The following is a 105,686-nucleotide window of genomic DNA, read 5'->3' as shown; positions in this document are numbered from 1 at the left end:
CGACATTAAAAACTCACCGACATTACGACTTTACATCATTCAAACAGAACAACTGTGTTACAGTGAATTTGAAAAAAAAGTACTCTCCAAAAATATTACAGCATGCTATAAAAAAAATCATATATTTATGCCAATATAGCTTACTGTCTATCCCATTAGGCCTCAGGAGGAGGGAGGTACTGCTGCCACACCCACTGACCTGATTAAGCAGAGGAAAATGAATTTGCAGAGTTTCCAGAAGCTTAAGCTTATTATCATTATCATGCTTTTAGTTCTTTCTGTCTGTGCAGCTGCATTAAGAACAGCAAACAAAGCAGCACTCAGTCTGTCGTCTGGCAGCTTTTCAGGACGTGCAACTACATGCCTGAATTATCTGGGTGTCACTGTCAACACTGACCAATTTTAATGGTTTGCAGAGAAATACAAGAGATAAACTGCACATAACAAATTCATTTGATGTTACCTGGTTTTTTTTTTTGTTGTTTTTTTTGGCTGGTTTGTGCCTGTTTGTTGGCCTCGTCCAGATTGAGACACCTTGGCAGCATCTGAATGGACTTTAATCCAGTCTCCAGCAGAAATCAATGCTCTGCAGAGGAGGAACCTTGAAGTCTTTGATGATGATCCACTGCCTTTTCTTCTATTGCCATCAACACGTCCATATTTCCTCTTGTCCAATACCTAACGTCAGGACTGAAGTTCACAAACCAGCACTCAAATCCTGTACTGCAGTATCATTAGAAATACCAATATAAATCAACTTTTCCAAGTAAAAGCTCTTCATTCCAAATGGCAGTAAAAGTCCAAAAGTCCCAACATCCAAATGTACTTGAAGTATCCAAAGTAAAAGTATGAATGTATCTGATATTATTGGATTCTAATTATTATGGCATTATTGTGTTCATCACTTTAATCTTGCAGCTGGTAAAGGTGGAGCTAATGTTAATTATGTTATATACCTGGATTGCTTGTCAATTTCCCAATAAAGGAAAAGTTTTATGATTATATTGTATTTTAAACTCACTGATCAGGGCAGGTACTTTTCACTGCAGTGCTTGTATTTGACACCTTGCACACACTGCATACTTGTGTCAGCACAGCAGAGCTATTCACATGCATGAGCATTTTTTCATACAGGGTTGATATCAGTCTGAACACGACCTGAAGTACAGACAATGGGAATCCTCAGGTATAACCTTTTTTTTAACACTGATCTTCCTGATGTACTGACAGCCTGACAGGTTACAGGTGTAGCAGTGACTGAGAGTGACAGCCTGCGTGTAACAACCAACCAGGTGAGTCCAGTAGCTGGTTATGGACATGCTGTCACCCTCAGTCCGCTGTGCTCCTGCAGCTCTATATAAGGTTGTCAGTCTCTCCAGTGGAAAGACATGGAGGGCAGCATGGGTCAGTGGACGTACACACACGCACCTTATATGGGAGAGAAATTCAGTGGAAAATGTTGGTGTGAAACAACAGAGCGTGAAATTCCTCCTTTCTCTTAAATCCAATCTAAATCTCCTGGAGTTGACAGTCATGTTTGGTTTGGAGCGATCCATCACCCTGCAGCAAAAAGATGCCCTCAAAAATAAAAACCCTCTGCCCTGTCCGTGTGGGATTTAACCCACATTGGTTCATACGTGATCCATGGACACATCAGACTTCATGTTTGGCTTCTGTTGTCCTTAATGGGTTGGATCAGTGTTAATACTGAGACACGTACACTTCTGTCCACTTAAGCTTTAATCTGCTGGCTGAAGAGTTAAGAACACACTTGTCTGTAGTGTCTGTCATCTCCTACAGGTTTCTGCAGTTAGACATGTTCTAGCCTGGAGTTTACCGCTCACAACCAAGTTTACTTTTGAAGCCCAGAAATCTGCATTCGATCAGAGGACACACCTAAAATCTTGACAATCTTGACATCTTGACAAAGTTTATTCTATTTTCATGCCGAGACTGAGGCGAGAAGATCAGTTCCATGTCTGGGCAAAAGTTAGAACACTAGAAGCATGAAGAGGCTGAATCAGTGCAAAAATCAGTGCCCTCAGTAAGTAAGTAACTCTAGGTCATAGCATCCCTGTTATCTTTCTTTTAGAGCTGTAACATTTTATCTTGTACCAGGGATAAACAACCAGATTACTCCCTGATATCTTGCATATATAATATATGTGCTGCAGCCCTACTTTCCTTATTTTCACTTTTCAGTCACCTTATGTTTCTCTCCTCTTTTCTCTTCGTTACAGTTGACCAAGCTCATCCGAGTCTCTAACCTCCAAAGAAGTGTTTGGCTTGTTCACATGGAAAATCTCGCCTCTTTTTGAAGAGGACCAGTCCGTCCTCTGAGCGTCCAGCGCCCTGGCCCACATCACTTTAAAAGGCAGACACAACTCTGTCACAGACATATGTGTTTATATATTTACATGAGAAGTACAAGTCTGAGAAACGTGGAGCCTCACCAGACTGAGGTGAGCTTCGTGTGTTAAAATGAAAATACTGAGCTCTGTGAGAAAGCAAAGGGTCAGAGGAGGAGAAAGGGCTAAATAAAGAAAATAATAGATATTAAAACTGGCTTAAATTAAAATTCACATATATTCCAACAATAGTACCCACAGTTTTAGGAACACGATAGTCATAAAGTCATATTAATCTGGCTAATGGAAAAGCTAGCAGCTAAATCATCTGTTTCAGATGGTAAATCAGTAAATAATTGTAAGATTGTAAATAATAAATAAAATACTATTCCTTCCTTTAAACTTCATCTCCAAATGTTGTAATTATGATAGCAAACATTTTATTTTAATCTATTGACTTGTATCCTATCCACTAAATCTGTTAACATAGCGGGTTTGAAATGTATAAATAAGCTTTTAAAACCCCACATGTGATTTGGGTTTAATAGAACAATTAACTTCAGCTACTAGAATAGAACAGAATAGATTATACTTTATTGTCCCTAAAGGGAAAATTGTCTTGGACTCAGTACTATCAACTGCCACATATGTCATAAAAACATTAAAGCAAATAAAAATAGCAGCACATTCAATCAACAGTTAAAAACACATCTAGTATAAATATGTTATAAATAAAAATGTAAAAGTGCGTATAAGTACAAAGTACAACAGCTGCCGGTGATTAAACCCTCAGAAATATTAACACTTCATAAGTTTTCTTTCCTGTCAACTGTTAGTTTCTCACAAATGTCACGTTAGTGTTGTGTCCTGCTGTTGAAGAGCCGACATGCTGCCCTCACATCATAACACACAACCAGATTATTGTGTCACTGAAAAATAGATAAAGATAAGAGTAACTTTATTCATCGCCAAGGGAAACTCAGGTAGTCTTGTAGTTAAATAGTCAGTGGTCAGTCGTCATCTGACTAAGGTGTTGTAGAGCCTGATGGCAGTGGGGATGAAGGATCTCCTGTATCGTTCAGTCTTGCAGCTCAGTGAGGTGAGTCGTCCACTGCAGCTGCTTCTCTGGTCCATCAGGATGTTGTGAAGGGGATGCTCAGTGTATTCCAGGATGGTCTCTGACTTTTTTTTGTCTGCATCTCTCCTCCACAGCCTCCAGTGAGTCCAGCCGCCTTGCATCCTTCTGCTTTATGCTGCCTTCCCAGCAGACTGCAGCATAAAACAGCACACTCGCTACTATAGTTTGTTAAATCATGTGAAGCTTCTTCCTGCAGACGTCTGAGGACCTAAGCCGCCTTAGGAGGAAAAGCCGTCTCTACCCTTTTTTATATTGTTTTTTTATATTGTATTCAGTGACCAGTTCAACTTATTGTCCAGGTTCAGGCTTAGACATAATTAAAATAGACAAAATAGCTGATGAAGTGAAGCAGATGCATCAGTACTTGGCTTTGAAATGGGGCAGTGAGTTTTGTTTTGACCCTCAGTTGTAGTTTCAGGTTGTATCACTGTGGACAAATGTCACACATACATTTGTTCTTTCATACGTGCAGCCGGAAGTTTAATGTCCCCCTAGAAACAAGTGCATGGTTGGCCAGTTCTTTGTCATCGCCATGGAGACCACAGAACAGCCCAGTGTCGCTGTGGGCACCTGACACACTCACTAACACACTGGCATTCGTGTAGTTGTGAGAGCACTGGTCATGTAGTGCACCCTATACCCATATGCACCATGAGTGTGTTTTAAGCCTTTACACATGGGCAGTTGTTAATAACTGCTCCAAATGTGTCACTGTTCAACTTTTCTTCAGTTGGACTGGAGACAGTCTGTTTAAATCCCAAATCATGTAAACAGACTGAGAGTACAACTCGAAAAATGTCAATGGACTCATTCATACCTATTGATAAGAGTCTCATTTTTGGGTTACAAGCATATAAATCCAAATTTCCAGGTTTCCAGCTGGCATGTGACCAGCTTAGGTCCAGAGCTGGTCCAAAGCAAAAAAAGCAGAAAGTGAATGGAAATGTCAGAGATGCAGTAAAGGCTTCACTTCCATCTTTTCTGCAGCAGTAGAAGGAAATGAAGCTTTGGAAATGGATGCAAACAGTTTCTCCAGGTGTCCCAACTTTGGTTGAGCCTTTCCAACAAACTATGTGTGTGTATAAAGGCAGTGTTGGAAAAGACTGTGGACAGGAAGCAGAACTGGGTTTGGCTGTTCCAATGGGGAGGAAAAGCCAGTGAACAAAGGGAGTCAGGATAACAAAGCTGTGGAAGGAAAGAACAAGAGGGTCGGCTTCAAATGATGGAACGGCAGCACAGTCCCCAGACTCTCCAGGTGAAGAGGGAAAGCAAAGAAACCTACAGGTGCAACACATTGGTGGGAACTTGTGCAGACAGTGATGTCTGTCCAAACAATATTAGACTTCAGCCACAGGATGTCAGACATTTGCATCACATTTACTGACACCTGGAGAGTTTTCAGCTGCACATGTTTGTTTCCGCTTTGACTTCAGACGTCACAGTGAACTACACACATTTTTATAACGGCTGGAAAACATAGGGGACCGCTAATGTTTGACCATTAGTGTACACAGTTGAAACGCTGCATACAGAAACAGAAGCCGCAGGCCACAGCGAGAGAATAGTCAGCTCATTAAGACTGAACATAACTTTACACTGAGCATCATATTTTTAATACGACATTGGCATTTTACAAAAATAAGTACAGTTTTGTGATTTTATTCTCAGTATGGTCTGACTGTATTTTGAGAAGCTTGTGCTGCATTACTACTAGAATACTACATTGACAGCTATGCCAAAAGTAAAGTTCACTTTTAATGTTCATCCTATTTTGTGCAACTAAACTCTACTGCAGTTAGAATTTTAGTAGTCATTCATTTTTTGTTTATTTATTCAATCATCGTCGTTTTTTATTTATTGTATTCTCAGAAGTTTGTGACTTTTTATTTATTATTTAATTCTAACACATTAAAACACAGTCGGCCTTTAACCAGATATCTGTGGCGGATGTGTTGTTAACACCATGACTTGTTACTTTTTACTTTTACATTTCGCTTGTGTTTACTGTAGAAAACAACAGCAGCCAGAAGCTGAGAGACAGAACTGGAAACTGAACAAACAATGGGTGCGGGCTGCAGGAGGTCAGTATGGTTTTGACAGACACTGCTGCCAGCCGTGTTGTGAAAATGTATGTCAGCCGGTTTCTCAGAATCAGAGTGCAAATGGACGGGAACACAGAACCAACAAGTGCTGGTGGTTTGTTTGATCAGGGAGCAAACTGAAAAAACTTTTAGATCAAGTTCAGCCAGCTGTCATGTCAGCTGACTTCGCGTTGGTTTTTCTGGGGCTGAAAATACCACTGCCGCCTGCACTCTGTGTGTGTGTGTGCGCATGTGTGTGAAGTCATGCTGACTGGACTTCCTGTTTTAAAGCAGCAGGCTGGTGCAGGGACCAGTGGCCTCCACAGTGCTCCTCAGTGTTGTTGTGGTCACTGTAAAGGACACACACACAGTTACTATAGTTACTATAGTTATAATTCAAATATTTATCCTAAAACTAACCAAGTGATGATGCAGGTCAGTAAGACTTCTACACACAAAATACTACTTAAGCAAAATACACATCATTAGCAAAGTGTACTTAAGGTATCAAGATTGTGCTGAATGGCACAATATTACATTATCAGAACAACATGTACTTGTTACTGTGACTTACTGTGATGCTTGAAAATGGGACTTTAAATAATAAAACTGCCTTTCATTTTATTAAAACATGTTTGTATCTGGGGCAGTATGGTGACTGAATGGTTAGCACTTGTTGCCTCACACCGAGAAGGTTCCTGGCATTTTGTCCAGGTACTCTGGTTTCCTCCCACAGTCCAAAAACATGTATATCAGGTTGATTGGTGACTCTAAATTGCCCATAGGAGTGAGTGTGAGTGTGTGAGGTTGTTTGTCTCTATGTGGCCCTGTGATGGACTGGTGACCTGTCCAGGGTGTACTCCTGACTTTCACCCAAAGAGAGCTGGGGTAGGCTCCAGCAGATCCCTGTGACCCTGGTTAGGAGTTAGTAAGTATAGATGATGGATGCATGCTTGTATCTAAAATTGGAACATGCAATGTTACAAAAACAATGAAATAAATATAATAGAGATGAACTGTAAAGTAGCATAAAAATGAAATACAAAGTACAGGTCCATCTAAAAACACTAGTACTGCATACGTAGCGAGTCTGTTTCTGCTCTCTTTTACATTCTTGTCAAAAACTGCGGTTTGCTACAAAAAGCCACAAACTTCCGCAACCTACAACCTTTGAACCTGCCAGGTCTCATTTTGCACATCTTACAGGGAGTTTGTATTTTGGTCTCACAGCTGTAAACCTGGTGCTACAGTTGTGAAAGGAAAGATTGCTTCTAACGGAGTAAAAATAAGTTTGTTTCCTGTGAGGTCAGACTGATTTACAGCTTCATAGACTCTGCCGTACAGTGGTTTCTTGTTACATTTAGCATCTGCCCCGCATGTCCACTGCCCACAACAGTATTCTTAAAATAAAATATTGCATCTACTGCAACATCAATAGTCGATATATAACACATTATAAATGGTTTCTAGAAACTACAATACAAACAGTAGCACAGACTGATCAATCTGAACATCCCAGTGAGAAAAAGAAAATTGTTTTCCCGAATGTTAAACTCTATATGACAAAGGGGCAAAGCAAAAGGATTCTTCAAGGAAATCTTGGCTATGGAATGTCCAGCTATGTGTATCAGAACGGATCTGCAGATGTTACTGTTTTTCTTCCAGATGTTAGAAGAGTCTTTCTGATTCTGGGTGCAGAACAATCACAAGTGTTTTTATTTTAATGCAGAGGTTGAGGCGCCTGCAACACACCATATCACATCACAGCTGATGTCCCCACAGATCAAACCAGATGTGTCAGATCTGGGCCACTTGCATATGTGGTCCTAGATCCGATTCCTATCCGATGTGTGAGTGTGTGAGCGCTGTCAGAACGGTCAGATCAGAATCCATGTGGTTGTTTTAACGTCTCCCTCATATGCACATATCGCCTGTCGTCATCATGCAGTGTGGGCAAAACCAAAATTGGGGAGGGGGGCAATGGAGAAATCAGGACTCTTCACATTTGTTGGACATTTATGGAGAAGCTTCTGATGGAGCCAAACTGGAAATAACATATGGGAACAAGCAGCTTTAGAGGAAATTGTGCGATCTGGCTGTGGCACAAATGACGCTGTTCTTTTGTAAAACATGACGTCAGAGTGTGTGTGCAGGTGCTGCCACTTTCACCTGTCGCTTTTATTGGTATTTGGAAATACTTAAGTTTTGCCTCTGACTTTGGACCTGTCCGTGCACGCTCCCGTTCTGCAGCTTTTGTTGCGTGCATGCATGTGTGTACTTGTATGACACTTTCTCTAAAGAACAGTGCGTTATAAACCTTAAATTGAGTAGTGGTGGAAGAAGCAGTCCTACACATTTCTCCTGTTACTACAGTAACTGGGTACTTCTTCCACCACAAGGAGGTGTAGATGTTTAGAGATGGAGGTAGATAGTTACAGGTTTGTGATAGGTACTTATAGGTTGGGATAGATATTTAGAGGTTTGGGGTAAATATTTTGATTTTGGGGTAAATATTTAGAGGTTTGGGGTAAATATTTAGGGTAAATAGAGGTTTGGGGTAAATATTTAGATGTTTGAGGTAGATATGTAGATGTTTGGGGGTAGATATTTAGAGTTTTAGGGTAAATATTTAGATGTTTGGGGGTAAATATTTAGAGATTTAGTGTAAATATTTAGATGTTTGGGGTAGATATTTAGATGTTTGAGGTAGATATTTAGATGTTTGGGGGTAGACATTTAGAGATTTAGGGTAAATATTTAGATGTTTGGTGTAGATATTGACAGGTCGGGTAGATATTGAAGGGTGGAGGTAGGTATGCAAGTACTGTTTGGGGGTGGGGCTTGTTAGTGTTGAACACTGTCCTCACAAAGACACAAATACAGGCATGTGTGTGTGTGTGTGTGTTGCAGCCTTATCGACACCTCTGCGCACTTCCTGGTTTTTAATGCCGGAGTCTTGGCCGCGGGCGCGCACATGCACGCTCCCCACACACACTGAGGGAGCGCAGAGGGAGGGAGCGAGTCTCCACACCTCCGTGCACGCTTCAAACTGCGGGACTTCACACGCACAGGGTTTATCCAGTCCTCTGAAATCTACTGGGACTGTGCGCCGAGAGTTCGCTGCGTCTCCGACTTTCTGCGCTCATGTTTTTAATCCTCCTCGAACTTTTCTTGACTTTCTCCAGTTTGCTGCCATGCACAACCCGGCAGTGACTGTGTAGAAGCGGCCCGTCTGGACAGTGGAATCTGCAGGTTCGTCTCCTCTGTCTCCGGACTGTTCCTGTCCTTTCTGAAGTTTCCTCGCAGGGGAACAAAGTTTGTTTCCTTCTTCGTCTCTTCATGAGCTTTGCTGTCATTGCTTGAGGGTGTGAACCGGCTGCAGGATGTCTGACTCTGCCTCCAGTTTCCTTCACATCGGGGATATCGTGTCCCTGTACGCCGAGGGGACAGTGAATGGCTTCATCAGCACCCTGGGGTGAGTTTGCCTACACTGCGTAAAACACCTGCACCGCAGACCTGACAGTAGAAGACAAAATGAAAAACATAAAAGGTTAAACCCTTGGTTTCAGTAGGTGAGGAATTTCAACAAGCTGTTTTGTTAAAGGCACATTTCACCATTAAATGTAGACAGTTGTCATTCTTGTGAGAGAAACTTAGAAACCACATAAGTCTACATTTACTGTATTACTGAGCTTCGGAGGATTATGGGACACGGGCCCTAAATGAACTAATGAAACTCCAACAATTTGCATTAGTCCATAATTGAATTTCATCAATTCTGCAGTTTTTACTGCAGTAACTGTAGAAATACAGCACAGTATAAATACTGTTCCAAGTAAAAATCCTGCATTCCAAATGTTACTGCAGTTAAAGTCCAAAAGTACCATCATCCAAATGTACTTGAAGTATCCAAAGTAAAAGTAGTCATTGTGCAGAATGGCCCATTTCACATGAATGTATCGGATATTATTGGATTCTAATTATTGATGCATTATTGTGTTCATCACTTTAATGTTGCAGCTGGTAAAGGTGGAGCTAATGTTAACTACCTTATATACTTCTAATTTGAAGTACTTTCCATACTGCTGGGTAGTTTGGGAATTTCCCACCAGGGATCAATAAAGTTTGATAATTAGACTGTATTTTGTTTGATTCATCTGATTCTGAAAAGGAACTAAAGTTATCAGATAAATGTAGAGCAGGAAAAAGTACAAGGTTTGGCTATGACATGCAGTGAGTCCAAGGATGAAGTAGCACTACATGGAAATACTCAAAGTACAAAACCTCAGATCTGTTCTGAAGGACAGTATTTGAGTAAATATACTCAGTTACGTTCCACCACTGCATTTCACCATATTAGGTTTTATATTCACACACCCAGAACTTTATTAGTTACACATGTACAGCTAAATTCTGTGTCTCTGTGTTTGGTGAAATTGTTGGAAATTTAAAAAATGAATATAAAGTTAACTATGTTTATTATCGCAGTCGTAGTGAAAGGTGGTGATGTACTGTTCTGCCTTACATACACGTATGGTTCAGAATATTAGGAACACCTCTGTTAATAACACAGAGAATATTATGAACATCAAGACAGATGTTGTGGCACAGCTGTTCTATTGGATTGTATTCATTTCTACAGGTGTTCCTATTAAATTAATCAGACTTCTCCAAAAACGTGAACCTGCCTATACGAAAGTTGAGCACTAGTTTTAGCGTTAGTAGAAAATCTCTTTTACTCATCAGGACAAATGCATCCAGCAGAGAAGAGATGATCCTGTTCTCCGATGCTCTCCGGTGTTTTGAGTTTCTGATGTTTTTAGTGGACCACAACGCAATTTTTAACACACTCGCTCACACTCTGGCAGTGTCTGATTGTAAGGCAGGAACAGGAAGCTGTACAGAGTATGTCCAGGAGCGATTTCCATTGTGCCCGTTTGTGTGTGTGTGTGTGTGTGTGTTTCCTGAGCTGTGGCCTTTTACACCCATTCTGGTGTATGTGGCTCTGTGTTGACCTTTGCAAGAGGCCTTTAGCTTCACTTGTTGAGTTTCAGTGGTTCTCAGTGGTCTGAACAGTAACAACAAAAACAGTACGGCACTATTTTTAACCATGAGCATTATGCGCTCACAACTGTAAGGAAAGGTGTTGTTACAGCTGTTTGACAGATTGACATAAATTTTGGTTTAGATATTTATTTTGGATTTCCTGATTTCAGATTTCTCCGATTCTAAAAAGTGGTGCAACAACCCAGTGTAAAGTTTATGGACTCCTAATACATCCATGGTTTAGATTAGCCTGCTGACATCTCCATACTAAACCTGCTGTTTTAAAAACTTGAGTGTTCATTTGCCTGTTTGAATTTTTTTTTTTTTTTTTTTTTTGCATTTTTACCATAAAGATTTTACTCTGTTATAATGTTAGCGTACTATAGGTAGTTGACAGCCAGGAGCAGCTAACATGCATGCTAATGAGCCAAATGTAGGTATAGATGATTTTAGGGATGCTCCAGACTGAAATATATAGGCAGTGAATTTTAGCATCAACAATTAGCATTGCCATGCTTTGTTTTAGCATTGCATCATCCTGCATCAAGCCACAGTAATGGTGTGAAGCTGTCTGACCTCAAAACTGGACTTTACTTTTGCTGCTCCAGTGAAAAACCGTCTGCGGCTTCAGCTCACAGCTAGTTAGTGACCCAACAGGCAGCTTTTCTATGACAGATAATAAACATCTTCCACTTTTATTTTATTGATTTGTTCAGTTTTAGGAACAGAAACACATTTTCATGTTAATCTCAGAGGGGTCACATAGAAAGAATGCGAAAATGCGAGAATGTGAAACACTGAAAGAGTTTTTTTGCACTCTCCAACTAAAAAAACGCAAGTTTGCAGAACTATAACAACTCACAGGCTAAAAGTCCTAAAGTCACTGGATCCATCTCACTTTTGTTGACGCGTGATTCTCAGTTGACTTGGCACAATTTCAGTTTTTACTTTAAACTGTGATAATCTCATTTACTACCAGTTTAATTTTGACAGTTTCAATTTCTGTGTAAAAATCCTCAGCAGGTATAAAATCATCAGATATAAATTTATCCTCGCTCTTTACTGTCCATTTTGGTCTGACATTCTCTTAGGATGAGTTCTAATAACTTTGCGACTTTTGGTTTAAGACTCTCAAAACTAGTGATGGACTCATTTGCCTTAGTTGTGCTTTGTGTTAATTAGCAAACATTCGGCTGTTTACACACAAAACCGGGCTGGTGACCTGGATGAAGTTACAGTTGCTGTACATTACCATGTTAGCGTTGTCAGTAAAACACTGTAGGTAGGTAAGACATAGTAAGACAAGAGAAATGTAAATAATCCAGCAGCCTTCAGCTTTGGACTGACCTCGACATGTTTAATCCAACAAAGTGAACCTGACCTACCTAAATGTTGTGAAATGATGTCTGACTAAGATTTTCATTCACATGCTGGAGGGCAGGCTTTCAGATTTTATTTTGATAGTTCTGGAGGTTTGTTATTCTCATCATTTAGCCCTGTACCTTCGGAGAAATGCTTAAGTGCTTAGGGAACTCTTGCCAGGTGAGAAAGACAGGGAGGGTCAGAGATCTCATGTGTATATATAGAGAGCGTAAGAACGACATGAGTGGATGAACCTGCTGGATTACCTGAAGTGAAATTCTTGTGTCTCAACACAAACAGGATTTAAACAGGGCCTTCAGAGTTTTCTGCTTTTTACTTCTAAGGCAGGATGATATAAAGTGAGCTGCTGAAACAGTGACTCATCATGCAATCAGATTCAAAATGTCATATAAAAATAATGTCCTTAACGCCCCAAGGTGAAAATTCCTACAACACCCAGGGTGCATTCCACCCGGCGCATCTCAGTGTCCCGTCCATTGTAGTTCAGTTAATGCCAACTTCTTTTTGACGAGAGATGAGCTGTAATGGATGAGCTTTGGATTTTCTGCTGATCACTGAGGAAGGTTTTAGTCATCATGGTGTCCAGATTGGAGTTTTTTTCCCCGTTGTTTTTGGAAGAGTTTCCAAAGAGCTCTGTTGTTCGTTATTACCAGTAAAGTGCTTTTACTTTGAAGAATCACAGTGAGCTGACTGTGATCGATGGTTCAGTGCGTGTCTGAGCATTTTTCTTTTGTTGGGCAGTGCAGATAGAGAAAGCCTGCACATATTCAAATATTTAAATCTATAATCAAATCTGTTTTCCTGCAGGAGGGAGGGCGAGATGGATCCCAATGAATAAAACAAATCATGAAGTACTGAGATCCTTTACTGCAGTAACAGTAGAAATACCACAGTGTAAAAAGTACTCTTTTCCAAGTCCTGCATTCCAAAATGTTACTGCAGTAAAAATCAAAAAGTATCACCATCCAAATGTACTTGAAGTATCCAAAGTAAAAGTACTCATTGTCTAGAATGGCCCATTTCACATGAATGTAAGTATGTAACTGAAGTTATCAGATAAGTGTAGTGCGGTAATTCTGAACTAGCTCTTGTGAAGTGTGAACTTGCAGAACGTTGATCATTTACATGTTGTACACGATGCACAAGAGCTTTGCTTTGGATGTAAATGGTGAAGACGAGTAAATGGAGGGCGACTGGGCGGGGTGGCCGGCTGGAAGACCAGGAGTCTCGACTGAATACTCTGTGAGGCCAGAAATGCAGAAGGGAGGAGAATATCCAGGTCACTTTTATGGCTGGACTCTGGAAACATGTAGATTTTTTTTTGGGCATGGGTGAGCCCCTAGGCAACTTTCAGAGAAATTAATTGGATGTCATGTTGTGAGCCGGGATCCAGTTCTCCTTAACACATCCATGGTTTTTTCCTGTCTGCCTCACCCCGTGTTATTAAAGTATAATTAAGGCATTAAAAGCTGTAAAATAGATAAATAAAAGGGATAAATGAAAAAACCTCAAGAGTAAATGGAAAATAAGAAGAAGCAAATGTGTGAAGAAGGAAGAAAAGGATGAATCAAAGATGATACATCAATTAATTATTAGTTTCTTCTTCAGCCAGAAAGCTGAGTCACTGAGTCAACACACCTGAGAGCGAGAGTGTGTGTGTGTGTGTGTGTGTGTGTGTGCGGGCATGTGTGTGTGTATGTGAATGGAACAGTCAGCAACACCTGGACACACCTGGCAGGAAGACAAAAGACCTGATTGGCTGCTGTTGTAGCAACTGTTTTAAGTGTGGGTGGTCGGAAACTCTGACAAAGCTCGAAAGAACAAAAGAAAAAGGCAGAAACAAAGAAAGAAAAGGACAAAAGTGCCTCTGTTATCACTGTGAATTCGCTCAGGCTTTAGCAGATGGAGCAAAAGTAAACGAGGGTGGAAACTCAACAACCACTAATGAATATTAAACACGGCTTGTACAAAAAACATTCCTGTATAGAAACGTCCTCTGTGTTTGTCCCTTTGTTTCCATACATGATGTGTTTTTTTTTTTAGTCTTTCCTGGATCCGTGATTTACACGATGGTTGATTAAGTCAGTGACACTGATCCTCTTGGTATTTTGTGGAACATGTTTGGAAAGTAAAGTCATTTTAGCCATGTTTCAGAAATCGGTGTCGTTTCAGAAATTGAAGCCATTTTTTGGAAAGTGAGGATACTTCGAGAAAATAAAGCTTTTCTCAATTCAAAGCTTTCTTGAAAATTAAGAGCATTTTCTCAGTGTTTAGGACAATTAGAAAAGTTTTTTCGTGTGTATGTTTTAATCCATGTGTTTTTTTTATTTAATAAATCTTATTTCAATATGTAGCACAATAAGTTCTTTGTGCTGCTGCTTCCAAGTGCTTAAAAAAAAATCATAGACTTGAACCCAATTAAACATAAAATGTCTGTTTTTTTACTTAGTGTCAGTTCACTGTTTCTCCTCCTTAGATTTTGGTTTTGTTGTTTTCTGTCCCTGGTGTAGTACTGAATGCCAGGATGGTTTTGGTCTTGCATGTGTCTTGGTACTGGTAGAGCAGCAACATCCGGTCCGTGTCCAGCTCACCTCACTGTTTGTCTTTGGGTTTAGTTATTTGACTGCAGCTCTTGTTTGGCAGACAATCCTCAAACACAGAGGTTGGAGCTTCTCACAATGACTTGGAGGCATCTGATTTGTTTACAGGCTGTGGTTTTGGTTTCCGATTGGTCCGTGTGACTCCGAAGCACAGTGTAAAAATGCATCTTGGGTCGTATGCAAAGTCGCCGCAGTCGTTCCTAGAGTTTGTTTCCGGGGCCAAACAATGGAGTTTGAAACGGCTGCTTATGTGAAGTTAGTGAAACGTGCTCCATCATCACCTGACCTGCAGGTGAGTGTCTTTAATGTGAAAGGAGAGATTTTAACCAACCGCCTGAGGCTTCTGTCTCTAACAGCCCTGCTCTGTTTCCTAAACACTGATGGTAACAGAGATTTAGTCTAATTACCCCACCACCAGCTTCCACTCCCTGTTATATATAACAAAGATTCAGTCTTCTTCAGATTAAGATTAAACAGTGAATACAGAGCCTGCTGTTCTAGTAGCAGATAGTTGTAGAGAAAAACATGAATCAAAATGAGACCCGGCTTTTTCCAAAAACAAGCTCCAGATGCTGAGAACGGCCATCACTTTTTTTCAGTCTCTGAAGGAGGAAGGAGCTGACTGGTCTCTGTTTCCGCTGCTCCACCACCTTCTCTATGCTCACGGCAACACGTGGAGCTGGTTTTTGGAAAAAGACGGGCCTCCCATTGTTGGTGAGGAGGAACCATGTGAGCCATTGCAGCGGTGTGGCTCCCTGCTGTGTTTTGCATTTAAAATTGTTGAGGTGAAGTCTGAAGAGACGACCTGCATGCACTGGTCGGGGCTGAAAACGAACCTAACTACCGCTGCCTATTTATAGATCACAGATAAAACGATAAAGTGTAGTGTGGGGTAAAGATGTAGTGACACACTTTACATATGCTTTCATAAAGGAAACGAAAACATGGCTTATGAAAAGTTAAAAATCAAAAAAAAATATAATAAACGCCCTTATTTCCTAGTTAATTTAGCCCGAAAACACCAGACACCTTCATCCATGGTCTAGATCTTTGGTTATTTCATTTGGAACATGTTTGCAGCCAAATATTCATTTTGAATAGCATCAGATTTTTCGTGTTAACACTAAAATTAAAAATCAGTTTCACTAACTAACTAACTAATTTGTACTTATGAATTTATGAGTTTTTTTCCCTTCTTTATAGTTTTACACTCTTTTATTCTATTTGTGTGTTTCCTGTTTACTTGTGAAATTGAGAAAGTGGAAATAAATGCTATGAGATCGGACAGTCAAAAAGAAATCACATCTTCATTACAATTATGTGTAATTAGTGCAGTAACTTGGAAAAGCCTGATTAATGGGAACTGGATTTTAAGGGGGCACATGACTAAGTTTAAATATTCCTTTATAAATGAAACTGTGCATTAATGATGAGTTTGATGAGGGATTTAATCTGGGGGTTTAAAATGTTTTCAGGAGCAAATTTTCAGTTTTATAATTTCACCAAAAATGTGGGAAAATTCCATATTGTTGACTCTTTAAGCTCCATAAAAACACCTGAACTCCACCGTTACTAACAACCTTTGTCCTCGGTGTCTGTCTGCAGGTTGGTAGATGACCGCTGTGTGGTCGAACCAGCTGCTGGAGATTTGGAGAATCCTCCAAAGAAGTTCAGAGGTAGGAGAACTCGTTTGTGTGGTGCAGCCTGTTTTCTTACAGTTTTCAATGTTTTCCTGCTTTTCTAGATTTGATATTTCCATTTGCAGCATCTGAAAAGTAACACAAGTTGCTGCAAAGATTGAGGTCAGTACAATACAGACTCTGGGGCAGGTCTCTGTCAAAGGACCCATGAAAACCTCCAGTGTACTGTGTAAAAATATACGTGTGTGTGATGTGGGTCCAGCTCCCTGAGGAAACCACACACTACCATCTGCTCCCTGCTGTTGGTGAACCAGTTTAAAAGTGGTTCACAGAGAGTGACTGACAGCTCAAACTTTAGACCCAGGAGGGCGGAGTCTGGTCACTACGTTCAACATGTTGATTTAGTTTAGGACCAGCCCGTTCTCATTCGCATCAAACACTGAAGTAAGTGTACGTACCTGGACCACACCATCAAGTGGAACCTCCTCAGAATCGCCTCATAACCAACTCTGAAAACTGAGTTTCTGAGTGTCTTCATCCTGGAAGGAGATTTGCAAAGGATCCGTTTTCAGTGACGCAGACTCAGTGTGTGTGTGTGTGTGTGTGTGTGTGTGTGTGTGTGTGTGTGTGTGTGGATGAAAGGACAAAATGCACAGAAAAAGCTTTAAGAAACCCCTGTGTACATGCAGACTAGACCTGAGACAGAGGTGTTCCCGTTCCAGTCTGAGATGATTATTTCTTTCAGTGAGTGTTTTAAACGAAGCTGCGGTCACCTAGTTTGACAAGAGACCAGACTGGAGCCAACCCAGCTGTGTCGAGACCTTAGTCCATTGTGTTTGCGCCATTAAAAGCAGCCAGTCAGTGGTTGTGCTCCAGTCTGGTCTCTTTTCTAATGTCGGCTGCCTTGGATCTGACTGTGTGTTGCTGGACGACAGGCGGGGGACACACTTTAACCCTGACCAGGTGGTTTTAGTGTGAAAAGCCAAGCTGTAAGTGTGAGACGCGGTGAGAGAAGATGAAGAGATAATGACAGGTTTTTTGTTTTTTTGCTCTTGATTTAGTTCCAGCATCACATTCCGGTGAAAACCTGGGGCCTAAATGAAGTTTATGTTTACACAAGGTGACATCACCAATAACAAAAAATTAGGGTAAACGTGTTTGGTGGCTCACACACAATTAGCTGCACAAATAAATCTGCACTGTTTAGACACAAAAGCAAGCGTGTGTGTCTTTGTGCACCTGTGTGTGTGTATCTGCGTGTATGTGTGTGTTTGTCTGTGTTCCATACGTATTAAAAGCTCATTTCCCTGTGTCAAGATGACTCTTTCAACCTAAACGTCCATTTCATTCTTTACAATACAACACAGAGTGATTACACATGGGCAAATGATGTTTGCTTTTCACACACACGGTTTTAATGTTTATAAGTACAGGATCTGCTGGAGAACAGTCAATATTTACCTCCTCCCTTTCTCTTTGTGTTTCCTCTTGTCCTTTCACTCTATCTTCATTTGTTTTTCTGGATCTGTCCTCTCCAACAGCATCATGTGTTTATTGGAGATCATTGTAGAACTTTTTTTTTATATATATAGCAGCATTTGTCATATTTGAGCCACAGCATCAGCCTGTTTGTCCACATCTTTCAGCGATGCTGCACAGAGGATGAATCCTAACAACTCTGCTTAAAGTTTCCACTAAGAACCATAAAAATAATCAACTCAGGCTGATGCTAATATACTCGCTGCAAAATAAAATCTGATATTTTTCCTCTGCTGACTTCCCACAGTGTGAACAGACTAAATCAGATGTTCTCAGATCAGATCTGGACCACTTGCATATGTGGTCCTAGATCCGATTCATATGTGGTTAGATCAAAATCCATGTGGTTGTTTTAATGTCTCCCTCCTCTGAACGTATCACCTGCTGTCATCATTCAGTGTGGGGAAAAACCAACATGGGGGGGGGGGGAGACCAGGACGCTTCACATTTGTACATCTACGGAGAAGCTTCTGATGGAGCCAAACTTGAAGGAACATATGGGAACAAGCAGCTTTGGAGAAATGACGTTGTTCTTCTTGTAGCACATGGCTCACATTTCAGTTCAATCTGTGCATGGTGGCAGTTTAGGAGCTCAACAGTGTTCACACCGGAGCTGGATACATGTCCCTGACAGACATGGATGGGAAGGAGCACACACATCAGGACTGAACACTAAATCCTAGATGGGAACATAGATCTGATGTCAGTAGTTTTTCTTTTTTTTTTATTGAGTTATATACAGATATTCTCTTTTATTCTGTTTTCTCCCAGACTGCCTGTTTAAGGTGTGTCCCATGAGTCGGTACTCAGCTCAGAAACAGTACTGGAAAGCCAAACAAGCCAAACATGAGAAGGACAAGATCTCTGATGTGGTTCTGCTGCAGAAACTCCAGGTGATAAACACACACACACACACACACACACACACACACACACGGTTTAATGCCCTGATACGTTGGAAAATTCTCTTACATCAGTTTCAGCTCTGTGTGTCCATAAAATGACCCGATTTTCTCATTTGACAGAGCTAGGCTAGGAGTTTCTCTTTGCTTCCAGTCTTTGTGCTAAGCTAAGCTAAGCAGATCCTGTGTGTGTCTGTGTGTGTCTTACAGCATGCAGCCAACCTGGAGCAGAAGCAGAACGAGACAGAAAACAAGAAAGTCCATGGAGATATTGTCAAATATGGAACTGTCATGCAGGTAAACAACTTGTTCATCATCTTTTCCAACACGTATATAGATTATTTCTAAAGCCCCATCTGGTGGTCAGGTGGTTTTACTATTATCTGCTCAGGTCTGTAATCTCCCACCCCAGTAATAATTACAGCCAAATCTGCCTCCAGTTTCTGTGTGAACCCACTGCTGCTCCCGTTATTTCAGTCCTGTCCAGAGGCAGTTTTTCCACAGAAACATCTTTCTCTCCTATTTTTGGACATGTGGAGGTTTATTTGCATTTTATTTGTCATCACACAATAAAAAGTGAAAAATGGGATGAGAGTCAAGTGAAGGAAAAATAATGTTCGTCAAAACACTGAAAACTAAAGCTCTGCAGAGAAATGAAGTGACTGCAACATGATCAGCAAGCGATATGAGGCACTCACAGAGACGCAAAAGAAGCTGAAAAAAGATAGAAAACAACTAACAATAGACACATTTTCTGTGCAATGACACTGTTTCTACAGTTTGTTCGGTCTGAACACACCTTTACACCTTCACACCTGAGCACTGATGCATCAAGATGCACCCAACTGCAGATTTTTCTATTCGCAGTGAGCTGCGTGTTGCATCTTTTCAAGGGGGGACAGGAATACATCGAACTGCTTCACAACAAAAGCCATCTCATGTTTGTACAGTTAAAAGTAGCAGCAGCAGTAGGAAGAGTGAATTAATCCAGAATCCAAATCACCAGGAAAGATAATGTCAAAACAGCAGGTCACATTAGAAGGATCTTTAAGGGGTCCGTGTGGGTGTCTTTGTGGATGGTATGTGGTACAGGGCATTACAGCACGTCTGCACACCCACCTGCGTACAAGAACAGCCGATGTGTAAATCATAGACTTCACTGTTTAATTTGTATTTGAGGAAAACTACTGTGCACTGCGGTGTGTTGCTCACCAGGCTGATGTCAGTACTGACAGGGCGACACCCTCTGGCTGCTAACGTGTGTCCTGCTGACTGACATGTGTCTTACCCTGAACTAAACTTTTAAACATGTGAGGACTGGATAGAAGCTCCTCACCGCCACGGTGTTAAACTCTAAAATAGCCATACACACACACTCACACACAGGAATCTTTATCGGAACCATCTGACTCAGTTTCACTCAGCAGACACCACACCCACAATGTGTCATTGTGTGTGTGTGTACATACCATGTCAGCTCTTCAGCCCTGCAGGGAGGTCAATATTGACAGTAGCAGTTAGCAGCACGTCATTACACAGAGCAAAGCAGTAAGGCAGGGCGTGCTTGTGCCTCTGTGAGGACCAGTTAGAGCTTTATACTACGGGAGGGCACGATGTGTGGTCCTCACTCCTTCACAAGACCTGGTTTTATGGGTCAGGTGTGTGTTGAAGGTGTGGAGGGGGATTACATGGATCTGCAGTACAAAAGATATCACAGCCTGGCACTTTTATACTGTTTTTAATTCTTAACAAATCAAACCAGCCATGAGTTAGTTCACCTGTCTCAACACCGTTTGACCTCTCAGGCTTTGGTACACTCAACTAAAGCATGTGTTCAATTTGCAAACTGAAATTTTTCAATAATAATTATATTATAGAATAAGTATTCGAGCTAATTTCTATTTTGCAGTTTAAGCACATAGCTTTGCTGAGTTGTTTGAGTGTGCTGCACGTTTGGATCTGCACATAAAGACAAATACAGAATCAGCAATCAGAGTGAAGTGAATGAGCACATGTTCTCTGTCTGCAGCTGCTCCACATGAAGAGTAATAAATACCTGACGGTGAACAAGCGCCTGCCGGCTCTGCTCGAAAAGAACGCCATGCGGGTCACCCTGGACGGGACGGGAAACGAGGGCTCCTGGCTCTTCATCCAACCCTTCTGGAAGCTCCGCGCCAACGGAGACAACGTAAGAACACATCACACATCCGGGCAGAGAATGTCACACTGAAGGCCAGGTTTTCATGGACCTCTCTCAAGAGGAGCAATACTAGGGCCAAGTGTTATCCTTAGAATACGGGTCTAAACAGCTGTAGACTTAAAGGGTTTGGAACCTCCAGCTGTAGTCTACTCGATCCGAGACGTAAGAGTCCAGGACTCAGGATCGTCTCCGCAGATAGTCTGTGTTGAGGTACTTTTAGTCCATCAGGGATGGGACAAACTGAAAGTAGGGGACCCACAAATATGGGTCAGCGTGGTCCGATAGTCAACATCATGAGGGGCAAATATGGTAACAAAGTGGTGGCATGCCTTTTTATTTTTTATTCTTGCTTATGTATTTGTAACCTGTCTTTTATTTCTGTAAAGCACTTTTAATTACTCTGTGTATGAATTGTGCTATATAAATAAACTTGCCTTGCCTTGCCTTGCCTACTATAGTAACAATGATAAAACATATAACTGTGATCAGCTCATTCCAACATAAGAGATTCATTTTCCACAAACTTATTTTTAGTCTACAGTATTCCATCAAATATTGAAATCACAGCATGACTGATAAAAGCCGTCCACTCAGCTGTACCAGCATTGACATCAGCTCAGAACATTTTATAAATATCTCTATTAGTAGTAGGAGTATTTGTTGCAGTATGAGTATTTGGGGTACTCTGCCTGTTGCAGGTGGTGGTGGGAGATAAAGTGATCCTGAACCCGGTAAACGCTGGTCAGCCGCTTCACGCTTCAAACTATGAACTGAGCGACCATTCAGGCTGCAAGGAGGTGACGTGCACACACATACACACGCATACAGTACTTTCTGACTGTATTACTGCAATACTCATACCAGGTGACAACTACCACAGTTCAATCAGGAACTGACTGCTGTTAAAAAACATTTTATGGTCTCTTCATCCAGAGGCTCTGAGAAGTGAACTAGTGGTGCTGTTGGAGGTTAATGGACAGGTGTCATTGATATGTTTGACTGACAGATGTGATTGACAGGTGGCCGCTCTCTACAGCAGAGAGACAAAGTTAAAGCAGCACAACGGATTTAAATCATTTAAGTTTACAGTACCTCAAATGCTACTCAGATACTAGTGTTTGTCTTCTTCCCTCTGCAGGTGAACTCTGTCAACTGCAACACCAGCTGGAAGATCAACCTGTTTATGATGTACAGTGACCACAGAGAGGAAGTCCTTAAGGGGGTGAGGGAACCCCTGAGATCCATCAGAAAAAACTGCACTATATACAAAGACACCCTACAGCTCACAGTTGTCCTGGTTGAATGGTGGATTCATTCACTCTGATTTCATGGAGATGTCAAAGAAAGAAACACCTGAAAAATAATAACAAGAGACACCTGAAAAATAAGATTTAAGCTGTGAAATACTTTGGAACTGTCCTTTAATGTTTCTTTAACTGTGTGTCTCTCTCAGGGCGATGTGGTGCGTTTGTTTCATGCTGAGCAGGAAAAGTTTCTAACCTGTGACGAGTACAAGAGCAAGCTCCACGTTTTCCTCCGGACCACGCTGCGACAGTCTGCAACCTCTGCGACCAGCTCCAATGCGCTGTGGGAGGTCGAGGTACACAAACACAAGCGGACACAAATACAACCTGAACGTTTTCCCCGTTCGACTGCTCATCATTATGGATTAAATGATATAATATCTGTCTGTGTCCTGATTGGTTCGTCAGGTTGTCCATCATGATCCATGTCGTGGGGGGGCGGGACACTGGAACAGTCTCTACCGCTTCAAACACCTGGCCACTGGCAACTACCTGGCTGCTGAGGTAACCATGGCAACACTGGATGAATGGACCTATGACTGAATGAATGAATGAATAAATGAATGAAAATTTTGATACCTACTGATGACCTGTCCAGGGTTTACCTCTGCCTTCCACCTGAAAGAGAGCTGGGATAGGCTCCAGCAGATCCCTGTGACCCTGGTTAACGAATAAGCGGGTATAGAAAATGGATGGATGGAAATATTGATACCAGTTATTATAAGTACATATATGGTTCAGTTTATTTGGTTATATACTTAGTTTTGAAAAGAATTAAAGGGTTTTATTTGAATTGTTTGTTAGTTAAAGCATTATTCTGATTTATTGCAATATAGATCTTAATTTGATAGTTTGATCTGTTGTTTCTGTCAGCAGTAGTAAGGAAATGAATTTCTTTTCTTGAAGAGTCAATGAAATCTGTCATCTTGCAGTAGACAACATGTTTGGTGTAACTGTTGATGTTGTTGCAGGAGAACCCAGGCTATAAAGGAGACGTTGCGGAGCTGTCGTCCTCGGTGAGTCCCTGTGTTAACTTCATTACCTTCATCACCTCATCTACACCAGGGAGGTTGATCGATTAGAAGGTCGGCTGAGGTGCCGCATCTTTAATTTGTTGGAAGCTACATTATAATGAACATTAATGTCTGTACGTTTCATATGTATCAGTGTATATTAATCAGAGGACCCTCCCCCCCTAGAGAAACAGAAGGGTCACTTTGCATATTTTAACCCCTTCTACTCGTGAGCCTCACCCTGACCTCTGATCTCTCTGCAGATGGATGGAGGTCGTACCAACAAGCGTTCCCATGGTGAAAGGATCAAGTACAAACTGGTAGCAGTTCCTCATGGGAATGATATTGCCTCACTGTTCGAGCTGGACCCCACCACGCTGCAGAAGACTGACTCATTCGTACCACGGTAGGAACTACACATAGTTCCTTAAGCTGGGATCAGACTACACTGTGTTAGTTGAAGAGCTTGAGTCAAAATTGAGTCCACTATCTTCCAGAAACTCGTACGTGCGACTGAGACACCTTTGCACCAACACCTGGATCCAGAGCACTAACGTCCCCATCGACATAGATGAAGAGAGACCTATCAGACTGATGGTGAGTTGCCACTCAAGTTCAAGTTCAAGTTCAGTTACCATATTTCATGAGTTTAATTGACGGCTCTACCGGTCAATGAATACAGTAACTTACTGTAGTGTAAGTATTAGTGTGTGACATTTTGTACCCACCTCTGTTTCTCCTCCTCTTGCAGTTGGGAACATGTCCCACTAAAGAGGATAAGGAGGCATTTGCCATCGTCTCAGTTCCTGTGATGGAGATCAGAGATCTGGACTTTGCCAATGATGCCAGCGCTATGTTGTGCACCGTGGTGGAGAAGCTCAACCAAGGCTTCATCAGCCAGAATGACCGCCGGTACAGTGCCATGATTGTGTTTAATAAATAAGTGCAGCTACTGAATTTGGCTTTTAGGAATACAGGAACTGCTTTCATATCTGTTCATGTTGTCACGCAAAACAACTGCAAGTTTATTTTTTGTCAGTTTTCTCATTGCTGTTTTTTGTATTTTATAATGGAGAGAATGAGAGATTCACTGGAACATGGAGCAAGACCAGACAGGGAGGCAGATGAAAGGTTTACATTTACTGATGTTTTTGTGGCTCAGGTTTGCCATCAAGCTGCTGGAGGACGTGGTTTTCTTTGTGGCCGATGTTCTCAACAGTGGTCAGGCAGTCCTGGATGTAGTGATGAGCAAAGCCAATCGAGAGAGACAGAAACTGATGAGAGAACAGAATATCCTCAAACAGGTATGGCCTAACAGTTTAAGAAGTCACCATCACACAGGGAAACAAAGCTTATGACTACCAACCGACACCGTGTATGTGTGTGTTTAGATCTTTGGCATCCTGAAGGCTCCATTTAAGGACCGGGGGAATGGGGAGGCTCCTCTGCTGTCTCTGGACGAGCTGGCTGACCAGAAAAATGCTCCATACCAGTACATGTTGAGACTCTGCTACAGAGTCCTCAGACACTCCCAGGAGGACTACCGCAAGAACCAGGTGGGGAAAACGAGCATCCTCTAAAGAAGATAATGAGCCTGTTTTACCAACTAGTTTTCAGCTGGAAGTAGTCTAGCTACCTGTGTCTTGCTTCCTCCCTTTATCAAAATGTGTGCCACAAGGTCCTATACCAGCACCATTACAGTTTTTACATCATTAAATAATCTGCCATAACTTGTTAAATGCACTGTATGTATGTATGCTGATGATACTATAATCTTTTGTTGTAACTTATCAGGAGTACAAACCCTTTGGTTCCTGCAGACTGCCTTAGCTGTTTATTTTCTTTAATAAGAGTTCAATTGGTATTAAGTTAAGATAAATCCAACCTCCTGCTTTCCCAGTTGTAAAGACTTAACAGCTAACAGCTACAACATGTTAAGTTGATTTTATTATTAGTTTACATTAAAGTTTTGTGCAAGGAGTTTAAATGGTCTCTAAAAAATTATGCTTATTTCATTAATTAAATATTTTTATTTATCTATTATTGATTAAAGTCAAAGCTTAAGTAAAAATTAATTTTTTTCATTGGGGAATAAACAACTTGATATCAGCACCTTTATCTCTTTATGAATACACCTAAAACTGTATCACTGTTCCTCATTGTGCATATCAGCATTTTATTACTGGTTTTTATTACTGGCTGCTGTTACCACATTGTACTTTGTACGCTCCTGCTGAATGCCTGCCATTGTATGTGCACAGAAATGTCCATTGATTGACTTTGACAATATTTTATTTGCTTCCTTCCTACATGTGAAGACACTAAAACTAACATGACCTGTGTTCTCACAACAATCAGCAGAAGTCTGTTCAACAAATCAGAAACAAATCAGAAACCTTGAACTGCTTCAATGGACCTAAATGGACCTTGAGGCAAAATTTTAACAGCTGTTTAAGAGAGTGAAGAACAATTAAATGTAAATAAATGATAAAGCTACTTGTCATGGTGACGGGTTTGATGCTGAAAGTGGGACTGATGATCCTACAGTGAAAGAAAGAAAAAATACAGAAGGAGAAGAAGAACAACTGGTTGATTCCCTGTTCCCTTTAATCCTTCTCCCCTCTGCAGGAGCACATAGCGAAGCAGTTTGGAGTGATGCAGAGTCAGATCGGATATGACATCCTGGCTGAAGACACCATCACAGCCCTGCTGCACAACAATCGCAAACTGTTGGAGAAACACATCACCAAGACCGAGGTGGAAACCTTTGTCAGCCTGGTCCGCAAGAACCGAGAGCCCAGGTACACATGGAGGGAGGAGGGAGGAGGAAGCAGTGGTGGTCAGTGGGTGAATCCCAATGCCACTAATTGCTCCCATGTTTCCCTCACTTGCATCTTTTCCTTGCGTCTTAGTCCCGCCCACGTAAGATGAAAATTTACTGCCTGTGTTTTTGCAGGTTTTTGGACTACCTTTCAGACCTGTGTGTGTCCAACAATGTGGCTATCCCAGTCACTCAGGAGCTCATCTGTAAGTGTGTGCTGGACCCCAAGAACCAGGACATCCTCATCAAGACAGAGTGAGTATGAAGAGAGTGAGGGATGACCTTTAACCCCTCAAAATATCAATTATTCTCTGCTTTATTGTACTGTACATCACGCTGGAGACTCCATCATTCCTACGGGAGGTAGCTGTAGGAAAATGACACAGCAACACAAATTGTGCAAATTGCAAATTGCACACTTGCAAAACGTCACTCAATTTCTGCTCCATTTCTCTTTTGTTGCCTCCAGGCGTCGTATCCCAAAAGAGGCGTCCCCTGGTGGTGGTCAGGGAGGATACATGGATGACTATGCAGAAGAGGATGAGGTGGGTCGCCTGTGGATTTATTATTTTCATTTTTATCTCTTTTTATAATAAAGCATATATTCAGGCTGAGCAACAAAACGCTGTCTAAACAACGCTGTTTTATTATAAGCTCCAAGAGAAATTCCAGAGCTTCTACGACAGCAAATATGCCTGACTGATTTTCAGGGAAATGTGGCTAAAATTATGCAGTTTAGCTCCAAATATTTAAGTGGTCCATATAAAGAACTGCCAACCCAAGGAAAATCGGATAAGAAGCGCAAATAAGATCAAATAATTTAAATTTAATTATGAGCCTTCATTGCAGTTGTGTTTTTGTAGAGACAGGATGAGGAAATACTGTCTACCTGCTGTATTTCTATGGTCATGGTGTTTTCGTCTCTGTCTGAAGGTGTGGTTAGTGTGGACAGACAAGGCCAATGAGAAACAGGAGAAGAGCATCAGACAGCTGGCTCAGGAGGCGAGACAAGGGAATGCTCACGATGAAAACGTCCTGACATACTACAGGTAGACACACACCTGGGGGGGGGGGGTTCATCCTCTGGTACCATGAATATGCACAGAAGATTCTGTGGAAACTCCACATGACCTTTCTGTCACTGCTCTAATAAATCTTTTAATGGATGACGTTACTGAGTTTTTTTCAGTTTTGTCAACTGTGGATTCTCTCAGGTACCAACTGAAGCTCTTTGCCCGGATGTGTTTGGATCGTCAGTATCTGGCCATAGATGAGATCTCCAAACAGCTGGACGTGGAGCTCATCTTCCTGTGCATGATGGATGAGACGCTGCCCTTTGACCTCCGGGCCTCCTTCTGTCACCTCATGCTCCACGCCCACGTAGACAGAGATCCCCAGGAGCTGGTGACTCCCGTCAAGTTTGCCCGCCTCTGGACGGAGATCCCCACCTCCATCACCATCAAAGAGTTGGTAGATTTTAAAACTCCAGCAGTATGTTATGGGGATTACTGAACTTCCCTTTGTGAAGTAATAAAGCTTATCTTATGGTGATTAGCATTGTCACTTCATAGTCAGAAGGATCTGGGTTTGAATCCTGTTTAACCTTAGGCTGTAAGTTATGCTGTCCCTGAGGGCCTTGGGTAGCTTTAGCTCAGTCATAGAGCAGCAGACATTTAATCTGTGGGTCCAGGGTTCAATTTGTGTGTAGGCAGAGCTCTCTCACTTTCTTAGAGATTTCTGTGTTATAATGTATATGACATTAACTGTCAATTTGTATCCAGTGTCTGCTGTTCCCTGTAAGAAACACTCACTGCTCCACAGAAAATAGGCAGAACCTTGGTGGCTCTGTTGAATAGTGGCAGTATTAACTGTTGGGTCATTACCATTACCTGGTCTGACCACAGGACAGTTTTGTTCATTAGAAACGGATTTAAGAGGGATAGCAAAGTTGTACAAGATAACAAACCTGCAGCCACTTAGCAAACCTGTTAGCTTAGCCCAGTTACTTAAAGGACAATAAGTTCACACGATTTATTCAACAGACTGTTGGTACCATCAGCTCCTGTTGTATAAATGTCTCTAAGCTGAGTTATTAGTGGAACAGGCCAGACTCCAACAGAAGAGGTTTAATAACAGTAAATGATGATAACTTCCTGTCGCAGCTTGTGTTTGGGGACGTTTGACTCTCCAATTGACGCAACCATGAGTTGTTTTGGAGCCTGACTAGCTTTAACTCAGTCGGTAGAGCATCAGACTTTCAATCTGAGGGTCCAGGGTTAAAGTCCCTGTTCAGGCAAAGCTACTTTATTTACCCAGCTGTTGATGTTCTGACGTCTGCTGGTAGCGCTGAACAGTTCACTGATGTGTTGAGAGGACTCCCCAGACATTTGCACTCCAACAGACGAAGTTCTCCAATTGACACAGGTTCAGAGCCTGTGTAGCTCAGTTGGTAGAGCATCAGACCTTTACTCTGAGGGTCCAAGATTCAAGTCCCTGTTAGGACATGTAGATGTTTTTTTTTCCTGTATAATAACTGCCAAAAGAATGTAGTTCCCACCCACTTCTCAGTGAAATAGTAGATAATTTGATGACCAACATAAGTCAACACATTAAATGTTACTGTAGATTTCAGTTTTTAAAACTTAATGTGTAATGTGTGTCATCCTCAGCTATGACTCCAACTTGGATGACAGCAGAGACAACAAGAAGAACCGATTCTCCAACACTATGGAATTCATGGAGGACTATCTCAACAACGTTCTGAACGATGAGATGCCGTTCCACAATGAGGAGAAAAACAAACTCACATATGAGGTTTGTCCCTGGTTTTCTACTTCCTCCCTCCCTCTGTAATGTTCTTCATCCTTCAGCCTTTGTCTTTTCTCCTGCGATAACGTCTTCTGTGTCCCCTGTCTCTACAGGTAGTGAGCTTGGCCAGACATTTAATCTACTTTGGTTTCTACAGTTTCTTTGAGCTGCTCAGGCTCACCAGGACCCTGCTGGGCATCATAGACTGTAGACCTAATCTTGCAGCCCAGGTCGTATTCCAGGATGATGGATCAGGTACTTTTTGCTCTGGTTACTATTAACCAAGTGTCGTTTCCCTCGTTTGTGATATATATTTGATATGACGCCTGCATTGTGTGAATATAGTTTAGTGTCTTTTATTTTATGGTGAAATAATTCCAAATGTTGTAAATAATACAGAGCATTGTTAATGTCTCCTCTGTCTGAAGGGAAGAACGTGAAGCGCTCCATCCATGGGATGGGTCAGATGATGTCCACCATGGTCCTCAGCAGGAAGCACTCAATATTTGGAGGTACAGGTGCCAGAGGGGCGGGGCTTGTGCTTGACAATCCAAGAGGCAGCAAGGACAGTATTGACAATATGGACCAAACGGTGATGGACACCAAGCTGAAGATATTAGAAATATTACAGGTAATAAACACTGACAACAATACCTGCTAATTTAAAATAAATGAGTAAGATCCAACCAAGATCGATGTACATTGTATTGATGTAATAAGAGGTCAAATAGAATTTGTGCCATTCACATAATAAGTTACAGTTGTCCTCCATTTCTGGATCTCCCCTGGCAAATCCAGGGTGGCAGGACTCTTAAGACAGGTAATATTGTCAGTAATAATAAGCTGCAGTGGTTTCCTACATGTTTGGCCTCTCCATCTTTCCTTTTCACCAAGACAATATTTTTTTTGTTTCAGCCCTTGCTGAGCTCAGTGGGTAGAGCCTCACGTTTTTGGTCCAGGGTTCAAGTCCCTGTGCAGACAGTTCACTCTGATCTGTTTGGTAGTTCAATTTAATTCAATTCAATTCATTTGTATAGGGCCAATTCACAATACAGTCATCTCAAGGCACTTTACAAAAAACAATTTCATGATTATATCTGACAAAACAAATGCCTTCAGGTCAAAAAAAGAAAGAATCCATTTATTACATCAAAAGATAAACGATCTCATCAAGTGTCTCCATGGCCCATATTTTCCTACTGAACGGATTATTAAAGGTTTACACCCGCCTCACCACCCCACAATCCATTTCCTCACCTTTCAGATGACAACATTTGAGCAGGATAAAACAAATGTTTAGATCATAAATTTTCATGGACTGTGCCACAAAACTGATCAGTTTCATTGTTAGACCTACTGTATGATAAAGTACAGTGGGCTTGTAATGACAGGCTGTAACTGTGCTTCTCCTCAGTTCATCCTGAATGTTCGACTGGACTACCGGCTGTCCTTTCTGCTGTCTGTGTTTAAGAAGGAGTTTGTGGATGTTTACCCCATGGCTGATGCTGATGCCACTACTAATATGGAGCATGCAGGTACACACATGTAGCCAATGGAAACACACCACTTTGTTCTCACTATTGTGTGTAGTTGTTGAGTTGTCGTAGAGGTCTTGGAAGTGTCTCTTTTTCGGATGCCCCAGTCAAGATGAAAACCGGTAGAACCCAGAAAATGTGTCATTTTGGATCAGTAATAATTTCCCAGTCTGTGTTTACTGGTCTTTGTCATCCTTTTTTGATGACTGTTTATATTTACCATTAAAGCTGAGTTGAATTTTCTTCATGTTCTTCATTAATATATCTGTGTGTGGGAGTGTCCTGCAGATTTAGCCCTAATGTTTTTTGTCTCTCCTCAGCCACCATCAACCTGCAGCACATTGGGGAGCAGGCTGAGGCCATGTTTGGAGTCGGGTATGTGATTCGACACATGGACATTTGTTCATAAAAATATAAAACATTATTGTATTTAGGGGACCTTTAATACACACAATCGATGTCTTGCATGTGTGCGTACATATATATGCAGTAAGGCGAACAGTATCCTGGAGGTGGATGACGAGGGTGGTCGTATGTTCCTGCGGGTGCTGATCCACCTCACGATGCACGAGTACCCTCCTCTGGTGTCTGGAGCGCTGCAGCTGCTCTTCAGACACTTCAGCCAGAGACAGGAAGTGCTGCACACCTTCAAACAGGTACACACACAGAATACACGGTATACAAAGCATGCACACTATCTGAGAGTAAGTGCTGCATCACTTCGTCAAAAGGCACAATACTGGCCAAACCTCAGTACCAGATGTAATGCTTTTACTTCTCCCTTGCAACATTGCATTTTTCTGATTTTTATAAATGTAGTGAGACATTTATTTGCAAGTTTAACCTGTAGCCAGATCCCCTGGACATGTTCAGTGTGTTATTTTTCAGTTGGTTCAGGTCACTGACTCATTGTGTCCCTGTGTTCTTTGAATAAATAATCAGGTCTGGAAATCAGATCACTTTATAATCACTATCTGTTTGAACAAGGAAGTTATTTACATTGTGGTTTGTAAGTGCAGGGAAATCTGGACGTTTGCCTTCTAGTTTGGAGTTGCTCCACCATGGGTCTCCAGGACAGCTTCAGGTCTTGTCAAAGATTCTCCATGTCGGTGTTAGAAAAATGAACAGAATTCTTCCGAGAAGTTTCGTCCAGATGTTTTAGTTTTCAGGACCTGAGTAGCTTGGTTGTTTGTGCATCACAGTAACCTGAGGGTCCAAGGTTCACGTCCTTGCTCAGGTTATGGGATTTTGCCCTTGGATGAAAGAGGGACAGTGGTGTTGTGTTTAAAAGAAGCCAACACTGAAATTTAAATTTGGCTTAAATTCAAAGGTCTGTTTTTTGTGGACTGAAACAGCAGTCACCCCATAAAAATAACATTTGCCATAGCATTTTCCCATCCACAGAAAATATCTGCTGGTATCTCTGAACGCTTCACTGATGTGTTGAGAGGACTCCCCAGACACTTGCAGATGGTCTCCTAAAGGCCTCTTGTCTCTACATCCCTGTGAGCTCACAGGCTTCCTGGCAGTGTTTTCTTATTGTGGTTTGTAAGTGCAGGGAAATCTGGACGTTTGCCTTCTAGTTTGGAGTTGCTCCACCATGGGTCTCCAGGACAGCTTCAGGTCTTGTCAAAGATTCTCCATGTCGGTGTTAGAAAAATAAACAGAATTCTTCCGAGAAGTTTCGTCCAGATGTTTTAGTTTTCAGGACCTGAGTAGCTTGGTTGTTTGTGCATCACAGTAACCTGAAGGTCCAGGGTTCACGTCCTTGCTCAGGTTATGGGATTTTGCCCGTGAATGAAAGAGGGACAGTGGTGTTGTGTTTAAAAGAAAATAGACCTGACACTTGAGTACTCGCAGTGCTGCTTACAGTACTGGCATAAGGCAAACCTGTTAGCTTAGCCCAGTTACTTAAAGGACAATAAGTTCATACGATTAAGTTCATAATAAGTTCAGCTCCTGTTGTATAAATGTCTCTAAGCTGAGGAACGTCTGACTCTCCAATTGATGCAACCATGAGCTGTTTCAGAGCCTGGGTAGCTCAGTCGGTAGAGCATCAGACTTTTAATCTGAGGGTCCAGGGTTCAAGTCCCTGTTCAGGCGAAGCTGCTTTATTTACCCAGCTGTTGATGTTCTGAAGTCTGCTGATATCTCTGAACGCTTCACTGATGTGTTGAGAGGACTCCCCAGACACTTGCAGATGGTCTCCTAAAGGCCTCTTGTCTCTACATCCCTGTGAGCTCACAGGCTTCCTGGCAGTGTGTTTGCTTATTGTGGTTTGTAAGTGCAGGGAAATCTGGACATTTGCCTTCTAGTTTGGAGTTGCTCCACCATGGGTCTCCAGGACAGCTTCAGGTCTTGTCAAACATTCTCCATGTCGGTGTTAGAAATTTAAATTTGGCTTAAATTCAAAGGTCTGTTTTTTGTGGACTGATACAGCAGTCACCCCATAAAAATAACATTTGCCATAGCATTTTCCCATCCACAGAAAATAGACCTGACACTTGAGTACTCGCAGTGCTGCTTACAGTACTGGCATAAGGAAAACCTGTTAGCTTAGCCCAGTTACTTAAAGGACAATAAGTTCATACGATTAAGTTCATAATAAGTTCAGCTCCTGTTGTATAAATGTCTCTAAGCTGAGTTATTAGTGGAACAGGCCAGACTCCAACAGAAGAGGTTTAATAACAGTAAATGATGATAACTTCCCGTAGGAGCTTGTGTTTGGGAACGTCTGACTCTCCAATTGACGCAACCATGAGCTGTTTCAGAGCCTGGGTAGCTCAGTCGGTAGAGCATCAGACTTTTAATCTGAGGGTCCAGGGTTCAAGTCCCTGTTCAGGCGAAGCTGCTTTATTTACTCAGCTGTTGATGTTCTGAAGTCTGCTGGTATCTCTGAACGCTTCACTGATGTGTTGAGAGGACTCCCCAGACACTTGCAGATGGTCTCCTAAAGGCCTCTTGTCTCTACATCCCTGTGAGCTCACAGGCTTCCTGGCAGTGTGTTTGCTTATTGTGGTTTGTAAGTGCAGGGAAATCTGGACGTTTGCCTTCTAGTTTGGAGTTGCTCCACCATGGGTCTCCAGGACAGCTTCAGGTCTTGTCAAAGATTCTCCATGTCGGTGTTAGAAATTTAAATTTGGCTTAAATTCAAAGGTCTGTTTTTTTTGGACTGATACAGCAGTCACCCCATAAAAATAACATTTGCCATAGCATTTTCCCATCCACGGAAAATAGACCTGACACTTGAGTACTCGCAGTGCTGCTTACAGTACTGGCATAAGGCAAACCTGTTAGCTTAGCCCAGTTACTTAAAGGACAATAAGTTCATACGATTTATTCATCAGACTGTTGGTACCATCAGCTCCTGTTGTATAAATGTCTCTAAGCTGAGTTATTAGTGGAACAGGCCAGACTCCAACAGAAGAGGTTTAATAACAGTAAATGATGATAACTTCCCGTAGGAGCTTGTGTTTGGAAACGTCTGACTCTCCAATTGACGCAACCATGAACTGTTTCAGAGCCTGGGTAGCTCAGTCGGTAGAGCATCAGACTTTTAATCTGAGGGTCCAGGGTTCAAGTCCCTGTTCAGGCGAAGCTGCTTTATTTACCCAGCTGTTGATGTTCTGAAGTCTGCTGGTATCTCTGAACGCTTCACTGATGTGTTGAGAGGACTCCCCAGACACTTGCAGATGGTCTCCTAAAGGCCTCTTGTCTCTACATCCCTGTGAGCTCACAGGCTTCCTGGCAGTGTGTTTGCTTATTGTGGTTTGTAAGTGCAGGGAAATCTGGATGTTTGCCTTCTAGTTTGGAGTTGCTCCACCATGGGTCTCCAGGACAGCTTCAGGTCTTGTCAAAGATTCTCGTCAAAGATTCTCCATGTCGGTGTTAGAAAAATGAACAGAATTCTTCCGAGAAGTTTCGTCCAGATGTTTTAGTTTTCAGAACCTGAGTAGCTTGGTTGTTTGTGCATCACAGTAACCTGAGGGTCCAGGGTTCACGTCCTTGCTCAGGTTATGGGATTTTGCCCTTGGATGAAAGAGGGACAGTGGTGTTGTGTTTAAAAGAAGCCAACACTGAAATTTAAATTTGGCTTAAATTCAAAGGTCTGTTTTTTGTGGACTGATACAGCAGTCACCCCATAAAAATAACATTTGCCATAGCATTTTCCCATCCACAGAAAATAGACCTGACACTTGAGTACTCGCAGTGTTGCTTACAGTACTGGCATAAGGCAAACCTGTTAGCTTAGCCCAGTTACTTAAAGGACAATAAGTTCATACGATTTATTCATCAGACTGTTGGTACCATCAGCTCCTGTTGTATAAATGTCTCTAAGCTGAGTTATTAGTGGAACAGGCCAGACTCCAACAGAAGAGGTTTAATAACAGTAAATGATGATAACTTCCCGTATGAGCTTGTGTTTGGGAACGTCTGACTCTCCAATTGACGCAACCATGAGCTGTTTCAGAGCCTGGGTAGCTCAGTCGGTAGAGCATCAGACTTTTAATCTGAGGGTCCAGGGTTCAAGTCCCTGTTCAGGCGAAGCTGCTTTATTTACACAGCTGTTGATGTTCTGAAGTCTGCTGATATCTCTGAACGCTTCACTGATGTGTTGAGAGGACTCCCCAGACACTTGCAGATGGTCTCCTAAAGGCCTCTTGTCTCTACATCCCTGTGAGCTCACAGGCTTCCTGGCAGTGTGTTTGCTTATTGTGGTTTGTAAGTGCAGGGAAATCTGGACGTTTGCCTTCTAGTTTGGAGTTGCTCCACCATGGGTCTCCAGGACAGCTTCAGGTCTTGTCAAAGATTCTCCATGTCGGTGTTAGAAATTTAAATTTGGCTTAAATTCAAAGGTCTGTTTTTTTTGGACTGATACAGCAGTCACCCCATAAAAATAACATTTGCCATAGCATTTTCCCATCCACGGAAAATAGACCTGACACTTGAGTACTCGCAGTGCTGCTTACAGTACTGGCATAAGGCAAACCTGTTAGCTTAGCCCAGTTACTTAAAGGACAATAAGTTCATACGATTAAGTTCATAATAAGTTCAGCTCCTGTTGTATAAATGTCTCTAAGCTGAGTTATTAGTGGAACAGGCCAGACTCCAACAGAAGAGGTTTAATAACAGTAAATGATGATAACTTCCCGTGGGAGCTTGTGTTTGGGAACGTCTGACTCTCCAATTGACGCAACCATGAGCTGTTTCAGAGCCTGGGTAGCTCAGTCGGTAGAGCATCAGACTTTTAATCTGAGGGTCCAGGGTTCAAGTCCCTGTTCAGGCGAAGCTGCTTTATTTACCCAGCTGTTGATGTTCTGAAGTCTGCTGGTATCTCTGAACGCTTCACTGATGTGTTGAGAGGACTCCCCAGACACTTGCAGATGGTCTCCTAAAGGTCTCCTAAAGGCCTCTTGTCTCTACATCCCTGTGAGCTCACAGGCTTCCTGGCAGTGTTTGCTTATTGTGGTTTGTAAGTGCAGGGAAATCTGGACGTTTGCCTTCTAGTTTGGAGTTGCTCCACCATGGGTCTCCAGGACAGCTTCAGGTCTTGTCAAAGATTCTCCATGTCGGTGTTAGAAAAATGAACAGAATTCTTCCGAGAAGTTTCGTCCAGATGTTTTAGTTTTCAGGACCTGAGTAGCTTGGTTGTTTGTGCATCACAGTAACCTGAGGGTCCAAGGTTCACGTCCTTGCTCAGGTTATGGGATTTTGCCCTTGGATGAAAGAGGGACAGTGGTGTTGTGTTTAAAAGAAGCCAACACTGAAATTTAAATTTGGCTTAAATTCAAAGGTCTGTTTTTTGTGGACTGAAACAGCAGTCACCCCATAAAAATAACATTTGCCATAGCATTTTCCCATCCACAGAAAATATCTGCTGGTATCTCTGAACGCTTCACTGATGTGTTGAGAGGACTCCCCAGACACTTGCAGATGGTCTCCTAAAGGCCTCTTGTCTCTACATCCCTGTGAGCTCACAGGCTTCCTGGCAGTGTTTTCTTATTGTGGTTTGTAAGTGCAGGGAAATCTGGACGTTTGCCTTCTAGTTTGGAGTTGCTCCACCATGGGTCTCCAGGACAGCTTCAGGTCTTGTCAAAGATTCTCCATGTCGGTGTTAGAAAAATAAACAGAATTCTTCCGAGAAGTTTCGTCCAGATGTTTTAGTTTTCAGGACCTGAGTAGCTTGGTTGTTTGTGCATCACAGTAACCTGAAGGTCCAGGGTTCACGTCCTTGCTCAGGTTATGGGATTTTGCCCGTGAATGAAAGAGGGACAGTGGTGTTGTGTTTAAAAGAAAATAGACCTGACACTTGAGTACTCGCAGTGCTGCTTACAGTACTGGCATAAGGCAAACCTGTTAGCTTAGCCCAGTTACTTAAAGGACAATAAGTTCATACGATTAAGTTCATAATAAGTTCAGCTCCTGTTGTATAAATGTCTCTAAGCTGAGGAACGTCTGACTCTCCAATTGATGCAACCATGAGCTGTTTCAGAGCCTGGGTAGCTCAGTCGGTAGAGCATCAGACTTTTAATCTGAGGGTCCAGGGTTCAAGTCCCTGTTCAGGCGAAGCTGCTTTATTTACCCAGCTGTTGATGTTCTGAAGTCTGCTGATATCTCTGAACGCTTCACTGATGTGTTGAGAGGACTCCCCAGACACTTGCAGATGGTCTCCTAAAGGCCTCTTGTCTCTACATCCCTGTGAGCTCACAGGCTTCCTGGCAGTGTGTTTGCTTATTGTGGTTTGTAAGTGCAGGGAAATCTGGACATTTGCCTTCTAGTTTGGAGTTGCTCCACCATGGGTCTCCAGGACAGCTTCAGGTCTTGTCAAACATTCTCCATGTCGGTGTTAGAAATTTAAATTTGGCTTAAATTCAAAGGTCTGTTTTTTGTGGACTGATACAGCAGTCACCCCATAAAAATAACATTTGCCATAGCATTTTCCCATCCACAGAAAATAGACCTGACACTTGAGTACTCGCAGTGCTGCTTACAGTACTGGCATAAGGAAAACCTGTTAGCTTAGCCCAGTTACTTAAAGGACAATAAGTTCATACGATTAAGTTCATAATAAGTTCAGCTCCTGTTGTATAAATGTCTCTAAGCTGAGTTATTAGTGGAACAGGCCAGACTCCAACAGAAGAGGTTTAATAACAGTAAATGATGATAACTTCCCGTAGGAGCTTGTGTTTGGGAATGTCTGACTCTCCAATTGACGCAACCAGGAGCTGTTTCAGAGCCTGGGGAGCTCAGTCGGTAGAGCATCAGACTTTTAATCTGAGGGTCCAGGGTTCAAGTCCCTGTTCAGGCGAAGCTGCTTTATTTACCCAGCTGTTGATGTTCTGAAGTCTGCTGGTATCTCTGAACGCTTCACTGATGTGTTGAGAGGACTCCCCAGACACTTGCAGATGGTCTCCTAAAGGCCTCTTGTCTCTACATCCCTGTGAGCTCACAGGCTTCCTGGCAGTGTGTTTGCTTATTGTGGTTTGTAAGTGCAGGGAAATCTGGATGTTTGCCTTCTAGTTTGGAGTTGCTCCACCATGGGTCTCCAGGACAGCTTCAGGTCTTGTCAAAGATTCTCCATGTCGGTGTTAGAAATTTAAATTTGGCTTAAATTCAAAGGTCTGTTTTTTTTGGACTGATACAGCAGTCACCCCATAAAAATAACATTTGCCATAGCATTTTCCCATCCACGGAAAATAGACCTGACACTTGAGTACTCGCAGTGCTGCTTACAGTACTGGCATAAGGCAAACCTGTTAGCTTAGCCCAGTTACTTAAAGGACAATAAGTTCATACGATTTATTCATCAGACTGTTGGTACCATCAGCTCCTGTTGTATAAATGTCTCTAAGCTGAGTTATTAGTGGAACAGGCCAGACTCCAACAGAAGAGGTTTAATAACAGTAAATGATGATAACTTCCCGTAGGAGCTTGTGTTTGGAAACGTCTGACTCTCCAATTGACGCAACCATGAGCTGTTTCAGAGCCTGGGTAGCTCAGTCGGTAGAGCATCAGACTTTTAATCTGAGGGTCCAGGGTTCAAGTCCCTGTTCAGGCGAAGCTGCTTTATTTACCCAGCTGTTGATGTTCTGAAGTCTGCTGGTATCTCTGAACGCTTCACTGATGTGTTGAGAGGACTCCCCAGACACTTGCAGATGGTCTCCTAAAGGCCTCTTGTCTCTACATCCCTGTGAGCTCACAGGCTTCCTGGCAGTGTTTGCTTATTGTGGTTTGTAAGTGCAGGGAAATCTGGACGTTTGCCTTCTAGTTTGGAGTTGCTCCACCATGGGTCTCCAGGACAGCTTCAGGTCTTGTCAAAGATTCTCCATGTCGGTGTTAGAAAAATGAACAGAAATCTTCCGAGAAGTTTCGTCCAGATGTTTTAGTTTTCAGGACCTGAGTAGCTTGGTTGTTTGTGCATCACAGTAACCTGAGGGTCCAGGGTTCACGTCCTTGCTCAGGTTATGGGATTTTGCCCTTGGATGAAAGAGGGACAGTGGTGTTGTGTTTAAAAGAAGCCAACACTGAAATTTAAATTTGGCTTAAATTCAAAGGTCTGTTTTTTGTGGACTGAAACAGCAGTCACCCCATAAAAATAACATTTGCCATAGCATTTTCCCATCCACAGAAAATATCTGCTGGTATCTCTGAACGCTTCACTGATGTGTTGAGAGGACTCCCCAGACACTTGCAGATGGTCTCCTAAAGGCCTCTTGTCTCTACATCCCTGTGAGCTCACAGGCTTCCTGGCAGTGTTTTCTTATTGTGGTTTGTAAGTGCAGGGAAATCTGGACGTTTGCCTTCTAGTTTGGAGTTGCTCCACCATGGGTCTCCAGGACAGCTTCAGGTCTTGTCAAAGATTCTCCATGTCGGTGTTAGAAAAATAAACAGAATTCTTCCGAGAAGTTTCGTCCAGATGTTTTAGTTTTCAGGACCTGAGTAGCTTGCTTGTTTGTGCATCACAGTAACCTGAAGGTCCAGGGTTCACGTCCTTGCTCAGGTTATGGGATTTTGCCCGTGAATGAAAGAGGGACAGTGGTGTTGTGTTTAAAAGAAAATAGACCTGACACTTGAGTACTCGCAGTGCTGCTTACAGTACTGGCATAAGGCAAACCTGTTAGCTTAGCCCAGTTACTTAAAGGACAATAAGTTCATACGATTAAGTTCATAATAAGTTCAGCTCCTGTTGTATAAATGTCTCTAAGCTGAGTTATTAGTGGAACAGGCCAGACTCCAACAGAAGAGGTTTAATAACAGTAAATGATGATAACTTCCCGTGGGAGCTTGTGTTTGGGAACGTCTGACTCTCCAATTGACGCAACCATGAGCTGTTTCAGAGCCTGGGTAGCTCAGTCGGTAGAGCATCAGACTTTTAATCTGAGGGTCCAGGGTTCAAGTCCCTGTTCAGGCGAAGCTGCTTTATTTACCCAGCTGTTGATGTTCTGAAGTCTGCTGATATCTCTGAACGCTTCACTGATGTGTTGAGAGGACTCCCAGACACTTGCAGATGGTCTCCTAAAGGCCTCTTGTCTCTACATCCCTGTGAGCTCACAGGCTTCCTGGCAGTGTGTTTGCTTATTGTGGTTTGTAAGTGCAGGGAAATCTGGACGTTTGCCTTCTAGTTTGGAGTTGCTCCACCATGGGTCTCCAGGACAGCTTCAGGTCTTGTCAAACATTCTCCATGTCGGTGTTAGAAATTTAAATTTGGCTTAAATTCAAAGGTCTGGTTTTTGTGGACTGATACAGCAGTCACCCCATAAAAATAACATTTGCCATAGCATTTTCCCATCCACAGAAAATAGACCTGACACTTGAGTACTCGCAGTGCTGCTTACAGTACTGGCATAAGGAAAACCTGTTAGCTTAGCCCAGTTACTTAAAGGACAATAAGTTCATACGATTAAGTTCATAATAAGTTCAGCTCCTGTTGTATAAATGTCTCTAAGCTGAGTTATTAGTGGAACAGGCCAGACTCCAACAGAAGAGGTTTAATAACAGTAAATGATGATAACTTCCCGTAGGAGCTTGTGTTTGGAAACGTCTGACTCTCCAATTGACGCAACCATGAGCTGTTTCAGAGCCTGGGTAGCTCAGTCGGTAGAGCATCAGACTTTTAATCTGAGGGTCCAGGGTTCAAGTCCCTGTTCAGGCGAAGCTGCTTTATTTACCCAGCTGTTGATGTTCTGAAGTCTGCTGGTATCTCTGAACGCTTCACTGATGTGTTGAGAGGACTCCCCAGACACTTGCAGATGATCTCCTGAAGGCCTCTTGTCTCTACATCCCTGTGAGCTCACAGGCTTCCTGGCAGTGTTTGCTTATTGTGGTTTGTAAGTGCAGGGAAATCTGGACGTTTGCCTTCTAGTTTGGGAGTTGCTCCACCATGGTTCTCCAGGACAGCTTCAGGTCTTGTCAAAGATTCTCCATGTCGGTGTTAGAAAAATGAACAGAAATCTTCCGAGAAGTTTCGTCCAGATGTTTTAGTTTTCAGGACCTGAGTAGCTTGGTTGTTTGTGCATCACAGTAACCTGAGGGTCCAGGGTTCACGTCCTTGCTCAGGTTATGGGATTTTGCCCTTGGATGAAAGAGGGACAGTGGTGTTGTGTTTAAAAGAAGCCAACACTGAAATTTAAATTTGGCTTAATTCAAAGGTCTGTTTTTGTGGACTGAAACAGCAGTCACCCCATAAAAATAACATTTGCCATAGCATTTTCCCATCCACAGAAAATATCTGCTGGTATCTCTGAACGCTTCACTGATGTGTTGAGAGGACTCCCCAGACACTTGCAGATGGTCTCCTAAAGGCCTCTTGTCTCTACATCCCTGTGAGCTCACAGGCTTCCTGGCAGTGTTTTTCTTATTGTGGTTTGTAAGTGCAGGGAAATCTGGACGTTTGCCTTCTAGTTGGAGTTGCTCCACCATGGGTCTCCAGGACAGCTTCAGGTCTTGTCAAAGATTCTCCATGTCGGTGTTAGAAAAATAAACAGAATTCTTCCGAGAAGTTTCGTCCAGATGTTTTAGTTTTCAGGACCTGAGTAGCTTGGTTGTTTGTGCATCACAGTAACCTGAAGGTCCAGGGTTCACGTCCTTGCTCAGGTTATGGGATTTTGCCCGTGAATGAAGAGGGACAGTGGTGTTGTGTTTAAAAGAAAATAGACCTGACACTTGAGTACTCGCCAGTGCTGCTTACAGTACTGGCATAAGGCAAACCTGTTAGCTTAGCCCAGTTACTTAAAGGACAATAAGTTCATACGATTAAGTTCATAATAAGTTCAGCTCCTGTTGTATAAATGTCTCTAAGCTGAGTTATTAGTGGAACAGGCCAGACTCCAACAGAAGAGGTTTAATAACAGTAAATGATGATAACTTCCTGTGGGAGCTTGTGTTTGGGAACGTCTGACTCTCCAATTGACGCAACCATGAGCTGTTTCAAAGCCTGGGTAGCTCAGTCGGTAGAGCATCAGACTTTATAATCTGAGGGTCCAGGGTTCAAGTCCCTGTTCAGGCGAAGCTGCTTTATTTACCCAGCTGTTGATGTTCTGAAGTCTGCTGATATCTCTGAACGCTTCACTGATGTGTTGAGAGGACTCCCCAGACACTTGCAGATGGTCTCCTAAAGGCCTCTTGTCTCTACATCCCTGTGAGCTCACAGGCTTCCTGGCAGTGTGTTTGCTTATTGTGGTTTGTAAGTGCAGGGAAATCTGGACGTTTGCCTTCTAGTTTGGAGTTGCTCCACCATGGGTCTCCAGGACAGCTTCAGGTCTTGTCAAAGATTCTCCATGTCGGTGTTAGAAAAAATGAACAGAAATCTTCCGAGAAGTTTCGTCCAGATGTTTTAGTTTTCAGGACCTGAGTAGCTTGGTTGTTTGTGCATCACAGTAACCTGAGGGTCCAGGGTTCACGTCCTTGCTCAGGTTATGGGATTTTGCCCTTGGATGAAAGAGGGACAGTGGTGTGTGTTTAAAAGAAGCCAACACTGAAATTTAAATTTGGCTTAAATTCAAAGGTCTGTTTTTTGTGGACTGAAACAGCAGTCACCCCATAAAAAATAACATTTGCCATAGCATTTTCCCATCCACAGAAAATATCTCTGGTATCTCTGAACGCTTCACTGATGTGTTGAGAGGACTCCCAGACACTTGCAGATGGTCTCCTAAAGGCCTCTTGTCTCTACATCCCTGTGAGCTCACAGGCTTCCTGGCAGTGTTTTCTTATTGTGGTTTGTAAGTGCAGGGAAATCTGGACGTTTGCCTTCTAGTTTGGAGTTGCTCCACCATGGGTCTCCAGGACAGCTTCAGGTCTTGTCAAAGATTTCTCCATGTCGGTGTTAGAAAAATAAACAGAATTCTTCCGAGAAGTTTCGTCCAGATGTTTTAGTTTTCAGGACCTGAGTAGCTTGGTTGTTTGTGCATCACAGTAACCTGAAGGTCCAGGGTTCACGTCCTTGCTCAGGTTATGGGATTTTGCCCGTGAATGAAAGAGGGACAGTGGTGTTGTGTTTAAAAAGAAAATAGACCTGACACTTGAGTACTCGCAGTGCTGCTTAAGTACTGGCATAAGGCAAACCCTGTTAGCTTAGCCCAGTTACTTAAAGGAACAATAAGTTCATACGATTAGTTTCATAATAAGTTCAGCTCCTGTGTAATAAATGTCTCTAAGCTGAGTTATTAGTGGAACAGGCCAGACTCCAACAGAAGAGGTTTAATAACAGTAATGATGATAACTTCCTGTGGGAGCTTGTGTTTGGGAACGTCTGACTCTCCAATTGACGCAACCATGAGCGTGTTCAAAGCCTGGGTAGCTCAGTCGGTAGAGCATCAGACTGTTAATCTGAGGGTCCAGGGTTCAAGTCCCTGTTCAGGCGAAGCGGCTTTATTTACCCAGCTGTTGATGTTCTGAGTCTGCTGATATCTCTGAACGCTTCACTGATGTGTTGAGAGGACTCCCAGACACTTGCAGATGGTCTCCTAAAGGCCTCTTGTCTCTACATCCCTGTGAGCTCACAGGCTTCCTGGCAGTGTGTTTGCTTATTGTGGTTTGTAAGTGCAGGGAAATCTGGACGTTTGCCTTCTAGTTTGGAGTTGCTCCACCATGGGTCTCCAGGACAGCTTCAGGTCTTGTCAAAGATTCTCCATGTCGGTGTTAGAAAAATGAACAGAAATCTTCCGAGAAGTTTCGTCCAGATGTTTTAGTTTTCAGGACCTGAGTAGCTTGGTTGTTTGTGCATCACAGTAACCTGAGGGTCCAGGGTTCACGTCCTTGCTCAGGTTATGGGATTTTGCCCTTGGATGAAAGAGGGACAGTGGTGTTGTGTTTAAAAGAAGCCAACACTGAAATTTAAATTTGGCTTAAATTCAAAGGTCTGTTTTTTGTGGACTGAAACAGCAGTCACCCCATAAAATAACATTTGCCATAGCATTTTCCCATCCACAGAAAATATCTGCTGGTATCTCTGAACGCTTCACTGATGTGTTGAGAGGACTCCCCAGACACTTGCAGATGGTCTCCTAAAGGCCTCTTGTCTCTACATCCCTGTGAGCTCACAGGCTTCCTGGCAGTGTTTTCTTATTGTGGTTTGTAAGTGCAGGGAAATCTGGACGTTTGCCTTCTAGTTTGGAGTTGCTCCACCATGGGTCTCCAGGACAGCTTCAGGTCTTGTCAAAGATTCTCCATGTCGGTGTTAGAAAAATAAACAGAATTCTTCCGAGAAGTTTCGTCCAGATGTTTTAGTTTTCAGGACCTGAGTAGCTTGGTTGTTTGTGCATCACAGTAACCTGAGGGTCCAGGGTTCACGTCCTTGCTCAGGTTATGGGATTTTGCCCTTGGATGAAAGAGGGACAGTGGTGTTGTGTTTAAAAGAAGCCAACACTGAAATTTAAATTTGGCTTAAATTCAAGGTCTGTTTTTTGTGGACTGAAACAGCAGTCACCCCATAAAAATAACATTTGCCATAGCATTTTCCCATCCACAGAAAATATCTGCTGGTATCTCTGAACGCTTCACTGATGTGTTGAGAGGACTCCCCAGACACTTGCAGATGGTCTCCTAAAGGCCTCTTGTCTCTACATCCCTGTGAGCTCACAGGCTTCCTGGCAGTGTTTTCTTATTGTGGTTTGTAAGTGCAGGGAAATCTGGACGTTTGCCTTCTAGTTTGGAGTTGCTCCACCATGGGTCTCCAGGACAGCTTCAGGTCTTGTCAAAGATTCTCCATGTCGGTGTTAGAAAAATAAACAGAATTCTTCCGAGAAGTTTCGTCCAGATGTTTTAGTTTTCAGGACCTGAGTAGCTTGGTTGTTTGTGCATCACAGTAACCTGAAGGTCCAGGGTTCACGTCCTTGCTCAGGTTATGGGATTTTGCCCGTGAATGAAAGAGGGACAGTGGTGTTGTGTTTAAAAGAAAATAGACCTGACACTTGAGTACTCGCAGTACTGCTTACAGTACTGGCATAAGGCAAACCTGTTAGCTTAGCCCAGTTACTTAAAGGACAATAAGTTCATACGATTAAGTTCATAATAAGTTCAGCTCCTGTTGTATAAATGTCTCTAAGCTGAGGAACGTCTGACTCTCCAATTGACGCAACCATGAGCTGTTTCAGAGCCTGGGTAGCTCAGTCGGTAGAGCATCAGACTTTTAATCTGAGGGTCCAGGGTTCAAGTCCCTGTTCAGGCGAAGCTGCTTTATTTACCCAGCTGTTGATGTTCTGAAGTCTGCTGATATCTCTGAACGCTTCACTGATGTGTTGAGAGGACTCCCCAGACACTTGCAGATGGTCTCCTAAAGGCCTCTTGTCTCTACATCCCTGTGAGCTCACAGGCTTCCTGGCAGTGTTTTCTTATTGTGGTTTGTAAGTGCAGGGAAATCTGGACATTTGCCTTCTAGTTTGGAGTTGCTCCACCATGGGTCTCCAGGACAGCTTCAGGTCTTGTCAAAGATTCTCCATGTCGGTGTTAGAAAAATAAACAGAATTCTTCCGAGAAGTTTCGTCCAGATGTTTTAGTTTTCAGGACCTGAGTAGCTTGGTTGTTTGTGCATCACAGTAACCTGAAGGTCCAGGGTTCACGTCCTTGCTCAGGTTATGGGATTTTGCCCGTGAATGAAAGAGGGACAGTGGTGTTGTGTTTAAAAGAAAATAGACCTGACACTTGAGTACTCGCAGTGCTGCTTACAGTACTGGCATAAGGCAAACCTGTTAGCTTAGCCCAGTTACTTAAAGGACAATAAGTTCATACGATTAAGTTCATAATAAGTTCAGCTCCTGTTGTATAAATGTCTCTAAGCTGAGTTATTAGTGGAACAGGCCAGACTCCAACAGAAGAGGTTTAATAACAGTAAATGATGATAACTTCCTGTGGGAGCTTGTGTTTGGGAACGTCTGACTCTCCAATTGACGCAACCATGAGCTGTTTCAAAGCCTGGGTAGCTCAGTCGGTAGAGCATCAGACTTTTAATCTGAGGGTCCAGGGTTCAAGTCCCTGTTCAGGCGAAGCTGCTTTATTTACCCAGCTGTTGATGTTCTGAAGTCTGCTGATATCTCTGAACGCTTCACTGATGTGTTGAGAGGACTCCCCAGACACTTGCAGATGGTCTCCTAAAGGCCTCTTGTCTCTACATCCCTGTGAGCTCACAGGCTTCCTGGCAGTGTGTTTGCTTATTGTGGTTTGTAAGTGCAGGGAAATCTGGACGTTTGCCTTCTAGTTTGGAGTTGCTCCACCATGGGTCTCCAGGACAGCTTCAGGTCTTGTCAAAGATTCTCCATGTCGGTGTTAGAAAAATGAACAGAAATCTTCCGAGAAGTTTCGTCCAGATGTTTTAGTTTTCAGGACCTGAGTAGCTTGGTTGTTTGTGCATCACAGTAACCTGAGGGTCCAGGGTTCACGTCCTTGCTCAGGTTATGGGATTTTGCCCTTGGATGAAAGAGGGACAGTGGTGTTGTGTTTAAAAGAAGCCAACACTGAAATTTAAATTTGGCTTAAATTCAAAGGTCTGTTTTTTGTGGACTGAAACAGCAGTCACCCCATAAAAATAACATTTGCCATAGCATTTTCCCATCCACAGAAAATATCTGCTGGTATCTCTGAACGCTTCACTGATGTGTTGAGAGGACTCCCCAGACACTTGCAGATGGTCTCCTAAAGGCCTCTTGTCTCTACATCCCTGTGAGCTCACAGGCTTCCTGGCAGTGTTTTCTTATTGTGGTTTGTAAGTGCAGGGAAATCTGGACGTTTGCCTTCTAGTTTGGAGTTGCTCCACCATGGGTCTCCAGGACAGCTTCAGGTCTTGTCAAAGATTCTCCATGTCGGTGTTAGAAAAATAAACAGAATTCTTCCGAGAAGTTTCGTCCAGATGTTTTAGTTTTCAGGACCTGAGTAGCTTGGTTGTTTGTGCATCACAGTAACCTGAAGGTCCAGGGTTCACGTCCTTGCTCAGGTTATGGGATTTTGCCCGTGAATGAAAGAGGGACAGTGGTGTTGTGTTTAAAAGAAAATAGACCTGACACTTGAGTACTCGCAGTGCTGCTTACAGTACTGGCATAAGGCAAACCTGTTAGCTTAGCCCAGTTACTTAAAGGACAATAAGTTCATACGATTAAGTTCATAATAAGTTCAGCTCCTGTTGTATAAATGTCTCTAAGCTGAGGAACGTCTGACTCTCCAATTGATGCAACCATGAGCTGTTTCAGAGCCTGGGTAGCTCAGTCCGGTAGAGCATCAGACTTTTAATCTGAGGGTCCAGGGTTCAAGTCCCTGTTCAGGCGAAGCTGCTTTATTTACCCAGCTGTTGATGTTCTGAAGTCTGCTGATATCTCTGAACGCTTCACTGATGTGTTGAGAGGACTCCCCAGACACTTGCAGATGGTCTCCTAAAGGCCTCTTGTCTCTACATCCCTGTGAGCTCACAGGCTTCCTGCAGTGTGTTTGCTTATTGTGGTTTGTAAGTGCAGGGAAATCTGGACATTTGCCTTCTAGTTTGGAGTTGCTCCACCATGGGTCTCCAGGACAGCTTCAGGTCTTGTCAAACATTCTCCATGTCGGTGTTAGAAATTTAAATTTGGCTTAAATTCAAAGGTCTGTTTTTTGTGGACTGATACAGCAGTCACCCCATAAAAATAACATTTGCCATAGCATTTTCCCATCCACAGAAAATAGACCTGACACTTGAGTACTCGCAGTGCTGCTTACAGTACTGGCATAAGGAAAACCTGTTAGCTTAGCCCAGTTACTTAAAGGACAATAAGTTCATACGATTAAGTTCATAATAAGTTCAGCTCCTGTTGTATAAATGTCTCTAAGCTGAGTTATTAGTGGAACAGGCCAGACTCCAACAGAAGAGGTTTAATAACAGTAAATGATGATAACTTCCCGTAGGAGCTTGTGTTTGGGAATGTCTGACTCTCCAATTGACGCAACCAGGAGCTGTTTCAGAGCCTGGGGAGCTCAGTCGGTAGAGCATCAGACTTTTAATCTGAGGGTCCAGGGTTCAAGTCCCTGTTCAGGCGAAGCTGCTTTATTTACCCAGCTGTTGATGTTCTGAAGTCTGCTGGTATCTCTGAACGCTTCACTGATGTGTTGAGAGGACTCCCCAGACACTTGCAGATGTCTCCTAAAGGCCTCTTGTCTCTACATCCCTGTGAGCTCACAGGCTTCCTGGCAGTGTGTTTGCTTATTGTGGTTTGTAAGTGCAGGGAAATCTGGATGTTTGCCTTCTAGTTTGGAGTTGCTCCACCATGGGTCTCCAGGACAGCTTCAGGTCTTGTCAAAGATTCTCCATGTCGGTGTTAGAAATTTAAATTTGGCTTAAATTCAAAGGTCTGTTTTTTTTGGACTGATACAGCAGTCACCCCATAAAAATAACATTTGCCATAGCATTTTCCCATCCACGGAAAATAGACCTGACACTTGAGTACTCGCAGTGCTGCTTACAGTACTGGCATAAGGCAAACCTGTTAGCTTAGCCCAGTTACTTAAAGGACAATAAGTTCATACGATTTATTCATCAGACTGTTGGTACCATCAGCTCCTGTTGTATAAATGTCTCTAAGCTGAGTTATTAGTGGAACAGGCCAGACTCCAACAGAAGAGGTTTAATAACAGTAAATGATGATAACTTCCCGTAGGAGCTTGTGTTTGGAAACGTCTGACTCTCCAATTGACGCAACCATGAGCTGTTTCAGAGCCTGGGTAGCTCAGTCGGTAGAGCATCAGACTTTTAATCTGAGGGTCCAGGGTTCAAGTCCCTGTTCAGGCGAAGCTGCTTTATTTACCCAGCTGTTGATGTTCTGAAGTCTGCTGGTATCTCTGAACGCTTCACTGATGTGTTGAGAGGACTCCCCAGACACTTGCAGATGGTCTCCTAAAGGCCTCTTGTCTCTACATCCCTGTGAGCTCACAGGCTTCCTGGCAGTGTTTGCTTATTGTGGTTGTAAGTGCAGGGAAATCTGGACGTTTGCCTTCTAGTTTGGAGTTGCTCCACCATGGGTCTCCAGGACAGCTTCAGGTCTTGTCAAAGATTCTCCATGTCGGTGTTAGAAAAATGAACAGAAATCTTCCGAGAAGTTTCGTCCAGATGTTTTAGTTTTCAGGACCTGAGTAGCTTGGTTGTTTGTGCATCACAGTAACCTGAGGGTCCAGGGTTCACGTCCTTGCTCAGGTTATGGGATTTTGCCCTTGGATGAAAGAGGGACAGTGGTGTTGTGTTTAAAAGAAGCCAACACTGAAATTTAAATTTGGCTTAAATTCAAAGGTCTGTTTTTTGTGGACTGAAACAGCAGTCACCCCATAAAAATAACATTTGCCATAGCATTTTCCCATCCACAGAAAATATCTGCTGGTATCTCTGAACGCTTCACTGATGTGTTGAGAGGACTCCCCAGACACTTGCAGATGGTCTCCTAAAGGCCTCTTGTCTCTACATCCCTGTGAGCTCACAGGCTTCCTGGCAGTGTTTTCTTATTGTGGTTTGTAAGTGCAGGGAAATCTGGACGTTTGCCTTCTAGTTTGGAGTTGCTCCACCATGGGTCTCCAGGACAGCTTCAGGTCTTGTCAAAGATTCTCCATGTCGGTGTTAGAAAAATAAACAGAATTCTTCCGAGAAGTTTCGTCCAGATGTTTTAGTTTTCAGGACCTGAGTAGCTTGCTTGTTTGTGCATCACAGTAACCTGAAGGTCCAGGGTTCACGTCCTTGCTCAGGTTATGGGATTTGCCCGTGAATGAAAGAGGGACAGTGGTGTTGTGTTTAAAAGAAAATAGACCTGACACTTGAGTACTCGCAGTGCTGCTTACAGTACTGGCATAAGGCAAACCTGTTAGCTTAGCCCAGTTACTTAAAGGACAATAAGTTCATACGATTAAGTTCATAATAAGTTCAGCTCCTGTTGTATAAATGTCTCTAAGCTGAGTTATTAGTGGAACAGGCCAGACTCCAACAGAAGAGGTTTAATAACAGTAAATGATGATAACTTCCCGTGGGAGCTTGTGTTTGGGAACGTCTGACTCTCCAATTGACGCAACCATGAGCTGTTTCAGAGCCTGGGTAGCTCAGTCGGTAGAGCATCAGACTTTTAATCTGAGGGTCCAGGGTTCAAGTCCCTGTTCAGGCGAAGCTGCTTTATTTACCCAGCTGTTGATGTTCTGAAGTCTGCTGATATCTCTGAACGCTTCACTGATGTGTTGAGAGGACTCCCCAGACACTTGCAGATGGTCTCCTAAAGGCCTCTTGTCTCTACATCCCTGTGAGCTCACAGGCTTCCTGGCAGTGTGTTTGCTTATTGTGGTTTGTAAGTGCAGGGAAATCTGGACGTTTGCCTTCTAGTTTGGAGTTGCTCCACCATGGGTCTCCAGGACAGCTTCAGGTCTTGTCAAACATTCTCCATGTCGGTGTTAGAAATTTAAATTTGGCTTAAATTCAAAGGTCTGGTTTTTGTGGACTGATACAGCAGTCACCCCATAAAAATAACATTTGCCATAGCATTTTCCCATCCACAGAAAATAGACCTGACACTTGAGTACTCGCAGTGCTGCTTACAGTACTGGCATAAGGAAAACCTGTTAGCTTAGCCCAGTTACTTAAAGGACAATAAGTTCATACGATTAAGTTCATAATAAGTTCAGCTCCTGTTGTATAAATGTCTCTAAGCTGAGTTATTAGTGGAACAGGCCAGACTCCAACAGAAGAGGTTTAATAACAGTAAATGATGATAACTTCCCGTAGGAGCTTGTGTTTGGAAACGTCTGACTCTCCAATTGACGCAACCATGAGCTGTTTCAGAGCCTGGGTAGCTCAGTCGGTAGAGCATCAGACTTTTAATCTGAGGGTCCAGGGTTCAAGTCCCTGTTCAGGCGAAGCTGCTTTATTTACCCAGCTGTTGATGTTCTGAAGTCTGCTGGTATCTCTGAACGCTTCACTGATGTGTTGAGAGGACTCCCCAGACACTTGCAGATGATCTCCTGAAGGCCTCTTGTCTCTACATCCCTGTGAGCTCACAGGCTTCCTGGCAGTGTTTGCTTATTGTGGTTTGTAAGTGCAGGGAAATCTGGACGTTTGCCTTCTAGTTTGGAGTTGCTCCACCATGGGTCTCCAGGACAGCTTCAGGTCTTGTCAAAGATTCTCCATGTCGGTGTTAGAAAAATGAACAGAAATCTTCCGAGAAGTTTCGTCCAGATGTTTTAGTTTTCAGGACCTGAGTAGCTTGGTTGTTTGTGCATCACAGTAACCTGAGGGTCCAGGGTTCACGTCCTTGCTCAGGTTATGGGATTTTGCCCTTGGATGAAAGAGGGACAGTGGTGTTGTGTTTAAAAGAAGCCAACACTGAAATTTAAATTTGGCTTAAATTCAAAGGTCTGTTTTTTGTGGACTGAAACAGCAGTCACCCCATAAAAATAACATTTGCCATAGCATTTTCCCATCCACAGAAAATATCTGCTGGTATCTCTGAACGCTTCACTGATGTGTTGAGAGGACTCCCCAGACACTTGCAGATGGTCTCCTAAAGGCCTCTTGTCTCTACATCCCTGTGAGCTCACAGGCTTCCTGGCAGTGTTTTCTTATTGTGGTTTGTAAGTGCAGGGAAATCTGGACGTTTGCCTTCTAGTTTGGAGTTGCTCCACCATGGGTCTCCAGGACAGCTTCAGGTCTTGTCAAAGATTCTCCATGTCGGTGTTAGAAAAATAAACAGAATTCTTCCGAGAAGTTTCGTCCAGATGTTTTAGTTTTCAGGACCTGAGTAGCTTGGTTGTTTGTGCATCACAGTAACCTGAAGGTCCAGGGTTCACGTCCTTGCTCAGGTTATGGGATTTTGCCCGTGAATGAAAGAGGGACAGTGGTGTTGTGTTTAAAAGAAAATAGACCTGACACTTGAGTACTCGCAGTGCTGCTTACAGTACTGGCATAAGGCAAACCTGTTAGCTTAGCCCAGTTACTTAAAGGACAATAAGTTCATACGATTAAGTTCATAATAAGTTCAGCTCCTGTTGTATAAATGTCTCTAAGCTGAGTTATTAGTGGAACAGGCCAGACTCCAACAGAAGAGGTTTAATAACAGTAAATGATGATAACTTCCTGTGGGAGCTTGTGTTTGGGAACGTCTGACTCTCCAATTGACGCAACCATGAGCTGTTTCAAAGCCTGGGTAGCTCAGTCGGTAGAGCATCAGACTTTTAATCTGAGGGTCCAGGGTTCAAGTCCCTGTTCAGGCGAAGCTGCTTTATTTACCCAGCTGTTGATGTTCTGAAGTCTGCTGATATCTCTGAACGCTTCACTGATGTGTTGAGAGGACTCCCCAGACACTTGCAGATGGTCTCCTAAAGGCCTCTTGTCTCTACATCCCTGTGAGCTCACAGGCTTCCTGGCAGTGTGTTTGCTTATTGTGGTTTGTAAGTGCAGGGAAATCTGGACGTTTGCCTTCTAGTTTGGAGTTGCTCCACCATGGGTCTCCAGGACAGCTTCAGGTCTTGTCAAAGATTCTCCATGTCGGTGTTAGAAAAATGAACAGAAATCTTCCGAGAAGTTTCGTCCAGATGTTTTAGTTTTCAGGACCTGAGTAGCTTGGTTGTTTGTGCATCACAGTAACCTGAGGGTCCAGGGTTCACGTCCTTGCTCAGGTTATGGGATTTTGCCCTTGGATGAAAGAGGGACAGTGGTGTTGTGTTTAAAAGAAGCCAACACTGAAATTTAAATTTGGCTTAAATTCAAAGGTCTGTTTTTTGTGGACTGAAACAGCAGTCACCCCATAAAATAACATTTGCCATAGCATTTTCCCATCCACAGAAAATATCTGCTGGTATCTCTGAACGCTTCACTGATGTGTTGAGAGGACTCCCCAGACACTTGCAGATGGTCTCCTAAAGGCCTCTTGTCTCTACATCCCTGTGAGCTCACAGGCTTCCTGGCAGTGTTTTCTTATTGTGGTTTGTAAGTGCAGGGAAATCTGGACGTTTGCCTTCTAGTTTGGAGTTGCTCCACCATGGGTCTCCAGGACAGCTTCAGGTCTTGTCAAAGATTCTCCATGTCGGTGTTAGAAAAATAAACAGAATTCTTCCGAGAAGTTTCGTCCAGATGTTTTAGTTTTCAGGACCTGAGTAGCTTGGTTGTTTGTGCATCACAGTAACCTGAAGGTCCAGGGTTCACGTCCTTGCTCAGGTTATGGGATTTTGCCCGTGAATGAAAGAGGGACAGTGGTGTTGTGTTTAAAAGAAAATAGACCTGACACTTGAGTACTCGCAGTGCTGCTTACAGTACTGGCATAAGGCAAACCTGTTAGCTTAGCCCAGTTACTTAAAGGACAATAAGTTCATACGATTAAGTTCATAATAAGTTCAGCTCCTGTTGTATAAATGTCTCTAAGCTGAGTTATTAGTGGAACAGGCCAGACTCCAACAGAAGAGGTTTAATAACAGTAAATGATGATAACTTCCTGTGGGAGCTTGTGTTTGGGAACGTCTGACTCTCCAATTGACGCAACCATGAGCTGTTTCAAAGCCTGGGTAGCTCAGTCGGTAGAGCATCAGACTTTTAATCTGAGGGTCCAGGGTTCAAGTCCCTGTTCAGGCGAAGCTGCTTTATTTACCCAGCTGTTGATGTTCTGAAGTCTGCTGATATCTCTGAACGCTTCACTGATGTGTTGAGAGGACTCCCCAGACACTTGCAGATGGTCTCCTAAAGGCCTCTTGTCTCTACATCCCTGTGAGCTCACAGGCTTCCTGGCAGTGTGTTTGCTTATTGTGGTTTGTAAGTGCAGGGAAATCTGGACGTTTGCCTTCTAGTTTGGAGTTGCTCCACCATGGGTCTCCAGGACAGCTTCAGGTCTTGTCAAAGATTCTCCATGTCGGTGTTAGAAAAATGAACAGAAATCTTCCGAGAAGTTTCGTCCAGATGTTTTTAGTTTCAGGACCTGAGTAGCTTGGTTGTTTGTGCATCACAGTAACCTGAGGGTCCAGGGTTCACGTCCTTGCTCAGGTTATGGGATTTTGCCCTTGGATGAAAGAGGGACAGTGGTGTTGTGTTTAAAAGAAGCCAACACTGAAATTTAAATTTGGCTTAAATTCAAAGGTCTGTTTTTTGTGGACTGAAACAGCAGTCACCCCATAAAAATAACATTTGCCATAGCATTTTCCCATCCACAGAAAATATCTGCTGGTATCTCTGAACGCTTCACTGATGTGTTGAGAGGACTCCCCAGACACTTGCAGATGGTCTCCTAAAGGCCTCTTGTCTCTACATCCCTGTGAGCTCACAGGCTTCCTGGCAGTGTTTTCTTATTGTGGTTTGTAAGTGCAGGGAAATCTGGACGTTTGCCTTCTAGTTTGGAGTTGCTCCACCATGGGTCTCCAGGACAGCTTCAGGTCTTGTCAAAGATTCTCCATGTCGGTGTTAGAAAAATAAACAGAATTCTTCCGAGAAGTTTCGTCCAGATGTTTTAGTTTTCAGGACCTGAGTAGCTTGGTTGTTTGTGCATCACAGTAACCTGAAGGTCCAGGGTTCACGTCCTTGCTCAGGTTATGGGATTTTGCCCGTGAATGAAAGAGGGACAGTGGTGTTGTGTTTAAAAGAAAATAGACCTGACACTTGAGTACTCGCAGTACTGCTTACAGTACTGGCATAAGGCAAACCTGTTAGCTTAGCCCAGTTACTTAAAGGACAATAAGTTCATACGATTAAGTTCATAATAAGTTCAGCTCCTGTTGTATAAATGTCTCTAAGCTGAGGAACGTCTGACTCTCCAATTGACGCAACCATGAGCTGTTTCAGAGCCTGGGTAGCTCAGTCGGTAGAGCATCAGACTTTTAATCTGAGGGTCCAGGGTTCAAGTCCCTGTTCAGGCGAAGCTGCTTTATTTACCCAGCTGTTGATGTTCTGAAGTCTGCTGATATCTCTGAACGCTTCACTGATGTGTTGAGAGGACTCCCAGACACTTGCAGATGGTCTCCTAAAGGCCTCTTGTCTCTACATCCCTGTGAGCTCACAGGCTTCCTGGCAGTGTTTTCTTATTGTGGTTTGTAAGTGCAGGGAAATCTGGACATTTGCCTTCTAGTTTGGAGTTGCTCCACCATGGGTCTCCAGGACAGCTTCAGGTCTTGTCAAAGATTCTCCATGTCGGTGTTAGAAAAATAAACAGAATTCTTCCGAGAAGTTTCGTCCAGATGTTTTAGTTTTCAGGACCTGAGTAGCTTGGTTGTTTGTGCATCACAGTAACCTGAAGGTCCAGGGTTCACGTCCTTGCTCAGGTTATGGGATTTTGCCCGTGAATGAAAGAGGGACAGTGGTGTTGTGTTTAAAAGAAAATAGACCTGACACTTGAGTACTCGCAGTGCTGCTTACAGTACTGGCATAAGGCAAACCTGTTAGCTTAGCCCAGTTACTTAAAGGACAATAAGTTCATACGATTAAGTTCATAATAAGTTCAGCTCCTGTTGTATAAATGTCTCTAAGCTGAGTTATTAGTGGAACAGGCCAGACTCCAACAGAAGAGGTTTAATAACAGTAAATGATGATAACTTCCTGTGGGAGCTTGTGTTTGGGAACGTCTGACTCTCCAATTGACGCAACCATGAGCTGTTTCAAAGCCTGGGTAGCTCAGTCGGTAGAGCATCAGACTTTTAATCTGAGGGTCCAGGGTTCAAGTCCCTGTTCAGGCGAAGCTGCTTTATTTACCCAGCTGTTGATGTTCTGAAGTCTGCTGATATCTCTGAACGCTTCACTGATGTGTTGAGAGGACTCCCCAGACACTTGCAGATGGTCTCCTAAAGGCCTCTTGTCTCTACATCCCTGTGAGCTCACAGGCTTCCTGGCAGTGTGTTTGCTTATTGTGGTTTGTAAGTGCAGGGAAATCTGGACGTTTGCCTTCTAGTTTGGAGTTGCTCCACCATGGGTCTCCAGGACAGCTTCAGGTCTTGTCAAAGATTCTCCATGTCGGTGTTAGAAAAATGAACAGAAATCTTCCGAGAAGTTTCGTCCAGATGTTTTAGTTTTCAGGACCTGAGTAGCTTGGTTGTTTGTGCATCACAGTAACCTGAGGGTCCAGGGTTCACGTCCTTGCTCAGGTTATGGGATTTTGCCCTTGGATGAAAGAGGGACAGTGGTGTTGTGTTTAAAAGAAGCCAACACTGAAATTTAAATTTGGCTTAAATTCAAAGGTCTGTTTTTTGTGGACTGAAACAGCAGTCACCCCATAAAAATAACATTTGCCATAGCATTTTCCCATCCACAGAAAATATCTGCTGGTATCTCTGAACGCTTCACTGATGTGTTGAGAGGACTCCCCAGACACTTGCAGATGGTCTCCTAAAGGCCTCTTGTCTCTACATCCCTGTGAGCTCACAGGCTTCCTGGCAGTGTTTTCTTATTGTGGTTTGTAAGTGCAGGGAAATCTGGACGTTTGCCTTCTAGTTTGGAGTTGCTCCACCATGGGTCTCCAGGACAGCTTCAGGTCTTGTCAAAGATTCTCCATGTCGGTGTTAGAAAAATAAACAGAATTCTTCCGAGAAGTTTCGTCCAGATGTTTTAGTTTTCAGGACCTGAGTAGCTTGGTTGTTTGTGCATCACAGTAACCTGAAGGTCCAGGGTTCACGTCCTTGCTCAGGTTATGGGATTTTGCCCGTGAATGAAAGAGGGACAGTGGTGTTGTGTTTAAAAGAAAATAGACCTGACACTTGAGTACTCGCAGTGCTGCTTACAGTACTGGCATAAGGCAAACCTGTTAGCTTAGCCCAGTTACTTAAAGGACAATAAGTTCATACGATTAAGTTCATAATAAGTTCAGCTCCTGTTGTATAAATGTCTCTAAGCTGAGTTATTAGTGGAACAGGCCAGACTCCAACAGAAGAGGTTTAATAACAGTAAATGATGATAACTTCCTGTGGGAGCTTGTGTTTGGGAACGTCTGACTCTCCAATTGACGCAACCATGAGCTGTTTCAAAGCCTGGGTAGCTCAGTCGGTAGAGCATCAGACTTTTAATCTGAGGGTCCAGGGTTCAAGTCCCTGTTCAGGCGAAGCTGCTTTATTTACCCAGCTGTTGATGTTCTGAAGTCTGCTGATATCTCTGAACGCTTCACTGATGTGTTGAGAGGACTCCCCAGACACTTGCAGATGGTCTCCTAAAGGCCTCTTGTCTCTACATCCCTGTGAGCTCACAGGCTTCCTGGCAGTGTGTTTGCTTATTGTGGTTTGTAAGTGCAGGGAAATCTGGACGTTTGCCTTCTAGTTTGGAGTTGCTCCACCATGGGTCTCCAGGACAGCTTCAGGTCTTGTCAAAGATTCTCCATGTCGGTGTTAGAAAAATGAACAGAAATCTTCCGAGAAGTTTCGTCCAGATGTTTTAGTTTTCAGGACCTGAGTAGCTTGGTTGTTTGTGCATCACAGTAACCTGAGGGTCCAGGGTTCACGTCCTTGCTCAGGTTATGGGATTTTGCCCTTGGATGAAAGAGGGACAGTGGTGTTGTGTTTAAAAGAAGCCAACACTGAAATTTAAATTTGGCTTAAATTCAAAGGTCTGTTTTTTGTGGACTGAAACAGCAGTCACCCCATAAAAATAACATTTGCCATAGCATTTTCCCATCCACAGAAAATATCTGCTGGTATCTCTGAACGCTTCACTGATGTGTTGAGAGGACTCCCCAGACACTTGCAGATGGTCTCCTAAAGGCCTCTTGTCTCTACATCCCTGTGAGCTCACAGGCTTCCTGGCAGTGTTTTCTTATTGTGGTTTGTAAGTGCAGGGAAATCTGGACGTTTGCCTTCTAGTTTGGAGTTGCTCCACCATGGGTCTCCAGGACAGCTTCAGGTCTTGTCAAAGATTCTCCATGTCGGTGTTAGAAAAATAAACAGAATTCTTCCGAGAAGTTTCGTCAGATGTTTTAGTTTTCAGGACCTGAGTAGCTTGGTTGTTTGTGCATCACAGTAACCTGAAGGTCCAGGGTTCACGTCCTTGCTCAGGTTATGGGATTTTGCCCGTGAATGAAAGAGGGACAGTGGTGTTGTGTTTAAAAGAAAATAGACCTGACACTTGAGTACTCGCAGTACTGCTTACAGTACTGGCATAAGGCAAACCTGTTAGCTTAGCCCAGTTACTTAAAGGACAATAAGTTCATACGATTAAGTTCATAATAAGTTCAGCTCCTGTTGTATAAATGTCTCTAAGCTGAGGAACGTCTGACTCTCCAATTGACGCAACCATGAGCTGTTTCAGAGCCTGGGTAGCTCAGTCGGTAGAGCATCAGACTTTTAATCTGAGGGTCCAGGGTTCAAGTCCCTGTTCAGGCGAAGCTGCTTTATTTACCCAGCTGTTGATGTTCTGAAGTCTGCTGATATCTCTGAACGCTTCACTGATGTGTTGAGAGGACTCCCCAGACACTTGCAGATGGTCTCCTAGAGGCCTCTTGTCTCTACATCCCTGTGAGCTCACAGGCTTCCTGGCAGTGTGTTTGCTTATTGTGGTTTGTAAGTGCAGGGAAATCTGGACATTTGCCTTCTAGTTTGGAGTTGCTCCACCATGGGTCTCCAGGACAGCTTCAGGTCTTGTCAAACATTCTCCATGTCGGTGTTAGAAATTTAAATTTGGCTTAAATTCAAAGGTCTGTTTTTTGTGGACTGATACAGCAGTCACCCCATAAAAATAACATTTGCCATAGCATTTTCCCATCCACAGAAAATAGACCTGACACTTGAGTACTCGCAGTGCTGCTTACAGTACTGGCATAAGGAAAACCTGTTAGCTTAGCCCAGTTACTTAAAGGACAATAAGTTCATACGATTAAGTTCATAATAAGTTCAGCTCCTGTTGTATAAATGTCTCTAAGCTGAGTTATTAGTGGAACAGGCCAGACTCCAACAGAAGAGGTTTAATAACAGTAAATGATGATAACTTCCCGTAGGAGCTTGTGTTTGGGAACGTCTGACTCTCCAATTGACGCAACCATGAGCTGTTTCAGAGCCTGGGTAGCTCAGTCGGTAGAGCATCAGACTTTTAATCTGAGGGTCCAGGGTTCAAGTCCCTGTTCAGGTGAAGCTGCTTTGTTTACCCAGCTGTTGATGTTCTGAAGTCTGCTGGTATCTCTGAACGCTTCACTGATGTGTTGAGAGGACTCCCCAGACACTTGCAGATGGTCTCCTAAAGGTCTCCTAAAGGCCTCTTGTCTCTACATCCCTGTGAGCTCACAGGCTTCCTGGCAGTGTGTTTGCTTATTGTGGTTTGTAAGTGCAGGGAAATCTGGATGTTTGCCTTCTAGTTTGGAGTTGCTCCACCATGGGTCTCCAGGACAGCTTCAGGTCTTGTCAAAGATTCTCCATGTCGGTGTTAGAAATTTAAATTTGGCTTAAATTCAAAGGTCTGTTTTTTTTGGACTGATACAGCAGTCACCCCATAAAAATAACATTTGCCATAGCATTTTCCCATCCACAGAAAATAGACCTGACACTTGAGTACTCGCAGTGTTGCTTACAGTACTGGCATAAGGCAAACCTGTTAGCTTAGTCCAGTTACTTAAAGGACAATAAGTTCATACGATTTATTCATCAGACTGTTGGTACCATCAGCTCCTGTTGTATAAATGTCTCTAAGCTGAGTTATTAGTGGAACAGGCCAGACTCCAACAGAAGAGGTTTAATAACAGTAAATGATGATAACTTCCCGTAGGAGCTTGTGTTTGGGAACGTCTGACTCTCCAATTGACGCAACCATGAGCTGTTTCAGAGCCTGGGTAGCTCAGTCGGTAGAGCATCAGACTTTTAATCTGAGGGTCCAGGGTTCAAGTCCCTGTTCAGGCGAAGCTGCTTTATTTACCCAGCTGTTGATGTTCTGAAGTCTGCTGGTATCTCTGAACGCTTCACTGATGTGTTGAGAGGACTCCCCAGACACTTGCAGATGGTCTCCTAAAGGTCTCCTAAAGGCCTCTTGTCTCTACATCCCTGTGAGCTCACAGGCTTCCTGGCAGTGTGTTTGCTTATTGTGGTTTGTAAGTGCAGGGAAATCTGGATGTTTGCCTTCTAGTTTGGAGTTGCTCCACCATGGGTCTCCAGGACAGCTTCAGGTCTTGTCAAAGATTCTCCATGTCGGTGTTAGAAAAATAAACAGAATTCTTCCGAGAAGTTTCGTCCAGATGTTTTAGTTTTCAGGACCTGAGTAGCTTGGTTGTTTGTGCATCACAGTAACCTGAAGGTCCAGGGTTCACGTCCTTGCTCAGGTTATGGGATTTTGCCCGTGAATGAAAGAGGGACAGTGGTGTTGTGTTTAAAAGAAAATAGACCTGACACTTGAGTACTCGCAGTGCTGCTTACAGTACTGGCATAAGGCAAACCTGTTAGCTTAGCCCAGTTACTTAAAGGACAATAAGTTCATACGATTAAGTTCATAATAAGTTCAGCTCCTGTTGTATAAATGTCTCTAAGCTGAGTTATTAGTGGAACAGGCCAGACTCCAACAGAAGAGGTTTAATAACAGTAAATGATGATAACTTCCTGTGGGAGCTTGTGTTGGGAACGTCTGACTCTCCAATTGACGCAACCATGAGCTGTTTCAGAGCCTGGGTAGCTCAGTCGGTAGAGCATCAGACTTTTAATCTGAGGGTCCAGGGTTCAAGTCCCTGTTCAGGCGAAGCTGCTTTATTTACCCAGCTGTTGATGTTCTGAAGTCTGCTGGTATCTCTGAACGCTTCACTGATGTGTTGAGAGGACTCCCCAGACACTTGCAGATGGTCTCCTAAAGGCCTCTTGTCTCTACATCCCTGTGAGCTCACAGGCTTCCTGGCAGTGTGTTTGCTTATTGTGGTTTGTAAGTGCAGGGAAATCTGGACGTTTGCCTTCTAGTTTGGAGTTGCTCCACCATGGGTCTCCAGGACAGCTTCAGGTCTTGTCAAAGATTCTCCATGTCGGTGTTAGAAATTTAAATTTGGCTTAAATTCAAAGGTCTGTTTTTTTTGGACTGATACAGCAGTCACCCCATAAAAATAACATTTGCCATAGCATTTTCCCATCCACGGAAAATAGACCTGACACTTGAGTACTCGCAGTGCTGCTTACAGTACTGGCATAAGGCAAACCTGTTACCTTAGCCCAGTTACTTAAAGGACAATAAGTTCATACGATTTATTCATCAGACTGTTGGTACCATCAGCTCCTGTTGTATAAATGTCTCTAAGCTGAGTTATTAGTGGAACAGGCCAGACTCCAACAGAAGAGGTTTAATAACAGTAAATGATGATAACTTCCCGTAGGAGCTTGTGTTTGGGAACGTCTGACTCTCCAATTGACGCAACCATGAGCTGTTTCAGAGCCTGGGTAGCTCAGTCGGTAGAGCATCAGACTTTTAATCTGAGGGTCCAGGGTTCAAGTCCCTGTTCAGGCGAAGCTGCTTTATTTACCCAGCTGTTGATGTTCTGAAGTCTGCTGGTATCTCTGAACGCTTCACTGATGTGTTGAGAGGACTCCCCAGACACTTGCAGATGATCTCCTAAAGGCCTCTTGTCTCTACATCCCTGTGAGCTCACAGGCTTCCTGGCAGTGTTTGCTTATTGTGGTTTGTAAGTGCAGGGAAATCTGGACGTTTGCCTTCTAGTTTGGAGTTGCTCCACCATGGGTCTCCAGGACAGCTTCAGGTCTTGTCAAAGATTCTCCATGTCGGTGTTAGAAAAATGAACAGAAATCTTCCGAGAAGTTTCGTCCAGATGTTTAAGTTTTCAGGACCTGAGTAGCTTGGTTGTTTTGTGCATCACAGTAACCTGAGGGTCCAGGGTTCACGTCCTTGCTCAGGTTATGGGATTTTGCCCTTGGATGAAAGAGGGACAGTGGTGTTGTGTTTAAAAGAAGCCAACACTGAAATTTAAATTTGGCTTAAATTCAAAGGTCTGTTTTTTGTGGACTGAAACAGCAGTCACCCCATAAAAATAACATTTGCCATAGCATTTTCCCATCCACAGAAAATATCTGCTGGTATCTCTGAACGCTTCACTGATGTGTTGAGAGGACTCCCCAGACACTTGCAGATGGTCTCCTAAAGGCCTCTTGTCTCTACATCCCTGTGAGCTCACAGGCTTCCTGGCAGTGTTTTCTTATTGTGGTTTGTAAGTGCAGGGAAATCTGGACGTTTGCCTTCTAGTTTGGAGTTGCTCCACCATGGGTCTCCAGGACAGCTTCAGGTCTTGTCAAAGATTCTCCATGTCGGTGTTAGAAAAATAAACAGAATTCTTCCGAGAAGTTTCGTCCAGATGTTTTAGTTTTCAGGACCTGAGTAGCTTGGTTGTTTGTGCATCACAGTAACCTGAAGGTCCAGGGTTCACGTCCTTGCTCAGGTTATGGGATTTTGCCCGTGAATGAAAGAGGGACAGTGGTGTTGTGTTTAAAAGAAAATAGACCTGACACTTGAGTACTCGCAGTGCTGCTTACAGTACTGGCATAAGGCAAACCTGTTAGCTTAGCCCAGTTACTTAAAGGACAATAAGTTCATACGATTAAGTTCATAATAAGTTCAGCTCCTGTTGTATAAATGTCTCTAAGCTGAGTTATTAGTGGAACAGGCCAGACTCCAACAGAAGAGGTTTAATAACAGTAAATGATGATAACTTCCTGTGGGAGCTTGTGTTTGGGAACGTCTGACTCTCCAATTGACGCAACCATGAGCTGTTTCAGAGCCTGGGTATCTCAGTCGGTAGAGCATCAGACTTTTAATCTGAGGGTCCAGGGTTCAAGTCCCTGTTCAGACGAAGCTGCTTTATTTACCCAGCTGTTGATGTTCTGAAGTCTGCTGATATCTCTGAACGCTTCACTGATGTGTTGAGAGGACTCCCCAGACACTTGCAGATGGTCTCCTAAAGGCCTCTTGTCTCTACATCCCTGTGAGCTCACAGGCTTCCTGGCAGTGTGTTTGCTTATTGTGGTTTGTAAGTGCAGGGAAATCTGGACGTTTGCCTTCTAGTTTGGAGTTGCTCCACCATGGGTCTCCAGGACAGCTTCAGGTCTTGTCAAAGATTCTCCATGTCGGTGTTAGAAATTTAAATTTGGCTTAAATTCAAAGGTCTGTTTTTTTTGGACTGATACAGCAGTCACCCCATAAAAATAACATTTGCCATAGCATTTTCCCATCCACGGAAAATAGACCTGACACTTGAGTACTCGCAGTGCTGCTTACAGTACTGGCATAAGGCAAACCTGTTAGCCTTAGCCCAGTTACTTAAAGGACAATAAGTTCATACGATTTATTCATCAGACTGTTGGTACCATCAGCTCCTGTTGTATAAATGTCTCTAAGCTGAGTTATTAGTGGAACAGGCCAGACTCCAACAGAAGAGGTTTAATAACAGTAAATGATGATAACTTCCCGTAGGAGCTTGTGTTTGGGAACGTCTGACTCTCCAATTGACGCAACCATGAGCTGTTTCAGAGCCTGGGTAGCTCAGTCGGTAGAGCATCAGACTTTTAATCTGAGGGTCCAGGGTTCAAGTCCCTGTTCAGGCGAAGCTGCTTTATTTACCCAGCTGTTGATGTTCTGAAGTCTGCTGGTATCTCTGAACGCTTCACTGATGTGTTGAGAGGACTCCCCAGACACTTGCAGATGATCTCCTAAAGGCCTCTTGTCTCTACATCCCTGTGAGCTCACAGGCTTCCTGGCAGTGTTTGCTTATTGTGGTTTGTAAGTGCAGGGAAATCTGGACGTTTGCCTTCTAGTTTGGAGTTGCTCCACCATGGGTCTCCAGGACAGCTTCAGGTCTTGTCAAAGATTCTCCATGTCGGTGTTAGAAAAATGAACAGAAATCTTCCGAGAAGTTTCATCCAGATGTTTTAGTTTTCAGGACCTGAGTAGCTTGGTTGTTTGTGCATCACAGTAACCTGAGGGTCCAGGGTTCACGTCCTTGCTCAGGTTATGGGATTTTGCCCTTGGATGAAAGAGGGACAGTGGTGTTGTGTTTAAAAGAAGCCAACACTGAAATTTAAATTTGGCTTAAATTCAAAGGTCTGTTTTTTGTGGACTGAAACAGCAGTCACCCCATAAAAATAACATTTGCCATAGCATTTTCCCATCCACAGAAAATATCTGCTGGTATCTCTGAACGCTTCACTGATGTGTTGAGAGGACTCCCCAGACACTTGCAGATGGTCTCCTAAAGGCCTCTTGTCTCTACATCCCTGTGAGCTCACAGGCTTCCTGGCAGTGTGTTTGCTTATTGTGGTTTGTAAGTGCAGGGAATCTGGACGTTTGCCTTCTAGTTTGGAGTTGCTCCACCATGGTCTCCAGGACAGCTTCAGGGTCTTGTCAAAGATTCTCCATGTCGGTGTTAGAAATTTAAATTTGGCTTAAATTCAAAGGTCTGTTTTTTTTGGACTGATACAGCAGTCACCCCATAAAAATAACATTGCCATAGCATTTCCCATCCACGGAAAATAGACCTGACACTTGAGTACTCGCAGTGCTGCTTACAGTACTGGCATAAGGCAAACCTGTTACCTTAGCCCAGTTACTTAAAGGACAATAAGTTCATACGATTTAGTTCATAATAATGTTGTACATCAGCTCCTGTTGTATAAATGTCTCTAAGCTGAGTTATTAGTGGAACAGGCCAGACTCCAACAGAAGAGGTTTAATAACAGTAAATGATGATAACTTCCTGTGGGAGCTTGTGTTTGGGAACGTCTGACTCTCCAATTGACGCAACCATGAGCTGTTTCAGAGCCTGGGTAGCTCAGTCGGTAGAGCATCAGACTTTTAATCTGAGGGTCCAGGGTTCAAGTCCCTGTTCAGGCGAAGCTGCTTTATTTACCCAGCTGTTGATGTTCTGAAGTCTGCTGATATCTCTGAACGCTTCACTGATGTGTTGAGAGGACTCCCCAGACACTTGCAGATGGTCTCCTAAAGGCCTCTTGTCTCTACATCCCTGTGAGCTCACAGGCTTCCTGGCAGTGTGTTTGCTTATTGTGGTTTGTAAGTGCAGGGAAATCTGGACGTTTGCCTTCTAGTTTGGAGTTGCTCCACCATGGGTCTCCAGGACAGCTTCAGGTCTTGTCAAAGATTCTCCATGTCGGTGTTAGAAATTTAAATTTGGCTTAAATTCAAAGGTCTGTTTTTTGTGGACTGATACAGCAGTCACCCCATAAAAATAACATTTGCCATAGCATTTTCCCATCCACAGAAAATAGACCTGACACTTGAGTACTCGCAGTGCTGCTTACAGTACTGGCATAAGGAAAACCTGTTAGCTTAGCCCAGTTACTTAAAGGACAATAAGTTCATACGATTAAGTTCATAATAAGTTCAGCTCCTGTTGTATAAATGTCTCTAAGCTGAGTTATTAGTGGAACAGGCCAGACTCCAACAGAAGAGGTTTAATAACAGTAAATGATGATAACTTCCCGTAGGAGCTTGTGTTTGGGAACGTCTGACTCTCCAATTGACGCAACCATGAGCTGTTTCAGAGCCTGGGTAGCTCAGTCGGTAGAGCATCAGACTTTTAATCTGAGGGTCCAGGGTTCAAGTCCCTGTTCAGGCGAAGCTGCTTTATTTACCCAGCTGTTGATGTTCTGAAGTCTGCTGGTATCTCTGAACGCTTCACTGATGTGTTGAGAGGACTCCCCAGACACTTGCAGATGGTCTCCTAAAGGCCTCTGTCTCTACATCCCTGTGAGCTCACAGGCTTCCTGGCAGTGTGTTTGCTTATTGTGGTTTGTAAGTGCAGGGAAATCTGGACGTTTGCCTTCTAGTTTGGAGTTGCTCCACCATGGGTCTCCAGGACAGCTTCAGGTCTTGTCAAAGATTCTCCATGTCGGTGTTAGAAATTTAAATTTGGCTTAAATTCAAAGGTCTGTTTTTTTTGGACTGATACAGCAGTCACCCCATAAAAATAACATTTGCCATAGCATTTTCCCATCCACGGAAAATAGACCTGACACTTGAGTACTCGCAGTGCTGCTTACAGTACTGGCATAAGGCAAACCTGTTAGCTTAGCCCAGTTACTTAAAGGACAATAAGTTCATACGATTTATTCATCAGACTGTTGGTACCATCAGCTCCTGTTGTATAAATGTCTCTAAGCTGAGTTATTAGTGGAACAGGCCAGACTCCAACAGAAGAGGTTTAATAACAGTAAATGATGATAACTTCCTGTGGGAGCTTGTGTTTGGGAACGTCTGACTCTCCAATTGACGCAACCATGAGCTGTTTCAGAGCCTGGGTAGCTCAGTCGGTAGAGCATCAGACTTTTAATCTGAGGGTCCAGGGTTCAAGTCCCTGTTCAGGCGAAGCTGCTTTATTTACCCAGCTGTTGATGTTCTGAAGTCTGCTGGTATCTCTGAACGCTTCACTGATGTGTTGAGAGGACTCCCCAGACACTTGCAGATGATCTCCTAAAGGCCTCTTGTCTCTACATCCCTGTGAGCTCACAGGCTTCCTGGCAGTGTTTGCTTATTGTGGTTTGTAAGTGCAGGGAAATCTGGACGTTTGCCTTCTAGTTTGGAGTTGCTCCACCATGGGTCTCCAGGACAGCTTCAGGTCTTGTCAAAGATTCTCCATGTCGGTGTTAGAAATTTAAATTTGGCTTAAATTCAAAGGTCTGTTTTTTTTGGACTGATACAGCAGTCACCCCATAAAAATAACATTTGCCATAGCATTTTCCCATCCACGGAAAATAGACCTGACACTTGAGTACTCGCAGTGCTGCTTACAGTACTGGCATAAGGCAAACCTGTTAGCTTAGCCCAGTTACTTAAAGGACAATAAGTTCATACGATTTATTCATCAGACTGTTGGTACCATCAGCTCCTGTTGTATAAATGTCTCTAAGCTGAGTTATTAGTGGAACAGGCCAGACTCCAACAGAAGAGGTTTAATAACAGTAAATGATGATAACTTCCTGTGGGAGCTTGTGTTTGGGAACGTCTGACTCTCCAATTGACGCAACCATGAGCTGTTTCAGAGCCTGGGTAGCTCAGTCGGTAGAGCATCAGACTTTTAATCTGAGGGTCCAGGGTTCAAGTCCCTGTTCAGGCGAAGCTGCTTTATTTACCCAGCTGTTGATGTTCTGAAGTCTGCTGGTATCTCTGAACGCTTCACTGATGTGTTGAGAGGACTCCCCAGACACTTGCAGATGATCTCCTAAAGGCCTCTTGTCTCTACATCCCTGTGAGCTCACAGGCTTCCTGGCAGTGTTTGCTTATTGTGGTTTGTAAGTGCAGGGAAATCTGGACGTTTGCCTTCTAGTTTGGAGTTGCTCCACCATGGGTCTCCAGGACAGCTTCAGGTCTTGTCAAAGATTCTCCATGTCGGTGTTAGAAAAATGAACAGAAATCTTCCGAGAAGTTTCGTCCAGATGTTTTAGTTTTCAGGACCTGAGTAGCTTGGTTGTTTGTGCATCACAGTAACCTGAGGGTCCAGGGTTCACGTCCTTGCTCAGGTTATGGGATTTTGCCCTTGGATGAAAGAGGGACAGTGGTGTTGTGTTTAAAAGAAGCCAACACTGAAATTTAAATTTGGCTTAAATTCAAAGGTCTGTTTTTTGTGGACTGAAACAGCAGTCACCCCATAAAAATAACATTTGCCATAGCATTTTCCCATCCACAGAAAATATCTGCTGGTATCTCTGAACGCTTCACTGATGTGTTGAGAGGACTCCCCAGACACTTGCAGATGGTCTCCTAAAGGCCTCTTGTCTCTACATCCCTGTGAGCTCACAGGCTTCCTGGCAGTGTGTTTGCTTATTGTGGTTTGTAAGTGCAGGGAAATCTGGACGTTTGCCTTCTAGTTTGGAGTTGCTCCACCATGGGTCTCCAGGACAGCTTCAGGTCTTGTCAAAGATTCTCCATGTCGGTGTTAGAAATTTAAATTTGGCTTAAATTCAAAGGTCTGTTTTTTTTGGACTGATACAGCAGTCACCCCATAAAAATAACATTTGCCATAGCATTTTCCCATCCACAGAAAATAGACCTGACACTTGAGTACTCGCAGTGCTGCTTACAGTACTGGCATAAGGAAAACCTGTTAGCTTAGCCCAGTTACTTAAAGGACAATAAGTTCATACGATTAAGTTCATAATAAGTTCAGCTCCTGTTGTATAAATGTCTCTAAGCTGAGTTATTAGTGGAACAGGCCAGACTCCAACAGAAGAGGTTTAATAACAGTAAATGATGATAACTTCCCGTAGGAGCTTGTGTTTGGGAACGTCTGACTCTCCAATTGACGCAACCATGAGCTGTTTCAGAGCCTGGGTAGCTCAGTCGGTAGAGCATCAGACTTTTAATCTGAGGGTCCAGGGTTCAAGTCCCTGTTCAGGCGAAGCTGCTTTATTTACCCAGCTGTTGATGTTCTGAAGTCTGCTGATATCTCTGAACGCTTCACTGATGTGTTGAGAGGACTCCCCAGACACTTGCAGATGATCTCCTAAAGGCCTCTTGTCTCTACATCCCTGTGAGCTCACAGGCTTCCTGGCAGTGTGTTTGCTTATTGTGGTTTGTAAGTGCAGGGAAATCTGGACGTTTGCCTTCTAGTTTGGAGTTGCTCCACCATGGGTCTCCAGGACAGCTTCAGGTCTTGTCAAAGATTCTCCATGTCGGTGTTAGAAATTTAAATTTGGCTTAAATTCAAAGGTCTGTTTTTTTTGGACTGATACAGCAGTCACCCCATAAAAATAACATTTGCCATAGCATTTTCCCATCCACGGAAAATAGACCTGACACTTGAGTACTCGCAGTGCTGCTTACAGTACTGGCATAAGGCAAACCTGTTACCTTAGCCCAGTTACTTAAAGGACAATAAGTTCATACGATTTATTCATCAGACTGTTGGTACCATCAGCTCCTGTTGTATAAATGTCTCTAAGCTGAGTTATTAGTGGAACAGGCCAGACTCCAACAGAAGAGGTTTAATAACAGTAAATGATGATAACTTCCCGTAGGAGCTTGTGTTTGGGAACGTCTGACTCTCCAATTGACGCAACCATGAGCTGTTTCAGAGCCTGGGTAGCTCAGTCGGTAGAGCATCAGACTTTTAATCTGAGGGTCCAGGGTTCAAGTCCCTGTTCAGGCGAAGCTGCTTTATTTACCCAGCTGTTGATGTTCTGAAGTCTGCTGGTATCTCTGAACGCTTCACTGATGTGTTGAGAGGACTCCCCAGACACTTGCAGATGATCTCCTAAAGGCCTCTTGTCTCTACATCCCTGTGAGCTCACAGGCTTCCTGGCAGTGTTTGCTTATTGTGGTTTGTAAGTGCAGGGAAATCTGGACGTTTGCCTTCTAGTTTGGAGTTGCTCCACCATGGGTCTCCAGGACAGCTTCAGGTCTTGTCAAAGATTCTCCATGTCGGTGTTAGAAAAATGAACAGAAATCTTCCGAGAAGTTTCATCCAGATGTTTTAGTTTTCAGGACCTGAGTAGCTTGGTTGTTTGTGCATCACAGTAACCTGAGGGTCCAGGGTTCACGTCCTTGCTCAGGTTATGGGATTTTGCCCTTGGATGAAAGAGGGACAGTGGTGTTGTGTTTAAAAGAAGCCAACACTGAAATTTAAATTTGGCTTAAATTCAAAGGTCTGTTTTTTGTGGACTGAAACAGCAGTCACCCCATAAAAATAACATTTGCCATAGCATTTTCCCATCCACAGAAAATATCTGCTGGTATCTCTGAACGCTTCACTGATGTGTTGAGAGGACTCCCCAGACACTTGCAGATGGTCTCCTAAAGGCCTCTTGTCTCTACATCCCTGTGAGCTCACAGGCTTCCTGGCAGTGTTTTCTTATTGTGGTTTGTAAGTGCAGGGAAATCTGGACGTTTGCCTTCTAGTTTGGAGTTGCTCCACCATGGGTCTCCAGGACAGCTTCAGGTCTTGTCAAAGATTCTCCATGTCGGTGTTAGAAAAATAAACAGAATTCTTCCGAGAAGTTTCGTCCAGATGTTTTAGTTTTCAGGACCTGAGTAGCTTGGTTGTTTGTGCATCACAGTAACCTGAAGGTCCAGGGTTCACGTCCTTGCTCAGGTTATGGGATTTTGCCCGTGAATGAAAGAGGGACAGTGGTGTTGTGTTTAAAAGAAAATAGACCTGACACTTGAGTACTCGCAGTGCTGCTTACAGTACTGGCATAAGGCAAACCTGTTAGCTTAGCCCAGTTACTTAAAGGACAATAAGTTCATACGATTAAGTTCATAATAAGTTCAGCTCCTGTTGTATAAATGTCTCTAAGCTGAGTTATTAGTGGAACAGGCCAGACTCCAACAGAAGAGGTTTAATAACAGTAAATGATGATAACTTCCTGTGGGAGCTTGTGTTTGGGAACGTCTGACTCTCCAATTGACGCAACCATGAGCTGTTTCAGAGCCTGGGTAGCTCAGTCGGTAGAGCATCAGACTTTTAATCTGAGGGTCCAGGATTCAAGTCCCTGTTCAGGCGAAGCTGCTTTATTTACCCAGCTGTTGATGTTCTGAAGTCTGCTGATATCTCTGAACGCTTCACTGATGTGTTGAGAGGACTCCCCAGACACTTGCAGATGGTCTCCTAAAGGCCTCTTGTCTCTACATCCCTGTGAGCTCACAGGCTTCCTGGCAGTGTGTTTGCTTATTGTGGTTTGTCAGTGCAGGGAAATCTGGACGTTTGCCTTCTAGTTTGGAGTTGCTCCACCATGGGTCTCCAGGACAGCTTCAGGTCTTGTCAAAGATTCTCCATGTCGGTGTTAGAAATTTAAATTTGGCTTAAATTCAAAGGTCTGTTTTTTGTGGACTGATACAGCAGTCACCCCATAAAAATAACATTTGCCATAGCATTTTCCCATCCACAGAAAATAGACCTGACACTTGAGTACTCGCAGTGCTGCTTACAGTACTGGCATAAGGAAAACCTGTTAGCTTAGCCCAGTTACTTAAAGGACAATAAGTTCATACGATTAAGTTCATAATAAGTTCAGCTCCTGTTGTATAAATGTCTCTAAGCTGAGTTATTAGTGGAACAGGCCAGACTCCAACAGAAGAGGTTTAATAACAGTAAATGATGATAACTTCCCGTAGGAGCTTGTGTTTGGGAACGTCTGACTCTCCAATTGACGCAACCAGGAGCTGTTTCAGAGCCTGGGTAGCTCAGTCGGTAGAGCATCAGACTTTTAATCTGAGGGTCCAGGGTTCAAGTCCCTGTTCAGGCGAAGCTGCTTTATTTACCCAGCTGTTGATGTTCTGAAGTCTGCTGGTATCTCTGAACGCTTCACTGATGTGTTGAGAGGACTCCCCAGACACTTGCAGATGATCTCCTAAAGGCCTCTTGTCTCTAGATCCCTGTGAGCTCACAGGCTTCCTGGCAGTGTTTGCTTATTGTGGTTTGTAAGTGCAGGGAAATCTGGACATTTGCCTTCTAGTTTGGAGTTGCTCCACCATGGGTCTCCAGGACAGCTTCAGGTCTTATCAAAGATTCTCCATGTCGGTGTTAGAAAAATGAACAGAAATCTTCCGAGAAGTTTCGTCCAGATGTTTTAGTTTTCAGGACCTGAGTAGCTTGGTTGTTTGTGCATCACAGTAACCTGAGGGTCCAGGGTTCACGTCCTTGCTCAGGTTATGGGATTTTGCCCTTGGATGAAAGAGGGACAGTGGTGTTGTGTTTAAAAGAAAATAGACCTAACACTTGAGTACTCGCAGTGCTGCTTACAGTACTGGCATAAGAAAAACCTGTTAGCTTAGCCCAGTTACTTAAAGGACAATAAGTTCATACGATTTATTCATCAGACTGTTGGTACCATCAGCTCCTGTTGTATAAATGTCTCTAAGCTGAGTTATTAGTGGAACAGGCCAGACTCCAACAGAAGAGGTTTAATAACAGTAAATGATGATAACTTCCTGTGGGAGCTTGTGTTTGGGAACGTCTGACTCTCCAATTGACGCAACCATGAGCTGTTTCAGAGCCTGGGTAGCTCAGTCGGTAGAGCATCAGACTTTTAATCTGAGGGTCCAGGGTTCAAGTCCCTGTTCAGGCGAAGCTGCTTTATTTACCCAGCTGTTGATGTTCTGAAGTCTGCTGGTATCTCTGAACGCTTCACTGATGTGTTGAGAGGACTCCCCAGACACTTGCAGATGGTCTCCTAAAGGCCTCTTGTCTCTACATCCCTGTGAGCTCACAGGCTTCCTGGCAGTGTTTGCTTATTGTGGTTTGTAAGTGCAGGGAAATCTGGACGTTTGCCTTCTAGTTTGGAGTTGCTCCACCATGGGTCTCCAGGACAGCTTCAGGTCTTGTCAAAGATTCTCCATGTCGGTGTTAGAAAAATGAACAGAAATCTTCCGAGAAGTTTCGTCCAGATGTTTTAGTTTTCAGGACCTGAGTAGCTTGGTTGTTTGTGCATCACAGTAACCTGAGGGTCCAGGGTTCACGTCCTTGCTCAGGTTATGGGATTTTGCCCTTGGATGAAAGAGGGACAGTGGTGTTGTGTTTAAAAGAAGCCAACACTGAAATTTAAATTTGGCTTAAATTCAAAGGTCTGTTTTTTTTGGACTGATACAGCAGTCACCCCATAAAAATAACATTTGCCATAGCATTTTCCCATCCACGGAAAATAGACCTGACACTTGAGTACTCGCAGTGCTGCTTACAGTACTGGCATAAGGCAAACCTGTTAGCTTAGCCCAGTTACTTAAAGGACAATAAGTTCATACGATTTATTCATCAGACTGTTGGTACCATCAGCTCCTGTTGTATAAATGTCTCTAAGCTGAGTTATTAGTGGAACAGGCCAGACTCCAACAGAAGAGGTTTAATAACAGTAAATGATGATAACTTCCTGTGGGAGCTTGTGTTTGGGAACGTCTGACTCTCCAATTGACGCAACCATGAGCTGTTTCAGAGCCTGGGTAGCTCAGTCGGTAGAGCATCAGACTTTTAATCTGAGGGTCCAGGGTTCAAGTCCCTGTTCAGGCGAAGCTGCTTTATTTACCCAGCTGTTGATGTTCTGAAGTCTGCTGGTATCTCTGAACGCTTCACTGATGTGTTGAGAGGACTCCCCAGACACTTGCAGATGATCTCCTAAAGGCCTCTTGTCTCTACATCCCTGTGAGCTCACAGGCTTCCTGGCAGTGTTTGCTTATTGTGGTTTGTAAGTGCAGGGAAATCTGGACGTTTGCCTTCTAGTTTGGAGTTGCTCCACCATGGGTCTCCAGGACAGCTTCAGGTCTTGTCAAAGATTCTCCATGTCGGTGTTAGAAAAATGAACAGAAATCTTCCGAGAAGTTTCGTCCAGATGTTTTAGTTTTCAGGACCTGAGTAGCTTGGTTGTTTGTGCATCACAGTAACCTGAGGGTCCAGGGTTCACGTCCTTGCTCAGGTTATGGGATTTTGCCCTTGGATGAAAGAGGGACAGTGGTGTTGTGTTTAAAAGAAAATAGACCTAACACTTGAGTACTCGCAGTGCTGCTTACAGTACTGGCATAAGAAAAACCTGTTAGCTTAGCCCAGTTACTTAAAGGACAATAAGTTCATACGATTTATTCATCAGACTGTTGGTACCATCAGCTCCTGTTGTATAAATGTCTCTAAGCTGAGTTATTAGTGGAACAGGCCAGACTCCAACAGAAGAGGTTTAATAACAGTAAATGATGATAACTTCCCGTGAGAGCTTGTGTTTGGGAACGTCTGACTCTCCAATTGACGCAACCATGAGCTGTTTCAGAGCCTGGGTAGCTCAGTCGGTAGAGCATCAGACTTTTAATCTGAGGGTCCAGGGTTCAAGTCCCTGTTCAGGCGAAGCTGCTTTATTTACTCAGCTGTTGATGTTCTGAAGTCTGCTGGTATCTCTGAACGCTTCACTGATGTGTTGAGAGGACTCCCCAGACACTTAAAGATGGTCTCCTAAAGGCCTCTTGTCTCTACATCCCTGTGAGCTCACAGGCTTCCTGGCAGTGTGTTTGCTTATTGTGGTTTGTAAGTGCAGGGAAATCTGGACGTTTGCCTTCTAGTTTGGAGTTGCTCCACCATGGGTCTCCAGGACAGCTTCAGGTCTTGTCAAAGATTCTCCATGTCGGTGTTAGAAATTTAAATTTGGCTTAAATTCAAAGGTCTGTTTTTTTTGGACTGATACAGCAGTCACCCCATAAAAATAACATTTGCCATAGCATTTTCCCATCCACAGAAAATAGACCTGACACTTGAGTACTCGCAGTGCTGCTTACAGTACTGGCATAAGGCAAACCTGTTAGCTTAGCCCAGTTACTTAAAGGACAATAAGTTCATACGATTTATTCATCAGACTGTTGGTACCATCAGCTCCTGTTGTATAAATGTCTCTAAGCTGAGTTATTAGTGGAACAGGCCAGACTCCAACAGAAGAGGTTTAATAACAGTAAATGATGATAACTTCCCGTAATCTGAGGGTCCAGGGTTCAAGTCCCTGTTCAGGTGAAGACTTTTTGTGACATCATTAAATTCTTATAATGATGGTGGTGGCTGGAAGTCTGAACATGTGTGCTCGTTTCATGTACAAGTATATTTACTTCCATCCTTTATCTCACATTATCACACACACACACACACACTCACACACATGCATGTACGCACACACACACACACACACAAACCCCCCCCCAAATAAATAATTAGTTAATTACTTTATGATTTACTATTAATCAATATAATTTAAATAATTTCAATTTTAATAACTGCTGTAACAGCGGAATTTCCTCTTGAGGATTAATAAAGTACTTCTTTTTCCTGGCAGTGGTTTGTAATTGCCGGGAAATCTGGACGTTTGCATTCACTTTCTAGTTTCGTGTTACTCCACCATGGGTCCCCAGGACAGCTTCAGGTCTTTTCACTAACTAATTTTTGGAGCATTTTCACTACAGGGCTGTAGGGTTTGGGTTTCAATAGCATTCGGCTTAATTTAAACCCTGGCCATCCTTAACAGGACACCGATGTTAATCCTTTAAAATTTTTCTGTGTGCGTCTACAGGTCCAGTTGCTGATTTCGGCTCAGGATGTGGAGAACTACAAGTTGATCAAGGCTGATCTGGATCGTCTTCGGACATTGGTGGAGAAATCTGAACTGTGGGTGGAGAAGAAGGGCTCTGGAGGAGGGGACGGGAAGCAGGAGAAAGGAGAGGTGAGGTGCAAAAACATAATTTTTGTCACCTTTATCTTTAGTTACATCAAATTAAATCAAACCTTATTTGTATAGCACATAACAGCAAGGACCAGCGAACCACAGTGCTTAACACGATGTAACAGACTGATGACACAATGTACAAAGACTAAAACACCACCACTATAATATGACAGTACCCTACTGCGAATTGAATGACAGACTGAAGAAAAATCTCTTTCATTTAGACTTAAAGAGTTGCAGGTCAGCCTTTTTACGTAGATACCCTCAGTGATCTGTTGCTCTTATGGAAAGATAAAAGTTCAGATAAGTAACTTGTCACTTGTAACTTGCAAAGCCCTTTAAACTCTAAATGCAAACATCAAAATTTTTAAATCTATTCTGGTAGCCAAAGAAGACATGAAGAACATATGGTTATAGGGTTATATTAGCAGTATGTGTTAAACAATGAGCAGCAGTGTTCTGAGAGAATGAGAATAGAAACAGTGATTAACTCTCATAGAGTCATTACAGCAACTGAGCTGACAGCTGATGAAATGCATGGATAGCCTTTTTGGGAGAGGAAAGGTTTAATCTGAAGTAGCAGACGTAACTGGAAAAAAGATGACCCCCAGAATCTTTTCTGCAGGCCTGAGCTTTGCAGTCAGTGATCTAAGATTGATTTAAGTCAAGGGCATTAGGAGCATCCAATAAAATACACTCAGTTTACACAGAAGATTATGAAACAATCAAACAATCCCCTAGTGGGAGAATATACGATGAAATAGAGCAGGGCAGCCCACAGGAAACAGGAGTAGATGAGGAGATGTCGTCTCCAGTCGTTACTCAAAAAGTCCTGTTGGATAAGTAGGACTGGAACCATTCGGGCGCCGTGCTGCTGCTGCCTATAGATAATGACAAGAAATGAGAAAGCCTTAAGGGTCAGCATCACCTCGGCGCTCCACTCATGCAGAGCTGAGAAAAGACCAGTCAGGAGGAAGAATCTCTAGCACTATTATTCCCTGCTTTCAACCAAGTCTCTGTCAGCAGAAGAAAATGCAGCTCATGCGAAGAAGAAGAGATGAGTCTTGTTTACCAGTGAGTGTTGAACCAGTTACCAGGTTTTGGTCACAATCATGCGCAATCAAAGAGGCAAAGAGTCCATGGCACATGGCACAGTCTGCAGGTTTTCAGTATCTGCCAACAGAGAACCAATGTCCAGTTTTCAGGAATAACAAGCCCAAGCCACCAGGGAACGCTGTACAACAAAACGACCACACTCTAATGGAAATCTGACGATGGATAAAAGATGAGGCTCATGTGGAGAAGACATGTAGAGGTAAGCCTTGAGCCTTCCAAGCACTTCTCCCCGCCACATCGCCACCAACGATTCCTGCAGGGGGGGACAGCTGGCGGGTAACGAAGACTAGGTGGAATGGCTGACATAAGCGGCAGAAGAACTTACGCTCAACCATTTTTGACAACTTTTTCACAGCAGTATGAATATTATCAAGGTGATCATATACCAGTAGAGAAGTCACATTTTGGGTACTAAGAAAGGAACACTTTAACATTAAATTGTTAAATTCTTGTGTTTTTAGTATTTCAGTCATGTACAATATTAATATATATATATATATATATATATATATATATATACATATATATATAATTGAGTCACTGTTTGCCTGTATCACTTGCAATATTCATGTTTCAGGTGAAGTCACAGTTTTGTTTTGACACTGATGCAGACTTGTAGAGTCTTATATAGGTCAGGATTTTAGAATGATTTTTTTTATGCAACTAAACAGTGGATTATTCACCAAAATCCACCTGATTACCTGGACATGTTTATGTTCCTAATATTACGAAATCACATCTTTTTCTACATTTATTTAAATTAGATACAGAAACACATGAGAAACAAATTAGGAAGATTGAGAAGAGGAGGGGGTGAAAAGTACAGCGTCATTTCAAGCTGCTGTAAATAACAGCTAACTGTGTCTAACCATCATACTAACTAACTCAGAGTCACTACTTACGCCAGCACAGGAAAATGTTATCAGTAGACTAACATTTATTAATAATCTGACTTGTGCTTGTGAATCTAGACTAAACTCAAACTAAAAAATACTTTTGAATGTTCTCATCTTGGGGTTTGAACTTTCTGTACTTAACGTTGGTGTGGGGCTTCTTGGTGTCTTTGCTGGTTGAGGTCCAACTTCGTGGTCCTGGGTTTAGTTCTGTTGCATGTGATGCCTCCCTCTTTCTTTTTATTGTTTTTTTTTCTGCTAACTGAAGGCAAAATGCTCCAAAATGTCTCAATAGGGTCATTTTATCAGAGCCATACATTATATACACATTTGTACTCCATATCAAACTGTTAAACAACCTAACAAGCAATAAGCCAGTTGTGTTCCGGTCAAAATGCTGACCATGAACTGCCTTTTCATTTACTGGCTGTCATTTTTGCTTTCACAGCAGTTAAATTAATTATCTTCTGATTACAAATCTCTCAATCCTTAATTCATTTCCAAGAACTGAAATGTGCAGTGTAATGGTTATGTGGCATATATACATATACATATATATATATATATATATATATATATATATATATTGAGAGAGAGAGCCATTAGAATCTGACTGTGGACCAGAGTCACAACCACAGTTTAATGTCATTCATGTAAGAATAAAAACAGAAGTTTTACTTACTAATGGTGCATCTTTACAAAAACTAGAACTAATCATGGTAGAGGAAATCATACCTACTGCTTAAGCACATCGTATCAGATCACACATACTCTAAAATGGACTAATAGTTTGATTTGTGAATGAAGTGTGTATAATGTAGTACCATACCCAGAGAGAACTGCATATGCTGTCTTGCCCTCTGAATCCTGCAGGGGGCTTCAGGCGAACCAGTGCCCAAGAAGGAGAAGGGTAACGAGAACTACCAGAAAGTCAAAGAGGTGAGAACACTTGTCAGTTTTTGTTCCTCCAAGTGGTAACCTGTACCGTTGTTTTTCCGTCTCCATCTTTGGTGTGGCATTGTCTATGTTGAAGCTTCCCAAAGATCACCTATCAATCAATCAATGTGGGCTCGACTGTGATGTTTCTTGTCATGCTTGTCTCAGTGGGGGCTTTTACTGCTCAGAATAATTACATTTGATTATTTTTCCTAATAGTCACTTCAAATGTCACGAAATCTAAATTAAGAGGAAATTAAAAGATAGGGTTTGATTTGTTTTATTTGCAATACATGCATGCCCATGAAGTACATTAATTGAAGGAGTTGAAGAAAGAAATGGAGGAGATAATCGACTGTCCTTGTTTTGAATAAATGTAAAAATACATTCTGAAGTTCAGCCAGTCCAAATCATTGTTTGCCTTTTTCTTTTGCCCAGATGATTTTGACTTCCAGTCATTTGTTTTTTCAGTTGCTCAAATCCCAAATTATCTTGTGTATTTCTATGATCTTTTGAATGAGTGATTTTTATTTTCAAATACAAGCTTGGCCAGAAAATCATGGAAACTGTAAACTTTGGAGTTCTATGAAATGTTTTCATCCAGCCCACTTTACTGCCAAATGTTTTACCTCTTCAGACAGGCTGTTTGATGATGCAGTATCACCTTCTTTTCAGTCTTGACTTGTGAATGCTTGACCGACAGCTTCAACCACCACGGCTGGAGATCGAAGCAGTAATATCTTAAAGGAAACAGAAAAACAAAGTTGTCTGCAAAAAATCTGCAAATACTTTTTAATGTGTTGGAAACTTGACAAATATTGTTTATAGAATGTTAAAAATAAACAACAATGGCTCAAAGCTTGAGCCCTGGGGAACCCCTGACGTAATGTTTATGAATTATTTTATAATTGTGTGAACATGCTGGTACCTGTTCTCCAGGCAGCCACTTCCATTCTTCCGCACAATATGTATGAACATTTACATTTTTGTTGATGTCTGTATCTCCTAATTTTGCATTACGTCCCTTTGCCCAACCGCTCACCCCTGTAGATCCTGGAGAGGTTGAATAGGATGTGCAGCAGTGGAGTTTGGAAGAAGCAGCAGCGGTTGCTGAAAAACATGGGAGCTCATAAAGTCATGCTGGACCTGCTACAGGTGTCCTACGACAAGGTGAAACTGGCAACCTTCAAAATAAAAGCATCATAACAGATTCATATGGATTCTGTGAGTACAGACATTTTCCAGGTAGAAGGAAGTTTGAACGTCGGTGGTGCATCTAGTTGTTTATGTCTTTGGAAAGTGAGATTCGTTTGATGAAGCTAGTTTTTTCTCTCTGATAAATCTTTTAGCCTAGGTCATGATCAAACTCTGCTTGGTGAAATGCTGCGTTTTTCTTGAAATATTCATAACAGCAGTTTTGTACAAAGACTCTATCTCAGGTCCCTGACCGTTTGGGACCTTTTAAGCTCATTAATTGCACTTTTAAAGAAACAAAACAAAACAAAACAAAGCAGCTCAGCAAAATGAAGCAAAAACAAAAAGGATTCCTCCAGATGTTAATCTGTCGCTGTCTATCTGCAGAATGATGTGAAGATGCAGGAGATTATCCGGTACACTCACCTGTTCCTGCAGAAGTTCTGCATGGGGAACCAAGAGAACCAGGCTTTGCTTCACAAGAACCTCAATCTCTTCCTCAACCCCGGGGTACACTGATTTTATAACTGCTTAAGTTAAATGGTAGAAAGCTAACTGGTTAATTAGTTGTATCGGGAACATCAACAGACAATTTCCTAGATCTCTGGCTTATCTAAGACCACTCATTTTTTCACACACTCTTATAATATCTGACAAGCCCTGAGTTTACTGAGTTTACTGGTTACAACTTCAGAAAGATTAGTTTGCTTTTCTAACTTGTTGTACTGCTCGGTCAGAAGGTTTATATTCAAAACCTTCACTTGAGTAAAAGTACCAGTACAATAATTGGGAAACTCATGAGTAACTACAGGTTTTGAAGAAATACAGGAGAGAAAAGTATAACATTGCATAAAATGAGTAAAAGTAAAATACAAGTACCTCAAATTTGTATTTAAGTACAGCACTTGGTTATTTTTCACCACTGACTGTTATATCTGGGGCACTGAATGACCAGTAGACTGATTTAGAAGAAATTCTTATGAACTGAAAATGAAAATAGTTGCTAGCAGCAGCCTGACAGACTCAAAATGTTCCTCCTCCATCTGCAGCTGCTGGAGGCGGAGACGGTGCAGCACATCTTCAGTAATAACTACCAGCTGTGCAGCGAGATCTCAGAGAGCGTCCTGCAGCACTTCATCCACTGTTTGGCCACGCACGGCCGCCATGTCCAGTACCTCAACTTCCTCCACACCATCATCAAGGCCGAGGGAAAGTACGTGAAGAAGTGTCAGGACATGATCATGACCGAGGTGAGGATGAGGATGGAGACGATGTGTCAGTTTGCCAAAAATATTTTTGTATGTTGGTGTGATGTAGTAATTTGTGTGTGTGTGTGTGTGTGTGTGTGTGTTTTAATCTCTTCAGTTAACGAATGCAGGGGAGGATGTGGTCGTCTTCTACAACGATAAGGCCTCCTTCAACATCATGTTGAATTTGATGGCGGAAAGTAGGGAGGGAATCACAGAGAAGAGCCCGCTCAGGTAACCATGGCGACCCATTTCAGTTCAAGAAAGTTTTTAGGAAATCCACCAGATATTAGCATCACCTGGACAAATACTGTGATTTGTTTACATGTTTTAGTAAATAACAATAATTCATGTAACGGTTTCTTTCTCTCAGCATTAGCATCTCTACTTTAGAAAGCTCATAAGCCACATTGGTGTGTAAAAGCAGCAGGTAATCTGGTCCGAGGTCAGTTTGGACCACAGCAGCTAGTTAAAGCAACACAATGTAACTTTTGCTCACGGTTTCCCCCGTCTGGTTAATAAGCGCAAGTGTCGTAAACACTGCCGCTGTATAAACTTCAATATAAACGCAATACACATGGATGTATTGACTAAGCTGACGGAACTAGCGAGTCCAGGGTGTAACTCCGTTCGATAGTAATTCGTGTTCGGGTTCCTGGGTTCTCTCTTTTCTACCCTTCCTCCAACAAAACCCTGTTATAGTTTTGTTTAGTTTCATAGTTAGCTATAAACGTGACGTATGCCGTAAAGCAGGTCTTCCGCTTGGCAGCAGGTGCGAGGGCTGAGTGATCCGACCCGAACCCGAAAGTTACATAGTCGTGTCGTAGGCGATGTGAGATCGCTCAGGCTGCGGCGGTAGCATCATTACTGGTGTGTACTGTCGTTTATTTTTTACAGGTTGTGAAAGATATTGTGTTCAATTCAAGATAGGAAACCCTGTGATCCTGTGTGCAGGTATCACATCTCTCTGGTGGAGCTGTTGGCCGCCTGTGCAGAGGGGAAGAACGTCTACACCGAGATCAAGTGTACTTCACTGCTGCCCCTGGAGGATGTGGTCAGAGTGGTCACACATGAGGACTGCATCACCGAGGTACTGTTTTCTGTTTAGCTTCGCCCCTGCAGACTGTAGGTTCATTAAAGTACATTTATACAAGTACTGTATTTTAGTCCAATTCTGAGGTATTTGTACTTGGACTTCACTACATGTCACAGCCAAACCTTGTACTTTTTCCTGCATCTGATAACTTTAGTTCCTTTTCAGAATCAGATGAATCAAACAAAATCGAGTCTAATCATCAAACTTTATTGATCCCTGGTGGGAAATTCCCAAACTACCCAGCAGTATGGAAAGTACTTCAAATTAGAAGTATATAAGGTAGTTAACATTAGCTCCACCTTTACCAGCTGCAACATTAAAGTGATGAACACAATAATGCATCAATAATTAGAATCCAATAATATCAGATACATTCATGTGAAATGGGCCATTCTGCACAATGACTACTTTTACTTTGGATACTTCAAGTATATTTGGATGATGGTACTTTTGGACCTTTACTGCAGTAACATTTGGAATGCAGGACTTTTACTTGGAACAGAGGATTTTTACTCTGTGGTATTTCTACTGTTACTGCAGTAAAGTATCTGAGTACTCCTCCAGCACTGTTAGAAATCACTGTGAACTAAAACACACCTGTCTCAATATTTGTGTGTGTGTGTGTGTGTGTGTGTGTGAACTAAAACACACCTGTCTCAATATGTGTGTGTGTGTGTGTGTCCAGGTGAAAATTGCCTACGTGAACTTTGTGAATCACTGCTATGTGGACACAGAGGTGGAGATGAAGGAAATCTACACATCCAACCACATCTGGAAGCTGTTTGAAGACTTCACGGTGGACATGGCCCGGGTAACAACAGCACTGTCATGGTGCTGATCATGGCTACTGGAATTTGTTATTTCCTGCAGGTTTACAGCAGAATGTACAATGTGCCTATGTTCCAGGTATTTTCTTATGTTTTCATGATGTTTTTCGTCTGCAGGTTTGTAATAAACGAGAGAAGCGCCTCTCCGATCCCGTCTTGGAGAAGTACATCATCAACGTGGTCTTTGACACCATCATCGCTTTTTTCAGTTCCCCTTTCTCCGAAAACAGCACCTCTCTGCAGGTCAGGACCATGATGCACTGCACCCCATGTCAAAAACGCTCTAATGTCAGATGACAGAGATTTCCTTAAAGGGATGAGGCTTTTTATTAACAGCAGCAACAGGTCAATCAGCTGAATCAGCGTCTGAGCAGGAGAGTGTGTGATTCCACACATGCTGCAGTGTGTTATAAAAAGTGATGACTTCACGTCTGTTAGTGTGGAACTATTCTGAGGGCGCTCTGGACTCTCCACTTTTCTAATCCTGCTCTTTTCTCTCTTGCTCTGTCAGACTCATCACACTATTGTGACTCAGCTGCTGCAGTCGTCCGTCAGGCTGTTGGACTGTCCCTGGTTGCAGCAGCAGCACCGAGGACAGGTGGAGACCTGCATCAGGACCCTCGCCATGACAGGTGACACGCACACCTGGCTCCACCCACACAAATTAGATCACCTCTGCTGAATCTGTCCATTGCACAGGTTGATGTGAATATCTCTCTGTGTCTTTAGCTAAGAGCCGCTCGATCTCTCTTCCTCGGGAGTTGGAGGTTCAATTCAGCTCCATGCTGTCTAACTCCGCCATCAACTCTCTGTCCCGCTCCACCACGAACTACAAATCCTTGTCCCGCTCCTCCAGACCTATGGCTCCCAGCAACCCCTGGGACTACAAGAACATCATAGAGAAACTACAGGTACACATTAAACGAGAGCAGTCCAGCTGAGGTTCAGAGTGAGAGGAGTCCAGTGTGAAAAAGACAAGGACATATACAAAAGTCTTATTCTGTGTTCACTGGGGCTGGCCAAACATATTTAAGGGGAACTTGGGATGTCACTGTGATGTTGCTCCTATCACATGCGAGTTTCAGATGAATGGGGTTGGTCAGTTACTAGAGATATAAAAGAAAATGTAATTTGTCCTGTGTCAGTCTACAGATTACATATCTGTTTAAATACATGTAAAAATGCACTGTGTTATATTTTTATTTTACTGTTGTTTCACCTTTATTTTAGCAGGAAGCCTCACTGACAATAAAAATCCAAAGATTTGAGTGTAGAAATTCCAATCTAGGCTAAAGAGCTCCAGAAAACAGCTGAGCCAACTGTCAGAACCACCACATGTGAAGCAGTAAGTGAATGTGTCTGACGTTAACAGGACATCATCAACACGCTGGAGGAGCGACTGAAGCCGCTGGTGAATGCTGAGCTGTCCGTGCTGGTGGATGTCCTCCACCAGCCGGAGCTGCTGTTTCTGGAGGGAACAGATGCCCGACAGCGATGCGAGTCCGGAGGATTCCTCTCCAAGTAGGTCCAGGTTCTCCAAGTCCAAAATCTCCTGTAGCACACACACACACACACACACACACTGACAGAGTGGTGATGGGTAAATATCTGTGTGTGTCTGTGTGTGTGTAGGTTGATCCAGCACACAAAGGCTCTGATGTCTTCTGATGAAAAGTTGTGTATTAAAGTCCTGAGAACCCTGCAGGAGATGCTGATCAGGACGCTGGACTTTGATGACAAGGTCAGTTAAACAACCAATGAACAAAATAACTGAGTCAAATGAAAAAGTCACAGCCCACAACACCCACCATGAATCAGACTAACTTTATATATCTCAGGTGTGGTATTTTATTCTTTTTACATAAAAGGACTTTTGGATGTTCATACAAACTGCACAAAGAAAACATGAGCTAATAAAAGAATTTCAAAAATGTCCCAGTAGTGAAAGATCTGCATCTTTAAAACGTGAGCTGAGCCCTTCTTGTCCTTGCTGTGTCGTGTTGCTTCAGGGAATCTCGCTGAGGAAGGTTTTACTGCAGAACTACTTGTTTCCCAACAAGAAAAGCAACTCTAAGAATGACATGGCTGAGCTGGGAGCAGTTGCAGGTAAAGGAACGACGCTGCAGTTAGTTTTATTGTGTTTCACCGAGCAGCCACTCTGCTCATATACCTTGGCTTGTGGTGTGGTGTGTTTTCAACAGTTTGGACCCAACACCTCTTTAAAAAATAAAAAATTTTTTTTTATGACATTTAAATAAATTGATGACAAAAATACATTCTCATTTAGCTTTTTTTTCCTATTTCATGGCCCTGTTTCACTTGTTTTTCTCCCTTTTTCTTTGCCTCTTTCTGTTTCTTAATTTTCTATTTTGTCTCTTAATATTAAACTGTTGTACAATTGAAATTCTTCTGACAGGTACAGTTTAGTTTCACAATAAGACTGAATAACATGACATTTGTAAAGTCTGATTATTTGAGCAAAGCCATTTTTTCCATTTTAACGGCAACAAAGATGAAAACAGATTTTGAGCTAAAGTTTTATTGTAACAAAAAAAGAGCAAAGTGACATCAATATTTAATCTGCAGTTCACAGGTGAGAAAATCTGACAGTTTACACCTGCTCATCCCACTTCCTGTATGAAAGGAAATTACATCACAGACAGGAAGTGGTTGACTTGTGGGGGGGGGGGCTGTCTGCTTTTACAAGTTCAGCTGAAGTCAGGTGGTGAGACAGAGGCCAACTGATGAGGTGCTGAGGATCCTGTGGTGTGCAGAAGAAGATTTTTGGCAGCCATGTGAATGTGGCAGATTGACAAATTGTTGGTTAATAGCTGTGTGCGTGTGTGCGTGTGTGTGTGTGTGTGTGTCAGGTGGGGAGCAGGAGCGGGACTGGGCGGCAGTGGTGGCGATTCAGTGTCGACTGGACAGAGAAGGAGGAACAAAGCTGTTCACAGATCTGGTGATGTGCACCAAAAACGAGAAGATCTTCCAGGAGAGCATCCAGCTGGCCATCTGTCTGCTGGAGGGAGGAAACACTGAGATACAGGTCCCACATACTCACACTCAGCTGTCAGTTTGTTAGGAACGCCTAGATCTCAGCTAGTCTAAGCTGTTTCTGTTATTTAGCCTGGCAGCATTGCTATACATGGATGCAGTGAAAGGGTGTGAGAACGTCCTATCTGTGTCCCGCAGAACTCCTTCTATAAACTGATGATGGGCCACAACAAGTCTGAGAAGTTCTTTAAGGTTCTTCACGACCGGATGAAAGAAGCCCAGTCCGACATAAAGGCGACCGTGTCTGTTAATGTTGGGGAGATGACGCACAAGGCGAGCGAGAAGGAGCTGGAGAGCGGTGAGATTCAGATCTGGCAAAAGTTGACTATTTGTTGCTATAAGTTGTTTCATATTTTACAACTTTATTCTCAACATATTTCAACTAAATTATCATGTCATATTTTATTCTGACATGGGTGGTGTTTTCTGAAATGAAAATAGTATTGTTGTTGTACTTTCATCTTCAGAGCAGCAGGTGTGTCACCACATTTAAAACATTGGTTTTAGATGGTGTTTGTTTGCTAAGAACCTCATTTCTCCAGGATTGTTTTTGCTTAATTTTATAGACTGGGATCATTGTTGGCTAATTTAAATGAAGATGTTCTTTATCAGACAATCAAATATTTTTCCTGCCACTGTAACACAGGACAGATAACTTACATACTGAAAAGTCTTAATTTTACAGGCTCTGGAACAATGGTACTTTCTGATTCAGGAGGTCACCCCTTACTGGTCCAGGGTCAGTCCATCACCACGGTAGCAGGCACCTCTGCCCTCCCAGCTCAACCAGTAGCAGAGCAGAAGGAGGTGGAGACGGAGATGGGCCCAGCTGTCATTATCATGAAGCCCATCCTCAGGTTCCTACAGCTGCTCTGTGAAAACCACAACCAGGACCTGCAGGTTAGTTTCGCTTACAGTGAAGACGTGTACCTTTTGGTTTTTATTGGACACATTTAGGCTGTTTTTGTTTTGTTTTCTTTATGAGAAAAAGCTTCTGAACTGAGTCTGTATGTTTCCAGAACTTTCTGCGATGCCAGAACAATAAGACCAACTACAACCTGGTGTGTGAGACGCTTCAGTTCCTGGACATCATGTGTGGAAGCACCACCGGAGGTCTGGGCCTGCTGGGCCTCTATATCAATGAATCAAACGTCCACCTGATCACCCAGACCCTGGAGACCCTCACAGAGTACTGCCAGGGCCCCTGCCAGGAGAACCAGGTGACCTGCCACAGAGAAGTCTCTGCAGATGCAGAGTCTGTCACAGGTTTAATCTTGAGACAAGGAAGATAAAATCCAAAATGGTGTCAATTCCAAGTCTAAGATATAAACATAAAGAACACTTTTTATTTATCATTCATTGTGATGATCTGTCCAGTGGAAGAGTATAGTGTTTGTGCTGTGTGTGTTTCAGACGTGTATCGTGACACATGAATCCAACGGCATCGACATCATCACAGCTCTGATCCTGAATGACATCAGCCCACTGTGTCGGTACCAGATGGAAATGGTGCTCCAGCTGAAGGTACATGTACACAGAACACAGAATCACTGGGGTTTGTTTAACTGTTTTTCACATCTTATTGTTGTGAATTCAATTTTAAAATTTCCATTTCTACCCATTAATCCCACATGGAGGGAGTGTTCAGGCATCCGCATACCTTTGTCAGGTTCAGTCCAGATGTTTGACTGCAGCTGTTGTCTCTCTTGGTTGCCAGGACAATGCCTCCAAGCTGCTGTTGGCCCTGATGGAGAGTCGCCATGACAGTGAGAATGCAGAGAGGATCCTGTTCAACCTACGGCCGCGAGAGCTGGTCCGAACCCTCCTCCAGATCCCTTTGTTCTTTTTATGTCTAAAAACTGTCACTCAAAGCTGTTCAGTCTCTGTGTTGGACAAGGACATGTTATTGATCTGTGTGTGTGTTGTGTATGTGTGTGTGTGTGTGTATGCGTGTGTGCACGCACAGATAGAGGTGATAAAGAAGGCCTATAATCAGGAGATTGAGTTCGATGAAGTGGAGGTTTCTCCTCGGGAGGTGGGACACAACATCTACATCCTGGCTGAACAGGTGATTAAACACTAACTCCTCATTGGCTGGCTGGAGGTCATTCTCTCCTTTCAATGTGCAGTCAGACCAAAACCCACCAGGGGAAATTTAGTCCGAGTCCACATCCCAGTCCTGAGTGTCCTGCTTTTTCCATTTTTGAATGAAGAACTTTTATGGTATTGTAGTATTTTCACACTGTGGTGTTTAAGTAAAGGATCTGATGCTTCTTCGTCTTCTGCTGCAAAAAGTTTGGAGTCTCATGTGTCTGTTTTCAGTTGGCCAGACACAACAAAGTCCTGCAGAACCTCCTGAAAGCACCAAAGCAGAGTAAAGAGGACCAGGAGGGAATCTCCTCCATGGTAAACATCTGTCCAACATTTACAGCGATGTTGATATTGCAGCAGTGCTGCAGGACTCTTAACGTTGCTGTTTATGTGTCTGCAGCTGAACCTGAACAACCGTCCTCTGTCCCAGATGTTGAAGTCCACAGCACCAGCAGCTGTGGTGGAGCAGGACCCACTGGAGTACTACGACCAGCTGACCGCACAGATAGAGGTACTGGTACTACTGACACTACTGCTGTGTCCCTGGAATATTTAGTTTATCTGACAAGTGAACCTGATTGATTGATTTATTGAGAAACTGTTAACTGGTAGAACTGGAGTTTACACTGTGCTGGTCCCTGTTTTGGACCTTGTTGCAGCAGGTTCTGGATGAGCTGAAGTTGTCTGATTGCTGCCCTGGACAGATCAGAGAACAGTTCATTGCAGAAGTCCAGCCTGCTCATTTTGGTACTTTAAAGGAACAATCCACTGCTCCACAGATGATCATTTAATCCAAACAATTTGGATTAATGCCCTGTGACTGGAGAAAACAGTGACAAATGACATTCCCAAAAGCTCCCAAGATAAAAAATCCTGCAACACCCAGGATGCATTGTGTCCAGCGCATCCCATGTCCCGTCTATTGTAGTTCAGTTTAACGCCAACTTCCTCTTGATGAGAGATGAGCTGCAGTGGACGAGTGTCGGATTTTCTGCTGATCACTGAGAAAGATTTTGATTTAATGTGGGTTCTGAAGTTTAGGTCTGAGTCCAGAGAAACAGGTAGAATACATGAGTGTGCTGGTCCTAGTTTGTATTTGATCCTGAGCTGATGTGAGGTCATTTCTCTGTTTCCAGATTGTGCGTGAGGACCGCAGCATGGAGCAGATCGTGTTTCCTGTTCATCCCATCTGTGAGTTTCTGACAGACGAGTCAAAGTTCAGAGTCTTCAACACCACCGAGCAGGACGAGCAGGGGTCGAAGGTCACACATTTCTTTGAGCAAACCGCCTTCCTGCATGGAGAGATGAAGTGGCAGAAGAAGCTCAGGAGTGAGCATGCACGCACATCTCACACACACACACACACAGTTAATAGAATTTTCAACACCAAGAGCAATGCAGATTCTTGTAAGACTTGAATTTGGAAACTCATGTCTGCTGTATTTTCTTGGTGGAAATAATTTAATGCATTATATCGTTCCTTTGACTTATAATGTTTACAGTTTTTTTTTTTTCTGAATTTAGTACATCATGAAGAGACAATAAGCACAAAAAGTTGTTAAAATGATGAAGCAGTAAAATTGAACCTGACCTCACGCCCTTCTGGAGCTTTCAGCCAAATCTTGCAGCTTTTATCTCTTCCATCAGTAGTTGTGGAGGTGTTGTCATATGACCTAAGTAGGAGTCATGTGTTGTGTATATTTTGTCACATCTCTGACATGACTTATGTGTGTGGTTTTCAGGTATGCCAGTGTTGTACTGGTTCTCCAGGAGGATGACACTGTGGGGAACCATCTCCTTTAACCTCGCTGTCTTCATCAACCTCATCATCGCCTTCTTCTACCCCTACAACTCTGGAAAAGGTGCGAATGCAGACACTACGACCTTGTTACTGTTGCTGCAGTATTTGTCCCAGTGTGGCTCATACTAAAGCAACTTCCACTGTTGTGTGTTTTTATTTGGCACTAAAAATTTTATTTTATAATATAAAATTTTATGAACATATACATATGTCCTCAATTTGTTTCATGTGTAAGAATAAAATTATTTAACTTTTGTTAGAATCAATCAAAAATCAGGAAAGACTGTTGAAAGACACATACACTGATTTAAAGTTTACTGAAGGTTTTATAAATTTTTAATGAAGTAAATTGTATTGAATTGTTTTTCCCTCTGGTAGCCTAGAGTAGAACTGGAGGAAGACACTGTTCCTCTGAAGAGCAGGAATGTGATTTAGTCTGCTGTGAGATGTCTTGTGTTCAGATTGATTAAGTCTGTCCCTCCCACCCCCCGTGTCTGTGCAGGAGCCATTGATGACTCTCTCCTGCTGATGATATTCTGGATCCTCACCGGTCTCTCCGTGTTGGGCCTGTTGTCCCATCGTTACGGCCTCCAGCCGCTCACAGTGGCGCTCATCCTCAGATCCATTTACCACTTTGGCATCGGCAACACTCTCATTCTGCTGGGATCACTCAATGTAAGAAACACTACGTTACCCATCTGCCCCCTCGGCATTAAAAGCACATTCACATGTAGAACTGCACAAGTGAATGTGACAGTGTAGTAATTAATGTTTAGTGAATAGTCTAGTCTAAGGTTAGTTATTCACAATCCTGTCATATTGTTTACCTGCAGCTCATCAATAAGATTGTGTTTGTCGTGAGTTTTGTGGGAAACAACGGGACGTTTATTATGGGATATAAGGCCATGGTGATGGACGTGGAGTTTCTGTACCACCTGGCATATGTCCTGACCTCCACTCTGGGCCTGTTTGTCCACGAGCTCTTCTACAGCATCCTGGTAACCAGCAAATCTGAACACTCCCGTTTGTGCAGAAAGGACTGCTGAGGGTTTACCATAACTCTGTGTTTGTTTGTGTGTGCGCGCACGCAGCTGTTTGACCTGATCTATCGTGAGGAGACTCTGTTTAACGTAATCAAGAGTGTGACCCGGAATGGGCGGTCCATCCTGCTGACGGCACTGCTTGCCCTCATTCTCGTCTACCTCTTCTCCATCGTTGGCTTCCTCTGCTTGAAGGAGGACTTCATCATGGAGGTCGATCCGCTGCCACAGATCGCCACAGGTGAGTTCATACCTTTGAGAATATCCCTCCCTCCCCTGAAAAAAAGGTTCCGTTGAACCAGTGTTAATTTTGACAGCAGATTTTAATTTAGTTTTTGTCATAGTCTTTTGACTAAAATGCAATTTTAGTTTTAGTCATATTTTAGTCATCTGCTTTGTTTTAGTTTTAGTCGACTAAATAGCATAAGATTTTCGTCGACTAAATCTACTGTAGATTTAGTCGACTAAAATCTATTGGGTTTAAGTGTAATTTAGTAAAACTATTGTAATATACAAAATATTCTAAATTAAAATTAAATGAAAAACAAGTTTCATTAAACATATATGGAATATGGCCTTACCATAAAAGACCAAAAATTAGATATGCATTGTTTATAACCTGCATATGACGTTCTTCATTCTTTAAAGCAAAAGAGCAACTCCAAAATATTTAAAAGAAAAACTGTATTTAGCAGTAATGTCATTGCATTAAACGTGAAACTGACCCATGTATCTTCTTTGTTTTCTCCAGCTGTTGTCATTTCATTATAGTTTAAGTCAGACAAAAACCCAGTGTAGGCTATGATGAGGTCGTGTACTCGCACATCCCGCGTCACTAGGTGGATCCATTACTTTTCAAATGTACGTGTGCGTCTAAGAATTCTGATCAGATCTTTTCTAAAAACATTACTCTCACATTTTCATCTTGTTTTTTATTAGTCAACAAAAATGTCAATATATTTTTATTTAGTTTTCGTCGTCAATGCTTAATTTTTATGTAGTTAACGTCTCGTTTTCTTCAGTGAAAACTTGATGAAAATTATAACGAAAACAAATTAACACTAGTTGAAGGGACCAGATTATATTTTTGATTTGTACAGAACATTTGGTGCGGACATTACAGACTCAAAATAAAAAAGAACAGATAAAAGCCAATGACACTTATTAAAAAGCTGGGAAAAAAGTAGATGAAACCGTTTTAAGCAAATACAGTAAAACATATAAACATCTTAAATAACATAGAATATTCTAATCTGCAGCTAGGTGGACAAAGCAGGTTAGAAGGTTAAAAACATGATTGTAGGAAACATGTGCCTTACACCCAGCTTCATGTCTACAGCACAATTTAAACCTGAAACATTAGGGACCATAAACAATACAAATCTGACTGAAATCCATCAAATCAAACTGAGCAACTCAAACGCTGACCCTCTTATCACAGCTGAACTCTTAATGCTGGAGGCTGCACAGATTATCAGCTGGTGTTTATAATGGTCAGGCCCCAGTTTGTGTTTTTGCTGATTCTTGTGTTTTGTCATTCAGCCCAGCAGAGTGAAGCCTCCCAGGATTTCCTCAAGTCATGCTCTGCAGACGGAGTCAGCTGCACCACAGAGACGGCTGCTGAAGACGATGGTGAGAGTCCATCTGTGTTCCGTGGGTCTTGTTATTCAGGATAACCTGCAGTGGAGTATTTTACATGATGCAGTTTTAAACGTTGACCTGTGTGTTTCAGAGGAATTGAACTCGGAGCGAGCGTGCGACACACTGCTCATGTGTATTGTTACTGTGCTGAACCACGGACTGAGGAACGGAGGAGGGGTCGGAGACGTTCTCCGCAAACCGTCCAAGGATGTAAGGAACATACTTTACCCTGAACACCCACTACACACTAAAGCAGTTGTAGTTATAGAATACATTTGTGACATAGATAAAATAGCACTTTTTAATTTGTGATTTAATGATAAATCATTCACTGCTACTTTACAGATCAGTTAAACCATTATTAAGAACAGCATTTGGGATGCCAGGTGTTTCCTGTAACTTCAGTCATTAAATGAGAAAGAACTGGCCACTGCAGCACATCTGGACCCAGATGTTAATTAAAAATGAGAAACTGTTGCTGGCACCACAGGAACTGCAGGGTCCTTTTCACAACCTGGCAACCTGAAAGTAACATGAAGGCTAAACAGCCAGGCCACAACCTGGAAACTCAAATGTAATGCTGCTGGTTGGTGGTTTAAGTAGATTTGATTTTACTTTGATACTGCTGAGGAGACCTCTGACTTCAAGCTTTAGTGTATTTTAAAGTGCGGCATTATTAGTATTACTACGTTAACACAGGAAGTTTAATCTCACAGCACATGTATTTGTGTGTGTGTGTGTGTGTGTGCAGGAGCCGCTGTTCCCGGCCCGTGTGGTGTATGACCTGTTGTTCTACTTCATTGTCATCATCATCGTCCTCAACCTGATCTTTGGCGTCATCATTGACACGTTTGCCGACCTAAGGAGTGAAAAACAGAAGAAGGAGGAGGTACTGAAGACCACATGCTTCATCTGTGGTGAGTAGAGAGACGTCCTGTCAGCCACGACTTTAGAAAAGAATTCATCAGGTATTCTTGCGAATTTCATTACGAAGTGTTTTAGTTTTTTTAAAATGTATTAGGATTTTTTTTGATCTGGCAGAAAAAGTCTGGGAATGACCACCAGTGTTGTTTGTTGCTGCAGGGCTGGAGAGAGATAAGTTTGACAATAAGACAGTGTCATTTGAAGAGCACATCAAAATGGAGCACAACATCTGGAACTACCTGTACTTCATCGTTCTGGTGCGTGAGAAAAACAAGACGGACTACACCGGACCTGAGAGCTACGTTGCACACATGATCAAGGTTTTACAACACACCTGGACAGGACTGATGCATTTACTGTAGATCCCTGAAACAGACTTCTCAGTGTGGGATCATGATCTTTTTCAGAACAACAACCTGGACTGGTTTCCACGGATGCAGGCGATGTCTCTGGTGGTAACAGACGGTGATGGGGAACAGAACGAGATGAGGATGTTACAGGACAAACTGGCTGCGACCATGAAGGTTGTGACAACTCTCAGCGCGCAGCTGACTGAGCTGAAAGAACAGGTACACATGTTTTCTAACAGCAGAAACAATTCACATCATGTAATTAAAACGTTGCTCGCACACCCTCGTCCTGCCCTGTCTCTCCATTATGTTGCAGTCCTTTAATCACCATGGAAACAACATGGTATTTCTGCTGATACCTCACATCCATGCTGATTTTCTGTTTGGATTCATTGCTGTGTTTTTAATAGAACACGTCTACAGCACTGACCGGACAGGCAGTTCATCTTCAGTCTAGATGGGCTGAAAATCAGAAGCCTGATCCTTTTAATCAACACGTACATGTGTATCACTGAAAACAGCAGCATCTACTGATTTCAGAAATACTGTCTGCATGTTCATTAAAAGGCTGCAATGTAATAAGGTAAACACAAAAACATCGTTATAACGTCAGAATCCTTAGTGACTCCCAGAGCTGCTAGAAAAAGGAAGTGAACTGATTTAATAACTGGTCAAACTGGACCTGAACTCCTGACTCTGGATTTTTTTTCCCCCACCTACACTGCTGCTGTTTCAATATGGATTATTTTCAGGTTGACAATGTTTTAGTTGACATGCACCTTTCTGACTTCGAACCAACAGTGACCACGGATCTTTGGAGTCTCCTGGTTTGAAATGTTAACTTTGAAGATCTGCCCAGATGTTGAAAAAACGTTTACATAATGCACTTATTGCACAGAGTTCACTGACTTTTTCTTGCTTCTGTGCAACAGACATTGTGAATCTTATATAATACTTGGCTCAGTACATGTTGGCTGATTCTGATGACAGCTTCAGTCCTTTCAGTCAAAAAGAATTTCCTACATCCCAGCAGACATTTAACTGTTGGGCTTTCAGTTACATTTTCCACACATCAATTTGGTATAATAGAGTTCGATTCCCAAATCAAATAAGGTTTTGCTTCATTTGCTAATAAATGTGCAGAGTGTGAGATTCAGAGGGCTGTCAGCAGAAATGGAATATAGTATCAACAAATGTTTACATTGGTGTCTAATCACCTGAACATAATTGTTTTCTTTAGCTTAGAATGACCCTTTTCTATATACACAGGGAGCAGGTCCCCCTTCACAGAGACTGTCATGTTTCTACAGGAGCCCAGAAAAGACAAACCAAACAGTGGCTCTAGAGAGGGAACAGCTAGCTAACGTTAACAATAAAATGCTACCACAGTGCAAAGATTGCAGTCTTCAACATCACCACTAGATTCCACTGATTCTCACACACTGCACCTTCAAATAAACATCTGTAATCATTTTTACTTTGAAGTCAGAAATAACTGCAGTTTTCAGTGGTAATTAAATTCATTTTCAACCTGGAAATGAGATAGCCTGGCCAGAACAGACCCACTCCTTTCTTAGCAAACAAATGTGTGTTTGGCCCCCTGCCATAGTCTTTATCTCCAGCCTCAAATGAGCTGGACCAATCAAAGGTTGTGTTCTGTTAGTCTGGCTGGCCTGGCTAGAAATGAGAAGCAAATGAGATGAAATTTGTACAGATTCCAAAAAGTCAATTTATTCATAATTCTGGAGACATTCACAGGCTTCAGTCAGCAGAGCAGTAAACACTGCACTAGGAATAAATTCACTTTTCTGGAATCTGCTGAGCCTGTTTTCTTCTGTGTGCAGCAGATTTTCATTCTGACCAGTTTAATCCCGTATGTAATGTACTCTACAGATAATCTAATTTGATTTCTACATTAATGTGGGAACCGGCTGTGCTCTTGTTCTGCTCAGCAGTTAGTGAGTATTAACTTACTGATGTCTTGTGTTCTTGCAGATGACAGAGCAGAGGAAGCGGAGGCAGAGGATGGGATTTGCAGACGTTCAGGCCGGAGGAAGTGTTGGGATGCCTCCCAGCGCTGCAGGTGGAAACCACCAGATCTACAAAACATAGAGACTGTTTGTTAAACTGTTCACTACAAGATCCACATCTGTGAACCATGCAGCTGGACTCATGGACTGTTCTAAAGGAGAAAATCCTTCACGTTTAAAATAAAAACACTAAACTCCAGCCACACAGCTGCTGCTTCTCAATAAAGCCACAGGAGACATTTTTCTTAGACTGTTTTAATGCCTGGCTGATCCAGAGAGGAGCTGCAGGCACTGATGGACACACTGAACACCCAATCTGTAAACAAAAGATGTTGTTAGCGTCTCAGCTATGTTTAATTTAAATTTGCTGATTTGTTTTAAAGTCTAGATATGTACTGACAATGACTGATATTTAACACTGTAGAACCATGGGCCACATACTAGCCTAGAAATGCCTGTTTTAAGTAGAACAGATGCATCTGATTGATTTTCTGTTTACCCTGGTGTGCTAACTCCTGGTAGAAGTCACAGTTACACTCCCACAACAGTTTGCCAATGAAAATTCTTCCTTAAAATCAAATATTCACCAAACGTCAACACCCATTAGACACATACACCCAACACTATTAAATGGTGACAGTTATAAAGTCAGAAAACCATGCAGCTAAAAGACAATCTGAAGGTGGTACTAGACAATACCAAACCTCCTTATACTATAATCATAAATTATCCAGGCATCAACTTCCATGAATGTAAATAGAAAAAGATGCAGCATTTATTTGCTGCTGACAATTAACCAGTATGTCTTTAAAATTAGTTGAACCTGGTGGTGTTTTCTAATTTACTTTTGGGGAAATAATAGTTTGTGATATACTGTTTGTATGGTTAATAGTGACATTAATAGGAACATATTGTTTTTAACAGTGAAACTAGCTCAGCAGAGACTAATGTGAACTGCTTTAGCAAAACTTCAGGTTTGTGAACAGAAAATTAGTTTTTCCTTGAGGACAGACGGGTACAGAGTGAGGACGACGGTGTAATGAAGAGCACACACCTGTAAAAAATAAAATATGAAGAATAAACCGTTTTCTCACTTAATGGATTCAAGAAATTCTGTTGTGTAGATTATGAAATAAATTTATCCATTAAAACACACTTACAGTTAAAAACATAACTGTTAGATATAAGAGGACATGATTACGTTTACATTTATAATTTCAGGTTTCCTCTTAAAGTCTAGTGCAGCTGGCATTCTTTAAATGAGTCGTTTTTCTTATGGCATTGTTTTTTCTAGATATTTTGTCGGGTAGTAACTAATGATGAAATTATTTCAATTTGAAAAGTCTGTTGGTTGAGAAATTCTGGACAAAGTTAGAAGGCAAGATCTTGTGTAAGCTGGATAGAAGCGAGCAGAACAGACATACAATATCACAAATTCTATCTGTTGCAAACACTCACAAACACTTTGGTACTTACCGCCAGCAGCAATGATCTCCAGCTTCACAACTTGGTTCAACTTCCCCACACTGCTGTTTCACACCAGTTCCTCCAGCCTGAATCCCATCATCTCCGCGGACGGGCAGCAATAACGTGCTTGCTCACTAGTCACATGCGTCAGACGACGCTGGCTACAGGCAACACCCGGACAGGACTACAAGTGCCAGAATGCACTTCTGCCGTTAAGGTAAAGCCAACACTGCTGTTTTCTTTATTCTTCATACTCAACCACAGCTGCAGGCCATGACTGGGTGTCAGGTAACCCAGGGGCAGAACCTAAAAAAACAAAACAGAAGACGTAACCCATACAGTGAGGGGAAAAAATGATTTGATCCCCTGCTGATTTTGTATGTTTGCCCACTGACAAAGAAATGATCAGTCTATAAATAAATAGAAATAAACCTACCATTTAAATTATAGACTGATCATTTCTTTGTCAGTGGGCAAACATACAAAATCAGCAGGGGATCAAATCATTTTTTCCCCTCACTGTACATTCAAATATGAAATGGAGAAACTAAAAACAACACTAGCTGAGCTCATTAAAGAACAAGAAAAAGAAGTGTATGAGCATATGGATGCTCAGTTTGAATATCTACACACCCAGGTTGAGGCTACATTGGGCTGGAGACAAAGGCATTATCACAGTGAGCTAGTAAAGGAGTTCAACACCTTACTCACCCGGTCTCCTCTGCTGTGGCTCATCTGCAGGAACAACTCTCAGTGGAAAGACTATGATAACACTGACCGAAGAAGTGATCGCTAGGGTCCTGTCAACCACCTTCGACCATACCACACCCACCATGTATCTCAACCTTCCAGGAAAATAGCCAGTGACAGTCCCAAGCTGCCCAAGGTTGGAGTCCACTGTGCAGCACGTGGTGCCAGAGGTTCAACTGGAAACACCTGGTGGTTCCACCTTGCCTGGGGAAACGAAGCAGGTTTATGGGAAAGAGTCCAGTGAAGTTACAGTTTCCTAGATTTGGAAAACTGGGGGACCTGTCTGATCCCCTCCAATACCTATAAAGGTGTGAAGACTACTTGGCCCCTAACCCTCTCTCAAATGATGAGCTCATTGCAACCCTGTGGAATGTGTTGCATGGAACGGCAAGAGACTGGTGGGATGTTGCCCGACATAAGGCACATACCTGGGGAGAATTTAATGTTCAGTTTCAAGCAGCTTTCCTGTCTGAAGATCATGAAGATGAGTTAGCTGAGAGAGTACGCAGCCATGTGCAGGGGGAATGAAGCATCAGAGACTTTGCCTATATGTACCAGTCACTGCAAAAGATGGAGGCCAGACACAAAAGAAAAAAAAAATTACTCTTTAAACATAAACATCAATCCACAACTTGCCAGTCAGCTAAAAAGTAGTGTTCTCTGCTAGAGAGGGAGAGGGAATCAACATCAGTATAAGCAGAGGAAAGAGAAAAAAACAAACCCTAGATTTGCCACCTCGGAGCCTGCTGTCCCAGTCCCTCAGAAAACAGGGAAACTACCTCCTGGCCAAAGCCAACCAGTCACCACCCTCAACAGACTTATTGTTGGTGTTGCAAGGGCAGTCATGTGTCCTCTTGCCCTTAATGGAACCCAGAATGCAACCAAGCTCAACACCAGCAATAAGAGCCGAAGCAGGATGGGCAAGCTACTCAGTTCTTTGACTGATTCTCTCTGGCAACCCATGGCGTTCTCTGTGAATTCCTCTCCACTGCCTGATGCAGGATCCTTAACCTGTCAGCTGATGACGCCACTGGGTATAGGCATATAAAAAGGCACGGCCATTTTGGATGCTGGCTCATCATACATGCTGATAAATGAGGCTGTGTGGATGGAGGTGAAGGGTCTTCAAGATAAGTTGAAGCCTTAGACCCGAGAGCCGTTATACCTCACTGATGGAGGAGGACGTGAACCGCTGGGATGGAATGACCTCACACTCACTCTACAGTCTCAATGTGTAACATTAGTCTGTGGGAGAGCAGCATAGTTTTCCCTGCTTTGGTGGGGCTTGACTTCATTTTTCTCTCAGTCCTCCAAATGGATGCGTCTGCAAATGCCGACTGGTTTAAGACAGACAAGAGGCAACAAATTTTGAGGGTGCCAATTGCTGCTCCTCAAATAGTTTTCTATTTTGCAACTGCTCCAACTGACCTGTTACCTTGCTCCCCTGATCTGAACCTCCTGGAGAACACAGTTAACAGTGCCCACCTAGACGAGTTTGGGAAAACCCAGCTGTTACGCCAACCCAAAGCACACACCATGACCCTAGGACACACTGGTGTTCTAACTCACAGAATCTTCCTGACACACGAGGTACCCATCAGGCAAAAGCCCTACCGCGTGTCGCCCACCAAGCTCCAGATTGTAAAGGAGAATGGAGATGAAATACTGATTGAGCCATCAACCTCACCTTATGCTACTCCTGTAATGCTGGTTCCTAAAAAAAAAAAAAAACACATGAAACCCAGTTTTTGTAAGGATTTCCAGAAACTGAATGCTGCCACCTATACAGATGCTATACAGAGATACTGGAATCTCTTGCTGAAGAGTACAAGATCTTTAGTACTCTGGACCTCAACAGTGGATACTGGGAGGTTCAAATGGATAGAGACAGCTGAGAAAAGACTACCTTTATCTGTCCTTTTTGGCCTTGAAAAATGCGCCAGCCATATTCCAAAGACTGATGGTGGTAGTTTCGGGAAATCTGTGAGGAAAAATTTGTTTTGTCTATCTGGATGGCATTATCTTTTCTACTATACCCCTTTAGTACAGGATTTCCCCACCTGTTGGAGCATGAAAGAACTTAAAGGGAGCCAACTTTAACTGGACTCCAGCTTATCAAGCTGCCTTTGAGAGTTTAAAAAAAAGCACCTTGTGTGTCCTCCTATCCTGGGACATCCAGACTTCACCTTACCATTTATTGTGTACATGGATGCTGGTGATATTGGAGTGGGAGCTGTTCTAGTACAGCCCACAATCCCAGGGACAGAACAAGTCATCATCTTCACCAGCTGGACAGTAAATCAGGCAGAAAGAAATTATTCAACAACCAAGCAGGAATGTCTAGTAGTTGTTAGGTCACTGCAGAAATGGAGATACTACCTAGAAGGGAGACATTTCATCATGGTGATGGGCCACTCCTCATTGATATGGGTTTTCAAAACACAGAAACCCATATCTCATCCATTGGGTGCACTGTCTGCAAGAGTCCCCGATCACGGTAGAGTACCAGAAGGGGAACTCCCTGATGCGCCATCTCAAGCTCTCCTGCTCATCTCTGATGGGAAAGATTGTGCAGCAAACCAATGTGCCCATAGCGCAACAGCCACCTGCTGCCATCCTACACTCAAAAAAAAAAAAAAAAAAAAAAAAAAAAAGATACCTCCAACACCCACTACAGGTCACAGGTGAGGATATCTGGAAATCCAGCAGGGGGATGCCATAATACAAGACCTATATGAAAAGATTATAGAAACAGGAGAGGTCATGGAGACTGCCACTACCAAATTGACCATATTGGAGAACAAGGTCAATTGAGTCCTGCAGCTACCACATAAAGTCATATATCAAATCTACATTCCCACCTCACTTCAGCAACAGCTGTTGTATCATTATCAAAGTGACCCTCTCCCCAAACACCTACGGAGATAAAAACCATATAACCGCCTCTGATCCCCAGTACACTGGCCTAAAATGAGCTAAGATTTAGGTTGACCTAAGGGTGCCCTTCCCACGGAGCTCTCAGGGGAACCTATATTTGATTGTGTTTGTGGACTATTATTCAAGGTGGGTTAAACTGTGTCCCCTCCATAAGACCACTTCTGAAACACTAGGGGATGCCTTTCTACATCCTCCGTGACCAAGGCCCCCCAGTTTGTGTCAGCTCTTTTTGAAGAAACCTTAAAAGTACCACTGGATGGCGAACTCAGTCACGACTTGTGCGACCCGACCTGCCCTGCTTGTAGCACTGCAAACCATTTGGCTCAACTTAAAAAATATGCACAAGGTAAACTGGAAAAAGGAGAAACAGTACTATGATAGGAGAGAAGATCTGCAGACTTTGTAGAAAAGGAGTATGGTTGCGTACTCACCCAATTCCATGGCTGGCCGGTCCTTTACTGGCAAATTATCACCATGGTGGAGAGGCCCGTACAGGATAACCAGAAAGATTGGTCCTCTAAACTATGAGGCAGTCATGGAAGACATGCAGATCGTCCATGTTGCTCAGCTCAAGGCCTGTTGCCTGTCAGCTGCAGAGCCGGACAGATAATTGGAGAATGAAGGCTTCCCTTGGTCTCGTTCCCCAGGCAAACATTAAACTTACACCTTCACCAGAGGCTCAGGCTTCTCTGGAAAGGGTGGGAGCGTGAAACCCAGGGCAAACCTACGTGCACACACACCTAGAGTCACCGCCTCAGCAGCACGAAGCCGTGCTGTCCAGCGTTGATTCGTCACCGGTTGACGTGAGACAAAGTTTTAGCACTAACTCGGCTCTACTCGACTCGACTTGGTTTAGGTCTTTTTACATTACAATTGAGTACCACCTCAACGTGGGCGGAGCTGTCATAGCATGGCGGCGCGAAACTGAACCGTCCTCACCTCCTTATAGGCCCACGGTGTTGCTTTGGAGTGGCGTTAGCTTTAGCGTTAGCCACTTGCCTCGCACAAAAAACAAACGTTCGCTGTTGCCGCTTTCTAAAATTGCAGTTTTTTTTTTATTCTCGTATCTCATATACCTGCTACCAGGTACTATCCCCTAATGGAAAACCAAAAAATAACGAGTCGAGCCGATTAGTGCTAGTGAAAAAGCGAATGAAGGCCAAATCTTCAGCCGCCCCTGCTAAGAATCCATGCAGGCAGCGGCGGGACTTGGTTTGGATCGGCACCATGTGGCCAATCACATGCGAGGACAGGCTAGGATCATACCATTATGCCAAAGAAAGGGGGGGGGGGGGACCCGGATTTAAGTGCAAAGGCTTCGGGAAAAAGTGAAGAAATTAGCGAAACTTAAAAAGAAGCAGCATCTGGCTGCATATCAATGATATTGGAGACTGCCAAGCTGAGTGCAGAATTTGTAAAACAGCAAACCTGCACAGACATCTAGCTAATATCTAGCTAATCTAAGAACCGCAAACCAGCCCGAGGTTCTATGTTCAGTTGCTCATTTAAGGGTTTGTTTAAAATGTTAAGCTATAGTAACTCCTTTTTTTGTAACAGAAAATGCATAAAAATAAAGCTTTTATGAAATCACAGAATAAAAAATTGTTTACCAAAACACAAACTATTCATAATTGCTAAATTAGGCTAAAATAGAAGGCTCCAAGTGACACTGACTGTGTCTTTGGAAAGATGCTAATACTTTGTGTTGTACATTTAATTTTAAATAAATAAAGTTAAATTAATGAATCCCACAGTGACCCATAATTATCAAAAATGTATTTTAAAAGTTCTGAAATTGTATTAAATTCAAGAACTGAAATCTGTCAATTCCAGAGGATGAAGAAGCCTCTCTGACAGTAGTTATACCTTCATTTTCACTACAGGTCACTACATATTTTTGCATGCGCATGCGCATATGCACGCACACACACACACACACACACACACACAGACATATATGTGGATGTCAGTTCTACACATGCTTCATTTTTCGCTGCTTTTTTTCGATAAGAAATGGTGAGCTCATGCTCTGGCATCTATGTTCTCTGTGTGTTTTAATATACATACATACATATATGTTTGTTAGAGCCTCCAGTAGGATTTTGGAGCTTTGCTGTGGAGCCTCAGAGGAATGGAGCTCTACGTGTGTGTGTGTGTGTGTGTGTGTGTGTGTGTGTGTGTGTGTACTTTTTTGTGTGGACAAATTGTAGTTCAGTGTTATTCTGGTGATTACTTTTCAGGTCCTCACAGCGTCCAAGCTTTAAGGGTTTTGACCTGGTTTTAGGGTTCAGGTTAGGACCAGGTTTAGGTTAAAGCCAGGTTTAGGTTAGAACCAGGTTCATGTTAGGGCCAAGATTAGGTCTCAGTTAGGGTAAGGGTCAGCATGTATTATATCAGTGTGTCTTCACAACAATAGAAAGACAAAGATGTCTGTGTATCTTCTAAAATAACAGCATTGTGCCGCAAACAATTGGATCAGATTCATTGTTTTTACACAAACCCAAGTGATGTCACTGCATTGGCCAATCACATGCATGCAGGTGTGCATTCCCTGTGGATCACAGTGTAACATGGACAACATGTCTCTGCTGTCTACCTCAGCATCATCACAACCAGAGCTAAAGCTGCTGCCGCCATGCTAACTTTCCAGAGTTGTAAAATCCTGTCTGTGAATGTTACAGACCACAGTGCATCAAACAAGCTTTAAACACATAAATCTGCTTGTCCAGCTGAAACAACACAGCCCTTGAGTTGTTTTAACATAGGACACATGTCTGTCTCAGTCCAGCCGAGGGTCATTATAAATGACAGCAGGGGATTGAGGGCCTAACTCAGGGTTCCCATGGCGTCTCTCTGTTGTTTATAGCATCGGCCCATTGTTCTGGGATACACGGGCTCTGTGTGTGTGTGTGTGTGTGTGTGTGTGTGTGTGTGTATGTGTGAGGGAGGGGATGCACTGGTATATAAGTGTGCGAATGTGTGGTCGAGCCCATATGTACAGAGTTTATACACTATATTATTAGTATTAACACTGTACATTGTGTGCATTTCCAAAACGACCTCCAATGAATTACATTTATACAGAGTCACTGGCTCGTTCAATCTACAAGTCCATTTGCATTAACAGACCTACAAACATGAAGACCTATCTGAGACCAACACACTGTAACACAGTTCACAGCAGGATGGGAAAAGACACTTTACCCTGCATTTCCACAGTCACAGCTCTTGCAGGAATCTGGGCTTGCCAACACAGTGCACTGCCAGATTGAGCCCTTTTCACTCTACAGGCTGACAGGAAGAGCTGCTGCTCAGCCACAAGTGTCTGCAGGCCCCAATTAAGGTGATTAATTGTTGTGATGTGCTTAAAGAAAAGCATTCAGACTGTTAATGGACAAATGTTAGCGGACAGAATAGAACATGTGCAGTCAGCTGATACATGACAGTAGTGGGTTGTTTTAAACAGCCTCATAAAAACAGCAGTAGTAATGTAATATTCACATCATTTACTCAAATGTAAATCTAAAAGTATATAAGAATATAAACACTACAGTGAAATTAAACTCTGGTACAAGTAAAATTCCCTGTATACAAAATTTTACTAGCATTTTATTAGCATCTAAATATATTACCAAAGTACTCAATGAAGTACTCACATGACAGTATGTGATATTATTGGATTCTAATTATTGACACATTACTGTGTTCATCACTTTAATGTTGCAGCTGGTAAAGGTGGAGCTAATGTTAACTACCTTATATACTTCTAATTTGAAGTACTTTCCATACTGCTGGGTAGTTTGGGAATTTCCCACCAGGAATCAATAAAGTTTGATGATTAGACTGTATTTTGCATTTTACATATATATGATTCCAAAAAGTAACAAGTAACTAAAGTTACAGTGGAGTAAAAGCATGATGTTTTCCTCTGAAAAGCAATAAAACTTTAGTGCAGGACTAGTGTTAAATGGGTCTAAGAGAATGAGCTGCACAGTTCTGGAGGCAGGGACCATGTCCACAAAGATAAATGGACATTCCAGAGAAGAGTGTAGTGGGCACATAAGTCAGTGGTACAGTGTTACAGAAGTTCAAGTGTGTGTGCCATCCTGTGAGTGTGTTGGCTGTGGGTCCTACAGGGTATTATTACGGGTGTGTGAGTCAGTATTTAGGCTTGACACAAAGTAATGCTGGATTAGAAGGAATCAGCTGGAGAGACAACTGTGAAGAGGGATGGGGGGGGGGGGGGGGGGGGGGTATGATGGGGGTATGATGGGGGTATGATGGTATGATCCTAGCCTGTCCTCTTACAACAAAATGTAAGAGGACACTGAAATACTGAATCATCTAAGACTGAAACAGAAAAAGAGAGGAAAGAAATGAAAAGGTGGTGAATATAAAGACAAATTATTGGAGCTATTTGCAGATATTAATAACACTTCACTCAGCACTCAGAGGAGGGAGGGGAAAAGAATGATGGGAGCTGAAGATGGAGCGGTACTACTGGAGATGTTGGGCTTAAGAGACAATTCTGGTTTATTACAGCATGAGTCATCATCTCTCCATCATTTCTATTGTTGTTATTATGCATAGGTTGCTAATATTAGCACACTCAGCTCATCAATGTAGTACCTGCATTAGAAAACAAGTGCTACATCCATGAGCTCCCTGGGTTTTTTTGTGGGGTTTCATTTTAAAGTATTTAAAGTATCAGAAATACTTCTGACAAACTCATTGGTTGGTCCTCATCCTTAAAGTCATTCCTCCTGTAAAAACAAAAGTCTACTTGACAAAACTAACTTTAAATATTTCTGTGTCTAACAAAGTTTTGTAATGCGATTGTAAATGTGAATGATGTTTTAAGAACACCGACTTTAAAAAGTCTTTAGACCCCTTTAAGTTTTTACACCCTGGTGATTTAATTTAAAGCCACTGGTGCTGAGTAGCTCCACACTGTAACACCAGAACAATGCTCTTTCATTTCCATGTCTTACATGTGGATCATCTGCTGGTAAAGGTGCTAAATTTAGTTTTCACCTCAGTCAGATCATTGAACACACAGTGTGTTCAATCAGGGTGCATAGCCATCACACACACATACAAAACATTTTTGAAAGTTGCCGTTTTCATTCGAGAAAGCCAGAAACATTAAAAAGTCTGACTGATGCTTGTGGCTATAAAATATCCAAATCAGATTTTCCTGCTTGAATTTGAATCTGATGACCAACTATTTCAATAGTGACTAAGGACTTCTGCCACTGATAACACTAAACTGCTCTCATGCCATGTGAAAATGGAAATTCAATTTCAATTCAATTTCACTTCAATTTTATTTGTATAGCACCAAATCACAATACAAATCATCTCAAGCACTTAACAAAAAAAAAAAAACCTCGACAGAGGAAGAAGCAGCA

The 105,686-nt window shown here is 42.8% G+C and overlaps 1 protein-coding gene and 31 non-coding genes across 33 annotated transcripts; all 32 read left to right on the top strand.

The window, feature by feature from the left end:
- The first annotated feature begins 8,278 nt into the window (after positions 1–8,278).
- Positions 8,279–96,219, top strand: itpr3 (inositol 1,4,5-trisphosphate receptor, type 3). Of its 2 annotated transcripts, none has more exons than XM_026333222.2 (60): positions 8,279–9,042; positions 16,202–16,272; positions 18,547–18,668; positions 18,888–18,974; positions 20,707–20,865; positions 21,576–21,674; positions 22,016–22,099; positions 22,331–22,477; positions 22,590–22,685; positions 23,153–23,197; positions 23,458–23,600; positions 23,692–23,791; positions 23,946–24,106; positions 24,357–24,498; positions 24,586–24,750; positions 25,823–25,995; positions 26,151–26,270; positions 26,485–26,560; positions 26,949–27,064; positions 27,230–27,481; positions 28,685–28,829; positions 28,937–29,078; positions 29,252–29,454; positions 30,238–30,358; positions 30,679–30,733; positions 30,849–31,014; positions 74,729–74,878; positions 77,764–77,829; positions 78,877–78,996; positions 79,408–79,530; positions 80,070–80,270; positions 80,386–80,501; positions 81,222–81,357; positions 82,049–82,174; positions 82,308–82,433; positions 82,702–82,822; positions 82,920–83,101; positions 83,563–83,711; positions 83,823–83,931; positions 84,200–84,296; positions 85,061–85,236; positions 85,383–85,542; positions 85,930–86,144; positions 86,264–86,464; positions 86,658–86,768; positions 86,962–87,057; positions 87,211–87,312; positions 87,567–87,650; positions 87,736–87,846; positions 88,472–88,664; positions 89,078–89,197; positions 89,639–89,811; positions 89,970–90,134; positions 90,228–90,417; positions 91,719–91,808; positions 91,909–92,027; positions 92,569–92,734; positions 92,901–93,061; positions 93,149–93,310; positions 95,087–96,219. In XM_026333222.2, the coding sequence occupies exons 1-60, from the start codon at positions 8,951–8,953 to the stop codon at positions 95,201–95,203; spliced, it is 8,016 nt and encodes a 2,671-aa protein (XP_026189007.1). In that variant the 5' UTR covers positions 8,279–8,950; the 3' UTR covers positions 95,204–96,219. The 2 variants fall into 2 exon arrangements, with proteins under 2 accessions (XP_026189007.1, XP_026189008.1); XM_026333223.2 differs by having other exon boundaries at positions 8,951–9,042; positions 85,960–86,144.
- On the top strand, positions 35,573–35,645 carry trnak-uuu (transfer RNA lysine (anticodon UUU)). The gene has a single exon. It is a non-coding gene; the product is annotated as a tRNA-Lys (tRNA).
- Positions 36,853–36,925, top strand: trnak-uuu (transfer RNA lysine (anticodon UUU)). Its single transcript has one exon. It is a non-coding gene; the product is annotated as a tRNA-Lys (tRNA).
- On the top strand, positions 38,345–38,417 carry trnak-uuu (transfer RNA lysine (anticodon UUU)). Its single transcript has one exon. It is a non-coding gene; the product is annotated as a tRNA-Lys (tRNA).
- On the top strand, positions 39,698–39,770 carry trnak-uuu (transfer RNA lysine (anticodon UUU)). The gene has a single exon. It is a non-coding gene; the product is annotated as a tRNA-Lys (tRNA).
- Positions 40,439–40,511, top strand: trnak-uuu (transfer RNA lysine (anticodon UUU)). Its single transcript has one exon. It is a non-coding gene; the product is annotated as a tRNA-Lys (tRNA).
- trnan-guu (transfer RNA asparagine (anticodon GUU)) lies at positions 43,148–43,220 on the top strand. Its single transcript has one exon. It is a non-coding gene; the product is annotated as a tRNA-Asn (tRNA).
- On the top strand, positions 44,954–45,026 carry trnak-uuu (transfer RNA lysine (anticodon UUU)). Its single transcript has one exon. It is a non-coding gene; the product is annotated as a tRNA-Lys (tRNA).
- Positions 45,768–45,840, top strand: trnak-uuu (transfer RNA lysine (anticodon UUU)). The gene has a single exon. It is a non-coding gene; the product is annotated as a tRNA-Lys (tRNA).
- trnak-uuu (transfer RNA lysine (anticodon UUU)) lies at positions 48,530–48,602 on the top strand. The gene has a single exon. It is a non-coding gene; the product is annotated as a tRNA-Lys (tRNA).
- Positions 49,881–49,953, top strand: trnak-uuu (transfer RNA lysine (anticodon UUU)). Its single transcript has one exon. It is a non-coding gene; the product is annotated as a tRNA-Lys (tRNA).
- Positions 50,623–50,695, top strand: trnak-uuu (transfer RNA lysine (anticodon UUU)). Its single transcript has one exon. It is a non-coding gene; the product is annotated as a tRNA-Lys (tRNA).
- trnak-uuu (transfer RNA lysine (anticodon UUU)) lies at positions 51,976–52,048 on the top strand. Its single transcript has one exon. It is a non-coding gene; the product is annotated as a tRNA-Lys (tRNA).
- trnak-uuu (transfer RNA lysine (anticodon UUU)) lies at positions 53,330–53,402 on the top strand. Its single transcript has one exon. It is a non-coding gene; the product is annotated as a tRNA-Lys (tRNA).
- Positions 54,601–54,673, top strand: trnak-uuu (transfer RNA lysine (anticodon UUU)). The gene has a single exon. It is a non-coding gene; the product is annotated as a tRNA-Lys (tRNA).
- On the top strand, positions 55,414–55,486 carry trnak-uuu (transfer RNA lysine (anticodon UUU)). Its single transcript has one exon. It is a non-coding gene; the product is annotated as a tRNA-Lys (tRNA).
- Positions 56,769–56,841, top strand: trnak-uuu (transfer RNA lysine (anticodon UUU)). The gene has a single exon. It is a non-coding gene; the product is annotated as a tRNA-Lys (tRNA).
- Positions 58,039–58,111, top strand: trnak-uuu (transfer RNA lysine (anticodon UUU)). Its single transcript has one exon. It is a non-coding gene; the product is annotated as a tRNA-Lys (tRNA).
- trnak-uuu (transfer RNA lysine (anticodon UUU)) lies at positions 59,542–59,614 on the top strand. Its single transcript has one exon. It is a non-coding gene; the product is annotated as a tRNA-Lys (tRNA).
- Positions 60,368–60,440, top strand: trnak-uuu (transfer RNA lysine (anticodon UUU)). Its single transcript has one exon. It is a non-coding gene; the product is annotated as a tRNA-Lys (tRNA).
- Positions 61,118–61,190, top strand: trnak-uuu (transfer RNA lysine (anticodon UUU)). Its single transcript has one exon. It is a non-coding gene; the product is annotated as a tRNA-Lys (tRNA).
- trnak-uuu (transfer RNA lysine (anticodon UUU)) lies at positions 63,223–63,295 on the top strand. Its single transcript has one exon. It is a non-coding gene; the product is annotated as a tRNA-Lys (tRNA).
- trnak-uuu (transfer RNA lysine (anticodon UUU)) lies at positions 64,508–64,580 on the top strand. The gene has a single exon. It is a non-coding gene; the product is annotated as a tRNA-Lys (tRNA).
- On the top strand, positions 65,250–65,322 carry trnak-uuu (transfer RNA lysine (anticodon UUU)). The gene has a single exon. It is a non-coding gene; the product is annotated as a tRNA-Lys (tRNA).
- On the top strand, positions 65,999–66,071 carry trnak-uuu (transfer RNA lysine (anticodon UUU)). The gene has a single exon. It is a non-coding gene; the product is annotated as a tRNA-Lys (tRNA).
- Positions 66,747–66,819, top strand: trnak-uuu (transfer RNA lysine (anticodon UUU)). Its single transcript has one exon. It is a non-coding gene; the product is annotated as a tRNA-Lys (tRNA).
- On the top strand, positions 68,028–68,100 carry trnak-uuu (transfer RNA lysine (anticodon UUU)). The gene has a single exon. It is a non-coding gene; the product is annotated as a tRNA-Lys (tRNA).
- On the top strand, positions 68,778–68,850 carry trnak-uuu (transfer RNA lysine (anticodon UUU)). Its single transcript has one exon. It is a non-coding gene; the product is annotated as a tRNA-Lys (tRNA).
- Positions 70,873–70,945, top strand: trnak-uuu (transfer RNA lysine (anticodon UUU)). The gene has a single exon. It is a non-coding gene; the product is annotated as a tRNA-Lys (tRNA).
- On the top strand, positions 71,695–71,767 carry trnak-uuu (transfer RNA lysine (anticodon UUU)). The gene has a single exon. It is a non-coding gene; the product is annotated as a tRNA-Lys (tRNA).
- trnak-uuu (transfer RNA lysine (anticodon UUU)) lies at positions 72,630–72,702 on the top strand. Its single transcript has one exon. It is a non-coding gene; the product is annotated as a tRNA-Lys (tRNA).
- trnak-uuu (transfer RNA lysine (anticodon UUU)) lies at positions 73,452–73,524 on the top strand. Its single transcript has one exon. It is a non-coding gene; the product is annotated as a tRNA-Lys (tRNA).
- Positions 96,220–105,686: the final 9,467 nt, after the last annotated feature.

This window comes from Mastacembelus armatus, chromosome 7, assembly GCF_900324485.2.
Source record: "Mastacembelus armatus chromosome 7, fMasArm1.2, whole genome shotgun sequence".
Taxonomy (NCBI): Eukaryota; Metazoa; Chordata; class Actinopteri; order Synbranchiformes; family Mastacembelidae; genus Mastacembelus; species Mastacembelus armatus.
This window is presented reverse-complemented; position numbering and strand designations above follow the sequence as displayed.

Excerpts from the sequence above, each read along its gene's own strand:
- itpr3 (XM_026333222.2), top strand. The coding sequence starts at position 8,951 with ATGTCTGACTCTGCCTCCAGTTTCCTTCACATCGGGGATATCGTGTCC. Across the intron at positions 83,102-83,562 it reads ACATCATAGAGAAACTACAG|GACATCATCAACACGCTGGA; the intron begins GTACACATTAAA and ends TGACGTTAACAG. Across the intron at positions 86,769-86,961 it reads AAATGGTGCTCCAGCTGAAG|GACAATGCCTCCAAGCTGCT; the intron begins GTACATGTACAC and ends CTTGGTTGCCAG.